At 44.1% G+C, this 123,171-nt stretch overlaps 6 protein-coding genes and 1 long non-coding RNA gene across 11 annotated transcripts; 6 read left to right on the top strand and 1 right to left on the bottom strand.

The window, feature by feature from the left end:
* Positions 1-286: 286 nt before the first annotated feature.
* LOC121841051 lies at positions 287-786 on the top strand. The gene is made up of 3 exons (XR_006080090.1): positions 287-330; positions 407-546; positions 585-786. It is a non-coding gene; the product is annotated as an uncharacterized LOC121841051 (long non-coding RNA).
* A 7-nt stretch (positions 787-793) lies between these two features.
* LOC112235347 (extracellular matrix protein 1-like) lies at positions 794-11,490 on the top strand. The gene is given in 9 exon segments (XM_024403779.2): positions 794-871; positions 987-1,339; positions 1,832-2,037; positions 8,700-8,745; positions 8,747-8,986; positions 9,166-9,380; positions 10,539-10,626; positions 10,829-10,946; positions 10,949-11,490. Coding segments are annotated over 9 exon segments (1,392 nt in total). The 5' UTR covers positions 794-804; the 3' UTR covers positions 11,008-11,490.
* Positions 11,491-14,188: 2,698 nt separating this feature from the next.
* On the top strand, positions 14,189-30,814 carry LOC112235378 (phosphatidylinositol 4-phosphate 5-kinase type-1 alpha-like). Its single transcript, XM_042307053.1, is given in 17 exon segments — positions 14,189-14,598; positions 23,140-23,174; positions 23,604-23,687; positions 23,898-24,028; positions 24,376-24,493; positions 24,685-24,837; positions 27,310-27,609; positions 27,696-27,773; positions 27,776-27,933; positions 28,043-28,126; positions 28,579-28,627; positions 28,747-28,831; positions 28,923-29,093; positions 29,243-29,375; positions 29,464-29,529; positions 29,620-29,713; positions 29,813-30,814. Coding segments are annotated over 17 exon segments (1,788 nt in total). The 5' UTR covers positions 14,189-14,552; the 3' UTR covers positions 29,816-30,814.
* A 4,234-nt stretch (positions 30,815-35,048) lies between these two features.
* On the top strand, positions 35,049-38,937 carry LOC112235372 (26S proteasome non-ATPase regulatory subunit 4). Of its 2 annotated transcripts, none has more exons than XM_042307074.1 (10): positions 35,049-35,156; positions 36,549-36,689; positions 36,850-36,964; positions 37,048-37,134; positions 37,215-37,283; positions 37,375-37,590; positions 37,749-37,857; positions 38,058-38,189; positions 38,266-38,330; positions 38,451-38,937. In XM_042307074.1, exons 1-10 carry the CDS (start codon positions 35,131-35,133, stop codon positions 38,625-38,627), a joined length of 1,137 nt encoding a protein of 378 aa, XP_042163008.1. In that variant the 5' UTR covers positions 35,049-35,130; the 3' UTR covers positions 38,628-38,937. The 2 variants fall into 2 exon arrangements, with proteins under 2 accessions (XP_042163008.1, XP_042163015.1); XM_042307081.1 differs by having other exon boundaries at positions 38,269-38,330.
* A 365-nt stretch (positions 38,938-39,302) lies between these two features.
* LOC112225657 (zinc finger protein 687a-like) lies at positions 39,303-53,640 on the top strand. 4 transcript variants are annotated; one of them, XM_042307068.1, is made up of 11 exons: positions 39,303-39,449; positions 40,273-42,403; positions 42,962-43,229; positions 45,032-45,273; positions 45,419-45,603; positions 46,910-47,086; positions 49,789-49,951; positions 50,102-50,359; positions 50,944-51,056; positions 51,227-51,320; positions 51,426-53,640. In XM_042307068.1, the coding sequence occupies exons 2-11, from the start codon at positions 40,289-40,291 to the stop codon at positions 52,092-52,094; spliced, it is 4,284 nt and encodes a 1,427-aa protein (XP_042163002.1). In that variant the 5' UTR covers positions 39,303-39,449; positions 40,273-40,288; the 3' UTR covers positions 52,095-53,640. The 4 variants fall into 4 exon arrangements, 3 of the variants coding, with proteins under 3 accessions (XP_042163002.1, XP_042163006.1, XP_042163005.1); XM_042307072.1 differs by having other exon boundaries at positions 42,962-43,217; XM_042307071.1 differs by lacking the exon at positions 39,303-39,449 and adding an exon at positions 39,672-40,053.
* A 6,130-nt stretch (positions 53,641-59,770) lies between these two features.
* On the bottom strand, positions 59,771-66,139 carry LOC112244791. The gene is made up of 4 exons (XM_024412596.2): positions 66,075-66,139; positions 60,688-60,925; positions 60,316-60,484; positions 59,771-60,161 (listed from the first exon to the last, which is right to left on the bottom strand). Exons 2-4 carry the CDS (start codon positions 60,874-60,876, stop codon positions 59,899-59,901), a joined length of 621 nt encoding a protein of 206 aa, XP_024268364.1. The 5' UTR covers positions 60,877-60,925; positions 66,075-66,139; the 3' UTR covers positions 59,771-59,898.
* Positions 66,140-72,611: 6,472 nt separating this feature from the next.
* On the top strand, positions 72,612-75,267 carry LOC121846252 (piggyBac transposable element-derived protein 4-like). Its single transcript, XM_042320117.1, has 2 exons — positions 72,612-72,874; positions 73,416-75,267. The coding sequence occupies exons 1-2, from the start codon at positions 72,687-72,689 to the stop codon at positions 75,106-75,108; spliced, it is 1,881 nt and encodes a 626-aa protein (XP_042176051.1). The 5' UTR covers positions 72,612-72,686; the 3' UTR covers positions 75,109-75,267.
* Positions 75,268-123,171: the final 47,904 nt, after the last annotated feature.

The raw sequence follows: 123,171 nt of genomic DNA on the forward strand, positions 1-123,171 counted from the left end.
TAACTAACTGTAACCCATAGGTGAGTGTGTTCTAACTGTAACCCATAGGTGAGTGTGTTCTAACTGTAACCCATAGGTGAGTGTGTTCTAACTGTAACCCATAGGTGAGTGTGTTCTAACCATAACTAACTGTAACCCATAGGTGAGTGTGTTCTAACTGTAACCCATAGGTGAGTGTGTTCTAACTGTAACACATAGGTGAGTGTGTTCTAACTGTAACCCATAGGTGAGTGTGTTCTAACCATAACTAACTGTAACCCATAGGGGAGTGTGTTCTAACCATAACTAACTGTAACCCATAGTTGAGTGTGTTCTAACTGTAACCCATAGGTGAGTGTGTTCTAACCATAACTAACTGTAACCCATAGGTGAGTGTGTTCTAACCATAACTAACTGTAACCCATAGGTGAGTGTGTTCTAACTGTAACCCATAGGTGAGTGTGTTCTAACTGTAACCCATAGGTGAGTGTGTTCTAACTGTAACCCATAGGTGAGTGTGTTCTAAATGTAACCCATAGCTGAGTGTGTTCTAACTGTAACCCATAGGTGAGTGTGTTCTAACCATAACTAACTGTAACCCATAGGAGAGGTGGCTTTGTTCTATCCAGCCTATTCACAGATCTGTCAGTGTTAATGAAAGAAAGGAGACGAGAGAAGGAAAGTATTCCAAAGTATTTGGGACACATCCTCTACTATGCCCATGCCATTCTGCCATGTAATTAATACAGTGTAGGCATATGACATGTTATTAGTGTATGGCTGTCAGTACTAACTCCTGTCTGTCACTGTGTAGAGTTTCCTGTCATGGAGCAGAGAGAGGTCACCCATGAACATATGAAGCCTTACCTGCTCAAAGTCCTCAAGGAGAGAGTTGGGTGGCGGTGCCTTCCCTGCTGGTATACTTCATATCACACAGCCAATGGAGTATGACGTGTGTGTTGTATCCTGTGTGAGGGAGGTACAGTAACAGAAGTGTGTGTTCTCAGCGGGCTCCAGGGCAGCTGACGTAGACATCACCCAGAGGGAGATCACCCTGCACCTGGACACAGACTTTACACCTGGAGGTCGGCCGATGGCTGGGCCTCGCTCGTTTGGGGATTCCCACCCCAGTGTCCTCTTCCCCCCTGGCCAGCCATCCCCTAACAACCTCCAGGCCATCTGTCTCCATAGCAGCCGTCGTCCCCGGTACCCTGCCTACTCCTTACCCCAGACAGGCTTTGGCTACATTCGTCGTCAAGGTGACGCCGTCAACCGGATAGAGTCTTGGTACAGCGCATGTTGCTCTAGGAACGGGACGCAGCAGGTCCAGGAAGTGACGCTGTGCTGCGTTACACAGGCAGTGAGTGTTTCTGTGGCAACATTGGATTCTGTCCTGTTCCATTCTGTCGTGTTGTGTTCAGTTCTGGCCCGTTCACTCCTATTGTACCAACAGAACCGCCTTCTATGTGCACAGATGTAGCATTGATGAGGACAGAGGACGCCTAGGGAAGATGAGATGGTAGTAGTGAAGAGGACAGAGGATGTCTAGAGAAGATAAGGAAAAGGGGGATACCTAGTCAGTTGTACAGCTGAATGCATTCAACTGAAATGTGTCTTCTGCATTTAACCCAACCCGAGACAATAGTAGTGAAGACAGAGGATGCATAGGGAAGATGAGACTCAGGAGAAGGAAAGCCAATACAGACACAACAGATCATCCTTGGTGTCTATCTGTATAGCTGTGTAGAGGGGAAGGTGTTCATGAGGGCTAAAGCTTTACCTTCACCATTTTAGGACTTCTTTTATCTCTATTTTTCATGTGTGAATTGATGTTTGTATATGTCACTTACAGTGGGAACAGACCCTGTCCACATTCTGTACTGAGGAGTTCTCAGTGAAGACACGCCACCACCACTGCTGCAAGAAACAGGGCGGGGACAGACTGAGCTGTTTCCATAGGGAAAACCCAAACCCCACCTACCTGCCGACCACCCAGGGGGCAGGCTCCTCCCCCATACCTGAACCTGGCTTCACCTTTAACCCCAACACTTGTCACAAGTAAGGAGAGAGAGAGAGACCGGTTTACTTTAGGTTTAGAGTAGGGCTGTTTTGGTGACGGTATTACGTGACTGTTTAGTCACGGTAACCATCAGAGCATAGTTTTGGAGAAGCCTAGTTACCGTAGAGTACCAAACTTGCTAACAGTCAGTTGCTCATGTGCTGGTACTCAGCACCTTACTGTCTCTCTAATCACACTGACATCAATAGAAATGTAATCGAAAATCTAATCAAACACTTCATGAGTGCCCATGAGCTCATGTTGCGCAACATTTCTATAGGCTAATCAATTGACAAAACCATTTTTATGGCCTCTTCAAAAAGAGGATCCCATCAGCTTTCTATAGGCCAGGCCTACTATATTTTTTTCTCAACTTTCCAAATATTAAGCACATTGCTTCGATTTACAACAGGAGTATAGCCTACCTGGCTGGGATGAAAATTAACTATGGGAAAAGCTCCCCTTTTCCAATAGGTGCATGATAATGGTCCTTTCTAAATCATAACACATTTAAAAAATATAGTATTTAGTATGTGTAAAGACAAGATTAAAATAGTCTGATGGGTGACAATATTATCACTTGTGAATGATGTATTATCACTTAATGATTCCCTGCATGTGCAGTAAGGCAAGAAACAGCACGTGCCTTTTTTAGTCCTACTTTTTCAAATCGCACGTCATGTAGCCTAGCCCATAGGCCTGTATGTTTTGATAAGGGTTGTATCATAACTAACGTGGCCAAATAACTCCAAACGCAGCCTACAGACCTAGAACCCCTGGGACACGGTAAGAGACCACATAGCCTACAGACCTAGAACCCCTGGGACACAAGAGAGCACATAGCCTACAGAGCCTAGTGAAACATGTGTTCTTATAAACTCAGTCAGTGCGCAGTTGCGTGTGAAAACAGAGTTTTGACTGGCCATTATATAAAAGAGGATCCCAGCTTTCTTGTGCTGATATATTTATGTCTCAATTCTTAAAATTAAGCACATTAATCTGCTTTACAACCGGTGTAGCCTAACTGGCAAACATAGGCAGTGTGTGAGTTTCATATTTGGGGAAGATATGTTTCACAGTAAAAATGCACCTTTTATAATAAAGCATATTGCTGTTTCTTATGTAAAATAGCCTTCTATTGGAAATGTGAGTAGATTGGATGGTCATAATTTAGGCTAATAATAGAACTCAATCATTGTTCGCAAAAATATACCATTTAATGCATGGCTGAGCGTGTATAGCATAGACTAGAGTATGGCTAGGCTGTATCAGATAGGCCTACGTTTATTCTTTGAACGGGAAAAATTTAGCCTTTTTAGAAACACATTTTATGCATTTCTACTACTCTATATATGACTGGAGACATTAGCAGAATATTTTTTCATATGACAAATTAAAGGGTAGCCTACACTGTTGACAGTGACAACAATTTCAATAAGAAACGACACTGTCTATATAATAGGCCTACGAGAAGGGCACAAATAGAATATGACGTCCATCTGGAAGAGGTGGGCCATTCTAATCAAAAGTAATTCCACACATATTAGTAGGCTATATGTAAAGATCAGATTAAATTAAGAAGAGTCTGATGGGTGAGAATAGTATCAAGTGCTTGTCAAATTGTGAATGATGAAGTATGTGCAGCCTGCGCAAAAACAGAGCAGAGCACATAACTTTCCTGCTTTTTTCTAAAGCATCATCAGTCGCATCATGCAGCCTTAGAACCTATTCAATATCAAAACCTATAGCCTAACATTTGTATGACAACTAAAGCTGCATAAATAACTCAGAATTAAGCATATAAAGTACATTCGGAAAGTATTCAGACTTTTTCCATATTTTGTTATGTTACAGCCTTATTCTAAATTGGATTAAATCGCTTTTACCCCCTCAATCAACACACAATACACCATAATGCAAAAACATTTAAAAAAATTTTTTATACAGAAATGTGACATTTACATAAGTATTCAGACCCATTACTCAGTATTTTGTTGAAGCACCTTTGGCAGCGATTACAGCCTTGATTCTTCTTGGGTATGACGCTACAAGCTTGGCACACCTGTATTTGGGGAGTTTCTCCCATTCTTCTCTGCAGATCCTCTCAAGCTCCGTCAGGTTGAATGGGGAGTGTTGACCGCACAGCTATTTTCAGGTCTCAACAGAGATGTTCGATTGGGTTCATGTCCAGGCTCTGGCTGGGCCACTCAAGGACATTCAGAGACTTGTCCCGAAGCCACTCCTGCGTTGTCTTGGCTGTGTGCTTAGGGTCATTGTCCTGTGGGAAGGTGAACCTTTGTCCCATTCTGAGGTCCTGAGTGCTCTGGAGGAGGTTCTCATCAAGGATCTCTCTGTACTTTGCGCAGTTCCATCTTTCCCTTGATCCTGACTAGTCTTCCAGTCCCTGCCGCTGAAAACCCTCCCCACAGCATGATGCTGCCACCACCATGCTTCACCATAGTGATGGTGCCAGGTTTCTGCCAGACGTGAGACTTTGCATTCAGGACAAAAGTTCAGTTTTGGTTTCATCAGGCCAGAGAATCTTGTTTCTCATGAGCTGAGATTCCTTTAGGTGCATTTTGGCAAACTCCAAGCAGAGTGTCATGTGCCTTTTACTGAGGAGTGACTTCTGTCTGGCCGCTCTACCGTAAAGGCCTGTTTGGTGGAGTACTGCAGAGAAGGGAGAACCTTCCAGAAGGACAACCATCTCCACAGAGGAACTCTGGAGTTGTTTTTCCATTTAAGAATGATGGAGGCCACTGTGTTCTTGGGGACCTTCAATGCTGCAGAAATGTTTTGGTACCCTTCCCCAGATCTGTCACTCGACACAATCCTGTCTCGGAGCTCTATGGACAATTCCTTCGACCCCATGGCTTGGTTTTTGCTCTGACGTGCACTGCTAACTGTGGGACCTTATATAAACAGATGTGTGCCTTTCCAAATCATGTCCAATCAAATTAAATTACCACGGGTGGATTCCAATTTGTAGAAACATCTCAAGGATGATCAATGGAAACAGGAAGTCCCTGAGCTCAATTTCGAATCTCATAGAAAAGGTTCAGAATACTTACAGCACCAGCCAAAAGTTTGGACACACATGCTAAGCATATGTGGGAACTCCTTCAAGACTGTTGGAAAGCATTTCAGGTGAAGCTGGTTGAGAGAATGCTAAGAGTGCAAATCTGTCATCAAGGCAAAGGTTGGCTACTTTGAAGAATCTCAAATATAAAATATATTTTGATTTGTTTAACACATTTTTGATTACTACATAATTCCATATGTGTTTTTCATAGGTTTGATGTAATCACTATTATTCTACAGTGTAGAAAATAGTAAAAATATAGAAAAACCCTGGAATGAGTAGGTGTGTCCAAACTTTTGACTGGTACAGTATGGAAATAAGGTATTTGTTTTTTATTTGTAATAAATTAGCAAAAGATTACAAAAAACTGTTTTTGCTCTCTGAATATGGGGCATTGTTTGTAGATTGAGAATTTGTTTTCTTTAATCCATTTTAGAATACGGCTGTAATGTAACAAAATGTGGAAAAAGTGTTTTTTGTTCATGAAAAAATAGTGCGCACATGCAGCTATCTCAGAAATCGTTTGGAGGAAATATCCTTTCTATTTTATTCAGCTATGTTCAATTGTATTCTTCATACTATAGAATGCCACGGAAGTCTAAGACAATCTTGTCTGCTAAATGAACTAGTGTAGCCCACAGCCATATGGCATAGCCTGATCAGGGACTAACATAAGGACAACTGAGTATGCTATTCTGTTCTTCTGAGTATGCTATTCTGTTATACATTTTCTTCATATCATGTTTCTTTAGACCTGCCTATAATACATTTATTGGATTTATTGTGATGGTGTAGGCCAGGTATTCCCAAACTGGGGTACGCAATGCCGTCGGGAGTACGCCAAATAAAAGTGTGATTCACATTTAAAAAATGTTTTAGAATAATACTTTTAAAAAATGTTCTTCACATTTTCAAACAGTCCGTTTTATATTTTCCAACGGGGCTATACATTTGGTTGAGTTTTTTCTTCTCGCCTTAGTAGCCTCGTTTCACTGCCAAAAATAAAATGAAACCATCTAGCGTTCAGCGAAATAACAACACAATGTCAAATACAGGTAGCCTAGTCAAATAATTAACATCACGTTGACCGTTACTCTCTCGCGGGAATTCCACTAACGGTCCGTATGTAGCCAAACGTAGCTGCTGCTTATTCCGTTAGCTCGAAAATGGATAAATGGTTAAAAAAGAAGTCCCACGTTCATGGAGACACATACCAGGTCTAATGGTGGTACTGCTACTACCAGCAGTACTGCACCTATTGACGACACAAGTTGATCCGCTTCCACGAGCACATCCAATGCTAGCATAATTAATTCTACATTTGTTGTTAGCCCAGGTAGCATGGACACTTGACAGTTTTGAATCTGATGCAGCCGAAGAGCTACTGCCTCCTTACCCGGGAAAGCACCGAACAACAGACAGGGACATTGGACCATCGAAGAGGCGCAAATATGATGACAACTACATTGATTTGGGGTTCACTTATATTGGGAATAGTGCCTCTCCTCAGCCACAGTGTGTTATATGTGCAAAAGTACTATCTCACAACTCGATGAAACCTTACCTCTCGCGCATACATTTAGAAACAAAATAAGCCACAGGAGTTTTTTGAGCGAGAATTAAAAGTCGACTTTCGAGTAGTAAGACATATATAAAAGCAACAAATAGCATTAATAAGAAGGGTCTAGATGCGTCTTACAGTGGGGCAAAAAAGTATTTAGTCAGCCACCAATTGTGCAAGTTCTCCCACTTAAAAAGATGAGAGAGGCCTGTCATTTTCATCATAGGTACACTTCAACTATGAGAGACACAATTAGAAGGAAAAAAATCCAGAAAATCACATTGTAGGATTTTTTATGAATTTATTTGCAAATTACATTTGAGTGTGCACTGACCCTGGTGCTAGAGGGAGTACGCAGCCAGAGTTTGAATGTTTGAAGGGGTACGGGTCTATAAAAAGTTTGGGAACAAGGCTATATTAAATGGATTTATTAGGCTTTTTCAAATGTAGTTGTTCCAAAGGTCTGCATCAGTGGTTGTAGGCTATGCTATGCGTGGAAGTCAGGAGATGCTCAACGTGTTTATGTAGGCCTAATTAACTGTCAATTACCGTGAGACTGACCAAATCAAATTTATTTACATAGCCCTTCATACATCAGCTGATATCTCAAAGTGTTGTACAGAAACCCAGCCTAAAACCCCAAACAGCAAGCAATGCAGGTGTAGAAGCACGGTGGCTAGGAAAAACTCCCTAGAAAGGCCAAAACCTAGGAAGAAACCTAGAGAGGAACCAGGCTATGTGGGGTGGCCAGTCCTCTTCTGGCTGTGCCGGGTGGAGATTATAACAGAACACGGCCAAGATGTTCAAATGTTCATAAATGAATAGTCGAATAATAATAAGGCAGAACAGTTGAAACTGGAGCAGCAGCATGGCCAGGTGGACTGGGGACAGCAAGGAGTCATCATGTCAGGTAGTCCTGGGTCATGGTCCTAGGGCTCAGGTCCTCCGAGAGAGAGAGAGAGAAAGAGAATTAGAGAACGCACACTTAGATTCACACAGGACACCGAATAGGACAGGAGAGGTACTTCAGATATAACAAACTGACCCTAGCCCCCAGACACATTAACTACTGCAGCATAAATACTGGAGGCTGAGACAGGAGGGGTCAGGAGACACTGTGACCCCATCCGAGGACACCCACAGACAGGGCCAAACAGGAAGGATATAACCCCACCCACTTTGCCAAAGCACAGCCCCCACACCACTAGAGGGATATCTTCAACCACCAACTTACCATCCTGAGACAAGGCTGAGTATAGCCCACAAAGATCTCCGCCATGGCACAACCCAAGGGGGGGCGCCAACCCAGACAGGATGAACACATCACTGAATCAACCCACTCAGGTGATGCACCCCTTCCAGGGACGGCATGAGAGAGCCCCAGTAAGCCAGTGACTCAGCCCCTGTAATAGGGTTAGAGGCAGAGAATCCCAGTGGGAAGAGGGGAACCGGCCAGGCAGAGACAGCAAGGGCGGTTCGTTGCTCCAGAGCCTTTCCGTTCACCTTCCCACTCCTGGGCCAGACTACACTCAATCATATGACCCACTGAAGAGATAAGTCTTCAGTAAGGACTTAAAGGTTGAGACCGAGTTTGCGTCTCTGACATGGGTAGGCAGACCGTTCCATAAAAATGGAGCTCTATAGGAGAAAGCCCTGCCTCCAGCTGTTTGCTTAGAAATTCTAGGGACAATTAGGAGGCCTGCGTCTTGTGACCGTAGCGTACGTGTAGGTATGTACGGCAGGACCAAATCAGAGAGATAGGTAGGAGCAAGCCCATGTAATGCTTTGTAGGTGTAGCTGACCATGGCTTCTAGGCTATGCTATGTGTGGAAGTCAGGAGATGCTAAATGTGTTTATGTAGGCCTAATCAACTGTGAATTACTGTCAAGTTATTTGCATGACAATCACCGGCAGACATTTCATGACCTCCACAGCCGTCGTTTAGGGTTAATGTTAGGTTCAAATTGTCCTTTTTTATGGCAACTAATGACTACATGTATTGTGTCCTTTCGTCCCAGGTCCCAGCCCGGTCCGCATACTATCAGAGGGGAGAAGCACAAGAAGTGGCCCCCAAGCTACTCCCAGAGACTCTGACATCAGCTTCCCCCCTGGACGCCCCACTTTCGACAACATCGGATTGGTCTGCCGTCTACACAAGCACCGCCCTCTCTATACCCCCAAGTGCCTGCCACGTACAGGCTTTGGCTGGCTGGCCCGCCAATCAAAGGCCGTGAACCGCCTGGAGAGAGGGTTCAAACACTGCTGTAAGGGGCAGGAGGATGTGCTACCCTGTGCTGAGGGAAAGGTAAGGAGTGTGTGTGTGTGGGCTATGTGCTATGGCTTGCCTACCTGCACTTGTCAACATGGGAAAAGTAAGGATCCAATTCATACCTATGCTGAAGAAGGCTACTAAACAGAAATATCTGTATAAACTATCCTCTATACAGTGAAAAATAATATATATGTTTTCATCTCCTCTCTTAGTGGCGTGAGGTGCTTGACAGGTTCTGTGAGGAAGAGCAGAAGGGGAGACCTCACAACTCCTGTTGTGATGTGGGAGAAGGTGAGGAGAGGTACACCTGTTTCTCCTCCCGCGCCCCTCATCCAGACTATGACCAAAAGTTTGACTCTGCCTCTGCCGTACCACAGACCCACACCCTCAGACACATCTGTGAAACAAACAAGGTCATCAAGAAGAAGTAAGTGTGTTTGTTTAGCATTGTTTTGTGTGTGTGTGTGTTTAATTTAACCTTTTTCCTCCTCAGTCACATTTTTATGCTGCCCAGCCCGATTGTTTATCTTTCTGGGTGACAGAACCAGACCTTTCAGAAAGGGTACATGTCACTGTAGTAGATGGTGACTGTAGCTATGTTTCCATCCAACTGGCGACAGATTTTAAATTTGCGCATTTTTCCACAAGTGGTGTGTTTCCACCAAACTGACTTGTTGCTGATTTTTGTAGTGCACACAAAATGTATTTTTTTCCATTTCTTGAATAAAAATCTAAAGATCAGTGTGTTTCCATCATATTTCCAACTCTACTGATAGATTTGTCACAGAAACGGTTGTTATAAATAGTAAATGTGTCAACTCTGGTCTTGGCACATTTGCCCGAGCCAACAACTAGCAGATACAGTGTGGGTAAACTAGTCTACATGATGAGATTTATTATGGATAACAGCGACCAATATTTACATTTTTCAAATGGCAGTCAATCATCAATCATCATGTCACCAGAATAAGACCCTCAATATTTATTGGAAAGGAACATCAAGCTCATCACTGTGCACTTTCACTACCCTGTGAAGTTGATCATTTATTTAATCTGTAGCCTAATAAACTGTATAGTTTCCTGAGTCGTAGTGGAAGGACCACACCATATCACGTGACTACAAGATTACTTTGCTATGATGGTTATTATATCAATATTTGCACATAAAGCTGTTTCCACCGCCATTTCTCACACAATACATTTTACGGACACAAACCGATCCGAACCATGTCAAACGAACAGTTATCTGTTGGCATTTATAACATTTCACTGAAACCTCCTGTTTCCATTACAGTTGTTGTGGTTTTATTTGATACGGTATGACCTTACTCGCAGTAAATCTGTTGGAAGGAAACGTGGTTAATGATATTAAAATTCCAGATTTGCATTGTATCAAAAAACATTACCAAAAGTTTAAAAACAATAGTATACAATAACTTTCACAAGTATCTTATTACAGCAGCTAGTTTAATCCAGGGACATTTGTACATATCTGTCTAACAAAGCCCTTTGACTGATTTGGTTTGATTATCGAGTAAAACAAAGATGTAGTATACTGAGATGATCTTGCAATCTGCTCTCTCAGCTTCCCTGTGGCTCTCCCTGTCCAGAATTTAGTGGACCAATGCTGCTCCCTGCCAGCAGACCAGAGAACTGCATGTGTTCAGATACAGGTGAGTTCGACAATAATGCAGGTTCACTCAGACAACCCCATATCTCATATTAACCAGGTTGTCCCATTGGGATAAAATTAACATGATTGGCCTACAGGTGTCTACAGGATCTTAGACTTAAAGTTATATTGTAGGTCTAAGGATATAGCAGGCTTTTTGATATTGTTGTTTTCATAACTTCTCTCGTTGACTGTGAACCCAGCTAGTGACGCTGGCAGAGAGCCGCTGTTCTGCAGAGAAGCCCTCCTCCCCTGCTGTCTTCCAGAAATGCTGCCCTCCCTCCTCCCAGGACGCCCCTATGTGCCTCTCTGGCCTGCTCATGACATCACCAAGGCAACCAAGTACCCACGCCTCAGAAAGAGGAAATGCCCCCTCGCCTGATTTTTGTTGTTTTTGACTTTTCACTCTGATGGCAGTGGGCCAATCTGAATTGGCTGTCAGGGGATTTGTGAAGTAGTCACTACATGACCATGATAGAATTGGCTAATACAGAAGAACTGTTGAGCAATTGCATGATTTAGTCAAACAGGGGTTAGGGTGTGGGTAAGAGTAAAGCAGAATTTATAGTTAGAAAGTTACATTTATTCCATTTTTTCTAGCATGGCCAGATGACAACGAATTCATGTATGGTATCCGAGTGCACATAATATTTCAGTATGATTGTCCGTGTCTGTCATTAAGAGGGTGTTATAATGATAGAACACCTGGAGAGCTGACATATCTACTTTACAAATTAAATCACCATTTGTATGACCACTTATTTTTAGTTTCAGATTAGTTAGTTGTATTTTCTTATAGTTACAGAATTGCTAGTCCAGTTCTCCTGTTCTAACATTTGAAATAAAACTTTCTATTTTCAAAATGTTTCCTGCGCCATGTCGTAATCATTTTGGAGTGAAGCACTGCCAGTTATTGTAATTTGTCATTATCTGACACATGAACAACATTGAAATGATTATTTGAATAAACTGAAATGTTGATGGAAGTGGACCTTATGTTATAGTGACTGTGTGACTGACATTTATCCACTAAGTTAGTGTAGTAGAACTTGCATTAATAGAGACAGACAGGGTCCTCACTAGCTGTCACAGCCACAGAGTTTAGCCCAAAGCCTGGCAGATGGCGATATTGAGTGGTTTTATCTCACCGTCCAAAGGCATTGTATGAAGCCGGTTATATACACTTGTATCCCCGGTGGACCGGTTCTTACATGAAACATTCTCCATTCAGGCTGCAAAGGCATCGATTTCCTCAATTTGATTTAGTGGCGAGAAGGCAGAAAAATATGGGGAAACTATGTGCTTTCTTTATGAAACACTATTTTCCACCACCATGCTAGAGTGGCTAAGAATGTTAGTCCCAGATGTTGCATATTGCATTCAGCCAGTCAGGTTGCAGAAGTCTGTTCACCCCACCCATAGCAGCGTTGGAGGGTGTTTCTGGTTTTCAGGGACACAGTATTTTTGAACTAACTTCTGTTTCCCCTGAAAAACAAGTGGGGACTCCGCTCAGGCTTCTTTCTATGCCTGCTATGTTAGTTTACCCCTGGCTGAACTGGGAGGACAACATCAGGGAAGAGCGCGCTTGTTTGAAATAGAAAAGCGTTGCAGTAGCTTTTGATAAAGAAGAACATCAAGATGAAGATTGTGGAGATTGTGACAGCCGGCTAAATGGCATCCCTTGAGAATGCAAGAACAATATGTATGTCAGGAGAAGTGCAGTATTATCATAAGGAGGTGTATATTTGGAATACGGAGGAGGAATGGAGGGAAAAGAGAGGCAGAGGATGTCTAAGAGAGAGAGGAACAAAGAGGCTGAGCTCGAGTGCCTTAAAAATAGTGTGAAAAGGGGAGATAATTTGTTAAAGAAGAATTGTAGAAAGTGTAAGCAGATTGAGCTGAAGACAGGAGGAGAAATGGAAATGAAGGAGGTTGAAGTATCGGAGGTGGTAGGTGTGGTGAAGTTCTCGGAGCCCAAGGGTCAGGTTAAAGAGGAGTGTGACAGTAGGAATGAAGTTTTGGGAAAAACTGTACCCCTGCCTTTTGGCTGATCCATTTGTGGTTTCAGGCTGGGATAAAATAGAGATGGGTGCTGTGGAATCGGTGAGGGTAACCAGAAGTGGTCTTGTGATAATTGTTTGTGTTTCTGCTGGTCAGAGGGAGAAGGCATTCCACATTAAACGAACAGTGGCAAGAAATGTGAATTGTTTTGCTCTCAAGATAATGGCACCATGTCACACCCTGACCATAGTTTGCTTGTATGTTTCTATGTTTTGTTTGGTCAGGGTGTGATCTGAGTGGGCATTCTATGTTGTGTGTCTAGTTTGTCTGTTTCTGTGTTTGGCCTGATATGGTTCTCAATCAGAGGCAGGTGTTAGTCATTGTCTCTGATTGGGAACCATATTTAGGTAGCCTGTTTGGTGTTGGGGTTTGTGTGCGATTGTTTCCTGTGTTAGTGTTTGTGTCACACGGAACTGGTTTCGGGTTTTCACTTTGTTGTTTTGGTTATGTGTTCAGTTTTCTAATTAAAAAACCATGAACAACTACTGTGCTGTATTTTGGTCCACTTCTCCTTCATCAGAATAATCCTGTGACACACCATTGAAAGGATTGATTACTGGGTTAACAGTAAATGTAAAAGTTGACCAACTGAAGGGGAAGATTCCTGGTGTTTGATGCTCTTCATTTGGTACAACGTGGCAAGTGGTGAAACAGAAGAGTCATTGTCTGTTCTTTTGAGTTTTGATGTTGAGTCTTTGCCCAATAAAGTGATGTGAGGATTTTAAAGTTATTGTGTACAATATTTTGTGCCAAATACATTACGTTGTTACAGGTGTCAAGCTTTTGGGCATGTGGCAGCAGTGTGTTGGAGGGAGATTCCTAGTTGTGAGAAGTGTGCAGAAGGGCATGAGACAAAGGACTGTGTAGCATTGGGGAAGGTAGTGGTATGTGTTAGTTGTAGGGGTGCCGATGGGGCTGACGATCAAAAATGTCCAGTGCAAGAGAGGCAGGTTGAGGTTTCCAGGGTTAGAGTAGTGCAGAAGTTGCCATAGGCTGAGGCAGTGAAGAAAGTAGAGTAAGATAGGTCAAGGGGAGGGATCCTGATAGGAGTGGTGTGAGTTGTAGATCTGTACCAGTACAGAGGGATATGCCAACAAGTAATATACATTTCTGGAAGATTGGATTTTGGGCATTTATAGCAATGGTTATCAACTACTGCAGGGATTGAACCTAAGTCACAGAAAATTGAGGTTGTGGTGGCAGCTGCAGAGAGGTATTTGGGTGTGCGGGCTTGACATTAGAAGAATTACAGGATGTGTTAAGGTTGTTGGCCTGAGGTAGGACTAAATAGATTTAAATAGTGGAGTAGGGTAATTTTTATTCATTTTTTTGTAGTTTTAGATGGTAGGATATTTGTTTATTTTTTCAAGCAAAGTATAAGGGAGGTTTACTCCAGTCTAGTAGGTGGCGGTAATGCAAGTTTATTGGATGCAAACCGCCGTTAAACGTCATCGAAGAGCGCAACATCAGGAACTAGCATTAGCAACTCTATTATGGTGGTGGAAAATGGTGTTTCATGAAGAAAGTATGCATATTATCTCTGTTCCCCCCCGTCATTAAATCGATGTCTTTGCAGCCTTATTTAGAATGTTTTATGTACGAACCGGTCTAGGGGAGATACACAAAGTCATAAACCAGCCTATTTCTACAATTTATCTTCTTACATTTTTATTTTAAATCTAACCAGAACCACACTGCTGACTGTATGTCTAACCTTAACCCCAAATTAAGACCAAATAGCACATTTTGGATTTCATATATTTTTACGATATAGCCCATTTTGACTTTGCCGCTGGCCATCTACTAGCTAGGTGGATACCCATACCAAAGATTTGTTCTATCTGTTCCGATACCGGCCAATCCAAAATGGCGACCGCCGTTCCAGTTGATTCGGGATTGACTGCTCCGACAGGTATCTATAATAACTAATTTAGGTCTCCGTGAAGTAGTTTGCCCGAAAATGCTATCTAATTAACGTAGCTACAGATTCAGCACAACCTGTAGCTGAATATGGTCATTTTGTCTGAATTCAACTGACTTCATTTCTCCTGTCTGAGCTAGCTAACGTTATCACAGTTGCTGTTAGCTAGTTTGCTAACATCAACAAACGGATCGGATGGTTTGCGTTATAGCTAGCTAGGCATCTAACGTTACACGCTTGAAATTGGGTCATGTACTTTATGGTGTTTGTATTAAGGGCTTGGGATGGAATAGCCGGACACCCGAAAATGTGGTTATTTTTAATCAGATGTAGTTAATGTTGGCTCACCATGAATGGGGCAAATTGTCGAACTCCAGCAATGTTAACTAACTACAGTAACGTTAGTTGGCTAATTTACTGCCTCTGTTAACTATTTGCCATGCTCGAAACCAGTGGGTCTTTGTTGATATTTTGTAATATTTGCCGCATCTCGTAGTAGGACGAAACACCTGTTAGTTGATGTTAGCCGGCTAACTAGCCAACCCAACAAACTGAGGCCAGCCAGCAATGTTGGCTAGCTAACTAGGTGTGTGTTGAATATTTACTTGTAATGCCAGTACAATTATTTTCGTGGATAGAATGTGGTGGTCATGTCTATGTTGTTGACACGGTAATGTTGTTCTACAGCTTTTGGACTCCTGACAAAATCAGGCAGTCACTAATCAATTAGGCTAAGTAACGTTAGTTTAGGGTGGAATGGATACAGATTTCGCTTCCATGGGAGATAATTTTTTTTAAAGAATATTAACTAGGCAAGTCAGTTAAGATCAAATTTGTATTTACAATGACGGCCTAGGAACAGTGGGTTAACTACCTTGTTCAGGGGCAGAACGACAGAGTTTGTCAGCTCGAGGGATTCGATCTAGCACCCTTACAGTTACTAGCCCAACGCTCTAACCACTAGGCTACCTGCCACAACGGCTACCTGAGAATAAACAATAATCTGAGTAATGTAGGTCTATGTGGTTGAAGAAGAGCCTCATGCTCTATCATTCCAGCACATTTACAGAGAACTTCACTGGAAGTCACAGAGAGGAAGAGGAATTCACGGGGAGTCCTGACTAGAGCTGGGAGATAAATCCATATCGCGTTAAATTGCCTGAATTGATGCGAGAACGATACGTTTATAACATTAATGTTCTCCAGTTAAAAAAAAAAATCTTCCTTTATACTACTACTGGTTTGATGGTTGTAGTTATCAATTGTCCCATTAACAATCGCCCAAATTAGCCAATTTATTTCCTTTCAAACTTCACATTTTTCTAGTATAGGCTATGGATCGAAATGAATGATATCAGCTAAATGCCTGCGATAAGTGATCAATGTTGAAAATGTTTGGTTTATTTCCCCAGGTCTAGAACTGACTGATTTGGTTTTTGGTTGTGGTCACATTATTCACTTGTTCAGAATCAGTTGATATCAGAGGTTATGATGTGAACAGTGACGCTGGGTCAGGAAAGGAGAGTCTTCTCCTTATCGTACAGGCTCTTATCAGCTTGACTACGGTGTTTGTTACAGTTGATCTTCCCTTGGTACTGTAGTAGCTAGCCAGTTTGACTCAGGTCATGAGAATAGACAGGTCTGTTTTGGTCCCGCAATAACGAGCCTGATTGCTTTATGGGGATCTAAGTCTGACAGGACTGCGAACTAGGCCAATGAACTTACACATACAAATGATACAGGGTGTTCTCACTATATACAGTACCAGTCAAAAGTTTGGACACATTCATTGCAGGGTTTTTGAATATATATATATTTTTTTTACAATTTTCAACATTGTAGAATAATATTCTCTCAACCAGCTTCATGAGGAATGTTTTTTTTGAAGGAGTACCCACATATGCTGAGTACTTTTTGGCTGCTTTTCCTTCACCCTATGGTCCAACTCATCCCAAACCATCTCAATTGGGTTGAGGTCAGCTGATTTTGGAGGCCAGGAAATCTGATGCAGCACTCCATCACTCTCCTTGGTCAAATAGCCCTTACACCGCCTGGAGGTGTGTTTTGGGTAATTGCTCTGTTGAAAAACAAATGATAGTCCCACTAAGCCAAACCAGATGTGATGGCGTATCGCTGCATAATGCTGTGGTTGCCATTCTGGTTAGGTGTGCCTTGTATTCTGAATAAATCACTGAGTGTCACCAGCAAAGCACCATCACACCTCTCCCATGCTTCACGGTGGGAACCACATATGTAGAGATCATCCATTCACCTACTCTGCTTCTCACAAGGACATGCCGGTTTTGAACCAAACATTTCACATTTGGACTCATCAGACCGAAGGACAGATTTCTACCGGTCTAATGTCCATTGGTTGTTTTTCTTGGCTCAAGCAAGTCTCTTTTTATTGGTGTCCTTTTAGTAGTGATTTGTTTGCAGCAATTCAACCATGAAGGCCTGATTCACGCTGAACAGTTGATGTTGAGATGTCTGTTACTTGAACTCTGTGGAGCATTTATTTGGGCTGCAATTTCTGAGGCTGGTAACTAATGTACTTATCCTGAATTTGAGCTTATGTTGGGGGGTTGGTAGGTAGCCTAGTGGTTAGAGCGCTGGGCCAGTAACAGGAAGGTTGCTAGATTGAATCCCCGAGCTGACGTGGTAAAAATCTGTCGTCCTGCCCCAGAACCCGCTGTTCTTAGGCCGTCATTGTAAATAAGAATTTGTTCTTAACTGACCTGCCTAGTTAAACAAAGGTCAAATAAAAATCCTCTGCAGCAGGGTCTGGGTCTTCCTTTCCTGTGGTGGTCCTCATGAGAGCCAGTTTCATCATAGTGCTTGATAGTTTTTGTGACTGCACTTGAAGAAACTGATTTGGCTCAAATGCCAAATCAGGAAAGAAGGAAAGAAATTCCACAAATGAACTTTTAACAAGGCAGACCTGCTAATTGAATTGCATTCCAGGTGACTACCTCATGAAGCTGGTTGAAAGAATGCCAATAGTGCCAAAGTTGTCATCAATGCAAAGGTGGCTACTTTGAAGAATCTCAAATCTGAAATATATTGATTTGTTTAGCTTTTTTGGTTACTACATGATTCCATATGTGTTATATCATAGTTTTGATGTCTTCACTATTATTTTACAATGTTGAAAAAAGTACAAATAAAAACCCTGGAATGAGTAGGTGTCCATACTTTTGACTGGTACTGTATAAGTTCATAAATTAGGCCAATAACCAGCACATTTACTCTAGTCTGTCAGACAAAAATAGGGGAGTGTCCCATATTATTGCTCTACATGCAGGCTACAGTACAGGCTGCTAGCAGACAAACAGCCAACATGTGTTTTGAACTGAACTGCGCTGGCACTGGAAGATATGTTTAGTATGCACGCACCCTCATTGTAACTGTGGAAATGTTTCGACACAATGTCGAACTAGGGTGTTATTGAAATCCTATTGTAAAAACAAGCTTTTCTTAAATGAAGCCCTGCTTGTTTCTAGATCTCTGTAGTAGAGGTCGACCTATTAATCGGAATGGCCGATTAATTCGGGCCGATTTCAAGTTTTCCTAACAATCGGAAATCTGTATTTTTGGGCACCGATTTGGCAGGTTTTTAAAAAATATATTTTTTTACACCTTTATTTAATCTTTATTTAACTAGGCAAGTCAGTTAATAACACATTCTTATTTTCAATGACGGCCTAGGAACAGTGGGTTAACTGCCTCGTTCAGGGGCAGAACGACAGATTTTCACCTTGTCAGCTCTTGCAACCTTACAGTTAACTAGTCCAACGCTATAACGACCTGCCTCTCTAGTTGCACTCCACAAGGAGACTGACTGCCTGTTACGCAAATGCTGTAAGCCAAGGTAAGTTGCCAGCTAGCATTAAACGTATAAAAACAATCAATCAATCATAATCACTAGTTAACTACACATTGTTGATGATATTACTAGATATTATCTAGCGTGTCCTGCGTTGCGTATAATCTGACTGAGTATCTAACTGAGCGGTGGTAGGCAGAAGCAGGCGCGTAAACATTAATTCAAACAGCACTTTCTTTGTGTTTTGCCAGCAGCTCTTCGTTGTGCCTCAAGCATTGCGTTGTTTATGACTTCAAGCCTATCAACTCCCGAGATGAGGCTGGTGTAACCGAAGTGAAATGGCTAGCTAGTTAGCGTGCGCTAATAGCGTTTCAAGCGTCACTCGCTCTAAGCCTTGGAGGGGTTATTTCCCTTGCTCTGCATGGGTAACGCTGCTTCGAGGGTGGCTGTTGTCATTGTGTTCCTGGTTCGAGCCCAGGGAGGAGCAACGAGAGGGACGGAAACTATACTGTTACACTGGCAATACTAAAGTGCCTATAAGAACATCCATTAGTCAAAGGTTAATGAAATACTAATGGTATAGAGGGAAATAGTCCTATAAATCCTATAATAACTACAACCTAAAACTTCTTACCTGGGAATATTGAAGACTCATGTTGAAAGGAACCACCAGCTTTCATATGTTCTCATGTTCTGAGCAAGGAACTTAAACGTTAGCTTTCTTACATGGCACATATTGCACTTTTACTTTCTTCTCCAACACTTTGTTTTTGCAATATTTAAACCAAATTGAACATGTTTCATTATTTATTTGAGGCTAAATTGATTTAATATATTAAGTTAAAATAAGTGTTGATTCAGTATTGTTGTAATTGTCATTATTACAAATTACAAATTTAAAAAATCAGCCGATTAATCGGCATTGCATTTTTTGGTCCTTCAATAATCGGTATCGCCTTTTTGGGTCCTCCAATAATCGGTATCGGCGTTGAAATATCATAATCGATCGACCTCTACTCTGTAGCATGTGGTCCATTTAGGCTAATTTAGAGGCAAGCAATGTGATTGAGGCCTAATGCCTTGTTCATGTGTAACTGGTTGTGGTTGTTCTGTATCTTCTTCCATAGACATTAGGACTCAGTTCTGGAGGAGAGCCTTGCAGAGAGGTATCTGCATGGTGTTGCAGTGTGTGTTTGTGTGTGAGAGAGTGGCTGAGCGTGTGCTTCGTTCCTGTGAGTGCCTCTTACAGGCATTGCATTACAGGGCCTTGTGGCATTTGAGCAAGCTGAGAGCAAGCAAAGGACGAGTGGACCAAATACAGGCTGTTAACGGTTGTTTTCTATTGTTCGTGTTTGCTTTCTATTGTGTGTGCAATGCATTTTGCAGTAAAATGGCTACAACATGGTTTAGCAAGACACAGTGCCTCTCCACTCCCTGAAAGAACTAATCCTTGTGGTGTTTGCTCAAGTAATGTGGATTGGTTTAATTGATTGATTTCATCCATCTCACAATTTGAATAGGCCTAGCCTAATGTCACAGACAAGTAGCCGTTAGGCTGTTTCCTGTTTCGCTATCAGTACGCCACCTTTCCATGATATATTTTCAGTAGGTCTGCCTCCTCTTGCCTCTCACTGTCCTCAACATAACTCTGACCTTCCCACACTATTACAATAAAAGCAGACAAGTTTTTTGCCAACTGGTTGTAATTTTATAATATTTGAACACATGTTGAAACTCAGAAATAGCAGTTGCTATTGGTTACAGGCCTGAAGTTCTCATGGAGTGGGTGAGAAGGCGAATCTCACACACGCACAATTTTTATGGTGAATCCTTTTGTGAGGAGCACATATTTCAAGCATTGTCATGACGATGTGATAACATTGAGAAAATACCAGACATATTTTGCTTCTAGATTTTTCACACACGTGTTTGCCATGTTTCTCTATGTTGGCATGTTTGTCGCACAAATTGACAATGTTTTATAATAGGCTATTGGATGTTATCTCTTGGGCTGGATAAAGTTGGGGCTGGGCCTGGGGTCTGCAGGGTTGAATTTATTCTTAGAGAGGATTGGTAATGAGCACAACCCTACCAAAAAGGAAGATGGCAACTCGGTGAGTCACAGGGAAAGTCCCAAGCTTAGTTTGGGTTATGGAAAAAGTTTAGTCATTGCCTGTGATAGAGGACCCAGTGGTCTAGAGACAGTATCAGACTGGAGTTATGTCTGCCAGAGACCTGTGGAAGCGGACCCAGGGGTCTAGACACAGTATCAGACTGGGGTTATGTCTGCCAGAGGCCTGTGGTAGAGGACCCAGTGGTCTCGACACAGTATCAGACTGGAGTTATGTCTGCCAGAGATCTGTGGAAGCGGACCCAGGGGTCTAGACACAGTATCAGACTGGGGTTATGTTTTGCAGAGACTGGCGTATGTCCCTGTGTCGTTGCCAAGAGTTCTCATAATTTCCTCCGACCAGCCTGATCTTTCCCTGTATCCGGTGTTCCCCATTAAACCTAATACCAGGCTATGTCCACTCATTGCTCTGTGTGTGTGTGTGTGTGTGTGTTATGCCGTGAGTGGACACTTAACTTGTTGCCCTTCCGCTGCTCTATGCTCTCTCTCACAGTATCTGCTCTGTGGTAGACTGTCTGAGAGGGAATGTCTGCTGTAATACTATACTGTCTGGAAATGGAGAGGCACTAAGTAACAGATAGGCAGTCAGTAAGGGTAGTTGTAACTAAATGTTGTAACTACAAGCTACAACATTTGGTGTTTTAGAATTGAGTGAAAAACGTCATACAAATGCAATGCATCCTGAGCAGTGACTGAAGTACAAGAGTTCCCCAGGATTGTTTTAGGCTTGAGGCAAAGGCCCAACCACAACAGCATCCAGGGCAGGCTGACATGGAAGCAGCATTAGAGGGAATAGTGGTGTAAATCTCGAGCACAATGTGAATGGGAGCAGCAGTTAGCCTAGACCTATCCATTCCTGTGGCTGTGTAGGTCTAACCATGGCTCTGCATCTGTGGAAAATTACATGGTTGATGGCTGTTTTTGTAATTAACTTAGAGTGGTTGTCAAGCATTTACTGTGGCAAATTTCTTCTCAAGTCAAAATTACGCTGAAGTTTATTAGGTTTTGTGCATGGAGTGGAAAGACTGCAATGAAGCAATTCGGACACTAGGGTTGGGCGATTGTAAGATTGCATCGTTGATGATGACATCTCGATGTCAAACGACAGTTGAACATATTTGAATTTGACTACACCGCTGGAGTCTTAGCTCGCAACAGTGCAGTGAGCACACAGCAGGGCGGCATGCCAAATGGCCTACACCCTAATTGTCGTAGCCTACAATTTCAATACATGTGGTAGTTAGATTATTAACATAATGAAAGAGAACAATGTAGAAAGAGCGGAGAGCATGAACAATAAATTGCAGTAAACGTCACTTTGACCATTTAAACTAATATTGTCGAAGTGTTTATTAATGTCATTGAATTGTGCAACGGACAATCGGGTATAAGCTCCTGCAGCAGCACTTTCAATAAGCGGGAACAAAAAATAAATGAATGATGAGTCTGTCGGAGTTGTCTCGCAAACAACTTTCTTTTGAATAGCTTACAAATTGTGCACTTAAAATAGTCAACGTCAATCAGATTAAGTAAATTATTATTTATCCTTTAACATTCTTTATAACACTTGAATGAACATTGGTTTAGGCTTAAAACGAATAGGCCTATTATCCTTAGGCTAAATCTTAAATATTACAATCCGATAAAACAAATGATTATTTATAACAAGGAACACCAGCATGTTCACCCCCAGAGTATCTAACTCCGCAGTAGTCTCTCCATCCTTTGCCCTGATAATATTTTATCATATTCTGCAAGTGCCTTGGGTAAGGTCTGCTGGCTCACCTTTGTCATATGGCCTGAAATTGAGCGAAAAACTGCCAAACAGGCGAAGACGTGCTTTTCCCTCCACTAAAAGTCAGCCATAGTTATTTTTCTGATTTTGCATTGGCAGGCTACACTATAGTTACTAAGTGAAATCCACTTTTTGAAACTGACTGAAAGTAGCCTAATGGAAGAAAGAATGTCACATGTGCTTTTCCAGATGATCAAGATGAAATAACAATACACTGGATACGGCCTTAATATTTGTTCTACTAATATAACTGATATCTGAGTCTTTTTATGGACAAGAGAATAATACACCTTCCAGTTTGAAAATCCTTCTGTAGCCAAGAACAAGGTAGAAATAATAAGTCTTGTTTTGAACAATGATTTAATGAACTTGTTTGTTGCTTTTGTAACAATTTGAATAAGAACAATGACGACATGCACCAAATCACAGTTCTGGTATAACCAATGTGTCTCTTTATATTGCGTTCTTCCCGCCAATTGACCGCTCCGTGCGCAATGTATATCAACGACGTTTGGATGGGACGATGTGTCATTCCAGACATCACACAACCCGATCAGACACTTTAATGCAGGTTCCTTCCTCCATAAACTACTATACTATATGACAAGTTCATCACTACAGCTGTCTAGCATGACTCTAGCTCTGTGATATTAGCTAAGTTCTGTCGTTAACTATTAGATTCTAAGAGGACTGAGTTGCGCATGGAACATGGAGGAGCCTAACGAAAATAGGCCGACATCACTATACTCTCTAATATGTTTTCCTTTTTTCTCTCTCAAGGGTCCAGTGGGTCTCGGAAAATGGCATCTCCAGAGGTAAGACAGACACCATCCCTGACTCACACAACCACTAATTACAGCACTCTGCTGATGATGCTGGAGCACTGTTGATTAAATTGTTTTCCACTACCTTTAGGTTTAGAGAACAGTGTGTATTTACACAACATTTATAGACCCTGGTGAAGATGTGTTGTATATCACCTCTCTGTCTAGGGAGAAGACACAGGATATGTGGAAAGGGAGGGGGAACTGGTTTTGATGGTTTCTGTGTGTCACTGGCAGATGTTTACCTTTAAGCCATGTGTCATAAAACCAAACAATGGAGAGAACAGGGTGATGCTGAAACTTGTTTTAATGGAGTCAAACACACAACTCTACAGTGCATTTCTTTAGTTTCTTAAATTTCTTCCCATCCTCTCTTCCATCTTTCTCTCCTCTCTCTCTTTCATCCTGTCTCTCTCTCAGATGCCTGGATCAAGTCAGAGTATGAAGAAGACCATTGGACACAGAGGAGTTGAGACGAACACTGGAGAGACCACCTATAAGAAGGTCAGCATGGGGTCAACACACACACACCACATGTGTGCTAACATTACCCGTAGCCTGAAACCTTTCCTCGTCCACAGCCAATGATGACTCGCAGAATGTAATGTACACAAGCATTTGAGAGTCATAGATTAATTATAAAATGAGAATTCCTCAGACACATTGAATTTATCAATCTCTCTTGACAAGCCAAGCTTCCACTTCCCCCTCCAGACTACGTCGTCAGCCCTGAAAGGAGCAATTCAGCTGGGCATCACTCACACTGTGGGCAGCCTGAGTCAGAAGGCTGAGAGAGATGTTCTCATGCAGGACTTTGTGGTGGTCGAGAGCATCTTCTTCCCCAGGTTAGACGTGTGTCTGTGTCTCTCTTTGTGTGTCTGTGTCACTGGTGTAGCACACAACCCCTGAGCACCCGCATGAGGTATGGGGGCCCCCCGACACCCCCAAAAATATAAGTCGGGCCCCCAGATACTATATGAACTAGTCATAAACCATGAAGGAAATGTTTATAATTACAGGAAATTGGCTTTAAAACTGAAACATGTTCTCTCAGCTTCATGGCAAAATCTGTAAAAAAAAAAAAAAGAAAAAAAGAAAGTGCTACACCACTGGTCTGTGCCCATCTTGCATTTATGCTTGAGAGAAGTCTTCCTGTATTCAGCACTCATTAACACCCTTCTCTCTGTCTCAGTGAGGGCAGTAACCTGACCCCTGCCCACCATTACAGTGATTTCCGGTTTAAGACCTACGCCCCCATCGCCTTCCGCTACTTCAGAGAACTATTTGGCATCCGGCCAGACGACTACCTGGTCAGTAGACTACAAAAATGTACTCAATTGAATCTGTTTGATTGGTTGTAGTTCTCTATTGTTGATTGGTTGTGTCTGGTTGTAGTTCTCTATGGTTGATTGGTTGTGTCTGGTTGTAGTTCTCTATGGTTGATTGGTTGTGTCTGGTTGTAGTTCTGTGGTCAGGATGCTACCTAACTCCTCTCCTACAGTACTCTCTGTGTAACGATGGCCTGATAGAGCTGTCTAACTCCGGTGCCAGCGGCTCTCTCTTCTACGTGTCCAGTGATGATGAGTTCATTATCAAGACAGTGCAGCACAAAGAGGCTGAGTTTCTCCAGAAGCTACTACCAGGATACTTTATGGTGAGATATTGAAGGGGTGGGGACTTCATGGAGATACATTGAAGGAGGAGGGGGGAGACTTCATGGAGAGATATTGAAGGAGGAGGGGGAGGCTTCATGGACAGATACAGTTGAAAGTTTACATACACCTTAGTCAAATACATTTAAACCGAGTTTTTCACAATTCCCAACATTTGATCTTAGTAAAAATTCCCTGTTTTAGGTCAGTTAGGATCACCACTTTTATTTTAAGAATGTGAATTATATCAGAATAATAGTAGAGATAATGATTTATTTCAGCTTTTATTTCATCACATTCCCAGTGGGTCAGAAGTTTACATACACTCAATTAGTATTTGGTATCATTGCCTTTAAATTGCTTAACTTGGGTCAAACGTTTCAGGTAGCCTTCCACAAGCCTCCCACAATAAGTTGGGTGTATTTTGGCCCATTCCTCCTGACAGAGCTGGTCTAACTATGTCAGGTTTGTAAGGCCTCCTTACTCACACATGCTTTTTCAGTTCTGCCCACAGATTTTCTATAGGATGGAGGTCAGGGCTTTGTGATGGCCACTCCAATACCTTGACTTTGTTGTCCTTAAACCATTTTGCCACAACTTTGGAAGTATGCTTGGGGTCATTGTCTATTTGGAAGACCCATTTGCAACCAAGCTTTAACTTCCTGACTGATGTCTTGAGATGTTGCTTCAATATATCCACATAATTTTCCTGACTCATGATGCCATCTATTTTGTGAAGTGCACAGTCCCCCCTGCAGCAAAGCATCCCCACAACATGCTGCCCACCCCCGTGCTTCACAGTTGGGATCGTGTTCTTCGGTTTGCAAGCCTTCCCCCTTTTCCTCCGAACATAACGATGGTCACGATGGCCAAACAGTTCTATTTTTGTTTCATCAGACCAGAGGACATTTCTACAAAAAGTAAGATCTTTGTCTCCATGTGCAGTTGCAAACCGTAGTCTGGCTTTTTTATGGTGGTTTTGGAGCAGTGGCTTCTTCCTTGCTGAGCGGCCTTTCAGGTTATGTCGATATAGGACTCGTTTTACTGTGGATATAGATACTTTTTTTTACCTGTTTCCTCCAGCATCTTCACCAGGTCCTTTGCTGTTGTTCTGGGATTGATTTGCACCTTTTGCACCAAAGTACGTTCAACTCTAGGAGACAGAACGCATCTCCTTCCTGAAAGGTATGACGGCTGCGTGGTCCCATGGTGTTTAAACTTGCGTACTATGGTTTGTACAGATGAACGTGGTACCTTTAGGCGTTTGGAAAATGCTCCCAAGGATGAACCAGACTTGTGGAGGTCTACCATTATTTTTCCTGAGGTCTTGGCTGATTTTCTTTTGATTTTCTTTTGATTTTCCCATGATGTCAAGCAAAGGGGCACTGAGTTTGAAGGTAGGCCTTGAAATACATCCACAGGTACACCTCCAATTGACTCAAATTATGTAAATTAGCCGATCAGAAGCTTCTAAAGCCATGACATTTTCTGGAATTTTCCAAGCTGTTTGAAGGCAGTCAACTTAGTGTATGTAAACTTCTGACCCACTGGAATTGTGATACAGTGAATTATAAGTGAAATAATCTGTCTGTAAACAATTGTTAGAAAAGTGACTTGTGTCATGCACAAAGTAGATGTCTTAACCGACTTGCCAGAACTATAGTTTGTTAACAAGAAATTTGTGGAGTGGTTGAAAAACAAGTTTTAATGACTCCAACCTAAGTGTATGTAAACAACAGCTGTATTGAACAACTGTATTGAAGGAGGAGGGAGGGGAGACTTTGTGGAGAGATTGGAAGAGGAGGGAGACTTCATGGAGAGATATTGGGGTAGGATTTGGGGGGGAGACTTCATGGAGAGATACTGAAGGAGGAGGGGGTGACTTCATGGAGAGATATTGAAGGAGGAGGGGGACTTCATGGAGAGATATTGAAGGAGGAGGGGGACTTCATGGAGAGATATTGAAGGAGGAGGGGGGACTTCATGGAGAGATATTGAAGGAGGGGGGGACTTCATGGAGAGATATTGAAGGAGGAGGGGGACTTCATGGAGAGATATTGAAGGAGGAGGGGGACTTCATGGAGAGATATTGAAGGAGGAGGGGGGACTTCATGGAGAGATATTGAAGGAGGGGGGACTTCATGGAGAGATATTGAAGGAGGGGGGCTTCATGGAGAGAGATTGAAGGAGGGGGGTGACTTCATGGAGAGATTTAAGGAGGAGATGCTTCATGGAGAGATACTGAAGGAGGAGTGGGGACTTCATGGGGAGATATTTAAGGAGGAGATGCTTCATGGAGAGATACTGAAGGAGGAGGGGGGAGATTCTGCGGTGTGTTTTAGTGTTTATATAATACCTAGCTGTCTGTGGTGGCCTGTGTGTTTTAGTGTTTATATAATACCTAGCTGTCTGTGGTGGCCTCGTCTTTTTTTCACTCTCCTCTCCTTTCTACCCGTCTCTTCCCCCTTTTATAGAACCTGAATCAGAACAAACGGACCCTGCTCCCTAAGTTCTACGGTCTGTACTGCATCCAGGCGGGAGGGAAGAACATCCGCCTGGTGGTGATGAACAACCTGCTGCCCCGCGTGGTCCACATGCACCATAAGTACGACATGAAGGGTTCCACCTATAAGAGACGGGCCTCAGCCAAGGAGAGGGACAAGACTTTTCCCACCTTTAAAGACCTGGACTTCATCCAGGACCTGCCTGATGGACTACTGCTGGAGACGGACAACTACAACGCCCTTAGCAAGACCATCCAGAGAGACTGCCTGGTGAGGGAGGGAGGGTGTGTGTGTTCTGTGTGTGCTGTTTGGGTCTACTGTATAGTAACTCTTATGTGTTTGTGTGTGTGCTCCAGCTCCTGCAGAGTTTTAAAATCATGGACTACAGTCTACTGGTGGGGATCCATAACCTGGAGCAGGCTAGTAGAGAGAGGGAGCGAGGTGGGGGGGGCAGATGGGGGACAGTGGGGGGTCAGAGGGGGCGGTGACTCCAGACCAGCGCCGACCCCAGGCCCAGAAAAGTCTATACTGCACAGCCATGGAGTCTATACAGGGAGAGGCCCGCGGGAAGGGAGCCCTGGAGTCTGAGGACCAGTGAGTCAATCAATACATCACACAATATTACCTTGGGAAAATATGCAAACTGTCACGTAAATCAGGATTTGTTTATGGTGATTGGTTGGTGTGGCATATGTCATTTCAGTATGGGCGGGATCCCAGCCAGGAACTCTAAAGGAGAGAGGTTGCTGGTCTTTATCGGCATCATCGACATTCTGCAGTCCTACAGGTAGGTGCTTGTGTTTCTTTGTGTGTGTGCGTTCTTGTGTACAGACTTCATACAATTTCACATGATAATATAGTGACACAGTACTCAAAGTATTGGGAAAGTGACACATTTTTTGTTTTACCCCAGCATTTTGGATTTGAAATGATACACTGATCTGGTATGGATGAAAATACACTCAAATCAAAGCTTGACAGTCTGCACTTTAACCTCATAGTCATTGTATCATTTTAAATCCAAAAAGTGCTGGGGTACAGAGCCAAAACAACAACAAATGTGTCACTGTCCCAATACTTTTGGAGCTCACTGTATATACCATTTAGCAGATGCTTTTATCCAAAGCGACTTAGTCATGCGTGCTTATATTTTACGTATGGATGGTCCCGGGAGTCGAACCCACTATCCTGGCGCCATGCTTTACCAACTGAGCTACGTTCACGAAGACTGTTTTTCAGGTTCATCAAGAAGTTGGAACACTCGTGGAAGGCCCTCGTCCATGATGGGGTAAGATCCTACACACACACACATTAGCTGTAGTACATTATGAAAGATGTGTCAGATCTGCCACTGCTTATGTCAGGCATATGTCAGGTTATAACTGGTTTATTCCTTTTCCTCTGTAGGATACAGTGTCGGTGCACAGACCAGGCTTCTACGCTGAGCGCTTCCAACAATTCATGTGTAACACAGTGTTCAAGAAGATCCCATGTAAGACTGCTGTGTGTGTGTGTCTTCTGTTTCAATATTTACTTTTTATGATATGACGTGCTGTCGTTATTTTGTTTTCCCCACCCCTCAGTGAAGCTCTCCCCATCCAAGAAGTCTCGTGGTGGGGGTCCGGGGGGTCTGAGGAGAGCTCCTACCCTGGGAGGCCCCACCCCACTCTCCCACGCTGCTGGACAGTCTGTGGTGGACTCCCGACTCGTCTACCAATCACACTTCAACAAGGCTGACGCAGAGGGAGACAGTGGTGAGTGAACAGTTAACACAATCAATTTTGTATGTTTGATCAGAGCTCAAGGTGGACCAGAGCTACATGAAGTGCCTATGGACAAGGGATTAGGGGTCAACTTGGAATTGTGCCATTAGTTCCCCTCTTTACTCCCTCTTTCTGTTCAGGCATGCAGTCGGGCAGGCCAGACCTGGTGCCAAGGACACCTCCCCTGGCGGGAGTGTCAGGGGATGCAGAGGCCAACTTTTCCACATCCTCATTAGGAAGCACAGGACTCACCTCCTCCTCTCCTCTGCTACAGTAACACATCCCTCCATCCCCTCTCCTCCACAAAGTCAGTCCTCCTCTTCAAGTCATCCAGTTCTCATGTGTTTCTCTCTCTCTCTAGGTCAGTAGGGGTTGAGGTACATAGAGCAGTAACAAGCACAGACCAAGACCACGGTGTCTCCCACAGGTACACAAATGAATTACACCACTGATTCATGTATTCCCACTTACGTGAACACACACACACCCTTATCAGTCTTCTCTCTCTGTCTCTCAGTATGGGTGCGGAAGTGGAAGCGTCAGGTGAGCAGTCGGGTATTGAAGATGCCATCTCACTATCAGACATCATCCCAGAGACTAACATCTGCTTTGTAAGTCTGGCCCAATCCTTTTCCTCTTCCTCTTCTTAAGATCTTCACTATGGTGTTTACCATGGCTCACTGGACTCCCTCCCTGTGTGTTCCCCACAGTAACAACTGATCTGGAGTCATTGAGGAAAAGGTGATTCTGGAACCAAGGAGGTGGGTGGAAGAGTGAGATGGGGAGAGTAGTCTTGCATCCTCCATTCTCACTCTGTCGATCCATCCATCCTTTTCTGCGGGGGAGGTTTGGAACATACTTCAGGCTGACTGAACGGGATGGGTGAAGTGAGGGAGAGTGTGACTGGGTGCCAGAGAGAGGAACAAAGAGGGAGAGAGGTGTATATATGTGTGAGGAGGTGGTAGCTGTCTGAAGGCTTGGTCAGCCAGACAGACACACGGGTATGCTGCTAGAAACCTTTCTCCAACTAAGTTACAGGAGTCTCTGTGTCATGAAACCCACATACACTGTCCCACCTATCACAAAGTCTGAAGGGGAGAGGGACGTGGGCTTAGACACCCCTGTATCAACAGTGTGGAGGAGGAACACCATGCTCTATGTCACTCTCTGTTCTGTTACTTTGTGCATTCCTTCTTGTGGACAGTATTAGGGTTCCGTTTTGAGTGACTCCAATCATAATATCTCATATGTTATCATTCTACATCTGTCCACACAGCCAGGAGATGGGACGGACAGGAAAATCATCTCTATATGTAGTGTTTTTTTATTATTTTTATTATGACCACACTTTTACTGCTGTGGACAGAACATATGACTTCATCACACAGACCTTCTATTCTTTTAGATTATGGATGTATACAGTAGCTGACTGACTGGAGTTCGGGGCAGGAATGTACAGGCCAGAGCTGTTCTGCCCTACCAAGCAAAAAGGCAGTAACTGCTCATAGTGTGGAACTGAGAAACTTTAGCTTCATAGTTACCTAGTGGAGTTACTGCTAATATCAACCCCATTTTCTCAAAAACAATGCGAGGCAGGATACTTGTAACGGATGTGAAATAGCTAGCTAGTTAGCGGTGGTGCGCGCTAAATAGCGTTTCAATCGGTGACGTCACTTGCTCTGAGACCTTGAAGTAGTGGTTCCCATTGCTCTGCAAGGGCCGCGGCTTTTGTGGAGCGATGGGTAACGATGCTTCGTGGGTGACTGTTGTGTGCAGAGGGTCCCTGGTTCGCGCCCAGGTATGGGCGAGGGGATGGTCTAAAGTTATACTGTTACACTTGCCCACATTATTAAGTCATTTTTGCTACATTAAATACATGCTAACTCATTTTGGACCAAATGAGCAGTTACTGCCTTTTTTCTTGGTAGGGCAGTATGGGTAGGCTATACACCACAGGAGGTTGGCACCTTAATTGGGGAGGACGGGCTCGCGGTAATGTCTTGAGTGGAATGGTATAAAATACATCAAACACATGGTTTAATGCCATTCCATTTGCACTGTTCCAGTCATTATTATGAGCCATCCTCCCCTCAACAGCCTCCACTGCTATACAAAGTGTTACCGGCTGATGGGAAGGCTCTGTCTGTCTCCATGGTTATCCTGGAATCTTCCTCTCTGATGAGACCACATGTGCTATATTGATCTAGGAGTGAGAGACCAGAGCAAGAACATAGTTATGGCCGCCACCTCCATACCCTTAGAATAGAGCGGGGTTCCCCAACTGGAGACCTGCGGATGCCAATTTTTTTTATTGGTGGACATAAGGTAAACACCAGCAAATCCACTCTAAATGATTTCAATTTAAGAAATCTGTTCTAAAGTATTCCTATGCAAAATAGAGATCTGTGATTTGAAAGCAAGGTTTGAAATTGTTTGTCAAATATTATTAATGTTTGGGCTTTCTTGCAGTCAATTTGCAAATTATTTGTAATTATATTCCGGCCCCCTGACCATCCGCTCAAGAAAAAAAAAATCACCCCACGGCTGAATCTAGTTGATGATCCTTCGAATGGAGGTTCACCACACCAGAGAAGAGACAAAGAGGAGCAGTAACAGAAGGACAGGACAGTGACCTGACCACACTAACGCTAGCTTTTTATATCTGTGCCTTTGTGTCTGTCTGGTGCTAGTCTTGCTGAGCTGTGTGTCTCTCTCTCATATTTTTGTTTCTTTAATGTCCTGTTACACATACATTCAAACTCTTGTTTGAGCATGTTTTTATATTCTCACTACCAATCAAAAGTATCTTTGAAAGAAAATTGACCAATCAACCAGCAGGGTTGAAAGGAATGAGCCAATCAAAATTCAGAGCGAGCTTTTAACGCACACTCTACACCTGCCTTTTTCGGTCTTCGTATGGCAGTTAAATTTCATCACATTCATTCACACCCAGCCATTTAGACTGTTTTGTGCACAAAGATTATAAGTGTTCTTCAAGCAATGGTAATTCTACCACCGTCATTCAAGCACTTTGATACCTTTATCTGACCTAACTTTCATTAATAAGCAACAAGGGATTTCTGCTGGCTACAGAAATGGCTGCTTCACCCCACTGAGTTTGAGACTCACCACATTGTGTGAATGACTTTGTTTGCGTCTCTGTAGTACACCTCTTGTACATTAACGTTTATATAAACATGGGTTTATTTTTTTCCCCCCATTTGCTCAGTCATTGTGTAGAATACTAACAAGCGCTGTGTGGTAGCTCATACTATTTATCCTGTAGTAGGATATTTCAGACACATATCACTACCTAGTGGTTATGCTAGATCTTGTATTTCACACCAACAGAGTGATTTAAAGGGCCACCATGGCCTGATTGTGAGGACACATTTCTACGTAGATGGGAGTGCACGTGGTCCAAAGCAGAGAGGGAGAGATGGACAGACTGACAAACTGGGGGATATCAGCCTGTGGTGGAAATGATTCATGTTCATCGATGCACTGTGAGACAATAGGGATGTTTAAAGGGAATGGGGGAGTACAAGAACACAGCCATGCCCTGAAGTGGAGCTCTTTCGGATCAACTGTCATGACAAATTGGAAAAGCAATCAAAATGGTATGGACTTGAACATGGATGAACTTGCTGCATATGGAAACTACATTGAAACCTATGCTTCAGAACTTGAGTTTTGATGAACTTGATGTTTTCCTAACGGATCTGAGTTTAATGACCCTTCAAACAGAGTTGCAGCGCTCACCATTTGAGAGGAGCTGTCCTGCATGATAAATATACATATTTTAAAGCACACAGGAAGGAAGGGCACAAGAGGGGGTGGTATTGGTTCCAAATGAGTTATTTACACAACTTACTACATGGTTTGATTCATTTCAAGTTCTTGTCTACTTTTCCTCGCGAACCCAACCTCTTTGCAAAAAGCTCATATGTTATTCCTGGTTAAATAATTTCCAAACATGGCCCTCAATTAAAAGTTGTGCTCTTTTGAATGTTTTGACCTTTGACCCTGATAACCCTGCTCAGCTTCCCCATAATTTCAAAGAGCTCAGTTCAGTCTTGTGATTTTTGAGAACAGTTGGCCACCAAAGAAAACACTCCGAGCCCCATGTTCCCATGTTTTGAATCACATTTTCAATAGATGTTATTGTGTCTTATTATAACAAGGGCCTTAGTGTGACAACAGGGTCTGGATTTGACTCCATGAACGCTGATCATGACTTTTAGCGTATGCTTAACTTTACAAACTAACATCTGACAGTCAGAACAATGTTGTTTTAAAGCCTGTGTGCTTCTGTGTAGATGCTGGATTAAACCTGTTGCAGTGTCTGTTGACTTGACTGGACCACAGCACAACAGACACCTCACCCTTTGGTGCTCAAAGGGCGGTACACTTGCAACACAGACACTACAGAACATATGAACTAATGCAATATGAACAAGTCTGCCATCTTAAAGTTTCAAGAATCGTATTTATTGTATTTGTATTATGACCTTGTAGCCTGAAATGATTCATAAGTTGTACATGTACCGTAGATGATTGTACGTATAATAATGTATTCTTCTGACAGGAAATGTCAGACTTAAGTAGTGTATTGCATATGGGAGGGGATTGTTTGACAATTTCACTTTTTATATTTCATGTTTGATTTTGATAGTGATATATTCTCCATTGTTCTGGGGCAAGGATGTCCCATGCTTTTCTACGTTGAATGTTTCACACAGCCTCCGAGCCAATGTTGCTGGTTACCGTCTATGCTTCAATTACTTTATTTTTACTCTGCCTGTATAAAATATGTATATAGTAGTCACGGAAATGCCTTCTCATGCTGCCTGTTCCTTCTACCATCTTTCAGTGATGTAATGTTTTTCATATTGGCTCTGATTTTAGAATAAACTTATTTTCTAAATGTTGGTTCTTGTCCTTATTCCTGAACATGATACAACTGTTTAGGGAATGGAAGGGTAGGTCTACACTACAGTAGATCCACAAACTCACATCACTTTATTTGTGAGTGGGGGAGTCTCTGTCCTTGACATGGTATTTTACAGTATATTGACTTAGGTTTTTGTTTGCAGGAGAGACAAAGAAGGCCTTAAGCAGGGCCCCAAAAAATGTAATATTAGGTGTTCTTGCGTTCACTACTTTTCCTCCCTAATCCATCCTCTTTGTAAAAAGCTCAATATATTCCTGGTTAATATTATTAACAACCATGGCCCTCAAGTTGTGCTCTTTTTAATGTGTTTACCTTTGACCCTGATAGACCTGCTCAGCTTACCTGCTCATTAAACCAAACCAAAATGTGGATTGCAGCCTCTCTTGGTCCATAACGTATGTCAGTGGAGGCTGCTCATAATGGAAGGAAAGGCACAGGAGATGGTGGCCGCTCAGTAAACAATGGACCTGATCGGACAGCTCAGAGCTTGTGCTCTTTTCTGTCCATAAGAAACAAATGGATTGGTGGAAGAGGCAGGGCAGGCCAGGAGCAAGGAAGGAGGGTGTGGTCAAGCAAGGCATCCCCCGAGGATAGATGCCCTAAGGTTTTTATCAGAACGGGCGTAGATTAGTTTCTCCTTTTTCTTTTCCCGACATGAGTTTGTGGTGTTTGCTTTAAAGAATAATAAAATAAAAATAGATAACTTCATTAAAATTATAGCTCACAACTGTGCAGGGGGAGAGGGGTGGGGGCGCTAAGGAGTGCATTCACATATCTACACACTTTCATACACACACAATTGATTGTAATTTTTGTATTGGTATTGGTTCCACAATGAGTTATTTACACTAATTACTGAATTACTACATGGTTTGGTGTATTTGATACCATTCCACTAATTATGCTCCAGCTATTACCATCAGCCCGTCCTCCCCAATTAAGGTGCCACCAACCTCCTGTGGTGTACGTGTAAGTCATTGTCAACAAATATATGCGCAGGTATATTGGGGCTGAACTGCATTTCCCATCGACCATCAGTTCTGGTGACGTAGATAGCAACAAGAAGATTCCAAGATGGGGCTCGAAAGTACTATGGTCTGGTAAGGGAAAGAACAAATACATTGTCATATGTATTATTCTTTAAACTAAGTAAGAGGAAGAGTTTGTTTAGTTTAATGTGAACGTGCGTCTTTTTTATTTATTATGAAATTGCCGTTAACATGAGTTATGTAAACACGTCCGGCCAGCAATCCTAGCCATTTTCCTGAGTCATTTTTGGCTTGCTAATGCTAGCTTCGCTATGACATGCAAACGGTTGTGATTGCAATAAAATATTTCAGAGAATTTAGAGCAGCTTAGTTAGCAAGATGTTCTCCGAGAAGTTGTTTCAAGTAAGGTCGTGATGGATTTCGCCAATGTAGCAAGCATTTCATCCCGAAACGTATCATTAGCTAGCTAGTATTCTTTGTTATTTGGTGAACAAGGCAGTAGTTTAAACATAAGGTTCGGTAAACGATTACCTCAGTCTTTGTTTCTGCCTACTGTAAGTTGTTCTGGATAAAAGCTTCCTATGTCAACATCGACAACATTCGCTAGCTATGCACTTCAATATGTCCCTTACCATCAGTCTGTCTAGGGATTAGCAGTAGTATGGCAGAATGTTACTGTTGCCAGTTAAAGGTGACACTTAGATGCACGTTGCAGAAATGTCACCGCCATTTCCTGGTTGCTAAAATTCTAATAGTTATCATTTATTTGTGACAAAAAAAAGCAAGCAAGTATAGTGTAGAGCATCATTGTACCATCTAAACCACTGCGAAATATATTTTCAATAACCACAAATATTGTATTTTCAGCTGTTTTGAAGCTGGTGTACAAAACCAAACGTAAAATACTTGCTTTCAATGAGAATTACATAACTCACATTTCTATGTGAATTTGGTCTGTGTGCCCAAAAACGTACAAATGGCAGCATTAACTCATTTATGCAACCCTGTTCTAAATATAGATCTAATACCAGCCACCTTGTCACTGTGCTCTAATACAGGGTTTCCCAAACTCAGGCCTGATGCACGTTTTGTTTTTTGCCCTAGCACTACACAGCTGATTTCAAAAGATGAACTCATCAAGTTTTGGTGGTTTGAATCAGCTGTGTAGTGTTAGGGCAAAAAACTAAATGTGCACCCAAGGAGGGGCCCCAGGACCGAGTTTGGGAATCCCAGCTCTAGTGGGCCTTTATCGGGGATGGGCAACTCCAGTCCCCGGAAACCTAGTTGGTGTCACACTTTTGCTCCAGCTAACACATTTGACTCCAATAATCAACTAATTATGATCTTCAGTTTAGAATGCAATTAGTTTAAATCAGCTGTGTTTGATAGGGATGGGGGGGAGTGTGACACAACTCTGGCCCCTGAGGACTAGAGTTGCCCCTCCCTGGCCTACATGCTACACTGTGTAATGGATGTATGTACTGTGTTGTCTGTGTGCCTCAGTGTGGACAACAGTGAGTATATGAGGAATGGAGACTTCCTCCCCACCAGACTTCAGGCCCAGCAAGATGCTGTCAACATTGTGTGCCACTCCAAGACGCGCAGCAACCCTGAGAACAATGTGGGCCTCATCACCATGGCCAAGTAAGGAGCTGTGTGTGTGAGATGTCTTTATCCTTCCCTTTGGTCGCAACAAAAAATTTAAACATTCATCATTTAGATATTACAGGATGCCTGGATACTTGTGATTTATTTTTAGTGATTGAGTGTAAGAAATGTGTAGTAACTATTGTTCTCTGCGCAGTAACTGTGAGGTGCTGACCACATTGACTGCAGACGCGGGGAGGATACTGTCTAAACTGCACGCTGTCCAGCCCCGTGGAAACATCAGCTTCTGCACAGGCATCAGAGTGGCTCATGTATGTATACTACACAATAATACAATACAACTTCATCTTATTGTTTGTAATGACACTGAACCCTGTGTCCTCTCCTCTCCCAGTTGGCTCTGAAGCACAGACAGGGGAAGAACCACAAGATGCGTATAATTGCCTTTGTGGGCAGCCCAGTGGAGGACAATGAGAAGGATGTGAGTGTTCTATCAATGCAGTGTGTTGATAGGTGCATGCATGTCCCCTCTGACATCATTTCCTGTCACATTCTCTCTAGCTGGTGAAAATGGCAAAGCGTCTAAAGAAAGAGAAAGTCAGTGTGGACATCATTAACTTTGGAGAGGAGGTACCAAATATCTTACCTAATATTTATCTGGTCTCATTATTTCTTTATAGCCATCACTGTCTCCCTTATATAACCTCCTTTTGGTCTCCAGGAGGTGAACACAGAAAAGCTGACGGCCTTCATCAACACTCTGAATGGGAAGGAAGGAGCAGGGTCCCACCTTGTGACAGTGCCTCCAGGCCCCAGTCTGGCTGATGCCCTACTGTCCTCTCCTATCCTTGCTGGGGAGGGAGGAGCCATGCTGGGCCTGGGGTCCAGTGACTTTGAGTTTGGAGTGGACCCCAGTGCAGACCCAGAGCTGGCACTGGTGAGAGGGGAGGACTAGATGGGTTGATCATCCCCTCTCACTCTAGTTTTTACACTTTCTAGTTCTCTCTCTCTCATTGCCTCTTTTTTTAGATGATTATTATCGTATGCTACAATCTTCCCCCTTTGAACTTTTTCTGCACTCTGTGCCTTCTCCAGGCTTTGAGGGTGTCTATGGAGGAGCAGAGACAGAGGCAGGAGGATGAGACTCGCAGGGCAGCAGTGGTGTCTGCTGCTGAGGCCGGGGTTCCCTCGCCTACCGCTGACGGTGAGAAAAATACACAACTCTCCATCTACACCATGTACACATAACAATAACCCTCCACCTACAAACTAATCACTCATCTATAACTGGCAACCAACCAATGCCCATACACCATTATCTCTCTCCCCTCTCTGTACTTGGATCTTCCCTGAAGGGAGGCACTGCATATGGGGGACTAAACTGTTAACCACCTCCTGTTCTAGAGTCAGACGAAGCTCTGCTGAAGATGTCAGTCCCCCAGGCTGACACGGCCACGCCCGCTATGCCCGACTTCAGCCGCATGACGGAGGACGAGCAGATTGCCTACGCTCTACAGATGTCCATGCAGGGTGGAGGTCAGTGACATACACCTGTTATAACCAGTTATAACATGGCACAGTCAGTCTGTAACATCTGTCCTATCCTACCCAGCAGAGTTTGGTGCAGAGTCAATGGACATGGACACAGGAGCCCCTGTAGACTCAGAGGGTGCTAAGGTACGGCCAACTCTCTCACACCACTGAGATGAAAGTGTACGTGTGTAGCGGACATATCCCGCTTGTTACGCATGCTCAAATGCTCTTGTTTTTCTAGCGTATGTTAATCTCTCTCTGCAGGATGAGGAGGACTATGATGTGATGCAGGACCCAGAGTTCCTCCAGAGCGTCCTGGAGAACCTACCGGGTGTCGACCCCAACAACGAGGCCATCCGGAATGCCATGGGCTCGCTGGCCTCACAGACAGGATCCAAACCTGACAGCAAGAAAGACAAAGACGATGAGAAGAAGAAATGAACATTTACACAGTAAACATAATAGATACCCTGGCGTTGATCTGTTGACAATGGCTCCTTTTAATATAATAGTTGTGCAAACTGTAACCTCAAATGACCTCTAGGTTTTTTTTGTATCGCCATACTCAAACAGTTGAACAGGGCTTTCTTTATCTTTGTTGTGTCAAGGTTAATGATGCATGTTGCCTTTAAAAAAAATATTAAAGTTTGTACTAAAGTGGGACCTTATATCAACCCAAGCACATTCAGTAAGTGTACATGTATGTGCTGATAATAATAAATACATTTACATAATTCAAGAGAACACCTCAGCTGGTTGTTGTGGAGTTTTGTGCCAATGTTGACATGCTGCACACATACTCCAAAGAGGGGATTGATGACTACACAACAGATGTGGTGGAATATGGACTTGACTTTTAGTATAAAAATGTCAGATTGATTGATTTTATTGCAAACTATTCCTGTGTAACTAGGTCTTTCTGAAAAGCCATGCTTTGTGAAACACATAAGATACATTGTCTAAATGTTGTCCCTGCAACCCCACAAAAGCAATGCCCTTGGCTTTTGAGGACATTGTGCCATAAAGGTTATTTGATTGTACCACTGCCATGTTCAGGAAATGATAGCCAACACTCGCAAGAACAAGGCATTACAATATAACACGTATGTACGTCAGGAGTGTGGGGAAACAGCTGGCAAATTGCATACACATCAGCTTCCAAAGTTGACACGTTATGAACCTGGCAGGACCTATCTTCCCCCGTCGTTTCTGGTGACGAACAACTCATGCGTCAAAAAGGAAAGTCGGGAACCGAAGAGCCAGGTAAACAACCACATTTCCTTCACGTTTAAAACTAGATATACATTTCTGCTTGTCACATATACCCGTATAAACCACTTATTCAAATGAATGCCCTTAAATAATTTCCAATTGTAAGGTTTAAATACCTGAAAAGCAGGCGTTAAAAGGCTTCCTTGCGTTGACGACGTAGAAAATTCTAGCTAGCTAAGTAATGTTAGCTACGCTAGCTGTTCGGAGCAATGCTAGAAGGGAACGTAACTAGTTAGTGTATGTGTGCCGAGGTGGTTGACAGCTCAGTGTCGTAACTAGCTACATAGCTAAATGCACATTCTGTCTGATAACGATAAAATATCCACATTTTTTGTTCTCGCAAACTCAGCGAGAATAGCTAGCTAGCTAGTACAGCTGCACTACATGAAGCATGTGCAACAAGGGGGGAAAACGCTGTCTGAACTAGGCCTAGCAATCGGTATTGCTAGCTGCCTTTGCTGTACTAACTTGCTAATTTTAGCTCAGTAGCCAGTTCACACGAGGGCAGTAGGGGAACTTAAACTTTCAAATAAGTTTCTAACTTCCAAATAAAGTGGTTGCTTCTAACTGCTAACTCATTCAACAAGTTTGCCAGGTTTGAGGTTTATTGGGTTCTAGTAATTAACTTACATAGCTACCTGAAATATAGGCTATTCAACATTGCAATTCAACATTATGATGATGCACGTTCAAAACAGGAAGTCACATCTACGTTTGTCATGAATTATCAAGATTCATAGTATTCGGTCCTGCCTCAGGCTTTGGTTGGGTTGGGGACAACCATGTTTATTTCTCCTGTGTGCCCGTTCTGCAGGTTTTGTAATCCGGGAATGGGGGACATGAAAACTCCAGATTTCGACGACTTGTTGGCAGCCTTCGACATTCCAGACATCGATGCCAAAGAGGCCATCCAGTCTGCACCGGAAGAGGGTGGGGAGGGGTCAGGGAAGGTCGGAGGAAGCGTGTCGGGGGCCAGGGGTCCCTCACCAAGACCTTCCAGCCCCACTGACTCCCCTCCCAACTCCCAAAGTGAGCCTCCAGTGGTCAGTGTGATTGTTAAGAACAGTGTGAGGCCTGACTCCTATGAAGAGACTGAGGGGTCTGATGAAGAGGATGGGGACAGCCCTGGGGGCAGTGGGACAGACCCTGAGGTGGAGACTGGGACGGGAGTCAAGGGGGGCCTGCTGAATTCACAACTGGCTCCTAGGATGCCTGGTCTGGTCTCCTCAGAACCTCTTCTCCAGAATGGGTTTGAGGGGTCCACAGTCACGCTGGAGCCCAGTGTGAGAGACCAGGGGCTGGGCCAAGCGTTGGGTCAGGCCAACGGGGAACTCTGGTCAACCTGCTCCCCTCCCACTGCGAGTGAAGGAGGGGGCAGCATTGGAGGCGCAGGGGGGTCGGCCTGCACAACCAAACATACAGTTAATATTCTCAACAGACGGAAACCTCTCTCCTCTCATACCTCTGCTGGTCCTATAACCTCCACATCCTCCTCATCATCATCATCGTCGTCCTCACTCTCTATCAACCCACACCTCTCTTCTCCCTCCATCCTGAGTGAGGACACTCTGTGCCCTCCCGGGCCTCTTTCCTCCCCCCCTCCCTCCAACGGAAGCCTGAGAGTGGGGGTGAGGCGCATCATGGACTCGGATGAGGACGACTCTGAACCGGATTTGGGAAGCCCGCTAGTGATTCAAGAGAGCCCAGATTCTCCCATGTGCTCCCCTCCCAAATTTCCACGCAGACACCGCCAAGTGTCCTCTTCAGAGCTGTTCAGCTCCCCAACTCCCCCCTCCCCTCCTCTCCTCTCTTGCCCTCCTCCTCTCTCCTCCAAACCCCCTCCCTCCATCTCTCAGACATCCTCCAGCTCTAAACCGCCCCCTCCAGATGAAGTACCCTCCACCCCCAGGTCTCCCTCCCCTCCTCCTGCCCAGGCCCGTCAGTCCTGGCTGGCTGCCGCCCTCAGTAACCCCAGACCCATCTCTAGCCCAGTGATGGAGGAAAGAAACCCGGAACATGTGATCGAGGAGAGGGATTCACCAGAGAGCCCCCCGCCTGACCAGACAGGTTCTGCTATGTCCACTTTGTCCAAGAGGAGCTCCAGCCCGGCACCAACCTCAGCATCAACTCAACAGGGGGCTAGAGAGGGAGAGGAGCCCATGGCGAGTGAACTTAGCCTGGAGTTCAGATCAGACAACAGTGAGAAGATGGAGGTTGTGGATGGAAGACAAACAGGAGACACAGAGACGGCTCCGGCCAATTCTACGACAACACCAACAGCCCCCGTTCGCCCACTCAAAGTCCGAATCAAAACAGTCAAGACCCCTACAGGCAGCATCACCAGGACAGTGACGCGAGTAGCATCCAAAGGAGCAGGGGGGACCCCCTCGAAAGGCGCAGATGGCTCCAAACCCTCCCCGGGGGGTCGTAAGGTCCTCAGCCGGCCCAAGAGGGTGGCATCTCAGCAGCCTCCGCAGCAGAAGTCAAAGGGTGGCAGCCTCCTGCCTGTGTCTACACTCCAGGATGCAAGTACTGCCATGTTGATGGCCGCCAGCAAGGCCCAAAACAAGATGGCCGCCGACAGCAACAAGCCCAAAGTGTCGGCTACGGCTGTCAGCATCACCAAGTCAGCAGCCCTCCCCTCTGTCTCTTCCGCCTCTTCCTCCTCCCCCAGATTCAGTCCAGGGGGGGCTGGCGTGCGCAGCCTGGGCCAGAAGACCCTGAATGGGGGTGTGTCTGTGTCCCCCTCCCCCCTCCTCACCCCTCAGGGGGGCAGTAGACCAGCCTCTATAGTGAACAGTACAGGAGCCATTATCTCCAGGAGCCAGTCCAGTCTGGTGGAGGCCTTCAACAAGATCCTCAACAGCAAGAACCTGCTGCCCAGCTACAGACCAGACCTCTGTACACCACTACCACCGGAGTGGGACCTGCCTCTGCCTGCACAGGTAACAGACCTAGGTTGAATATCAGGGGTATTCAACTCTTACACCACGAGGTCCGAAGCCTGCTGCTTTTCTGTTCTACCTGATAATGAATTGCATCCACCTGGTGTCCCAGGTCTAAATCGGTCCCTGATTAGATGGGAACAATGAAAAAACACAGTGGAACTGGCTTTGAGGTCCAGAGTTGAGTTTGATGGGTCTATATCAGCATGGATTCAATATTGCACTAGTAGTGGTTGGGGTAAAAGCAGACGTCCAATTTCTGTTAGACCTTGTGTTCAGTAGACCAATAAATCGCTCTTGTTGATGTTGTGTAGTTTTTATGGTCACACACCAGATAGGTGCAGTGAAATGTGTTGTTTTACAGGGTCCGCCATAGTACTACGGCAACCCTGGAGCAAATTAGGGTTAAGTACCTCGCTCAAGGGCACATATTAATCCCCAAAGGGGAAGTTTGATTGCGCCAGCCAATACATACAAGACCAATGAATATGCATTGTATCTAGAGACATGTCATCGACATAGGTATTGTATTCATGTTGTTCTTCCTTTGCGTCGCAGGGCTACCGCTGTCTGGAGTGTGGCGATGCGTTTGCCCTGGAGCGCAGCCTGGCCCGCCACTATGACCGGCGGTCCCTGAGGATTGAGGTGACTTGTAACCACTGTGCCAAGCGGCTGGCATTCTTCAACAAGTGCAGCCTGCTGCTCCACGCCAGGGAACACAAGGAGAGGGGACTGGTCATGCAGTGTTCCCACCTGGTCATGAGACCTGTCAGTGTAGAGCAGATGATAGGCCAACAGGACACCACTCCCATCGGTGAGAGAGACTGTGAGCTATTACCTTCATTTCTCACCTAGGACTGTATACATACAGTGCATTCGGAAAGTATTCAGACCCCTTGACTTATTCTACTTTTGTTTACAGCCTTATTCTAAAATGAATTAAATTGTTTTTCCCCCTCAATCTATACACACTACCCCATAATGACAAAGTAAAATCAGGTTTTTAGAAATGTTTGCAAATGTATAAAAAAGAAAATAATGAAATATCACATTTACATAACTATTCAGACCCTTTACTTTGCCGAAGCACCTTTGGCAGCGATTACAGCCTTGAGTCTTGGGTATGACACTACAAGCTTGGCACACCTGTATTTGGGGAGCTTCTCCCATTCTTCTCTGCAGATCCTCTCAAGCTCTGTCAGGTTGGGTGGGGAGTGTTGCTGCACAGCTATTTTCAGGTCTCTCCAGAGCTGTTCAATTGGCTTCAAGTCCAGGTTCTGGCAGGGCCACTTAAGGACATTCAGAGACTTGTCCTGAAGCCACTCCTGCATTGTCATGGCTGGGTGCTTAGGGTTGTTGTCCTGTTGGAAGGTAAACCTTCGCCCCAGTCTGAGGTCCTGAGCGCCCTGGAGCAGGTTTTCGACAAGGAGATCAATGTACTTTTCTCTGTTCATCTTTCCCTCGATCCTGACTAAGCTCCCAGTCCCTGCGGCTGGAAAACATCCCCACAGCATGAGGCTGCCACCACTGTGCTTCACCATAGGGATGGTGCCAGGTTTCCGTCAGACATGACGCTTGGCATTCATGGTCTGAAAGTCCTTTAGGTGCCTTTTGGCAAATTCCAAGTGGGCTGTCATGTGCCTTTTACTGAGGAGTGCCTCTTACTTCCGTCTGGCCACTCTACAATAAAGGCCTAATTGGTGGATTGCCTCAGAGATGGTTGTCCTTCTGGAAGGTTCTCCCATCTCCACAAAGGAACTCTGGAGCTCTGTCAGAGTGACCATCTGGTTCTCCATCACTTCCCTAACCAAGACCCTTCTCCCCCGATTGCTCAGTTTGGCTGGGTGGCTTGGTGGTTCCAAACTTCTTCCATTAAGAATGATGGCCACTGTTCATTTTTTGGTACCCTTCCCCAGATCTGTGCCTCAACACAATCCTCTCTCTGAGCTTTACGGACAATTCCTTCGATCTCATGGCTTTTGCTCTGACATGCACTGTCAACTGTGGGACCTTATATAGACAGGTGTGTGCCTTTCCAATTCATGTCCAATTTAATATACCACAGGTGGACTCCAATCAAGTTGTAGAAAGATCTCAAGGATGATCATTGGAAACAGGATGCACCTGAGTTCAATTTGGAGTCTGATAGCAAAGGGTCTGAATACTTATGTAAATAAGGTATTTCTGTTTCAAATTTTTTTATACATTTGCAATTATTTCTAAAAACCCTTTTTTCACCTCATCATTATGGGGTATTGTGTGTAGATTGATGAGGAGAAAAAAATAATGTAATCAATTTTAGAATAAGGCTGTAACGTAACAAAATGTGGGAAAAGACGAGGGGTCTGAATACTTTCCGAATGCACTGTAAAGCATCTCAGAGTAGCAGTGCTAGGATCAGATTTGACTTTGAGATCATAATGAATATTATATAAACGGGGGGACCTGATCGTAGATCAGTACTCCTACTCTGAGACGCTTTATGAATACTAGTGCAGCGCTGTTTATCAGTACCTATCTACCCCACCTCTCTCTTTACCTCTCACTCTTTTTTTCCTCTTTACCTTTCACTCCCCTTCCCCTATATTCCCCTATCTATCTCCCCGTCTCTCTCTATGCCTCTTTCAGGCATGCTCTCTCCCTCCCTCTCCACCTCCTCTGTCCCAGCGTCCTCTGCTCCGGCTGTGACTTCAGCAGTGACCCCGGCAACCCTGAGCCCCGCCCCCCAGCTGCAGCAGCCAATCATCAGTAAGAAGGCGACAGAGCCGGTGCTGTACACCAATAACAAGTGTCCTGAGTGTAAGGTGCAGTTCTGCAGCAAGGCTGAGGTGGCTGCCCACTTCCAAGAGGTCAAACCAGCCCTTAACACTGTGAGTAGAGCAGTGTGTGTGTTCAAAAATACACAGAACTTTTTCAGTCTAGACACTGTATGTAATAGCTTGTTTCATGGCTTTAGGAGTACCTGCCTTACTGACCTGTGCACCCTCCTTTCCCCATCTGTCTCTCTCCCTCCAGTCCTGTACGGAGTGTTCTCCTCCCATGCTCCTTCCTAACGGCTGCAGTGCCTCTGCTCATGCTCGCATCCACAACCCCCGCCCCCCCTATGTCTGCCCAGAGTGTGGGGGTGTGGCCAAGCAGCCAGCCTTTCAATCCCATTTGGAGGAGGCCTGTCTCCATTTCACACGACGCATTGGATACAGGTGACCTTTCAACCCTTCACTCCCTCTGTGGTTGAAACAAACATAGTTACTCCCGTAGACTCTGATCTAGGATCAGATTACCTTACCACCAAATAGGGCTGTAGCGGTCGTGAAATTTTGCAAAAGTCTGCCGGTCTCAAGGAAATTGACTGTTAATTAACGTAAACATGTGCACCATTGGAACGTCAATATATAAAAAAGTATAATAAATCTATGTAATGTACACCACAATAAATTGATTATTTATTTTAGTCAGGTCTAAAACATTTTGATATGAAGAAATGTATTTCAGAAGAATAAAATTTGAGTTGGGCTACTGTAGGCCTATGCTATCTGGCTATGCTCCATGCTGTAGGCTTGTTAATTTGGCATTTAGCTGACAATATATGCCTTTTATTTTATATGATAGATAGAGCCCTGGGTACAAGGCCATTAGGACCTGATGGAGGGACAGTAGAGCCCTGAGTACAAGGCCATTAGGACCTGATGGAGGGACAATAGAGCCCTGGGTCCCAGGCCATTAGCACCTGATGGAGGGACAATAGAGCCCTGGGTACCAGGCCATTAGGACCTGATGGAGGGACAATAGAGCCCTGGGTACCAGGCCATTAGGACCTGATGGAGGGACAATAGAGCACTGGGTACCAGGCCATTAGGACCTGATGGAGGGACAATAGAGCCCTGGGTACCAGGCCATTAGGACCTGATGGAGGGACAATAGAGCCCTGGGTACCAGGCCATTAGGACCTGATGGAGGGACAATAGAGCCCTGGGTACCAGGCCATTAGGACCTGATGGAGGGACAATAGAGCCCTGGGTACCAGGCTATTAGGACCTGATGGAGGGACAGTAGAGCCCTGGGTACCAGGCCATTAGGACCTGATGGAGGGACAGTAGAGCCCTGGGTACCAGGCCATTAGGACCTGATGGAGGGACAATAGAGCCCTGGGTACCAGGCCATTAGGACCTGATGGAGGGACAGTAGATCCCTGAGTACCAGGCCATTAGGACCTGATGGAGGGACTAGATCCCTGAGTACCAGGCCATTAGGACCTGATGGTAGTTAGCGACTTGAGTACTCTTATGCACATGTCCAGAGTGCATAAGAGGAGATTACCTTGACTCAAAATTACGTGGAATTTTACTGTGGTCATGACTCGTGACTGCCAGTGTGTCTGTAATATGGTCACTGCAACAGCCCTACCACCAACCCATGCTTTAACCATTCGGAGGATGGAGAAATATCTGACACCGAATCCGTGTTTAGGGACAACATCAACAATTATATTTATTTCTCTGTCTGCAGGTGTTCTAGTTGTCAGGTGGTGTTTGGAGGGTTAAACTCGGTCAAGTCCCATATCCAGACGGCCCACTGTGAGGTGTTCCATAAGTGTCCCAGCTGCCCCATGGCCTTCAAGTCCTCCCCCAGCGCCCAGAGCCACATCAACACCCAGCACCCCACACTCACTGGAGGACAGGCCAAGTATGTACACACACACACACACTGGTTGTGTTCTCAGATTTGTACATTTTTAAATAACACCTTTATTTAACCAGGTAGGCCAGTTGAGAACAAGTTCTCATTTACAACTGCGACCTGGCCAAGATAAAGCAAAGCAGTGCGACACAAACAACAACACAGAGTTACACATGGAATAAACAGAGTCAATAACACAATAGAAAAAAGTCTATATACAGTGTGTGCAAATGACGTAAGTAGGTAAGGCAATAAATAGGCCATTGTAGCGAAGTAATTACAATTTAGCAAATTAACACTGGAGTGATAGATGTGCAGATGATGATGTGCAAGTAGAATTACTGGTGTGCAAAAAAAGTAAATAAAAACAATATGGGGATGAGGTATGTTGTTGGATGGGCTATTTACAGGTGGGCTGTGTATAGCTGCAGCAATTGGTATGCTGCTCAGATAGCTGATGCTTCAAGTTAGTGAGGGAGATATGTCTCCAACTTCAGCAAATTTTGCAATTCGTTCCAGCCATTGGCAGCAGAGAACTGGAAGGAAAGGGAGCCAACGGAGGTGTTGGCTTTGGGGGTGACCAGTGAAATATACCTGCTGGAGCGCGTGCTATGGTGTTGTTATGGTGTTGTTATGGTGATCAGTGAGCTGAGATAAGGCGGAGCTTTACCTAGCAAAGACTTATAGATGACCTGGAGCCAGTGGGTCTGGCGACTAATATGTAGCGAGGGCCAGCTGACGAGAGCATACAGGTCGCAGTGGTGGGTGGTATATCAGGCTTTGGTGACAAAACGGATGGCACTGTGATGGACTGCATCCAGTTTGCTGAGTAGTGTGTTGTAGGCTATTTTGTAAACGACATCGCCGAAGTCAAGGATCGTCAGTTTTACGAGAGTATGTTTGGGATGGAGAGTTGACAGTCTAGCCAGACACCTAGGTATTTGTAGTTGTCCACAAACAGTGGGGAGAATAAGTATTTGATACACTGCCGATTTTTCAGGTTTTCCTACTTACAAAGCATGTAGAGGTCTGTAATTTTTATCATATGTACACTTCAACTGTGCGAGACGGAATCTAAAACAAAAAAACAGAAAATCACTTTGTTTGATTTTTAAGTAATACATTTGCATTTTATTTGATGACATAAGTATTTGATCACCTACCAACCAGTAAGACTTCCGGCTCTCACAGGCCTGTTAGTTTTTCTTTTAGGATCCCTCCTGTTCTCTACTCATTACCTGTTTGAACTCGTTACCTGTATAAAAGACACCTGTCCACACACTCAATCAAACAGACTTCAACCTCTCCACAATGGCCAAGACCAGAGAGCTGTGTAAGGACATCAGGGATAAAATTGTAGACCTGCACAAGGCTGGGATGGGCTACAGGACAATAGGCAAACCGCTTGGTGAGAAGGCAACAACTGTTGGCGCAATTATTAGAAAATGGAAGAAGCAATGACGGTCAATCACCCTCGGTCTGGGGCTCCATGCAAGTTCTCACCTCACGGGGCATTAATGATCATGAGGAAGGTTAGGGATCAGCCCAGAACTACACGGCAGGACCTGGTCAATGACCTGAAGAGAGCTGGGACCACAGTCTCAAAGAAAACCATTAGTAACACACTATGCCGTCATGGATTAAAATCCTGCAGCGCACGCAAGATCCCCCTGCTCAAGCCAGCGCATGTCCAGGCCCGTCTGAAGTTTACCAATGACCATCTGGATGATCCAGAGGAGGAATGGGAGAAGGTCATGTGGTCTGATGAGACAAAAATAGAGCTTTTTGGTCTAAACTCCACTCGTGTTTGGAGGAAGAAGAAGGATGAGTACAACCCCAAGAACACCATCCCAACCGTGAAGCATGGAGGTGGAAACATCATTCTTTGGGGGATGCTTTTCTGCAAAGGGGACAGGACGACTGCACCATATTGAGGGGAGGATGGATGGGGCCATGTATCGTGAGATCTTGGCCAACACCCTCCTTCTCTCAGTAAGAGCATGGAAAATGGGTTGTGGCTGGGTCTTCCAGCATGACAACGACCCGAAACGCACAGCCAGGGCAACTAAGGAGTGGCTCCGTAAGAAGCATCTCAAGGTCCTGGAGTGACCTAGCCAGTCTCCAGACCTGACCCCAATAGATAATCTTTGGAGGGAGCTGGAAGTCCGTATTGCCCAGGGACAGCCCCGAAACCTGAAGGATCTGGAGAAGGTCTGTATGGAGGAGTGGGCCAAAATCTGCAGTGTTTGCAAACCTGGTCAAGAACTACAGGAAACGTATGATCTCTGTAATTGCAAACAAAGGTTTCTGTACCAAATATTAGGTTCTGCTTTTCTGATGTATCAAATACTTATGTCATGCAATAAAATGCTAATTAATTACTTTAAAATCATACAATGTGATTTTCTGGATTTTTGTTTTAGATTCCGTCTCTCACAGTTGAAGTGTACCTATGATTAAAAAATTACAGACCTCTACATGCGTTGTAAGTAGGAAACACTGCCGATTTTGCAGGTTATCAAATACTTGTTCTCCCCACTGTATTCTAAGTCAGAACCGTCCAGAGTAGTGATGCTAGGTGGGCGGGTGCGGGCAGCAATCGGTTGAAGAGCATGCATTTAGTTTTACTAGCGTTTAAGAGCAGTTGGAGGCCACGGAAGGAGTGTTGTATGGCATTGAAACTTATACCCTTCACTCTTTCCTTACAGGATGATCTACAAGTGTGTGATGTGTGACACGGTATTTACCCAGAAGCCACTGCTGTACGTCCACTTTGACACCCACCTAGTCAAGCAGAAGGTGCACGTGTTCAAGTGTCCTGAGTGCCCCAAGCTCTACGCGCAGAGAAGTTCCATGCTGGAGCACATCAAGGTACATCTATGGGTTCCCCTCTCACACAATCCTTCTCCAGACTGGGTTTGGGTCAGTCAGTTCTGTTGATATGAAATGTAGCTTAACTTTCCTCCATCTCCCTATCTGCTGTGTTCCTTTCTCTATCCTCCTTCCCCTTCCCTCGCTCAGACTACTCACAGAGGCCCTGCGGTCAAACAGGAAGTTCCCGTTGCCATGGCGCCCTCCCCTGCCCCTCCCCCCCGGGTGCGGAGCTCGGTGAAGACAGAGAGCTCTGACGGAGAGGAGTGGGGAAGGGAGGAAGAGGAGGAGGAAGAGAGGGATGGAGAGAGCAATAAGACAAGCCCAGGGTGGAGCTGTGCTCCCTGCCACGCCCGCTATGCTGACAGAGAGGACTACATTACCCATATGGCCGAGCAGCATGGCAAGGTCAGGAACACAGACTAAACATAAAGACAGTTAAATGTTTCATGCAGTAGTGATATACTGTTTGATGTGCAGTACAGTAGATTGATTCTGAATCGGTTCTAACTGATCAGTGATCCATTGTATCTTCTGACCCTCTAGGTCAGGCCTACTCTACTGCCGGCCCACGGGCCCAGTCCTGCCCAAAATTAATCCCTAACTGGCCCTTAAATGAATCACCTAATCACCACAGGCCCAATCCTCACTTGAGAAAAGTTATGCTTAATACGTCACTTACGTTCTTCCATCAAAATACGATCAGAGTTTATTTATGCTCAACTTTGAGCTCCCCAGGTGTTTCTCAAGTTGGGATTGGGCCCGATCATATAGGTTATAAAGTCATATCATGTATATCTAAAGTTCTGGAGCACAGTCACCTCTCACATGAAGTGGAGGGATCCAGGAAAGTTTGCCCTCTTTTTTTTCTTTGAAGAACAGATTTTCAGCCGTTTTCCTCAGTAAGCATCATTGTCTTTAGTAGCCTTTCTGTTTTTAAACTAGGGGAGCTGAGGGGACTGTTCACTGTAAGGTGCCTGTGTTTTGTGTAGATCCTGAAGAAGTTCCCATGTAGTCTGTGTGAGAACTCCTTCTCTTCCACGTCCAGCCTCAGACGCCACATCAGAGTCAAACACAAGGGCATCAAACGAGCCTTCCACTGCCGGTGAGTATGCACACTACACCCTAACCCCTACATACCCTACCCCCACGTCAGAGTCTAAATGAGTCATCCACTAAGTATGCACACTACACGCTAACCCCTATACTACCCTACAACAGCTGTATCTCACCTTAACCCCTACACTAAACCCTAACGTGTGTTTGTGTGTGTAGGTTGTGTGGTGAGGGTAAGAGGACGTTCAGCAGTAGACTGGTGTTGGAGAGACATGTCCAGCTGAGACACGGCATGTCAGCTCTGGACACAAAGGTACAGTTCCACTTTCTCTCACAACTACCGACTGCAGCCTTTATATAGGAAGACCGGTTATTAATGCTAAATGTCATTAAATCTAATTCTCTCTGTGTCTGTCAGCGAGGGAGGGGTGCAGAAGGGGCCGACAGTTCCTCGGAGCAGGACGGAGGCTCCAACCCTCCGTTCACTGTTTCAGCTGAGGAAGACGGAGGAGGAGGGTTGAAGACTGAGGAGGAAGAGGACGATTTGACCGAAGGCATCATCCCTGCTAAGAGACCTCGCGTCACCTCCTCGGCCCCCCCTCACCAGCCAGAGTCTGGGTTCCACTGTACTCCGTGTGGCTTCACCACCGAGGACCGCGCCGTCTTCCTGGACCACATCCCCCAGCACCGCTCCGAGGCCCTGGGGGGAGGAGTCAGCCTGCAGTGTCTACAGTGTGGAGCCTGCTTTGCCTCCGCCCCCTCCCTCTCCCGCCACCGCTTCATCAGCCACAGGGTTCGAGACACGCCCCCTGACAACCACAGCCGTCACGGCCATAACGACCGCTCCCTGACATCATCGCCCGGCAATGGCGGTAACCACGGTGACGGGAGTCCCAGAGGGGGTTCCCTGCCGGGGTCTCCCTCTTCCTCGTCTCACCCCCCCACACCGCTGGGGGAGGACGGGGAGGGCAGGGTGGGGTGTAAGGTGTGTGGGAAACGCTTTGAGAAGGTTTCGGATCTGAACACACACTTCAGGACTCACGGCATGGCCTTCATCACCGCACGCAAGACAGACAAACCTGTCTAAGAGAGAGGGAGGGGAAGGAGGAGGAGAGAAAGATAATATTTTGAAGGGAAGGAGGGTGAGAGAGTACTATAAACTGCAGATATTTTAGTAAGAGAGAGGAGGTATGGGAAGGAAAGCTCTTCACTGTAAACCGTTCTTCAGCAGTGTGTTCCTGTCATCATTTATCCAACACACAAGCACATTGTGATAACAGTTGTTTTCATTCAATGCTTATTTAATTTTCTGTCACATTTGTCATATGGCAGCCATAACCTGTGTGTGTGTGTTTGTCTGACTGATTCTGGACGCTGTACCCGTCTAAACTGAGGTAGTATTAACATCTGGAGGCTGCTGAGGGGAGGACGGCTCATAATAATGGCTGGAACGGAACAAATGGAAAGGCATCAAACACATGGTTTCCATGTGTTTGATGTAGTTAATACCATTCCACTGATTCCATTCCAGCCATTACCACGAGCCCATCCTCCCCAATTAAGGTGCCACCAACCTCCTTTGGTTGTAAATGACTTATAACCTGTAATAATGCGTTTCATATTACCAAATAACACTTCCATTCAGAAGTGTACTTTTTAAAATGGACAGTTAACCACCAGTCAGTCTACAGCTGAGTTCTATTAGGTTTCTGTTGTTTGTCATCAACAGGGAATGTGACTGGTGTTGGAAGAGACTAGTCAACATGGGGGTGTGATTTGCTTATTGATTTGAATGTTTCAGTTTTCTATGGTTCATCCAAGCACAGAATCTCACAGTGGATTGGTGACAGCCACCACTGGTCTTTCTCTTTGTAGAGCCCGTCCCAGTTCTCATTCTCACTATTGCATTGATTTTCTTATAGTTTTGTTCATAGTATTTGATTTAAGGGTTTGTGTATGTGCAGGTATTTGTTTTTCATTGTAAGCTCTGGATTGGCTTTGTCTGTTGAATGTTCTCCATTCTCATCCCCGTCCGTCTAGCCATATAGTATGATCAGGGATGAGATTGGCTCCACAGAGACGTCAGGCAGAGTATTCCTGTTGATCCGGCCTTGTAACATCAGGAATTCCAGATGAATCAGGAAACATCCCATCTCAAGATGACCCTCTATAACCTGGAGGGGTTGGGTTGGACCCTTCCATTACTAAAGTGTGGTTGTACTTGACCACAACTGAACCATAACCATGTAAATATGAGTACTAGACATCTATCCTCTTTCTCTCTCTGAGAGGGAGGGAGATATGGATGGCGTGATAGTGAAACTCCTGGTGTTGGAGGAGAGGTGTGAGGGGTTGAGGACAGTGATTGTATGCTAAAGAAAAGCATGTAAGGCGTGTTGAACTACAGTAAAACACAAAGATATCTTTAAGTTAAAAAAGTTAGTCACCCAATCAGCGGTGTTAACTGTTCTCTTCTACTCTTTTCATAAAGGTATTGTGTGCGTGTCTCCAGCTAGAGTTTCTTCAGTCTTCAGAGATTACAATGTTAACACACAGCCCTCTTTCCCCCTGTAACCCAATTCTATGTTCTTTCTTGCGTAGAGCATTTCTAATAAAATACCCAGAGAAAGTGATTATTTTATTCTGAGTCTTATTTGAGCTTCTGTCAGTCGTAACAATCCAGAGTAAGTGATAGTAGGTTCATAATCTTTATTAACTTAGTCTTCCACTTCCAATCTTGTCAGCACTGGATTAGCAGCCATAATCCTCGTTTTATGATCCCAACTCTCAGAAAACAACCAACACTGGCTCACACATCATTACATGTTCCAGCATTGTCCTACTAGAAGAGACCCACCATTGCAACAAAGATACATACATATTTCTTTAACAAATATAATAAAAATATCTTAAGTGCTTTTACATTGTTACAGGTATCTGCTTTGATGTGCTCAAGGCCTGCTCTGGCTTAATCTAGAATATATATATTTTTTAAGAAGCAGTATATAAAGTTATATTTGTTACTGTTAAATGTGTTAAAATATGCCATATTATCAACAATATCTCCTTGTTCAACACATGCATGAGTAGTTCCATATGTCATGCGTGTCTATTAGATGTGTAGTTTCACTACAGGACAAACCCCAGCAGTAGGAACCAGGGCCGCATAAAGACCCCAACTCCCAGAGTTCCCAGCATAGATGCTCCTGGTGGAGGAAAAAAAATACATACCACTGACCTCTCTCTCCTGCCTATACATCTTCATTTCAGTTTCTTCCTCATAGTCTAATCAACTCTTTATTTTTCTCTTACCTGACCACAGGAGCATTCCTTTATCTCTACCCATCTCTCACTCATGTTGTGTTCATAACATCTCGTAAATTTGTAATTACCAGCATATGACTGGGAAATATCCACTTGTCAATAGGGCGGCAGGTAGCCTATTGGTTAGAGCGGTGGGCCAGTAACCGAAAGGTTGCTGGATCGAATCCCCGAGCTAACAAGGTCGTTCTGCCCCTGAACCCACTGTTCTCCGGTAGGCCGTCATTGTAAATGAGAATTTGTTCTTAACTGACTTAGCTAAATAAAAAATCTGTGAGCTCAGTTGTTTGCCATTAGCCAATCGGCATTCTCAACTAGTTCAAAGCACTAGAACGCTTTACAAGTAGTATTTTCTGAGTTTCCCACTTGTTATGAGTGCAGAATTCATCTCTCCCAGTCCCCTCTCTCCTACTCACCTGAGAGTTGGGGCAGGTTTCTGAGTGGGTTTGTAGTCGGTTCTGTGCGGTCATAGGCCACTCGGTCGTAGGCCACACCCAGAGCATTGCCAAGAGCGGCCCGTTGTGCCACCCCCAGCACTGCCCACTGTGCATTAGTTACCAAATCAAATCAAATTTTATTTGTCACATACACATGGTTAGCAGATGTTAATGCGAGTGTAGCGAAATGCTTGTGCTTCTAGTTCCGACAATGCAGTAATAACCAACAAGTAATCTAACTAACAATTCCAAAACTACTGTCTTATACACAGTGTAAGGGGATAAAGAATATGTACATAAGGATATATGAATGAGTGATGGTACAGAGGAGCATAGGCAAGATACAGTAGATGGTATCGAGTACAGTATATACATATGAGATGAGTATGTAAACAAAGTGGCATAGTTAAAGTGGCTAGTGATACAGGTATTACATAAGGATGCAGTCGATGATATAGAGTACAGTATATACGTATGCATATGAGATGAATAATGTAGGGTAAGTAACATTATATAAGGTAGCATTGTTTAAAGTGGCTAGTGATATATTTACATTTCCCATCAATTCCCATTATTAAAGTGGCTGGAGTTGAGTCAGTGTCAGTGTGTTGGCAGCAGCCACTCAATGTTAGTGGTGGCTGTTTAACAGTCTGATGGCCTTGAGATAGAAGCTGTTTTTCAGTCTCTCGGTCACAGCTTTGATGCACCTGTACTGACCTCGCCTTCTGGATTATAGCGGGGTGAAAAGGCAGTGGCTCGGGTGGTTGATGTCCTTGATGATCTTTATGGCCTTCCTGTAACATCGGGTGGTGTAGGTGTCCTGGAGGGCAGGTAGTTTGCCCCCGGTGATGCGTTGTGCAGACCTCACTACCCTCTGGAGAGCCTTACGGTTGTGGGCGGAGCAGTTGCCGTACCAGGCGGTGATACAGCCCGCCAGGATGCTCTCGATTGTGCATCTGTAGAAGTTTGTGAGTGCTTTTGGTGACAAGCCGAATTTCTTCAGCCTCCTGAGGTTGAAGAGGCGCTGCTGCGCCTTCTTCACGATGCTGTCTGTGTGAGTGGACCAATTCAGTTTGTCTGTGATGTGTATGCCGAGGAACTTAAAACTTGCTACCCTCTCCACTACTGTTCCATCGATGTGGATAGGGGGTGTTCCCTCTGCTGTTTCCTGAAGTCCACAATCATCTCCTTAGTTTTGTTGACGTTGAGTATGAGGTTATTTTCCTGACACCACACTCCGAGGGCCCTCACCTCCTCCCTGTAGGCCGTCTCGTCGTTGTTGGTAATCAAGCCTACCACTGTTGTGTCCGCAAACTTGATGATTGAGTTGGAGGCGTGCGTGGCCACGCAGTCGTGGGTGAACAGGGAGTACAGGAGAGGGCTCAGAACGCACCCTTGTGGGGCCCCAGTGTTGGGGATCAGCGGGGTGGAGATGTTGTTGCCCACCCTCACCACCTGGGGGCGGCCGGTCAGGAAGTCCAGTACCCAGTTGCACAGGGCGGGGTCGAGACCCAGGGTCTCGAGCTTGATGACGAGCTTGGAGGGTACTATGGTGTTGAATGCCGAGCTGTAGTCGATGAACAGCATTCTCACATAGGTATTCCTCTTGTCCAGATGGGTTAGGGCAGTGTGCAGTGTGGTTGAGATTGCATCGTCTGTGGACCTATTTGGGCGGTAAGCAAATTGGAGTGGGTCTAGGGTGTCAGGTAGGGTGGAGGTGATATGGTCCTTGACTAGTCTCTCAAAGCACTTCATGATGACGGAAGTGAGTGCTACGAGGCGGTAGTCGTTTAGCTCAGTTACCTTAGCTTTCTTGGGAACAGGAACAATGGTGGCCCTCTTGAAGCATGTGGGAACAGCAGACTGGTATAGGGATTGATTGAATATGTCCGTAAACACACCGGCCAGCTGGTCTGCGCATGCTCTGAGGGCGCGGCTGGGGATGCCGTCTGGGCCTGCAGCCTTGCAAGGGTTAACACGTTTAAATGTCTTACTCACCTCGGCTGCAGTGAAGGAGAGTCCGCATGTTTTCGTTGCAGGCCGTGTCAGTGGCACTGTATTGTCCTCAAAGCGGGCAAAAAAGTTATTTAGTCTGCCTGGGAGCAAGACATCCTACCATGGCAGCATTGTCAGGACCCAGGGCCTTCAGCTGGCAGGTTGAGAGTGCCTGATCAGAATACAGAAGAGTATGGAGTGCTGGGTTCCAAAGTCACCTATTTTTCTTCCGTAAACCTAGTAATTAGAAAACCTCAGTGGAACACAGCAGAGATAGAGAAGAGCCCCCAAAGCAAACTGGTTCTGGGAGTTTGTTTACAAACAAACCCCATAGAGCCCCAGGACAGCAACACAATTAGACCCAACCAAATCATGAGAAAACAAAAAAACAGAGAAAACTAGAATGTTATTTGGCCCTAAACAGAGAGTACACAGTGGCGGAATACCTGACCACTGTGACTTAACCAAATTTAAGGAAATCTTTGACTATGTACAGGTACAGACTCCGTGAGCATAGCCTTGCTATTGAGAAAGGCCACCGTAGGCAGACCTGGCTCTCAAGAGAAGACAGGCTATGTGCTCACTGCCCATAAAATGAGGTGGAAACTGAGTTGATCTTCCTAACCTGCCAAATGTATGACCATACTAGAGACACACATTTCCCTCAGATTACACAGATCCACGAAGAATTTGAAAACAAACCCAATTTTGATAAACTCCCATATCTACTGGGTGAAATTCCAGTGTGCCATCACAGCAGCAAGATGTGTGACCTGTTGTCACAAGAAAAGGGCAACCAGTGAAGAACAAACACCATTGTCAGTACAACCCATATTTATTTATTTTCCCTTTTGTACTTTAACTATTGGCATATCATTACAACACTGTATATATGACATTTGAAATGTCTTTATTCTTTTGGAATTTTTGTAAGTGTAATGTTCACAGTTTATTTCACTATTGTTTATCTATTTCACTTGCTTTGTCAATGTAAACATGTTTCCCATGCCAATAAAACCCTTAATTTGAAATTGATAGAGGGAGGCAGGGAGAGAATGTACTCACAGCGAGGCGGTCTGGGGGGATGAGGGGAACACTGGTCGGACTGATGAATGAGAAGGCAGAGGGTCTGAGAGAAAGAAACTCTGACAAACTCAAACCAGCTGGAGAAAAGTGAGATAAAGTAGAGAGAGAAAGAGAGAGGAGGGAGGAGAAATGGCTTACATTTTAAAATGTATTTCACAAAATAAGTAAGAGCAATAGTGTGTGAGAGAGAGAAAAAGAGGGGAACCCATATTGTTGCCCAAACACAGCCACCGCACGCTGCTTCAGAAGCTCTGTTACTGCCAGGGGCACTGCACCTCGCCCACCGACTGTACTGCCTCCCTATAGAGATATATAACACATTATAAAACAATCTCACGCAAATGTAGTAGAGTTAAAATGGTTATTCCATCCAATTTCAAATTATTAGAATAGTACACAACGCAGAACAGAACAACCAGGTTGAAGGTCAGTGGCCAAAGCCCGCGAACAGGAATATTCCAAGTTCAGAGAGAAGGGGGGAGTCAGATCGCTATGATCGCCAGGAACTTTACTTTTGGTGTCTATTTTTAATTGTTGCGCTACTGGTGCTGCCTGTTGATGTTAGGTAGGCAGCTACAGTAGCTGTATGATGTTAACATCTTCGGGTTTTGTTTAATTAAATGTATTTTATTTCATCTGGGTGCTTGTGTCACCTACTAACACCCTGGTACTACCCGTAGCTCCCGTTCTCCTCAGTCCGAGAAAACACTGAGAGAAAGGTATCAGTTGCAGATTACTCCTTTGTAAAGTCCATAACGTGAAATAAATAAAACATCCCAATGTTAATGCTGTAGATATTGTTATACGGGAGTGTGAGACTATTGAAACATGTAACTTTCAGAGTTGTATTGTTGTTATTAATATAGTTTACAGAGTGCTAAAAGTGCTGCTGTTGTTAGCTAGCATGCCTTTCTGTGATGCAGAAGGTTAGCTGAGCTGGTTCTGGGGTTGTATTATGGGAGATGTAGTTTGGTCCTCTACGGTCTGAATGGAATAGAGGCGATTTCACGTTGTAACTTGTTTATGTTGCAGTGTTTTTGTACATGAGTTGTTGTATTTTGGTACTGTCAACACTGAAAGCATCTAGCAATGTATTGGGGATGTGAGACAGGATATGTGTTTTACCTTTCTTCATGCTCCTGTGTAGAACAACTTGTCAGATGGTGCACTGGAGACTGATGTGTTCCTGTCCTGTCTTTTCACAATACTATTACAGATCAACATAAAAGCCTAAAAGACAGCCGTGGTGTCGCTCTTCATTTCTTGGTTCTCCTGTGGTACATAAGAAACCCGCTACACAAACACACACGCACTGTCCATGTCTGACCTGAAGGCATCAGTGTTGAGTTGACCAGTCTCCTCAGTGTTCAGACCACAGATGAACTGGTCCAGTCCCACCAGCTCCCAGTTCTCCCACTGTCTCATTAATACGCTCCACACAGCCTCCCTCTGCCAGGGACCAGACATGATCACCATTAGAGTCTAGTATTTAGTTAGTGTGTGTGTGTGTGTGTGTGTGTGTGAAGGTTCATACAGTGCCTTGCGAAAGTATTCGACCCCCTTGAACTTTGCGACCTTTTGCCACATTTCAGGCTTCAAACATAAAGATATAAAACTGTATTTTTTTGTGAAGAATCAACAACAAGTGGGACACAATCATGAAGTGGAACGACATTTATTGGATATTTCAAACTTTTTTAACAAATCAAAAACTGAAAGATTGGGCATGCAAAATTATTCAGCCCCTTTACTTTCAGTGCAGCAAACTCTCACCAGAAGTTCAGTGAGGATCTCTGAATGATCCAATGTTGACCTAAATGACTAATGATGATAAATACAATCCACCTGTGTGTAATCAAGTCTCCGTATAAATGCACCTGCACTGTGATAGTCTCAGAGGTCCGTTAAAAGCGCAGAGAGCATCATGAAGAACAAGGAACACACCAGGCAGGTCCGAGATACTGTTGTGAAGAAGTTTAAAGCCGGATTTGGATACAAAAAGATTTCCCAAGCTTTAAACATCCCAAGGAGCACTGTGATTTAGACAATGATCTAAGGTATGTTTCGGAACCCCCGTAGACTTGAAGAGGGTAAACTGATCTGTGCCTGAGCTTGGCCATCTACCTGGATGGCCTTCTCTCTGAGCACAACTAGTTGCTCGGCGCTGTAATCAAGGACCTCCCCCAGCATTTCCATGACAGCGGTGATTGTGCCGGCGTCCATCTTGGAGAGCTGGGCTGGGCTCCAGTAGACATTGGTTCCGCCCAGTTCCTCCAACAGTGACACAGTAAGGCCCGCCTCCCCCTGAGGGAGAACTAGAGAGAGAGAGAGAGAGAGAGAGAGAGAGAGAGGGTCCAGGGAGGTTGTGGTAAATGTATTGTAATGTGCATCTTTATTATGTTCATATTCAAAATAATCCCACACACATTCTCATCTGCACCTTAGGTGTGTGTGTTTCTCCTCTCTCACCTGATCTCCTGCGCATGGGCATTACTTCAGATGTGGAGGTGAAGAGAGAGAAGAGTTTCCATCGCAGGGCTGAGAGGTCCGGACCCCTACTAAACTCCTGAGGAGGGTTAGGGACTGGAGGCCTGGGTAGGCTGTCCAACTGGTCAGACAGAGTCTCTTTCAGCCACGACTAGAGGGAAGGAAGGAAGGAAGAGAAGAAGGAAGAGAAGAGATACAGAAATGAGTTTTTAGAGCTGCTCTCTATTTGACCATTAGTACCTACCTCGGCCCCTCATACAATACAAGAGGATCGCCTAAACATTCCAGTTGAGAAGCCTGTTAATAGTACTGACTGAGACTAAGGCATATTGATAAGAGTAACACCTCTCTCACCTGCTTCCCCTGCAGTAGTTTATTGGCCAGTGTTTTGGCCTGGGTCAGACCCCACTTCACCTCTGACCCCAGTGACATCAGGGTGTCCTTGAGGGCGTCGGGGGAGAACTGGGAGAGATGGAAAGGGGAAAGCAGCGTAACACCGGGACCCAGCAGCTCAGGACTGGAATCATCCACAGATAATGACATCACAGTGTTGAAGAGCTTCTTCTTCAGCTGGAAGGAGGAGGAGCCTAGTCTGGATAGGAAAGGGTCAGAGGTCATAGGTCAGAGTTAAGTAAAATACCCTACTGGCTATTCAGTACCGTGTTTAGTAAGTCATCCAACATCTGTTCTGAACTCTCCTCCCTTGTTTGTTTGTCATATTTCTGTGACTAAGCACTCGCTCATGCTCAAGGTACCAATGTGTTTCCTCCGACACATTGTGGCTGGCTTCCGCGTTGGATGCGCGCTGTGTTAAGAAGCAGTGCGGCTTGGTTGGGTTGTGTATCGGAGGACGCATGACTTTCAACCTTTGTCTCTCCCGAGCCCGTACGGGAGTGGTAGCGATGAGACAAGATAGTAGCTACTAAACAATTGGATACCACGAAATTGGGGAGAAAAGGGGTAAAAATAAAAAATGATTTAAAATAAATAAAAAAACACTGTATAATTTTACATAAAACAAGACCAAATATGGCCTTTGTGTCTAAAATGGATACAATCCCCATTATGTAAATAATTGTTTGCAACACTCCTGGTGTATAACTAGAGTACTGTCAGTGTATTTGCATATTTTGAATACATCTAGCTATGTAAATGAAGATGAATGTTGAGGTACCCATTCACGGTCAGAGTCAGGGTATTTCATGGTGCTATTCGGCTGGAAATAGAAGCGGGAAGCAGAGTCCATGTTTGTGTCTGTTGCCTCAGCAGGGAGGGAGGTGAGGAGAGAGTGGAATCATTCTAATATCACACCTTTCGCTAAACGTAATTCTAATATTGTTTCTATCTATCGTGCATCCCTTTGTTCTCAGTAAAAGACAACTTTTATTGTCCGAAAAATGTCAGTTGGACAACGTGTCTCCATGTGAGCCAGGTCTCAGGGATACTGGGGTATATTCTTTAAGGCTTCCTCCTCTAGGGCTGAGAGCTCACAGCTGCCTAGCTTACCGCCCTAGTTATCCACCTAGTTACCTGCCCCATGGAGTAAGCACACTGGGGGTAAAGGAGAACATGCTGAGAAAAACATGCACTTTAATTGATATGTTATGTCACGCTCTTTCTCCATCTCTCGATCTTTCTCTTGGTTATATTTTCCTTTCTACCGTACTCTTTTCCTCCTCTCTCTCCACCCTCTCCCTCTCTCTCTCTCCTCCTCCTCTCTTTCCATGTCTCTCTTTCAAAACCACTGCTTTCCTATCATAACTTCTGTAAAATACTTTCCTCTAAGTCATTTGCATATGACTTCTGGAGATTTGACTTCTCATTTAGGCCTTGAGGTGTGTCATGCAATCCGCCTGTCTGAGCGTGGTGATTCTGGGGTTTATGGTCATAATTACCAATCACAGAATTATTTGACTATATGAATATACATTGGTTACAAATTCCTCTAAAAAAAAGTCTCCTCTAAATACAGTCCTGTCTATTCTGAATATCTTATTCATTTGAATTAGTTCATTAGTCAATTGTTAATACTCTGTCCTTGTACATTAGTGATGCATTTTTCACAGATGAACTATTCATAGATTGAAAATGTTTTTTAAAAAGTATTATAAGTGTTATTCTGTGAGACAGATCATTGTTTACTTCAAAATGTAAAAATCAACACACTGTCAATCATTAGATAATGATGCAATTAACAGAGCAACAACACACAACCAACATAGTTGCAGATCCTGTGTTCTGCCTTACAACCAGTGTAACCGAGTGGATCACATGCAGCGACCAACAAAAAAAAACGACTCAGAAAAAGAGGGAAACGAAGCGGTCTTCTGGTCAGACTCCGGAGACGGGCACATCGTGCACCACTCCCTAGCATTCTTCTTGCCAATGTCCAGTCTCTTGACAACAAGGTTGATGAAATCCGAGCAAGGGTAGCATTCCAGAGGGACATCAGAGATTGTAACGTTCTTTGCTTCACGGAAACATGGCTAACTGGAGAGACGCAATCCGAAGCGGTGCAGCCAGCGGGTTTCTCCACGCATCGCGCCGACAGAAACAAACATCTTTCTGGTAAGAAGACGGGTGGGGGCGTATGTCTTATGGCCAACGTGACATGGTGTGATGAAAGAAACATACAGGAACTCAAATCCTTCTGTTCACCTGATGTAGAATTCCTCACAATCAAATGTAGACCGCATTATCTACCAAGAGAATTCTCTTCGATTATAATCACAGCCGTATATATCCCCCCAAGCAGACACATCGATGGCTCTGAACGAACTTTATTTAACTCTCTGCAAACTGGAAACGATTTATCCGGAGGCTGCATTCATTGTAGCTGGGGATTTTAACAAGGCTAATCTGAAAACAAGACTCCCTAAATTTTATCAGCATATCGATTGCGCAATCAGGGGTGGAAAGACCCTGGATCATTGTTACTCTAACTTCCGCGACGCATATAAGGCCCTGCCCCGCCCCCTTTCGGAAAAGCTGACCACGACTCCATTTTGTTGATCCCTGCCTACAGACAGAAACTAAAACAAGAAGCTCCCACGCTGAGGTCTGTCCAACGCTGGTCCGACCAAGCTGACTCCACACTCCAAGACTGCTTCCATCACGTGGACTGGGAGATGTTTCGTATTGCGTCAGACAACAACATTGACGAATACGCTGATACGGTGTGCGAGTTCATTAGAACGTGCGTTGAAGATGTCGTTCCCATAGCAACGATTAAAACATTCCCTAACCAGAAACCGTGGATTGATGGCAGCATTCGTGTGAAACTGAAGGCACGAACCACTGCTTTTAATCAGGCCAAGGTGTCTGGTAACATGACTGAATACAAACAGTGCAGCTATTCCCTCCGCAAGGCTATCAAACAAGCTAAGCGCCAGTACAGAGACAAAGTAGAATCTCAATTCAACGGCTCAGACACAAGAGGTATGTGGCAGGGTCTACAGTCAATCACGGACTACAGGAAGAAACCCAGCCCAGTCACGGACCAGGATGTCTTGCTCCCAGGCAGACTAAATAACTTTTTGCCCGCTTTGAGGACAATACAGTGCCACTGACACGGCCTGCAACGGAAACATGCGGTCTCTCCTTCACTGCAGCCGAAGTGAGTAAGACATTTAAACGTGTTAACCCTCGCAAGGCTGCAGGCCCAGACGGCATCCCCAGCCGCGCCCTCAGAGCATGCGCAGACCAGCTGGCCGGTGTGTTTACGGACATATTCAATCAATCCCTATACCAGTCTGCTGTTCCCACATGCTTCAAGAGGGCCACCATTGTTCCTGTTCCCAAGAAAGCTAAGGTAACTGAGCTAAACGACTACCGCCCCGTAGCACTCACATCCGTCATCATGAAGTGCTTTGAGAGACTAGTCAAGGACCATATCACCTCCACCCTACCTGACACCCTTGACCCACTCCAATTTGCTTACCGCCCAAATAGGTCCACAGACGATGCAATCTCAACCACACTGCACACTGCCCTAACCCATCTGGACAAGAGGAATACCTATGTGAGAATGCTGTTCATCGACTACAGCTCGGCATTCAACACCATAGTACCCTCCAAGCTCGTCATCAAGCTCGAGACCCTGGGTCTCGACCCCGCCCTGTGCAACTGGGTACTGGACTTCCTGACGGGCCGCCCCCAGGTGGTGAGGGTAGGCAACAACATCTCCTCCCCGCTGATCCTCAACACTGGGGCCCCACAAGGGTGCGTTCTGAGCCCTCTCCTGTACTCCCTGTTCACCCACGACTGCGTGGCCATGCACGCCTCCAACTCAATCATCAAGTTTGCGGACGACACAACAGTGGTAGGCTTGATTACCAACAACGACGAGACGGCCTACAGGGAGGAGGTGAGGGCCCTCGGAGTGTGGTGTCAGGAAAATAACCTCACACTCAACGTCAACAAAACTAAGGAGATGATTGTGGACTTCAGGAAACAGCAGAGGGAACACCCCCATCCACATCGATGGAACAGTAGTGGAGAGGGTAGCAAGTTTTAAGTTCCTCGGCATACACATCACAGACAAACTGAATTGGTCCACTCACACAGACAGCATCGTGAGGAAGGCGCAGCAGCGCCTCTTCAACCTCAGGAGGCTGAAGAAATTCGGCTTGTCACCAAAAGCACTCACAAACTTCTACAGATGCACAATCGAGAGCATCCTGGCGGGATGTATCACCGCCTGGTATGGCAACTGCACCGCCCTCAACCGTAAGGCTCTCCAGAGGGTAGTGAGGTCTGCACAACGCATCACCGGGGGCAAACTACCTGCCCTCCAGGACACCTACACCACCCGATGCTACAGGAAGGCCATAAAGATCATCAAGGACATCAACCACCCGAGCCACTGCCTGTTCACCCCGCTGCCATCCAGAAGGCGAGGTCAGTACAGGTGCATCAAAGCTGGGACCGAGAGACTGAAAAACAGCTTCTATCTCAAGGCCATCAGACTGTTAAACAGCCACCACTAACATTGAGTGGCTACTGCCAACACACTGTCAATGACACTGACTCTACTCCAGCCACTTTAATCATGGGAATTGATGGGAAATGATGTAAATGTATCGCTAGCCACTTTAAACAATGCTACCTTATATAATGTTACTTACCCTACATTGTTCATCTCATATGCATACGTTGATACTGTACTCTATATCATCGACTGCATCCTTATGTAATACATGTATCACTAGCCACTTTAACTATGCCACTTGGTTTACATACTTATCTCATATGTATATACTGTACTCGATATCATCTACTGTATCTTGCCTATGCTGCTCTGTACCATCACTCATTCATATATCCTTATGTACATATTCTTTATCCCCTTACACTGTGTATGACAGTAGTTTTTTTTGGAATTGTTAGTTAGATTACTTGCTCGTTATTACTGCATTGTCGGAACTAGAAGCACAAGCATTTCGCTACACTCGCATTAACATCTGCTAACCATGTGTATGTGACAAATAAAATTTGATTTGATTTGATAGTTCTAACCATTATGGAGGCCACAACTAACATAGTTCTAACCATTATGGAGGCCACAACCAACACAGTTCTAACCATTTGAGGCCACAACCAACACAGTTCTAACCATTATGGAGGTCACAACCAACACAGTTCTAACCATTTGAGGTCACAACCAACACAGTTCTAACTATTTTGGAGGTCACAAACAACACAGTTCTAACCACAACCAAACCAAAGATAAATGTACTTACTGAATTGTGTTTTCTTTTTGGATGTGGAGTAGAGTATGTAACAGCAGTATGTTCAGCAGGAGAAGAGTGTATGTGTCCTCCCTCCCTCCCTCCCTCTCTCCCTCCTGGGAGGTTACCTGTACAGGTGTCACACCAGGTGCATATGCTCTGTGTGTGTGTGTCTCATACAAGCCTGAGTATTGTGTGTGGGAATGATATGTTGGCCATGTTACAGTAATCAGGCCTTAGTTCACAGTCATTTTATGTCAAAGATAATCATTATCATACTACAGTCGTGGCCAAAAGTTTTGAGAATGACACAAATATTAATTTCCACAAAGTTTGCTGCTTCAGTGTCTTTAGATATTTTTGTCAGATGTTACTATGGAATACTGAAGTATAATTACAAGCATTTCATAAGTGTCAAAGGCTTTTATTGACAATTACATGAAGTTGATGCAAAGAGTCAATACTTGCAGTGTTGACCCTTCTTTTTCAAGACCTCTGCAATCCGCCCGGGCTGTCAATTAACTTCTGGGCCACATCCTGACTGATGGCAGCCCATTCTTGCATAATCAATGCTTGGAGTTTGTCAGAATTTGTGGGTTTTTGTTTGTACACCCGCCTCTTGAGGATTGACCACAAGTTCTCAATGGGATTAAGGTCTGGGAAGTATCCTGGCCATGGACCCAAAATATTGATGTTTTGTTCCCAGAGCCACTTAGTTATCACTTTTGCCTTATGGCAAGGTGCTCCATCATGCTGGAAAAGGCATTGTTCGTCACCAAACTGTTCCTGGATGGTTGGGAGAAGTTGCTCTCGGAGGATGTGTTGGTACCATTCTTTATTCATGGCTGTGTTCTTAGGTAAAATTGTGAGTGAGCCCACTCCCTTGGCTGAGAAGCAATCCCACACATGAATGGTCTCAGGATGCTTCACTGTTGGCATGACACAGGACTGATGGTAACGCTCACCTTGTCTTCTCCGGACAAGCTTTTTTCCGGATACCCCAAACAATCGGAAAGGGGATTCATCAGAGAAATGACTTTACCCCAGTCCTCAGCAGTCCAATCCCTGTACCTTTATCAGAATATCTGATGTTTTTCCTGGAGAGAAGTGGCTTCTTTGCTGCTCTTCTTGACACCAGGCCATCCTCCAAAAGTCTTCACCACACTGTGCGTGCAGATGCACTCACACCTGCCTGCTGCCATTCCTGAGCAAGCTCTGTACTGGTGGTGCCCCGATCCCGCAGCTGAATCAACTTTAGGAGATGGTCCTGGCGCTTGCTGGACTTTCTTGTGCGTCCTGAAGCCTTCTTCACAACAATTGAACCGCTCTCCTTGAAGTTCTTGATGATCCGGTAAATGGTGGATTTAGGTGCAATCTTACTGGCAGCAATATCCTTGCCTGTGAAGCCATTTTTGTGCAAAGCAATGATGACGGCACATGTTTCCTTGCAGGTAACCATGGTTGACAGAGGAAGAACAATGATTCCAAGCACCACCCTCCTTTTGAAGCTTCCAGTATGTTATTCGAACTCAATCAGCATGACAGAGTGATCTCCAACCTTGTCCTCGTCAACACTCACACCTGTGTTAATGAGAGAATCACTGACATGATGTCAGCTGATCCTTTTGTGGCAGTGCTGAAATGCAGTGGAAATGTTTTTTGGGAATTCAGTTAATTTGCATGGCAAAGAGGGACTTTGCAATTATTTGCAATTCATCTGATCACTCTTCATAACATTCTGGAGGATATGCAAATTGCCATCAAATAAACTGAGGCAGGAGACTGTGAAAATGAATATTTGTATCATTCTCAAAACTTTTGGCCACGACTGTATATCAGAGAGAAATACACTCTCAGAGAATAAATGTTTTGTGTCTTGGAAAAAGGCTTAAAATCTCTTTTACGTAAACTTTTCAAATGACTCAAACACAGGTGAACTTTCAAATACACGTTAACATGAAAACATCAAACCCTGAACCAGTGATTAGTTGCAACTTGTACCTACTCAAACATGAGAGACATGATATTTATATATATATATATATATATTTAAATGTTTAAATGTAACCTTTATTAAACTAGGTAAGTCAGTCAAGAACAAATTCTTATTTACAATGACGGCATACCACGGCCAAACCTGGACGATGCTGGGCCAATTGTGCACCGCCCTGTGGGACTTCCAATCACAGCCAGGTGTGATGCAGCCTGGATTCAAACCAGGGACTACAGTGACACCTCTTGCACTGGGATGCAATGCCTTAGACCGCTGCGCCACTCGGGAGCATATCTGTGAGTGGGCACACCAATCAAGGCCCTGTGATCTTGTTATTGTACGTCCATTCCACACATTGACCTTTAACTAACCTTCCTGGAAGTTTAAATCCTTGGGATTACCCTATGGCATCATATCAACTTTGTAACATGGTAAAAAAACAACCTTGTAGTGAGGTTTAGTCCTGTTTAATATCTTTCTGATTATCAAAGACTACTTAGGGCAGAAGCTCTCTCCATTCAGTGCTTCTCTACATTCAGTGAGGTAGTGGAATGTTTGCACAAATGACCATAAGAGTGAGATGCAGGTTAACAAATATTTGTATTTCTGAAGATGAAGAGATTGGGCAATGGATGGGAACGTCAGAATGACTAGGCCCTATATTCAATCAAGTAGCCTCACAGTAATATAAGTAATGCTACCATCTTTCCCTGTAACAGTGTGGCAGGCCAAAAGACACAGGGTGACTGGAGTTTGGGAAACAGCCGTGGCCATATTTGACTAAACATTACATAACATTACATATTAATAACAAAGAGATCAAATGTTGTTCCACACTGCATTAACTAACAATTTCCTTGTTAGAAATATGACACAGGCTGAAAATGTTGACTTTATAAACTGGTCCTGAAATTTACTTTTTTAAATTATTTTTTTCATATACCTTTGTTTAACCAGGCGAGTCAGTTAAGAACAAATTCTTATTTTCAATGACGGCCTAGGAACAGTGGGTTAACTGCCTGTTCAGGGGCAGAACGACAGATGTGTACCTTGTCAGCTCTGGGATTTGAACTTGCAACCATCCGGTTACTAGTCCAATGCTCTTACCTTTAGTTGATGATCCATACAGAATTGTGTGCCAGAGGGTTGAGTTCCCCCAGACAGAGTCTCAACCCTTACTGTATACAAAAAGAAAAACTTATAGAGATTGGAAACTCACATAAAACATCTATCTATGAGGAACTCTTTAGGAGTGGTGGGTGATGAACCTCAACCAATGGAAAGGTCAACAGACACAGCGCATCCAGATAGTGACACTGTTATGTACACAGCATGAGACCAATACGTTATAGAAACATCTAACATGGCCTACCATCAATAGGAGAAGGAGATTACTACCCTATAGGGCTGGGGTGAAATCTGAGCAGCTCAATATCAACACATAGTGGCCAAATTCAATAGGCTGTTAGTGTTCACAATGTTTACTCTTAAAACAGTGAGGGGAGTCTTTGATTTTAGTATGATTTTGAGATGAACTGGGCACACAACAACAAAAGCCAACCCCTATCTCAAATATATACATTTGTTTACCTTTATTTAACTAGGCAAGTCAGTTAAGAACACATTCTCATTTACAATGACAGCGTACCCCAGACAAACCCTCCCCTAACCCGGCCAATTGTGCGCTGCCCTATGGGACTCCCGATCACGGCCGGTTGTGATACAACCTGGGATCAAACCCGGGTCTGTAGTGACGCCTCTAGCACTGCGATGCACTGCCTTAGACCTCTGAGCCACTCAGGATCCCATAAATATAATCATCATGACTGGACATTAGGTGTACCAACAACTTTGACACAATAGTACTTCCCCTGCCTCACTGTCACATATGGCTACACACACAGCAGACTATGGTACTGTAGGTTACCACACGGAGAGGCCAGTTGTAAGGTTCTGTTCCTAAACCTAGCAGCAGATACCCTCCACATGGAGCAGGCTGTTTGATAAACAACAAGCCAGCTCACTGCAATCCCCCAGGACCCATCTCTAATTAGCAGTAATAATGACACTCATTAGGAAAAGGAACAGTACCTGCAGCACATTTACCAGCTTGTTCCTGTTTTGAAGACTTATTTTGCATTGTCATGTATGATGAGTTGCTGGCTAAAGCAGAAACGCTACGGCTACCAAGCTACATGCAAGGTGCAGTAGCCTGCTTCTGAACATGGACAACAATATTTGAGTATCTATACAATGTAGCTAAATAAGTGGTGCATACTACAGAGTCTGCAGCAATGGCATTACAGGACAACTCACCACTTGCAGCCAAAGCCAGGGCCAGTGGCAGAAAGAGCCAAGACATCAGTTTACATTTCCAACGCTCGACTGACCAGAAGGTGGCAGCAGAACCAGAGAAGCTAAAACTAACTGCCAGGAGTCCTGAGCTATGCAGCTACTGCGCTCTCGCATATCTTGTTAGATCTCATCCTGGAGCATTTGGTGCTATAAAACACGTGTGAAACTCAAACGAACACAGGCTGAAACAAATCCTGGACCTGCATGAGTAGTAGTAGATACAGTCCAAAGAAGAAGCCTGAATGAGGAGGGATTGGTTTAACGTTACCCTTCATTGTTGGAGTAGAGGACCTTGTGCATTTCAGGTAAAATAACAACCCAATGTTTATATCCCAGGACAAATTGGCTAGCAACAGAAAGCTAGCTATTGCCATAAATGTTTAATATTTTTCGATCTGTCCCCAAATTAATATAGGTGGTTCAGAGTTTGTTTTTATATGTCAACCTGCATGTCCTGAGCGTGTCTGACACCAGACTCTGCGGTTTCAGAGTCTACGCGCCAGGATAGGGAGCAGGTTGCCGTTTGTCATGAATCTTGCTCTGTATGCGTAACAGTGTAACTTCAGACCGTCCAGACACCAGGGTGTACAAAAACGCACGCTTGCTGTCTGTTCAGCATGTAATTTGAAGTAGGCTAGAGGCGGAGAGGGTAGGATGTAGGGCTGCACGCACCGGTAGATAACAGTAGCCAGAAAATACTGGGCCGGTACCAAAGGATACAACAGTCAGGTGAGTTTATTTTCATTGTATCGGTTGGGTCGTTGAATGTTGTTACCGCTGTCTTTCATGGTGTTTCTAGACCTTGTTATTGAATTGTATCGGCCACGCTTGTAGACGTAGACTATATTATCTTATTTTGCATGGAATATAACCGGAAATATCAGAACCATATTTATTTGGATATATCGTACTGTTCTGATAGCCTCTAGATTGTTTTTGACCAGACGATCGTCTGACCCAACTCGATAACCTTGTTGCGGTTTCAGAGTCTACGCGCCAGGATAGGGAGCAGGTTGCCGTTTGTCATGAATCTTGCCCTGTATGTGTAACAGTATAACTTCAGACCGTCCCCTCGCCCATACCCGGGCGCGAACCAGCAGTGGTGGGCCGTCAGGGCCAGCAAGGCCTTCTCTGCTGGCCTAAACATCATCAGAATATAAAAAATATATATATATATTTTCCCACAAATATGTATTAAATTATTCCCCAGAGTAAGAGCTATACTCTTCATTTCATAGCGTTCCTCTTGGTTGCACTGCTTCCAGCCCCAGGTTGAGATTTGGAGGGCTGGTCTTTATGTTAGATCTTTTATCCAATCATATTCAGCCATCATGTGTTGCCAGGGGTCTAAAATCTGCCCTCGGGCCTTCAGAATCAACAGTGCAGGCTCTTGTAGTTTAAAACCTCTCTGAACTACCGATCCCGGATACGGGATTGAATTCAACAACATACGGTGTTCGCCACAAATAGTCATATCAAACATTCATGAAAATACAAGTGTCTCACATGCTTCAAAAGCCTAGAATCTTGCTAATCCAACTGCGTTGTCATATTTAAAAAATAATTTATTGCGAAAGAAATAGCTGCGATTATCTGAGCATAGACCCCCATATCAAACTACTTATTCAACCAGCACTTGCGTAACAAAGTCACAGATTGCATTGAAATAAATCATTTACCTTTGAAGATCTTGCTCTGGTTGCAATCCCAAGGCTCATTGTTACACAATGAATGGTCGTTTGTTCGGTTAAATCCATTTTTTATAGCCTAACACGAAACATTTTGTGAACGCTTATCTCATTGAATTTCCTGTCATACAATTTTCAAAGTAACGTCCAACGTAAAGAGACTCTCTTTTCCTCGTCTTTTCCCTCTCTATCCAGTCATGTTTGGTTTACTTGCAATCAACTCTTTGTTTGGAACACAATGAACCCTGATGGGCCATTTTGCGGGACCTATTGATATGGTAATACCGATTGGAAGACAACAGTGAGGAGCCCATTGCGCACCAAGTACATGACCACTGTCTCTTTAATTGACTCTATTTTAACCCAATGACCACTGATCTTCTTGAAATCTAGCTGGGTAGATAGCCAATGAGCAGATGTAACTGGAAATATCCCATGATTCATTGTTGTAAGACAAACCTATACACTGGATGCAGGCGTAAAGATCGTTCTTTCACCATTGCCAATTGAACCGTGAAGGAGTGATTCTAATTACGCACAGACGTTTTTCAGTAATTTGCTACTTCAACTGTTTATTTCGTGACTAAAATGGCAAATAAGTCAAAGAAAGCTACCTCTAAGACTAGATACACGAATGTAGAAACGATTTTGGAAGAGATTGCCCGGGATAGTGAGACAGATTTGGCCGAGATTGAAGAGGACTCCATTAGCTCCCATAGTTTCGATTCTGAAGCTGAGGAATATTTTTTGAACGGAGAGGACATCGTTTTGGACTGGTAAGTTGCTCTCACGCTAATGCCGTTGTTTGACTTTAATATAAAATATTATTAGTGATTGTTTTTACATTTTATTTGCAAAAATGGCTAAAGTACACGTTAGCTAGCCATTGTGAGTGAGGGCCTGTTTCTTTGAGAACGCATGGTCTACCCCAAATAGCCTATTTTGAGGTAAGCCCATTTCACTTTGGCAATTGATGTGGAACAGCACTTTATATACATGTATATTATAGCTGTTTTTACATTTTATTAGCAATATATAGCGATGTAATGAAATGGCTAAAGTGCACGTTAGCTTGTCATTGTGAGTGGGGGCCTGTTTGAGAACGCATGGTCTACCCAAATAGCCTATTTTGAGGCAGGCCCACATCAATTGCCAAAGTGATATGGAACAGCACTTTATGTTCCCTGTACTCTATATGCATGTTTATTATAGCTGTTGATACAGGGCTACTCCCTGTACTCTATATGTATGTTTATTATAGCTGTTGATACAGGGCTCATATGTGAAACTATTCTAACTGAACATTTTCTTTCACAGTGGCACTGACTCCGACTGGGAGCCCCCAGTGCCAAGGTGTTCATCCAGCTGTACCCCTGCCGTCTCTGGCTCCACACCTCCCGGGCCATCTAGAGGTGTGAAGAGGAAGAGGGGAAGTGTGCCACCCACTAACAGAGGGACAGATGGGCGTTGGCACACCATCCTAGAAGATGATGTGGAGCCACCACAACCAACTTTTAGGCCGAAAAGGAAGCCAGGACCTCAGGTGAACCCGACCTCCACTTACACCCCCCTTCAGCTTTTCCAACTGTTTTTTACACCATCTGTTGTAGGTTCGCTCGTGTCCAACACAAATAAGAATGGGAAGAAGAAACAAGCAGGCAAAAAGGTAGCATGGAAGCCCATATCCATGTCAGATCTTTTTTGCTACCTTTCACTTGTTATCTACATGGGGCTGGTGAAGCTGAAGAACCTGAAGGACTACTGGAAAACGTCATATCTGTACCAACTGCCTTTCCCCATGACTGTTATGTCCTGCAAAAGGTTTATGATTATTTCACAGGCGCTTCACATCAGTGACCCAAAGGTTGATGAAGAGAATGAGAAGAAGAGGGGCACAGCAGCGTTTGATAGACTGTGCAAGATCAAGCCGCTCTACCACAGCATTGTTGAGGCCTGCAAGACGTATTTTCAGCCAGCCCAGAATGTGTCAATCGATGAGAGGATGGTATCCTCAAAGGCAAGAATTGGCCTCAAACAATACATGAGAAACAAACCAACCAAGTGGGGTTACAAGCTGTTTGTTTTGGCTGATTCTGTATGTGCCTACACATGCAATTTCTTTGTCTACGAGGGGAAGAACAGTTTTGCTACTGGCAAGGGACTCAGCTATGACTCTGTAATGGCATTATTGGATTTTCAACTGCTAGGGAAGGGCTACAAACTGTTTGTGGATAACTTCTACACAAGCCCTACCCTGTTTGCAGACCTAAGGAAGCTGGATGTATGGGCTTGTGGCACCATTCGTACCAACAGTGTGGGCTTTCCGAAGACAAAGGTGAACGACATGCCTAAGCGGGCTGAGCGGGGGAGCATGCGATGGATCCGTGAAGATGGCCTGCTTTTTGTAAAGTGGATGGATACCAGAGAGGTGGTGATGTGCTCCACTATCCACAAGTCCTTCAGTGGGGATCGTGTTGTCAGGCGTGTGAAGGACGGTGCCGGGACATGGACCACCAAAAATGTCCCCGTTCCAGCTGCAGTGAAGGACTACAACAAGAGCATGGGCGGAGTCGACCTTTCGGACGCGCTAATCGGCTACTACAATGTTCTCCACAAGACAATGAAATGGTACAAGACCTTCTTCTATCATTTCATCGACATCGCCGTAGTGAATGCATTCATCCTACACAAGGAAATGGCAACGAGCTGTGGAAAGCCCTTCCTCTCACAGAAAGCCTTCAGAGAGCAGCTCATCAGGGAGCTTGCTGGCTACAGCACCACTGCACCAAGCCCTGTCCCTTCTGCTTCTGCCACAAGTGTTCATCTGCCCAAATATATTTGTGCAGGCATGGATGTGCCTAAGGGCCAAAAGGGCACAGCATGGAGGCGTTGCTGTGTTGTTTGCAAGATGAAGTCTCCCATCACATGCAGCACATGCTCAGTGACCCTCTGCTTTACATCAGAGAGAGACTGCTATGGCATCTGGCATGAGCAGCAGAACATTGTCTAGAGTTTTGGCAATGTTGGTGGGGTCATATGGCAAAGTGGGTCTGCGGTCTAGCTGAGAACACCAGTCTGCAGTCTAGCTGAGCTAGGGTCAGTATGTTATATCTGGAGTATTTTTCCTGTCTTACCCGGTGTCTTGTGTGAATTTAAGTCTGCTCTCTTTCTCTCCTTCTTTCTCTCGGTGGACTTGAACCCCTGGGACCATGCTTCAGGACTACCTGACATGATGACTCCTTGCAGTCCCCAGTCCACCTGGCCTTGCCGCTGTTCCAGTTTCAACTGTTCTGCCTGCTGCTATGGAACCCTAAACTGTTAATTTTTTTCTCCTGAGGTGCTGTCCTGTTGCACACTCTACAAAAACACTGATCTCCACCCGGCACAGCCAGCAGAGGACTGGCCACCCCTCATTGCCTTGTTTCTTCCTAGGTTTTTGCCTTTCTAGGTTGTTTTTCTTAGCCACCGTGCTTCTACACCTGCATTGCTTGCTGTTTGGGGTTTTAGGCTGGGGCTATGTAAATAGATTTGATAGAGGACTGAGAGTGTGTAAATAGTTACCCATGTTTATTTGTAAATGTATGTATACATTTTGTTTTTCATAACGTTTAAAAAAAAAAAAAATGTTAACAAAATGATTTTTTCTCAAATTGTTGATTTTTTGTGGGGGGTGTGTTAGAATACCATTTTGGTATTTTGTATATAGTTATTGGTTTCAAAATGTGTACTTCACCAATTTGGCCACTTGGGTACATTTGGGCTACTTGTGTGGGACACCTGGGTGACTTCATAATAAATGTTATGTAGCACACTCATTTTTGAAGTTATCATTTTGAAATTTTGCACAGGTACTGTTGCCCTCTTAATTTTTGCACTAAAATTGTCCCCATCGTCTTATCTTAATTTTTGTTTTGTCTTGTTCATTTGAAAGATGTTTCAAAAATAAATAGAAAAAACGAATGTTTTTTCCATAGTTTAATCTAAACCAGATCTATTGTGTGTTATTCTCCTACATTCAATTCACATTTACACAAACTTAAGTGTTTTCTTTCAAATGGTACCAAGAATATGCATATACTTGGTTCTGTGCCTGAGCTACAGGCTGTTAGATTTGGGTATGTCTTCAGGCGGAAATTGCACAAAGTAGGGGGGTAGGCTTAAGAGGGAATGGAAATGAAAGTTTAGTGTCAACCAATCAGCTTTAGAGTTTGCTATTGTACGCATGCCAGTGTTATATAGGAGCCAGCTAGCAGGCGTAGTGCGTGCACGTCTTTTGATTGGATTACCAATATTGAGAGGCAGGTCCTATGGGCAGAACCTTAGAACTAAAAAACTGAATTTGATAAATTAATTTGCGTACTACTAAGCTGTTTTTTCAACCCACAATGGCGGAAGGAGGAGAAGATATCGATTTGGTCAAGGATATAATTATAACGCCATTCTCAAGACGAACTTTTCAAGAAAAGTTAAACATTGTATGGAGAGGTCGCCCAACGCCGACGCTACAAAGCCTGTCACAAGCGGGAAAGGGGTTCGTTCGCCACTTTCAAAGTTCCAACTACGAGCGCTATCAATGGCTCACAGGCTCCAAGAAGCACTGCAAACTGTACTGCTGGGAATGCCTATTATTACAATTGAGCGAGAGAGAGGCGCAGGTTCAGTCAAATCTACGATGACACAAAGCGCATCTCAAGTTTACCCAGCGCTCAGCACAAGGAGACCCTCGCACATACCAACAACTCCACAGCAATATTCTGGACAACATTTTTGCCAGAAACGAAACAGGTTTCAAGACCACGAAAAATGTGTTTCTCTCCCTCCTGGACCCCCAGCACTTTCAGACCTACCGGAAAAAAATTCCCGCAAACAGTCTTCTCCAGCTTAACAGAGTCACGGAACACTGTTCGACCTATCCAAGCTAAAAACAGAACTGACTGTAATGTATGCTATGACTGATTTTGAAGGGAAAAGTCCCTCTGATCTCCTTGATTTCCTTAAGCAGAAACATCTGAGTGAGGGCATGGGGCAACTTTACACATTGGCATGTGTGACAGTGACTATCCCTGTGTCCACGGCTTCTGTCGAGCGGTCATTCTCGGCCTTAAAGCGAATCAAAACGTATTCCAGAAATGCTACTGGACAGGCTCGGCTTTCAGCATTAGCCTCCATGTCGATAGAAAGGGACTTATTGGTGGAACTAAAACGCACAGATAGACTGTACAACAGAGTCATTGAAGTCTTCTTGAGGAAAGAAAGGAGGATGGATTTTGTGTTCAAATAATCAGTCTTTGGTGAGTAGGCATACAATGCATTTGATTTTTTATTAAATGTGTATGTATGTTTCGCATTTTATTTCGTTAATATTAAATAGCCTATATATTAACAAAATAAAATGGCAAATTTATTTGTTTTCTTTTTATTTTCAGTGAATAGTTTGTCTTTATCATCACGGTGAAACTGCTTTGGGTGCGACAATGCGCTGTTTAGTGAACACACTGTATTTTATTTTTTGGGGACTTAAAGCTCAAAGTTTGTGGACCAGAAATGGATAGAAGAAGAATATTAATATAACTCTTTTGCACTCGACTATGTTCTTGCCTATTAGTTGAACTGTACTGTATTGTACTCTTCCCCTGCAATTCTATGAATAAAAATGTCAATTTCAAGGTGACGCAACGCCTGGTTATACTGCGTTTCTATCTAAATGTATAGTGTCTAGAGCCATGGCATCATAATGATGGTAATACGAGGTGGATTCATTCGGGTGGGACTGTGTAGGACCTCACTGAAGGCCCACGGCACGCCACTGCGAACCAGTGCACACATCAACAACAGTCACCCACGAAGCATCGTTACCCATCGCTCCACAAAAGCCGCGGCCCTTGCAGAGCAAGGGGAACCACTACTTCAAGGTCTCAGAACCACTACTTCAAGGTCTCGGTGACGTCACCGATTGAAACGCTATTTAGTGCGCACCACGGCTGACTAGCTAGCCGTTTCACATCCGTTACATATGCAGAACTGAGCGATTTCTTCTCTGGGCCAGCGGTTTTTGGTCTTCATTTAACGTTCGAGGTACGCATTAGGGTTAGCAGTGTGGATAAGGTTAGGTTTAAAATCCGTTTTTATGACTTTGTGGCTGACGTCTCTGCAGAACTGCCTCCAAGGTAAGAATCATGACAATAAATGCCAACCTGCAGATATATACTAGAATGCTTCGAACCACATGTCCCGGTGTTGTACGGAGAAGAATCTCCCCCCTGCCCCCCTTTCTACTCTTCACTTCGTTGTCAGTTTAACCCACTGATTTTAGTGGAAGATAGCATTTTTGTCTGCAGTTTTCGGTTTGACTATTTGTTTCAAATGTATGTAGCTGTTCTAGCTTGTATGGCACCCTGGGCGAACCCCCCCCACTTGTATTCGACTAGTATTTTTGAAAGTGTAAGGATAATAATTCAGCCATAGTTGTTCTGAAATGTTTGTTGCTTGCCAACATTTTACTCCCTCTGTTTAATATAACACATTTATTAATTTCGGTTGCCTATCCTGCGGTGAAGTTTGATCTATAGAAAGTATTTGACTCTAGCCACAAAATTAAGGAAATTAGAAGGGAGGGGGGAGAATTCTAGCAGGTAGCCTGCAGAGATCCTACGCCGCAGACAAACGGAGACGTCATGCTGTTTGTGGTGTTCCTTGCTAGACTGAACTTATATTATCTCATGCTGTCCTTCAACTGCAAAATGTCAGTAAAAACTGGAAGGAAGAGCGTTATTCCTTCTTTCCTGTTAGGAATTTCATTCAAGTTAAGAATGTCCTAAAACTCATACTCGAAGAGATGTCATGACAAATTATTGCAGGAATTTGTATTGTTTTGAGTTTGACTAATATTCCTGGTCCATTATTTCACAGGTTGTATTTGGAAAAAGGTAGCTATGTTAACACACTCTCTATCATTCATCAGTATTAATGCCCCCCCCAGCTATAGAATGATCTTTACATTGAATAATCTAATGTGTATGTATCTGTGATTTTAAAATCAAAGTTGACCCATGATACTGGTATCCTTTTGTCTCTTCCACTGGATGGCCGATGTGATGAGTTTTCTGTTCTGGCCAACAGTGTAATCCTCCTCTGCCTGTTTGTGTGAATACATCTCACTGTTTCTCTCAGTTGCAATGAAGGACATGTGTTTCCTGTGTAACGACACAAAGTGCCCAGAGGTGACAAAATGTTTTGATCATAATGGTGACCTGAACCAGAATCTGCTGACGATGCCAGGTCCTTTCCAGCAATGCACATCCACCCCCTATCCTCCTTCTGGGAGGTGCACCATTTGTAGTCTGGATTATTATTATTACACGCTGTGCAGAAACGTCTCAGAGAGCATCCAGCCTGCCCTGGAGGCCAACAGCACAGCCATTACCAACTATGAACAAGCCAGTGAGTGTCTCTGTGATGGCCCACAATAGTACAACGTGAACTAAATGCTAGTGGGTAGAGTGAACAAATCGATGGTCCTGGGTGTCTATAAACCCAGGGGGCTATAGGAAGTTACCAGTAGCCTATATTATAGAGTACGAGAAACAAAATCTATCACCAAAAAAACATTTCCATATGTGATCCGTCTGTCAATTGTTGCATGTAGGCTAATCAGCCCTGTTCTGCTATTTCAGATTGCCCTGTCATCAGCATCGCACCAACTACTGTGAATGGTGAGTCATTGATTCAAACATTCTGTATTATTTTCACAAACTGGCTGTAGAGAATGTTATGGTAATTTTACACAGCACTATTTATGCAGTGTCCCTTGCTGAGTTGAACACTAAGGCCGGGATTCAGTCTGATTGAGCTTTGCCCACAATGCACGTTTTAAAGGCAATGTTTTCTGCCTTAGTGGAGATCACATTCACGGTGGCTCAATTGAAAATTACCCTAAAATGGAGCATTATCCAAATTGACACTCGGATTGATTCCCATCCTAGCTTTGTTAGTGAGACTTAATTGTCCTGTGTACAGTTGAGTGAATCCCTAACAAAGACATCTGCAGTCTGGCTGTTGAGTTGTTTGTCTTGGTGGCAGGTTCAGACTTCACTGGAGCTGCTGCTCAATATGGACATCCTGGTGAGTGCAGAAATACACAGCGCAGCAATGCTGCTCAACACTGACAATTTCCCTCTGACAGACTAATCTACTCCTCAGTGGCTTTGCAAATGTTACCGTCTCCCTTTTGTAATTGTATTAATCCTTTGATTGATTATTGCTTTATGATTCCTCATTGTAAATAATTTGTCCTCCAATTGTAATATGATACATACTTGTTCAATAATTGTGTGTTTTTATCTGTTGTTCTTAAGGGGGTGAACTGTGGTGGTGTTTACTGATCCTCGTCCTGGTCGTTGTTTGCATTGGCATCATTGCTTACAGGTGTATCAAAAAGCGCAAAATAGAAAACCTTGTCATATAAGGGTGAGTGTGTTCTCTATCAGGTTGTAACAACAGACTTGCCTATAGATTATAAAGTCACTGAGGACCTGACCACCAGACATTCATAGATACTGTGATTGTAACTGAGGACCTGACCACCAGACATTAATAGATACTGTGATTGTCACTGAGGACCTGACCACCAGACATTCATAGATACTGTGATTGTAACTGAGGACCTGACCACTAGACATTCATAGATACTGTTTGCTACATCCTTTTCATTCTCTCTTCCCTATCTCTTTCCTTTTTTGGGACAGCACTCAGGACTACCCATCCCTTAGCCAAGCTATTTGGACCCAACCACCAGAGACTGGGACAACCCTCAGGACTACCCAAACCCCCAGATCAGGATGCTGCTGCATTATCTCTGCCTTAATTCCATCACTTTAACTCTTCTTAAAGTTGTAATCTTTTAATACATTTTCATATTCAGATTCTTGTCAATCACTACCATTAAACTAGTGCCTTGGATAATTTTTGGTCCTCTAATACTGACACCAGTTGATTAAAGCCTACTCTTATTCTTAGGAATAAGTATGGAAAAACAAATGTTTTACCCATGACGCATCTACCAGGGTATTTTGAATGGGGCAAAAAAGGAAAATATGGCCAGTTATTAATCAAGCAGAGATGAGCTTATTCTAAAGTTGATGCCCTTTATCCCACCAATTAATTATAATTTACACATGTTCTATAACAACCATTACACATTTGAAACTTCATATGAGTCTGGTCTGCACATGGCTGAGGGAGGAATGTAGTGATTTATAATACAAGTTATTACCATCAAGATGATCAAGAAGTTTGGCTTGGAAAGACTAATGATTACACCCTAGATCAGCTAGATGCAGGCAAGGGATAAAGTGACTATGCACAGATAATAAACAGCGAGTGGCAGCAGTGCAAAAACAATGGGGGGTGTGTATCAATGCAATTAGTCCAGTTGGCCATTTGATTAATTGTTCAGCAGTCTTATGGCTTGTGGGTAGAAGCTGTAAAGGAGCCTTTTGGACCTAGACTTGGCGCTCCGGTACCACTTGCCGTGCGGTAGCAGAGGGAACAGTCTATGACTTGGGTGACTGGAGACTTGGACAATTTTTGGGGCCTTCCTCTGACACTGCCTAGTATATACAGTTGAAGTCAGAAGTTTACATACACCTTAGCCAAATACATTTAAACTCATTTCACAATTCCTGACATTATTCCTAGTAAAATTCCCTGTCATTTAGGAGGACTACTTTATTTTAAGAATGTGAAATATCAGAATAATCGTAGAGAATTATTTATTTCAGCTTCTATTTCTTTCATCACATTCCCTGTGGGTCAGAAGTTTACATACTCAATTAGTATTTGGTAGCATTGCCTTTAAATTGCTTAACTTGAGTCAAACGTTTCATGTAGCCTTCCACAAGCTTCCCACAATAAGTTGGGTGAATTCTGGCCCATTCCTCCTGACAGAGCTGGTGTAACTGAGTCAGGTTTGTAGGCCTGCTTGCTCGCACACACTTTTTCAGTTCTGCCCACAAATGTTCTATAGGATTGAGGTCAGGGCTTTGTGATGGTCACTCCAATACCTTGACTTTGTTGTCCTTAAGCCATTTTGCCACAACTTTGGAAGTATTCTTGGGGTCATTGTCCATTTGGAAGACTGATTTGCGCCCAAGCTTTAACTTCCTGTCTGATGTCTTGAGATGTTGCATCAATATATCCACATAATTTTCCTACCTCATGATGCCATCTATTTTCTGAAGTGCACAAGTCCCTCCTGCAGCAATGCACCCCCACACCATGATGCTGCCACCCCGGTGTTTCACGGTTGGGATGGTGTTCTTCGGCTTGCAAGCACCCCCCTTTTTCCTCCAAACATAACGATGGTCATTAAGGCCAAACAGTTCCATTTTTTGTTTCATCAGACCAGAGGATATTTCTCCAAAATGTACGATCTTTGTCCCTATGTGCAGTTGCAAAAATGTACGATCTTTGTCCCTATGTGCAGTTGCAAACCATAGTCTGGCTTTTTTTAATGGTGGTTTTGGAGCAGTGGCTTCTTACTTGCTGAGCGGCCTTTCAGGTTATGTGGATATAGGACTCGTTTTACTGTGGATATAGATACTTTTGTACCTGTTTCCTCCAGCATCTTTACAAGGTCCTTTGCTGTTGTTCTGGGATTGATTTGTACTTTTCACACCAAAGTACGTTCATCTCTAGGAGACAGAACGCGTCTCCTTCCTGAGCGGTATGACGACTGTGTGGTCCCATGGTGTTTATACTTGCGTACGATTATTTGTACAGATGAACATGGTACCTTCAGGCGTTTAGAAATTGCTCCCAAGGATGAACCAGACTTGTGGAGGTCTACAATTTTATGTCTGAGGTCTTGGCTGATTTCTTTTCATTTTCCTATGATGTCAAGCAAAGAGGCACTGATTTTCAAGGTAGGCCTTGAAATACAGTGGGGCAAAAAAGTATTTAGTCAGCCACCAATTGTGCAAGTTCTCCCACTTAAAAAGATGAGAGGTCTGTAATTTTCATCATAGGTACACTTCAACTATGACAGACAAAATGAGAAAAAAACCCAGAAAATCACATTATAGGATTTTTAATTCATTTATTTGCAAATTATGGTGCAAAATAAGTATTTGGTCAATAACAAATGTTTATCTCAATACTTTGTTACATACCCCTTGTTGGCAATGACAGAGGTCAAACGTTTTCTGTAAGTCTTCACAAGGTTTTCACACACTGTTGCTGGTATTTTGGCCCATTCCTCCATGCAGATCTCCTCTAGAGCAGTGATGCTTTGGGGCTGTTGCTGGGCAACACGGACTTTCAACTCCCTCCAAAGATTTTCTATTCGGTTGAGATCTGGAGACTGGCTAGGCCACTCCAGGACCTTGAAATGCTTCTTACGAAGCCACTCCTTCGTTGCCCGGGCGGTGTGTTTGGGATCATTGTCATGCTGAAAGACCCAGCCACGTTTCATCTTCAATGCCCTTGCTGATGGAAGGAGGTTTTCACATGTACTGGCTTAAGCAGGGGGACACGTCTGGCACTGCAGGATTTGAGTCCCTGACGGCGAAGTGTGTTACTGATGGTAGGCTTTGTTACTTTGGTCCCAGCTCTCTGCAGGTCATTCACTAGGTCCCCCCGTGTGGTTCTGGGATTTTTGCTCACCGTTCTTGTGATCATTTTGACCCCACAGGGTGAGATCTTGCGTGGAGCCCCAGATCGAGGGAGATTATCAGTGGTCTTGTATGTCTTCCATTTCCTAATAATTGCTCCCACAGTTGATTTCTTCAAACCAAGCTCCTTACCTATTGCAGATTCAGTCTTTCCAGCCTGGTGCAGGTCTACAATTTTGTTTCTGGTGTCCTTTGACAGCTCTTTGGTCTTGGCCATAGTGGAGTTTGGAGTGTGACTGTTTGAGGTTGTGGACAGGTGTCTTTTATAATGATAACAAGTTCAAACAGGTGCCATTAATACAGGTAACGAGTGGAGGATAGAGGAGCCTCTTAAAGAAGAAGTTACAGGTCTGTGAGAGCCAGAAATCTTGCTTGTTTGTTGGTGACCAAATACTTATTTTCCACCATAATTTGCAAATAAATTCATAAATTCTACAATGTGATTTTCTGGATTTTTTTTTCTCATTTTGTCTGTCATAGTTGAAGTGTACCTATGATGAAAATTACAGGCCTCTCTCATCTTTTTAAGTGGGAGAACTTGCACAATTAATGGCTGACTAAATACTTTTTGGCGCTTCTGTACATCCACAGGTACACTTCCAATTGACTCAAATTATGTCAATTAGCCTATCAGAAGCTTCTAAAGCCATGACATAATTTTCTGGAATTTTCCAATCTGTTTAAAGGCACAGTCAATTTAGTGTAGGGAAACTTCTGACCCACTGGAATTGTGATACAGTGAATTATAAGTGAAATGATCTGTCTGTAAACAATTGTTGGAAAAACTACTTGTGTCTTGCACGAAGTAGATGTCCTTACTGACTTGCCAAATCTATAGTTTGTTTATAAGAAATTTGTGGAGTGGTTGAAACACTTAGATTGGAGCCATTAAAACTCGTTTATGTAAACTTCCTACTTCAAATCAATTTATATAGCCCTTCGTTCATCAGCTGATATCTCAAAGTGCTGTACAGAAACCCAGCCTGAAACCCCAAACAGCAAGCAATGCAGGCTCGGAAAAACTCCCTAGAAAGGCCAAAACCTAGGAAGAAACCTAGAGAGGAACCAGGCTATGAGGGGTGGCCAGTCCTCTTCTGGCTGTGCCGGGTAGAGATTATAACAGAACATGGCCAAGATGTTCAAATGTTCATAAATGACCAGCATGGTCAAATAATAATAATCACAGTAGTTGTCGAGGGTGCAGCAAGTCAGCACCTCAGGAGTAAATGTCAGTTGGCTTTTCATAGCCGATCATTAAGAGTATCTCCAGCACTCCTGCTGTCTCTAGATAGCTGAAAACAGCAGGTTTGGGACAGGTAGCACGTCCGGTGAACAGGTCAGGATTCCATAGCCGCAGGCAGAACAGCTGAAACTGGAGCAGCAGCACGGTCAGGTGGACTGGGGACAGCAAGGAGTCATCATGCCAGGTAGTCCTGAGGCATGGTCCTAGGGCTCAGGTCCTCCGAGAGAGAGAAAGAAAGAGAGAATTAGAAAGAGCATACTTGAATTCACACAGGCCCCAGGATAAGACAAGAGAAGTACTCCAGATATAAGAAACTGACCCTAGCCCCCCAACACATAAACTACTGCAACATAAATACTGGAGGCTGAGACAGGAGGGGTCAGGAGACACTGTGTCCCCATCCGATGATACCCCCGGACAGGGCCAAACAGGAAGGATATAACCCTGCCCACTTTGCCAAAGCACAGCCCCCACACCACTAGAGGGATATCTTCAAACACCAACTTACCATCCTGAGACAAGGCCGAGTATAGCCCACAAAGATCTCCGCCACGGCCAACCCAGACAAGAAGATCACATCTGTGACTCAACCCACTCAAGTGACGCACCCCTCCTAGGGACGGCATGAAAGAGCACCAGTAAGCCAGTGACTCAGCCTCTGTAATAGGGTCAGAGGCAGAGAATCCCAGTGGAAAGAGGGGAACCGGCCAGGCAGAGATAGCAAGGGCGGTTCGTTGCTCCAGAGCCTTTCTGTTCACCTTCACACTCCTGGGCCAGACTACACTCAATCATATGACCCACTAAAGAGATGAGCCTTCAGTGAAGACTTAAAGGTTGAGACCGAGTCTGCGTCTCTCACATGGGTAGGCAGACCATTCCATAAAAACGGAGCTCTATAGGAGAAAGCCCTGCCCTCCAGCTGTTTGCTTAGAAATTCTAGGGACAATTAGGAGGCCTGCGTCTTGTGACCGTAGCGTACGTGTAGGTATGTACGGCAGGACCAAATCAGAGAGATAGGTAGGAGCAAGCCCATGTAATGCTTTGAAGGTTAGCAGTAAAACCTTGAAATCAGCCCTGCCTTGCCATGACAGGAAGCCAGTGTAGGGAGGCTAGTACTGGAGTGATATGATAGTCAGGATTCTAGCAGCCGTATTTTAGCACTAACTGAAGTTTATTTAGTGCTTTATCCGGGTAGCCGGAAAGTAGAGCATTGCAGTTGTCTAACCTAGAAGTAGCAAAAGCATGGATTAGTTTTTCTGCATCATTTTTGGCCAGAAAGTTTCTGATTTTTGCAATGTTACGTAGATGGAAAAAAGCTGTCCTTGAAACAGTCTTGATATGTTCGTCAAAAGAGAGATCAGGATCCAGAGTAACGCCGAAGTCCTTCACAGTTTTATTTGAGACGACTGTACAACCATTAAGATTAATTGTCAGATTCAACAGAAGATCTCTTTGTTTCTTGGGACCTAGAACAAGCATCTCTGTTTTGTCCGAGTTTAAAAGTAGAAATTTGGCAGCCATCCACTTATGTCTGAAACACAGGCTTCTAGTGAGGGCAATTTTGGGGCTTCACCATGTTTCATTGAAATGTACAGCTGTGTGTCATCCGCATAGCAGTGAACGTTAACATTATGTTTTCGAATGACATCCCCAAGAGGTAAAATATATCATGAAAACAATAGTGGTCCTAAAACGGAACCTTGAGGAACACCGCAATTTACAGTTGATTTGTCAGAGGACAAACCATTCACAGCGACAAACTGATATCTTTCTGACAGATAAGATCTTAACCAGGCCAGAACTTGTCCGTGTAGACCAATTTGGGTTTCCAATCTCTCCAAAAGAATGTGGTGATTGATGGTATCAAAAGCAGCACTAAGGTCTAGGAGCACGAGGACAGATGCAGAGCCTCGGCCTGATGCCATTAAAAGGTAATTTACCACCTTCACAAGTGCAGTCTCAGTGCTAAAACCAGACTGAAGCATTTCGTATACATTGTTTGTCTTCAGGAAGACAGTGAGTTGCTGCGCAACAGCCTTTTCTAAAAATGTTGAGAGGAATGGAAGATTCGATATAGGCCGATTAGTTTTTTATATTTTCTGGGTCAAGGTTTGGCTTTTTCAAGAGAGGCTTTATTACTGCCACTTTTAGTGAGTGTGGTACACATCCGGTGGATAGAGAGCCGATTATTATGACTTCAACTGTAGGTCCTGGATGGCAGGAAACTTGGCCCCAGTGATGTACTGGGCCGTATGCACTACCCTCTGTAGGGCCTTAGGGTTGGATGCTGAGCAATTGCCATACCAGGTGGTGATGCAACTGGTCAGGATGCTCTCGGTGGTGCATCTGTATAACTTTTTGAGGATCTGGGAACCCGTGCCAAATCTTTTCAGTCTCCTGAGGGGGAAGGGTGTGCCCTCTTCACAACTTTCTTGGTCTGTTTGGACCATGATAATTTGTTGGTGATGTGGACACCAAGGAGCATGAAACTCTCGAGCCGCTCCACTACAGCCCCGTTGATGTAAATGTTGGCATGTTCAGCCCTCATTTTCCTGTAGTCCACGATCATCTCTTTTGTCTTGCTCACGTTGATGTAGAGGTTGTTGTCCTGGCACCACTCTGCAAGGTCTCTGACCTCCTTCCTATAGGCTGTCTCATCTATGTCGGTGATCAGGCCTACCACCGTTGTGTCGTCAGAAAACTTAATGATGGTGTTGGAGTCATGCTTGGCCATGCAGTCATGGATTAACATGGAGTACAGGAGGGGACTAAGCTTGCAACCCTGAGGGCCCCCCGTGTTGAGGATCAGGGTGGCAGATGTGTTGTTGCGTACCCTTACCACCTGTGGGTGGCCCGTCAGGAAGTCCAGGATCCAGTTGCAGAGGGAGATGTTTAGTCCCAGGGTCCTTAGCTTAGTGATGAGCTTTGTGGGCACCATGGTGTTGAACGCTGAGCTGTAGCATATACGGGCTGCTTAGGTAAACTATCTATAACACAACTATTTCAACTAATCAACTGACTGTTATTGGTCTTCAATCTAGGCCATGATTAGTTTGAAGCAGTTTGAAGCAGTGTTTTACCATAAAGCTGGACTGTAACAAAAGTGTGCTGTCCTGCTATAGATAAGTGATGAAGATACTCCACAACAGCAGCCAGAAACATACCCTCAACACCATAAAGAATAGAATACAATGAGCATGTACATTAAGATTAAGACCCCCCATGCTGTCCCTCTCTGACAACAGTCTGAAACATGACACCTCATGACACCTACAGTCTGAGCTATATGCATAACAATTACTAATGAAGCATAAACACACTTCACAACTCTAATCAGGGCAAATGCCTCCCGACTGGCGCAGTGGTCTAAGGCACTGCATCGCAGTACTAGCTGTGCCACTAGAAATGCCACTAGAGTTTCTGGGTTCAAGTCCAGACTCTGTTGCAGCTGGCCGTGACCGGGAGACCCATGGGGATAAAATTGGGGATAAAAAGGGGTACAAAAAATATAAAAAAATGTTGAACATGAACAAAAATAAAAAATATTTTAAAAATAAGATAAAAATGAATTTAAAAAACGAAAAATAGAAATCAGGTCCGATTAACTTCTTATGGTATAAGGGACGCTTGCGTCCCACTTGGGAAAAAAACTGGGAAAATGCAGCGCGGCAAATTCAAATAATGATATAAAAATCAAACATTCATTAAATCACACATGTAATTAAAGCTACACTCATTGTGAATCCAGCCAACATGTCAGATTTTAAAAAGCTTTTTGGGCGAAAGCATAAGAAGCTATTATCTGATGATAGCACAATGTCAACAAAGAGAGTTGCATATTTCAACCCTGCAGGCGCTACACAAAACGCTGAAATAAAATATAAAACATGCATTACCTTTGACGAGCTTCTTTTGTTGGCACGCCAATATGTCCCATAAACATCACAATTGGTCCTTTTGTTCGATTAATTCCGTCCATATATATCCAAATGTCCATTTATTTGACGCGTTTGATCCAGAAAAAAAAGCTGCCAAAAAACGCAACGTCACTACAAAACATTTCAAAAGTTGCCTATAAACTTTGCCAAAATATTTCAAACTACTTTTGTAATACAACTTTAGGTATTTTTAAACGTTAATAATCGATCAAATTGTAGACGGGGCAATCTGTATTCAATACAGCAAGTAAACAAACCTTGCTCCTTTTTACGTCTTGCGCAACTCTCAATAGTGTAACGTTGTTCCAGGATGTGCTTCTTCTTCGTTGCACAAATGAATAACCTCAACCAAATTCCAAAGACTGGTGACATCCAGTAGAAGTGGTAGGAACTGAAAATATCCCTTGGCAAAGACAACTCAGGGAAAAGTCAGAGGCAAAAAAAAAAATATTCTGAACAGTTAGTCCTCAGGGTTTTGCCTGCTACATAAGTTCTGTTATACTCACAGACATGATTCAAACAGTTCTAGAAACTTCAGAGTGTTTTCTATACACATCTACTAATAATATGCATATCTTATATTCCTGGCATGAGTAGCAGGAAGTTGAAATTGGGCACGCTATTTATCCAAAAGTGAAAATGCTGCCCCCTATACCTTAAGAGGTCCGATTAACGGAGTTATAGCCTGAATGTGTAGCCTATAAGGAAGGGTAGGATTCAGTTAGAAATCAGACAAGTTGTAATGAAATTATTAACTAAACCTCCAGGGAATTATTAAATAAGCAGCATTATAACTAAACCAGTTCCCCCTTTTGGATAATAGTTTTCTACTACTATGTATTAAAGAGGAGCATCTTAAAGCAGGTAGAGAAAATAAAGCATATCCAGCCCTCCTCACAGGAAAACCCCTACAGAAAGAATGTGTTAGATCACGAGAGAGAGAGAGAGAGAGAGAGAGAGAGGTGCAATGGAAAACTACCCAGTTATGCTCATTGGTTGTGGTAAGGATTTGTTGGGGTCAGCGGGTCTGGACAGGACTGGGTGTGAGGTTGTTGAGACAGTAGGCTGAAATGTGTTGTCAGAAACGAACATAACACATCAACAAGACAGATGAAGCAGTAACTTAAGTCTAGGTTCAACAATCACAGTTTGAATTGGAGTGACACAGTGAACAAGTGGGTTCTTACTTCCACATTCAGTTCAAACATTTCTCAGAAACGGACAGAATATCAGACCAGTTATGTAAAGCAAACGGAATATTATAGCACTTCCAGAGAGAGAGAGATGAAGTGTCTTCAAGACAACACCCTAACACAACCCCCTGCCCCCCTCCTTGTGAACTTCTCAGCAGTGACGCCACACTCTCAGCCCCCAAAAAACTTCATCTGATCATTCTATCCTGTACCTTTACAGCTCACATAAAAGCCACAGTGACCAGATCATTATGCATAACAAGTCAACCACACCAGAGTGTTTAGTTAAGTATAATTTTCTGATCACAATGCTGTCCCTTTCTGACACCAGTCTGAAACATGACACCTCACCTACAGTCTGGGCTGAATGCATAAGAACTACTAATGAAGAATAAACACACTTCACTACTATTATCTAAAACATTAGATTCATAACTTTCACTTTGCCAGAGACTTTGGAAAACAATGAGCAGATAGCTGTGGACAACAGACTACTGTTAGATATCAGGGCTAATAAACAAGAAATAGCCTGACAGGGTAGCCTATGAGGAGGGTTAGGAGTGTCTGACAAGTTGGAATACAAATATTAAATAAACCTCCAGGGAATGATTAAATAAACAGCAATGCAACTAAACCAGTTCCCCTTTGGGATAACATATTTCTACTGCTGCATATTAAGAGAAGCATCTTCAAGCATGTCAAGCAAATAAGCTCTGACAACACAAATATGTCAAAAGCAAAACCACCCTCTGTGGCACGTAAACATTCCTGACACTCTATTAACCAAACAAAATAAACAGTTTTCCTCTGGTTACGTTACTACTCCACCTCCAGCTAACAATCTGTGCAGGAGAAGAAGAATACTGTTGTTACCTCTCCTTCCAACCAAGGTGCAGGAAGAGAAGAGCAACCACCTCTTCTCAGCAGTCACACCACATCCTCACCCCCACCCCCCTCTTCTCAGCAGTCACACCACATCCTCACCCCCCCCTCTTCTCAGCAATCACGCCACACTCTCAGCCTCCCCCTCCCACACACCCCACACAAGATGATGTACCAGACTGTTTAGTTAAATAGAAGGTTCTGGATCACAATGATGTCCCTCTCTGACACCAGTCTGAAACATGACACCTCACAGTACCTTCAGTCTGAGCTAAATGCATACGAACTACTAAAGAAGAATTAACACTCTTCAAGACTATAATCTAAAACAGGGCTCTCCAACCCTTTTCCTGGAGAGCTACCCTCCTGTAGATTTTCACTCCAACCCCAGTTGTAACTAACCTGATTCAGTTTATCAAGCAGATAATTATTAAAATGAGCTGTGCTAGATTAGGGTTGAAGTGAAAACCTACCGGAGGGTAGCTCTCTATGAATAGTGTTGGAAAGCCCCGATCTAAAACATTATACTCACAACTTTCACATTGCCAGAGACTTTGGAAACAGTGAGCAGATAGCCGTGGATAACAGACTTGTGTGAGCTATCAGGTCAAATAACCAGGGTTATAGCCTGAATGTGCAGCCTTTAAGGAGGGTTGGGGGTACAGAAATGTGTCTGTTATTCAGCAGGTTACCATGGACATGGAGGGGAGAGAAGAGGAGGAATGCAAAAACAGGGACACTATAGTGCGTGAGGTACACCAAGAAAAATGAAATATAAACCTACTGATCACACTCGGAACATTTGTGCACAGGGAGTCTTGTTAAACTAAAAATGAGTTTGACAGTGAATTTGTTTATCTGCACTCCTTTCCAGGTTGTTTGGCTCACTGGGGAAGGTAAACTAAAGTGACCTCAGGACTATATCAGTGATCAGCATATACCAGCTTCACAGATCATAACTGTGAATCAGAGGGGTCCTGTGTTTCTTTAATGCAGAGTGTAGTGACACGCTGCCCTGGTATGCTGTGCTCCCTCTCAAATAAAATCAAAGTTTATTTGTCACGTGTGCCGAGTACAACAGACCTTGCAGTGAAATGCTTACTTACAGGCTCTAACCAATAGTGCAAAAAAGGTGTTAGGTGAACAATAGGTAAGTAAAGAAATAAAACAACAGTAAAAAGACAGGCTGTATACAGTAGTGAGGCTATAAAAGTAGCGAGGCTACATACAGACACTGGTTAGTCAGGCTTATTGAGGTAGTATGTACAGTGCCTTGCGAAAGTATTCGGCCCCCTTGAACTTTGCGAACTTTTGCCACATTTCAGGCTTCAAACATAAAGATATAAAACTGTATTTTTTTGTGAAGAATCAACAACAAGTGGGACACAATCATGAAGTGGAACGACATTTATTGGATATTTCAAACTTTTTTAACAAATCAAAAACTGAAAAATTGGGCGTGCAAAATTATTCAGCCCCTTTACTTTCAGTGCAGCAAACTCTCTCCAGAAGTTCAGTGAGGATCTCTGAATGATCCAATGTTGACCTAAATGACTAATGATGATAAATACAATCCACCTGTGTGTAATCAAGTCTCCGTATAAATGCACCTGCACTGTGATAGTCTCAGAGGTCCGTTAAAAGCGCAGAGAGCATCATGAAGAACAAGGAACACACCAGGCAGGTCCGAGATACTGTTGTGAAGAAGTTTAAAGCCGGATTTGGATACAAAAAGATTTCCCAAGCTTTAAACATCCCAAGGAGCACTGTGCAAGCGATAATATTGAAATGGAAGGAGTATCAGACCACTGCAAATCTACCAAGACCTGGCCGTCCCTCTAAACTTTCAGCTCATACAAGGAGAAGACTGATCAGAGATGCAGCCAAGGCCCATGATCACTCTGGATGAACTGCAGAGATCTACAGCTGAGGTGGGAGACTCTGTCCATAGGACAACAATCAGTCGTATATTGCACAAATCTGGCCTTTATGGAAGAGTGGCAAGAAGAAAGCCATTTCTTAAAGATATCCATAAAAAGTGTTGTTTAAAGTTTGCCACAAGCCACCTGGGAGACACACCAAACATGTGGAAGAAGGTGTTCTGGTCAGATGAAACCAAAATTGAACTTTTTGGCAACAATGCAAAACGTTATGTTTGGTGTAAAAGCAACACAGCTTATCACCCTGAACACGCCATCCCCACTGTCAAACATGGTGGTGGCAGCATCATGGTTTGGGCCTGCTTTTCTTCAGCAGGGACAGGGAAGATGGTTAAAATTGATGGGAAGATGGATGGAGCCAAATACAGGACCATTCTGGAAGAAAACCTGATGGATTCTGCAAAAGACCTGAGACTGGGACGGAGATTTGTCTTCCAACAGGACAATGATCCAAAACATAAAGCAAAATCTACAATGGAATGGTTCAAAAATAAACATATCCAGGTGTTAGAATGGCCAAGTCAAAGTCCAGACCTGAATCCAATCGAGAATCTGTGGAAAGAACTGAAAACTGCTGTTCACAAATGCTCTCCATCCAACCTCACTGAGCTCGAGCTGTTTTGCAAGGAGGAATGGGAAAAATGTCAGTCTCTCGATGTGCAAAACTGATAGAGACATACCCCAAGCGACTTACAGCTGTAATCGCAGCAAAAGGTGGCGCTACAAAGTATTAACTTAAGGGGGCTGAATAATTTTGCACGCCCAATTTTTCAGTTTTTGATTTGTTAAAAAGGTTTGAAATATCCAATAAATGTCGTTCCACTTCATGATTGTGTCCCACTTGTTGTTGATTCTTCACAAAAAAATACAGTTTTATATCTTTATGTTTGAAGCCTGAAATGTGGCAAAAGGTCGCAAAGTTCTAGGGGGCCAAATACTTTCGCAAGGCACTGTACATGTAGGTATGGTTAAAGTGACTATGCATATATGATGAACAGAGAGTAGCAGTAGCATAAAAAGAGGGGTTGGCAGGTGGTGGGACACAATGCCGATAGCCCGGTTAGCCAATGTGCGGGAGCACTGGTTGGTCGGCCCAATTGAGCATGTATGTACATGACTGTATAGTTAAAGTGACTATGCATATATGATAAACAGAGAGTAGCAGCAGCGTAAAAAGAGGGGTTTGGGGGGAGGCGCACAATGCAAATAGTCCAGGTAGCCATTTGATTACCTGTTCAGGAGTCTTATGGCTTGGGGGTAAAAACTGTTGAGAAGCCTTTTTGTCATAGACTTGGCACTCCGGTACTGCTTGCCATGCATTAGTAGAGAGAACAGTCTATGACTGGGGTGGCTGGGGTCGCACCTTGAAAGCGGCAGCTCTACCCTTTAGCTCAGTGCGAATGTTGCCTGTAATCTATTGGTTCTGGTTGGGGTATGTACGTACTGTCACTGTGCCTACAACTGTGTGTGTGAATTTGTCTGTGTGTCCTATGTGTGTTTGTGTTTATTTGTGTGTGTGTGGGTAGCCTAGTGGTTAGAGCGTTGGACTAGTAACCGGAAGGTTGCAAGTTCAAACCCCCGAGCTGACAAGGTACAAATCTGTCGTTCTACCCGTGAACAGGCAGTTAACCCACTGTTCCTAGGCTTTCATTGAAAATAAGAATTTGTTCTTAACTGACTTGCCTGGTTAAAAAATATATGTATGTAAAAAAAAGAATAACTGTATATGTGGCTCTGAATAAATTAATAAAAAGAGCCAAGTCACTACATATATTTTATTTTATTTATTTTTTATTTCACCTTTATTTAACCAGGTAGGCAAGTTGAGAACAAGTTCTCATTTGCAACTGCGACCTGGCCAAGATAAAGCAAAGCAGTTCGACACATACAACAACACAGAGTTACACACGGAATAAACAAACATACAGTCAATAATACAGTAGAAAATGTCTATATACAGTGTGGGCAAATGAGGTAGAATAGGGGAGGTAAGGCAATAAATAGGCCATGGCAGCGAAATAATTACAATAATAATTACAATAATAATAATTACAAAGCACTAGAATGGTAGATGTGCAGAAGATGAATGTGCAGGTAGAGATACTGGGGTGCAAAGGAGCAAGATATATAAATAAATAACAGTATGGGGATGAGGTAGTTGGATGGGCTATTTACAGATGGCCTATGTACAGGTGCAGTGATCTGTGAGCTGCTCTGACAGCTGGTGCTTAAAGCTAGTGAGGGAGGTATGAGTCTCCAGCCTCAGTGTTTTTTGCAGAGTTCGTTCCAGTCATTGGCAGTAGAGAGCTGGAAGGAAAGGCGGCCAAAGGAAGAATTGGCTTTGGGGGTGACCAGTGAAATATACCTGCTGGATTGCGTGCTACGGGTGGGTGCTGCTACCAGTGAGCTGAGATAAGGAGGGGCTTTACCTAGCAGAGACTTGTAGATGACCTGGAGCCAGTGGGTTTGGCAACGAGTATGAAGTGAGGGCCAGCCAACGAGAGCGTAAAGGTCACAGTGGTGGGTAGTATATCGGGATACTATATGGGGATGGCACTGTGATAGACTGCATCCAATTTGTTGAGTAGAGTGTTGGAGGCTATTTTGTAAATTAAATAGCTGAAATTCGAGGATCAGTAGGATGGTCAGTTTTATGAGGGTATGTTTGGCAGCATGAGTGAAGGATGCTTTGTTGCGAAATAGGAAGCTGATTCTAGATTTAATTTTGGGTTGGAGATGCTTAATGTGAGTCTGGAAGGAGAGTTTACAGTCTAACCAGACACCTAGGTATTTGTTGTTGTCCACATATTCTAAGTCAGAACCGTCCAGAGTAGTGATGCTGGACGGACGGGCAGGTGCGGGCAGCGATCGGTTGAAGAGCATGCATTTAGTTTTACTTGCATTTAAGAGCAGTTGGAGGCCAAGGAAGGAGAGTTGTATGGCATTGAAGCTCATCTAGAGGTTAGTTAACACAGTGTCCAAAGAAGGGCCAGAGGTATACAGAATGATGTCGTCTGTGTAGAGGTGGATCAGAGAATCACCATCAGCAAGAGCGACATCATTGCTGTATACAGAGAAGAGAGTCGGCCCGAGAATTGAACCCTGTGGCACCCCCATAGAGTCTGCTAGAGGTCCGGACAACAGGCCCTCCGATATGACACACTGAACTCTATCGGAAAAGTAAACCAGGTAAACCTGGTAAACCAGGCGAGGCAATCATTTGAGAAACCAATGCTGTTGAGTCTGCCAATAAGAATGTGGTGATTGACAGAGTCAAAAGCCTTGGCCAGGTTGATGAATATGGCTGCACAGTAATGTCTCTTATCAATGGCAGTAATGATATCGTTTAGGACCTTGAGCGTGGCTGAGGTGCACCCATGACCAGCTCTGAAACCAGATTGCATAGCGGAGAAGGTTCGGTGGGATTCGAAATGGTCGGTAATCTCTTTGTTAATTTGGCTTTCGAACACCTTAGAAAGGCAGGGTAGGATGGATATAGGTCTGTAGCAGTTTGGGTCTAGAGTGTCATCCCCTTTGAAGGGGGGGATGACCGCGGCAGCTTTCCAATCTTTGGGAATCTCAGACGATACGAAAGAGAGGTTGAACAGGCTAGTAATAGGGGTTGCAACAATTTCTGCAGATAATTTTAGAGAGAGAGGGTCCAGATTGTCTAGCCTGGCTGATTTGTAGGGGTCCAGATTTTGCAGCTTTTTCAGAACATCAGCTATCTGGATTTGGGTGAAGGAGAAATGGGGGAGGCTTGTGCAAGTTGCTGTGGGGGGTGCAGGGCTGTTGACCGGGGTAGGGGTAGCCAGGTGGAAAGCATGGCCAGTCGTAGAAAAATACTTATTGAAATTCTCAATTATAGTTGATTTATCGGTGGTGACTGTGTTTCCTAGCCTCAGTGCAGTGGGCAGCTGGGAGGAGGTGCTCTTATTCTCCATGGACTTTACAGTGTCCCAGAACTTTTTTGAGTTTGTGCTACAGTATGCAAATTTCTGCTTGAAAAAGCTTGCCTTGGCTTTCCTAACTGCCTGTGTTTATTGATTCCTAACTTCCCTGAAAAGTTGCATATCACATACCGTGGGGGCTATTCGATGCTGATGCAAAACGCCACAGGATGGTTTTTGTGCTGATGAAGGGCAGTCAGGTCTGGAGAGAACCAAGGGCTATATCTGTTCCTGGTTAAAAAAAAATTGAATGGTGCATGCTTATTTAAGATGGCGAGGAAGGCACTTTTAAAGAATAACCAGGCCTCCTCTATTGATGGGATGAGGTCAATATCCTTCCAGCATACCCGGGCCAGGGCAATTAGAAAGGCCTCATGCACTGCTAAGTTCCCTGGTCCGCCAGCTAAGCTGAACAGGAAGTTGGAAACGCAAAAACCACATCAACAAGCAAGTTTCAGGCAAGTTTCTTAAAATATAAGAAAGGTGGTATATATTATGCATCTACACCCAATCACAAATAAGCATGTTTCTTTTATAAATCATGCAAAATCTAGGTTATTCAACAACTACCCCAATTAATTTCCATCCAAATATATAAATATTTTGCTTGTATGTCTGTTTTGTTTGGAGTATGTTATTCTAGTCTGTGTGTCAGTTTCACAACCAGCTCCTGACAAACTTAAAGGATCAAATCACCTCACACCAACTTCACAAATTACATCTGTGCTTCAGGTGATTCCCCATTAGCTCCTCCTTCACCATTTTTTATTATTGCAGTTTATAGAAGGTAGGTTGAGTGCATCATTTCTCCAGCACTGTTCAATTTAACTTTCTAAAGAATAGTAACTTTAGAGACCTTAGCACCACATCACCCAATACCAGCTCAACCAATCACAACTGTGTGAGGATCATCATCAAATGAGGGCTGCATGCAGAAATATGTTGTAATGGAATGTCTTTCCTTGGCATGGTCTCAATAGTAAAAACCCTTCAGTCTATGGCGTCTGCCTGGTCTTAATTGAAGGAGTGTAGGCTCAGTATATACCACATTTTCAGGGAAAATTGTCCTTCCTCAGCTGGGGCCTGTATAAAACACTTAGCATGACATTTCTATGACTCAGTGGTGACATGACTGATATTCTGTGAGAAAGTTGGCTCCTTCCCAACAAACTATACTTGTTAGACCATGAGAGAATACTGTCTCTTTCTGTCTCACATAACAGTATTCATAAATTATTTAATGATATGACTACATCATTGTGTGGGCCGTTGTCTGTGGGCCTGTAATCTCGGTTAACCCAGAACACAGGCATGTCTCTCTTATCTGGTTACCATAGGGACATACTGTAAATGTAAAAACATGGGATACTATACTACTGTTTTAAGGGAAATCTTCCACCACTAACAAAACAATTATTTAATTCATTGTTTGGATTGAGTTAGGGGAGGGTACATTAAAGGAGTAGGTTACAGTCAGTCTTCCCCACTCTATGTGTGAATAAAAAGTGCAAAGTCACTGCATAAGTTTCCTGCACAGAAAACGGTGGACCAGGAAACAGCTACATCTGTAACCACAACTGTTACAGCTAGCGGGGCTTGAGGGTTAGTGAGATGAGGGGTCAGTTAATGAAATCGTAAAGATGGGAAATGCAGATAATTATCCGTCAACAACTTGTCAAGTCATCGTGGTACACTAACAGCAACATCTCACCAGTCAAATCAGTCATACAGGTGCTATATCTTTGCAACATGCAATCATTCTCAAAGAGCTGACAGTCTTTGCAACAGAGCTGTGTGTCTGTCTCATTGCAAGCCTCTGTAATAATCATGGGACACAGTTCCTTTCAATGAGATGTGTAATTCTTCCTTTTGTCTCTCAGTTGACTAAATAACTGTCTTACTGTCTGTCACACCCATTTAGAATGCAAGGAGGACATCTTGAAATCGGCAAGCGTATGTTACAATTGCTTTGGAATGTTTCCACCTGATTTCCAACTTGACTGTATCCACAACTTAAACCCAATGTGTCGGCACTAATGAATCACTAATGAACAGTGGTGGAAAAAGTACTCAATTGTCATACCTGAGTAAAAGTAAAGATACCTTAATAGAAAATGACTCAAATAAAAGTGAAAGTCACCCAGTACAATACTACTTAAGTTAAAGCCTAAAAGCATTTGGTTGTAAATATACTTAAATATCAAAAGAAAATGAAATTGCTAAAATATATCAAAAGTACAAGTAAAAGTATAAATAATGTCTTATTCCTTATATTAAGCAAACCAGACGGCACAATTCTCTGGTTTTTATTTATATATGTATGCCAGGGGCATACTCCAACAGTCAGACATAATTTACTAATAAAGCATGTGTGTTTAGTGAGTCCGCCAGATCAGAGGCAGTAGGGATGACCAGGGATGTTCTCTTGATAAGTGTGTGAAGTGGACCTTTGGGCCATTTTTCTGTGCTGCTAAGCATTGAAAATGTAATGTGTGCTTTTGGGTGTCAGAGAAAATATATGGAGTAAAAAGTACATTTTCTTTAGGAATGTAGTGAAGTAAAAGTTGTCAAAAATATAAATAGTAAAGTAAAGTACAGATATTCAAAAAACTATTAAGCAGCAGTACTTCAAAGTATTTTTTACTTAGGTACTGTCAAGCCCTGACCTGAGATATCTCTGTTTTCTTCATATTTTGGTTAGGTCAGGGTGTGACTAGGGTGGGTACGCTAGTTTTTGTATTGTCTAGGTGTTTTGTATGTCTAGGGTTTGTAGGTCTAGGTGATTTGTATGTTTATGGTGGGCTGATATGGTTCCCAATCAGAGGCAGCTGTTTATCATTGTCTCTGATTGGGGATCATATTTAGGTAGCCATTTGCCTTTGGTGTTTGTGGGATCTTGTTCTATTTTTAGTTGCCTGTCTGCACTATTCATATTAGCTTCACGGTTTGTTTTATTAGTTTGTTCATTGTTCATTCTTTTAATAAATTAGAATGTACGCATACCACGCTGCGCCTTGCTCTCATTCGTATGACGAACGTGACAGAAGATCCCACCAAAAATGGACCAAGCAGCGTGTTCAGGAGGAATGGACCTGGGAGGAGATCCTGGATGGAACAGGACACTGGACGCAGGCTGGGGAGTATTGCCTTCCGAAGGAGGCAATAGAGGCAGCGAAAGTGGAACGGCGACGTTACGAGGAGTTATACCAACAACGTAGGCACATGGGGGGGAGGCACATGGAGCAGTCGGCGGAGCCGAGGAGTGAACCAGAGCCAGTCAAGGAGTCGGATGAGGAGTTCGACGCAAGATTCCGGAGAGAGGTGCTAGCATTGAGAGCGCTACTGAGCGGGCGTGCTGAGGTGGGTGTCATCAGACAGGTTTCACTTGTACTGGTCCCACGCATCAGGTCTCCAGTGCGCCTCCACAGTCCAGTACGTCCTGTGCCTCCTCTCCGCACTCGCCCTAAGGTGCGTGTCATCAGCCCGGTGCCACCTGTACCGGTCCCACGCATCAGAGCTCCAGTGCGCCTCCCCAGTCCAGTACGTCCTGTTCCTGCTCCTCACACTCGCCCTGAGGTGCGTGTCATCAGCCCGGTACCACCAGTACTGGTCCCACGCATCAGGCCTCCAGTGCAACTCCACAGTCCAGAGCCTCCGGCGACAGTTCCCAGTCCAGAGCTTCCGGCGACAGTCCCAGTCCGGAACCTCCAATGATGGGCCACAGTCCGGAACCTCCAACGACGGGCCACAGTCCGGAACCTCCAACGATGGGCCACAGTCCGGAACCTCCAACGAAGGGCCACAGTCCGGAGCCTCCAGCGACAGTCCTCAGTCCGGGGCCTCCAGCGACGGTCCCCTGTCTGGGGTCTCCAGCGACGGTCCCCAGTCCGGAGTCTACAGAGACGGTTCCCAGTCCGGGGCCTACAGACACAGTTCCCAGTCCGGGGCCTCCGGCGAAGTTCCGCAGTCCAGAGCCTCCGGCAATGATCCACGGTCCGGTTCTACAAAGGCGGAGGGATCAGAGTAAAAAGGGGGGGGTGGCTTCCAGAACCAGAGCTGCCACCGAGGGTAGATGCCCACCCAGACCCTCCCCTATAGGTTCAGGTTTGCGTCCAGGAGTCCGCACCTTTTGGGGGGTTACTGTCACGCCCTGACCTGAGATCTCTGTTTTTTTAAATATTTTGGTTAGGTCAGGGTGTGACTCGGGCGGGTACGCTAGTTTTTGTATTGTCTAGGGGTTTTGTATTGTCTAGGTTTTTTTATGTCTAGGTTTTTTTTTATGTCTAGGGTTTTGTATGTCTAGGGTTTTGTAGGTCTAGGTGATTTGTATGTTTATGGTGGTCTGATATAGTTCCCAATCAGAGGCAGTTGTTTATCGTTGTCTCTGACTGGGGATCATATTTAGGTAGCCATTTCCCTTGGGTGTTTGTGGGATCTTGTTCTATGTTTAGTTGCCTGTTTGCACTATTCATATTAGCTTCACGGTTTGTTTTGTTGTTTTGTTAGTTTGTTCAGTGTTCATTCTTTTAATAAATTAGAATGTACGCATACCACGCCTTGGTCTCATTTGTATGACGAACATGACAAGTACTTTACACCACTGCTAATAAATAACACAGACAAATAGAATAAGGCAATGGTAGACTTGAAAGATAACAAAATGTTGTGCCAAACAGGTTTGATTTCTGTTAACAGGCCTATATAGAGTCTTAAGCCTCAGTTTGTAACAAAGCCATCTGAAGTATTTGCATCCTGTATGGTACAGTTAACTTCCTCAATAAGGAAGTGGCATTAATACTGGCAGTTATCAGACAGTTAGACATTAAGAGTCAACTCTCTCTCCCCTTTCCCTTATGGCCTCATACGATCAAATCAAATCAAATATTATTGGTCACATACACATATTTAGCAGATGTTTTTGCGGATGTTGCGAAAATGCCTGTGTTTCTAGCTCCAACAGTGCAGTAGTGCAGTAGTATCTAACAATACACACATCTAAATGTAAAATAATGGAATTAAGAAATATATAAATATTAGGACGAGCAATGTTGGAGTGGCCGGCTAGTGTTGGCTATTTAACAGTCCTTGAGATAGAAGCGTTTTTTTCAGTCTCTCTGTTCCAGTTTTGATGCATATGTACTCAATCTGTGGTTGATGTTCTTGATGATCTTTTTGGCCTTCCTGTGACATCAGGTGCTGTAGGTGTCCTGGAGGACAAGTAGTTTGCCCCCGGTGATGCGTTGTGCAGACCGCACCAACCTCTGGATAGCCCTGTGATTGCGGGCGGTGCAGTTGCTGTACCAGGCGGTGATACAGCCCGACAGAATGCTCTCAATTGCCCATCTGTAAAAGTTTGTGAAGGTTTTTGGGGCCAAGCCAAATTTCTTCAGCCTCCTGAGGTTGAAGAGGCGCTGTTGCGGCTTCTTCACCACTGTCTGTGTGGGTGGACCATTTCAGATTGTCAGTGATGTGTACACTGAGGAACTTGCAGCTTTCCACCTGCTCCACTGCGGTCCCCTCAATGTGGATAGGGGCGTGGCCCTCTGCTGTTTCCTGAAGTCCACGATCAGCTCCTTTGTTTTGTTCACATGGAGTGAGAGGTTATTTTCCTGGCACCACTCTCCCAGGGCCATAACCTCCCTGTAAGCCGTCTCGCCATTGTTGGTAATCAGGCCTACTACTGTTGTGTGGTCTGCACACTTGATGATTGAGTTTGAGGCGTGCATGGCCACGCAGTCATGGATGAACAGGGAGTACAGGAAGGGGCTGAGCATGCACCCTTGTGGGGCCCCTGTGTTGAGGATCAGCGAAGTGGTGGTGTTGTATACTACCTTCACTACCTGGGGGCGACCCGTTAGGAAGTCCAGGACCCAGTTGCACAGGGCAGGGTTCAGACCCAGTGTCCCAAGCTTAATGATGAGCTTGGAGGGTACTATGATGTTGAATGCTAAGCTATAGTGAATGAACAGCATTCTTGGATAGGTATTCCTCTTGTCCAGGATGAGGCAGTGTGCAGTGCAGTGGAGATTGCATCATCTGTGCCTCTATTGGGGTGGTAAGCAAATTGAAGTGGGTCTAGGGTGTCAGGTAAGGTAGAGGTGATATGATCAGATCTGTCTTTAGAATCATCAGGAATTCTGAGAAATCATGTAACTGTATTGAAATACAGATGAAGACAACTCATCTAGGCTGACTGGATTGAAAGGTGGCACCACTTCAGCCCCGTGACCCACTTTAGGTTAACCACAGGTTATTCAACAATTACCCCAATTATTTGTTAACACTTTATTGGGATGGTCTCAAGTAGATGGCTTGTAGATGTTCAATAACTGTCAACAATATTTAAACTAACTATCCACCAACCCTAGCCTTCACCCTCATCCTAGCCATAACCCTAACCCCTATTCTAAACCTAACTACAACCTATGCAATCATTTGCTTATCAACAGCTAAGAGCCAGGAGGAAGAGAGGTTATACAGCAGTAAATGTGTTTCCTGAAGTCAATCACCAGACTACATTATATCACTGTGAAGTGATTGACTTGTTAGACAAATGTAATACTGTCAACGTCAATGAGAGAGAGAGAGAGAGAGAGAGAGAGAGAGAGAGAGAGAGAGAGAGAGAGAGAGAGAGAGAGAGAGAGAGAGAGAGAGAGAGAGAGAGAGAGAGAGAGAAAGCCATGGCTGTCCCCAGAATTTCCCTACATCTCTATCTTTGTCTTACACCCAGCTTTGGCATTAAGCCAGTACATACAGGGGTCAGATAATACACATAAACCAAGTTAATACACCAGTGGATACATTTAAAGCATGGCTCTTAAATGATATCTAAATAACAGTCTGAGTGGAGTACAGTACTGTCACAAATTAATTCCATCAATCAAGGGAAAACAGATTAAACCAACAAGACACACAGAGATGAATAAGCAGGATGTTTTCATACAAGTTGTTGAGCAGGTTAGCAAAGCAAACATAAATAAGTGTTAAACACATGAGTAATGATTCAATAAAAATAAAAAATCACATTAACAAATACAGTCCGTATCATTCATTATGAAATTGAACAAAAATAAGTAATTTTCTTGTCATGTCAGAAGCCTAATAATGTGTTATATATCCTGTCAGTATTTCTACAACAGCAGTTATGATTCTCTAGTCCCATTTTAACTTCTCCTGCAGGTCTAACACACCCTTAACCTTCCACTTGTAGTTGTCCTTTCAGATCCACAAAGGGAAGTCAACAAGATCCTAAGGATAGCAGCAAGGTAGCAGTTTGGAATCTGGCTATTTGATTTGCGCTCACATAGAATATAAACCAATATAAGATGTGGAAAGATGCCAGTCCTACATCCCTCACTATAAGCATTAGCTGACCTAAAGACAACACTCAAATCTGGGTCAGACGAGCCCATAGGCACAGATCTAGGATCAGCTTCCCGAACACTACTTCATTAGGGGGAAACTTTAAATCCGTAAATCCTTTAAAACTTTAGATCCATGAGTCACTTCCTCAGTGACTAACTGGAAAACGGTAATACATATCGTAATCATATTCTACTATGTACAACATGTATATTATGTTTATATTACTAGATATATAATGATGTATTATAATAATACTTGTTTAACAGACAATGTCTAGGCAGAGTGGTGTGAGTAGGTGTGGCTGGGAACTGATGTCACATCCTTTCTGGTTCAATATCAAGCCATTCATAAATCACACTGGGACTTCCCTGGTATAGCTGGGAGGGAGGGAGAGGAACTATATCTGTTGCAGCATACGACAGGAAGTGAACTGGTATGAACTGTTAGGAACTAGTGAAAGAGAGGGGAAAAGGAATGTCATGTGTCTGTGTGCTGTGTGCTGTCTGATACAGAAATCTTTCACCCATCTTTACAGTAACTAGAAAACTAGAAACACAAATAGTATCACACTGTCTCCACTACCAGGTGACACTATTACTCAACAGACCACAGATGAGTCATTTCCCCCCAACATAGTAATATGAGTTTGTATACTGTACATTTGTATGCATGTGTGTTAATATGCCTGGTCACTTATCGTAGACTAAAAGTGCAGCTATGGGAATCTAGCTTCCACAGCAAGAGATCCACTGCTGCACTAAAACTGTCTCTGAATGTAATACTAGACTATCTCAAGCCACTTGCCCATTACAATGCTTTAAAAATGAAACTTTTAAAACTGAGATTCGTTGGGTCCAATTCATCCTCCTGTCAACACATCTGTAACTGAAATACCAAACAGATGTCTGTAGCAACACGTACAAATTCACAAAATAATCATTTATATACATTCAGTGACCTACACAGTGTTTCAGTAACCTTGACTAAACTAAAAAATGGTGTGGACCACCCCCTCCATGCACACCTCTCTCCAGCAAATAACAGTATGATAACTCCAGCAAAACATCCCAGAAGAACCCAGGCCACTGTCTGGTTCCTTTCACCTGTGTGGGAAAGAGAGAGAGGCTGAGTGTAAAGGAGGAAGCTAATGATAGGCTTTAGCTCAGTAGTCTAACACCGTCTTGTGGCTCAGAGTTGACCCTGGTACAAACCCAGTCTCCCACATGAGCATTCAGATAACACCCAAATCCATAACAGAATGAGAGATTTGACTATCAGTGTTCATATACAGTGTATTCGGAAAGTATTCAGACCCCTTCCCTTTTCCACATTGTTACAGCCTTGTTCTAAAATTGATGTTTTTTTAGTTTTTTTTTAACTAGGCATGTCTATCCCGGCCAAACCCAGACGAAGCTGGGCCAGTTGTTTCAAATCTCACCGTACTTTCGCCGCTATGCAATCTAGTTTCAGAGCTGGTCATGGGTGCACCTCATCCACGCTCAAGGTCCTAAACAACATCATAACCGCCATCGATAAGAGACATTACTGTGCAGCCTTATTCATCGACCTGGCCAAGGCTTTTGACTCTGTCAATCACCACATTCTTATTGGCAGACTCGACAGCCTTGGTTTCTCAAATGATTGCCTCGCCTGGTTTACCAACTACTTCTCTGATAGAGTTCAGTGTGTCAAATCGGAGGGCCTGTTGTCCGGACCTCTGGCAGTCTCTATGGGGGTGCCACAGGGTTCAATTCTCGGGCCGACTCTCCTCTCTGTATATATCAACGATATCGCTCTTGATGCTGAAAAATGCTTGAAAAACAAATGATAGTTCCACTAAGTGCAAACCAGATGGGGTGGTGTATCGCTGCAGAATGCATTGGTAGCAATGCTGGTTAAGTGTGCCTTAAATTCTAAATAAATCACGAACAGTGTCACCAGCAAAGCACCCCCACACCATCACACCTCCACCACCATGCTTCATGGTGGGAACCACACATGCAGAGACCATCCATTCACCTACTCTGCGTCTCACAAAGACAGGGTGGTTGGAACCAGGAATCTCAAATTTGGACTCCAGACCAAAGGACAGATTTCTACCAGTCTAATGGCCATTGTTCGTGTTTCTTGGCCTAAGCAAGTTTCTTATTCTTATTGGTGTCCTTTTAGTAGTGGTTTCTTTGCAGCAATTTGACCATGTCTCCTCTGAACAGCTGATGTTGAGATGTGTCTGTTACTTGAACTCTGTGAAGCATTTATTTGGCCTGCAATTTCTGAGGCTGGTAACTCTAATGAACGTATCCTCTGCAGCAGAGGTAACTCTGGGTCTTCCTTTCTTGTGGTGGTCTTAATGAGAGCCATTTTTATCATAGCACTTGGTGGTTTTTGCGACTGCATTTGAAGAAACTTTCAAGTTCTTGACATTTTCCAGAATGACTGACCTGCATTTCAATTAACAAGGCACACCTGTTAATTGAAATGCATTCCAGGTGACTACTGTGCAAAGCTGTCATCAAGGCAAAGGGTGGCTACTTTGAACAATCTCAAGTATAAAATATAATTTGATTTGGTTAACACTTTTTTGGTTTCTACATGATTCCATATGTGTTATTTCATAGTTTTGATGCCTTCACTATTATTATATAATGCAGAAGAAAGTTACTGGAGCCAAAGCAACAATACCAAGATCTCTCTGCATGTCTCAAGCTACTGTGAGTCATAATCATCTAGTTCAATGGGTTCCTGGTCTAATGGCTTCACAATACAGTTACCTAGAGAAGTTCAAAAGACACATTGTTCAAGTTGGTAGAAAAACCCAGCAGGCCTTGAGACTGCCTCACACACACACACACACACAGTTGCACATATGTAATGTAATTACATGGGATTTCAGGTTATTGGTGTAATTACATAGAACAATACAGTAAGAACATTAGTAACTAACTTGAAAGCATATTAGTCGAATTACATTCAAATGTACATTCACTTTGTTTACAGTTGAGTAACTAATAGATTCTACTACTATTACTACCACTACCACCACTACTACTGCCACTACTACTACTGTAAACAGATACACAGAGGAAATCAGATGAACTGTTCTGAAAGAGCTAGACATTCAGTATAATGAAGTCTCATAAGTTAGCTCACTAAATGGGCCATTTAAGGTTGCAGACTGGCTCATTGTGTCTCTGAGCATTCTGTGTGGGGGGTGAGTATTTAGGTACTTCCACAACTACAAAGCAGTGTGAATATGAAGGGGGTGAGATAATGTAGGTGTCTAATCTGGATTCTCATTACTGGTGAGAACATCTCAGCATGGTTTCACTGCATTGTTCTTAGAAAGACTAAGTCTCTACTTTGCTAATATGGACTCACACTCACTAAGACACTGTGGTACTTCCGGCGCCGACAGAGATGGCCGCCTCGCTTCACGTTCCTAGGAAACTATGCAGTTTTTTGTTTTTTTACGTGTTATTTCTTACACTAGTACCCCAGGTCATCTTAGGTTTCATTACATACAGCCGAGAAGAACTACTGAATATAAGATCAGCGTCAACTCACCATCAGTACGACCAAGAATATGTTTTTCGCGATGCGGATCCTGTGTTCTGCCTTACAACCAGTGCAACGGAGTGGATTACATGCAGCGACCCAAAAAAACGACTCAGAAAAAGAGGGAAACGAAGCGGTCTTCTGGTCAGACTCCGGAGACGGGCACACCGTGCACCACTCCCTAGCATTCTTCTTGCCAATGTACAGTCTCTTGACAACAAGGTTGATGAAATCCGAGCAAGGGTAGCATTCCAGAGGGACATCAGAGACTGTAACGTTCTCTGTTTCACGGAAACATGGCTAACTGGAGAGACGCTATCCGAAGCGGTGCAGCCAGCGGGTTTCTCCACGCATCGCGCCGACAGAAACAAACATCTTTCTGGTAAGAAGAGGGGCGGGGGCGTATGCCTTATGGCTAACGTGACATGGTGTGATGAAAGAAACATACAGGAACTCAAATCCTTCTGTTCACCTGATTTAGAATTCCTCACAATCAAATGTAGACAGCATTATCTACCAAGAGAATTCTCTTCGATTATAATCACAGCCGTATATATCCCCCAAGCAGACACATCGATGGCTCTGAACGAACTTTATTTAACTCTCTGCAAACTGGAAACGATTTATCCGGAGGCTGCATTCATTGTAGCTGGGGATTTTAACAAGGCTAATCTGAAAACAAGACTCCCTAAATTTTATCAGCATATCGATTGCGCAACCAGGGGTGGAAAGACCCTGGATCATTGTTACTCTAACTTCCGCGACGCATATAAGGCCCTGCCCCGCCCCCTTTCGGAAAAGCTGACCACGACTCCATTTTGTTGATCCCTGCCTACAGACAGAAACTAAAACAAGAAGCTCCCACGCTGAGGTCTGTCCAACGCTGGTCTGACCAAGCTGACTCCACACTCCAAGACTGCTTCCATCACGTGGACTGGGAGATGTTTCGTATTGCGTCAGACAACAACATTGACGAATACGCTGATTCGGTGTGCGAGTTCATTAGAACGTGCGTTGAAGATGTCGTTCCCATAGCAACGATTAAAACATTCCCTAACCAGAAACCGTGGATTGATGGCAGCATTCGTGTGAAACTGAAGGCGCGAACCACTGCTTTTAATCAGGGCAAGGTGTCTGGTAACATGACTGAATACAAACAGTGCAGCTATTCCCTCCGCAAGGCTATCAAACAAGCTAAGCGCCAGTACAGAGACAAAGTAGAATCTCAATTCAACGGCTCAGACACAAGAGGCATGTGGCAGGGTCTACAGTCAATCACGGACTACAGGAAGAAACCCAGCCCAGTCACGGACCAGGATGTCTTGCTCCCAGGCAGACTAAATAACTTTTTTGCCCGCTTTGAGGACAATACAGTGCCACTGACACGGCCTGCAACGAAAACATGCGGTCTCTCCTTCACTGCAGCCGAAGTGAGTAAGACATTTAAACGTGTTAACCCTCGCAAGGCTGCAGGCCCAGACGGCATCCCCAGACGCGCTCTTAGAGCATGTGCAGACCAGCTGGCCGGTGTGTTTACGGACATATTCAATCAATCCCTATACCAGTCTGCTGTTCCCACATGCTTCAAGAGGGCCACCATTGTTCCTGTTCCCAAGAAAGCTAAGGTAACTGAGCTAAACGACTACCGCCCCGTAGCACTCACATCCGTCATCATGAAGTGCTTTGAGAGACTAGTCAAGGACCATATCACCTCCACCCTACCTGACACCCTAGACCCACTCCAATTTGCTTACCGCCCAAATAGGTCCACAGACGATGCAATCTCAACCACACTGCACACTGCCCTAACCCATCTGGACAAGAGGAATACCTATGTGAGAATGCTGTTCATCGACTACAGCTCGGCATTCAACACCCCCCCATCCACATCGATGGAACAGTAGTGGAGAGGGTAGCAAGTTTTAAGTTCCTCGGCATACACATCACAGACAAACTGAATTGGTCCACTCACACAGACAGCATCGTGAGGAAGGCGCAGCAGCGCCTCTTCAACCTCAGGAGGCTGAAGAAATTTGGCTTGTCACCAAAAGCACTCACAAACTTCCACAGATGCACAATCGAGAGCATCCTGGCGGGCTGTATCACCGCCTGGTATGGCAACTGCACCGCCCTCAACCATAAGGCTCTCCAGAGGGTAGTGAGGTCTGCACAACGCATCACCGGGGGCAAACTACCTGCCCTCCAGGACACCTACACCACCCGATGCTACAGGAAGGCCATAAAGATCATCAAGGACATCAACCACCCGAGCCACTGCCTGTTCACCCCGCTGTCATCCAGAAGGCGAGGTCAGTACAGGTGCATCAAAGCTGGGACCGAGAGACTGAAAAACAGCTTCTATCTCAAGGCCATCAGACTGTTAAACAGCCACCACTAACATTGAGTGGCTACTGCCAACACACTGTCAATGACACTGACTCTACTCCAGCCACTTTAATAATGGGAATTGATGGGAAATTATGTAAATATATCACTAGCCACTTTAAACAATGCTACCTTATATAATGTTACTTACCCTACATTATTCATCTCATATGCATATGTAGATACTGTACTCTATATCATCGACTGCATCCTTATGTAATACATGTATCACTAGCCACTTTAACTATGCCACTTGGTTTACATACTCATCTCATATGTATATACTGTACTCGATATCATCTACTGTATCTTGCCTATGCTGCTCTGTACCATCACTCATTCATATATCCTTATGTACATATTCTTTATCCCCTTACACTGTGTATAAGACAGTAGTTTTTTGGAATTGTTAGTTAGATTACTTGTTGGTTATTACTGCATTGTCGGAACTAGAAGCACAAGCATTTCGCTACGCTCGCATTAACATCTGCTAACCATGTGTATGTGACAAATAAAATTTGATTTGATTTGATTGATTTACAAAATGACATCTATAAGAGATGGAGAAAAAAATTAGAGGGGAAATAGTCACTAGGCATCCTGAACATGTCTGGGCATGTCTGCACTCTCTGGCCTAAAATGGTCATGAATCCAGCTGCTACTGTATTTTCTATGTGCTCATGACATTGATAGCCAGTGTTAATATGTGGTGAGTATTGGCACAACATGGCTACTGTGCATTACCCAAATAGTGAGTTCTACACACAGGTGTTGCATGATGTGAGCTTGCCTTTATAAAGCAGCTACATCATGAGTATGCAAATGTAATCCATAATCATGATCTTCATTTTCATGTTGTCCCAACACAAACAGTAACCATACAGTAACAACAGGGTTGTAGTGGAGGGTAAACATATTCTACACACCGTTGTATTATGTGTGTATTCCAGTACTTCAGTCTGTCCATGCAGCATATGATGGTAATAGATTGACTGGTCTGAACCACAACACGATCTTTGTCAATCTCTTTGCTGTTAGTGAGAACAGTGCCCTAAATAAAATATAAATCACAAAATAGTGTTCCTCTGTGTTGACACAGCTTTGCATAACTCACTGGTCACTGACCCTGGTCCAGGATAGTTACAGAAATGTACCTGATTCAAATACTCAGCTGTTCGTCAAGACCGTGATTAATTGAATCAGGTGTGTTAGTGCAGGGCTGGAACTAAAGCCTGCATATCCTGTAGTTCTCCAGGACCGGAGCTGGTGACCACTGTTGTGAAAGAATAGTGACACATCTACCAGTTGCCTCATCACCAGGTCCAAGTGTCATTCAGACAATGTTGATCTCAGCTATACAGATAAACATCACTCACATTTGCATCCAACCACTGTGTTACACAGGTTGAGGGCGATCCTGGCAGGGGCTCTGAGAGTTGATAGGTCATTGTGCAGTTGGCATGTACAGCGTTCCAGCCAACGGTCTGGGCTCTGACACAGCTACCCAGCGGAGAAACCACGGTGAAAGCAAGGGAACTCAATTTTAACTTTGGACACATAGCATGGATTGTAGAATCAGAGAGATAGAGAGACAGACATTTAAAGCAGGTATGCTATATTACAGGAGTGTATAACAGATATCTGTCCACAAACACCCCAGATACTGATACATCAAGCTAATAATACTGATAAGAAACACTGCACATTCACACACACACCTCTCTCTCAAACCCATAAAAACATTAAACTAGGCATAAAACGTGATGCATTACAAGATAAAACATGATGCATTACAAGATAAAACATGATGCATTACAAGATAAAACATGATGCATTACAATATAAAACATGATGCATTACAATATAAAACATGATGCATTACAATATAAAACATGATTGTCACACCCTGACCATAGTTTTCTTTGTATGTTTCTATGTTTTGTTTGGTCAGGGTGTGATCTGAGTGGGCATTCTATGTTACATGTCTAGTTTGTCTATTTCTATGTTTGGCCTGATATGGTTCTCAATCAGAGGCAGGTGTTAGTCATTGTCTATGATTGGGAACCATATTTAGGTAGCATGTTTGGTGTTGGGTTTTGTGGGTGATTGTTCCTGTCTCTGTGTTTGCACCAGATAGGGCAGTTTTGGGTTTTTCACATTTCTTGTTTTGTTAGTCTATTCATGTATAGTTTCTTTATTAAAGAACCATGAATAATAACCACGCTGCATTTTGGTCCGCCTCTCCTTCGACTCAAGAAAACCGTTACAGAATCACCCACCACAACTGGACCAAGCGGCATGGTAACGGGCAACAGCAACAGCGGCGCAAAGAGGAATGGACATGGGACGATGTATTGGATGGCAAGGGTTGCTACACCTACACCTGGGAGGAGATCCTGGCGGGAAAGGATCGCCTTCCATGGGAACAGGTAGAGGCAGCTAGGAGAGCGGAGGCAGCCGGAGAGAGGAGCCGGCGATATGAGGGAACACGGCTGGCAAGGAAGCCCGAGAGGCAGCCCCAAAAATTTCTTGGAGGGGGGCACACAGGAAGTATGGCGAAGCCAGGTAGGAGACCTGAGCCAACTTCCTGTGCTTACCGGAGGGCTAGAGAGACCGGGCAGGCACCGTGTTATGCTTTGGAGCGCACGGTGGCTCCGCGTATCGGCCGGGCTAGAGTGGGCATCGAGCCAAGTGCCATGAAGCCGGCTCTACGCATCTGGTCTCCAGTGCGTCTCCTTGGGCCGGCTTACATGGCACCAGCCTTGCGCACGGTGTCCCCGGTTCGCCTGCATAGCCCAGTGCGGGCTATTCCACCTCGTAGCACTGGCAGAGCGACCGGGACCATTCAACCCGGGTAAGGTTGGGCAGGCTCGGTGATCAAGAGCTCCAGTGCGCCTGCACGGTCTGGTCTATCTGGTACCACCTCCACGCACCAGCCCTCCGGTGGCAGCCCCCTGCACCAGGCTGTCTCTCAGTCTCATCCTTACAGGTGCTCCCGCCTGTCCTGCGCTGCCGGAGCCTCCCTCCTGTCCTGCGCTGCCGGAGCCTCCCTCCTGTCCTGCGCTGCCGGAGCCTCCCGCCTGTCCTGCGCTGCCGGAGCCTCCCTCCTGTCCTGCGCTGCCGGAGCCTCCCTCCTGTCCTGCGCTGCTGGAGCCACCGCGGACAGATGCCCACCCAGACCCTCCCCAATAGGTTCAGGTTTTGCGGCCTGGTTGATTAACAATATTGGGTTGTTAACATGTTTTTGAATTTTTTTAAATAAAAAATAAATGTGGGACACAAAAAAAGGCACAACACCATTCCCAAAATGCCTTTCTCCAATAACTGTAAAAAGATTGTTCAAAAGTTCGCCCTCAAATTAAGCCATATAATGCACAAAATCTGCTCAAAGACTTTTGAGGCATATTTGCACAAATTGAGTGTGAGATTGTGTTGTACCAGAGCATAGACTATAGCTCAGGAATGCCATGCATGCTTATCTAATGGTTCAAATTACAATATGGAAGAGAAGAATAGATGAGGTGGAATGTAGCATTTTTTTTATTGCCTCAGTAAGACTAACCAGGATGAATGAAGTTGGAAATAGGCCTCTTAACATTTTATAAAACGGATAGCTTTAGGGTAGTTGAGGTACAGCCGAGGGATTGTGAAACCATGGGGCTAACATGTATATCCCTGAGATAGGTTGATATCCCACACACAGACTCAGAACCCTTTTAAAACAGACCCCTGGGGATGATCAGTCCAGTGGGGACTAGACTTTAGCCTACTAGAATATAATATAGCTACTTCATGACTGGGGGGGAAAAGGTCATTGTTGTGTTGTCAAAATATTTGTAACCCCACACCCCTAGATCCACCTGCTCCGTACTCTTGGGGAAATTAGATTGATGAAAGGCAGCAAAGATTTACATAATGTTTAAACTACATGTTTTGTATTTGCTTTACTCCACAGCCACATCCAAACATGAGTGGGGCAATACATATAAGTAAGTCAACAATGTATTTGGAGTTTTAGTCATATATGGATTACTGAGAGTGAGAAACCATTAACAAGACCATATGAGGTGTTTGTAGTGACATCCACATGCATGAGCCCTTGATTGTTTTGTTTTCGTTTCTTAGTCTGCCTGGCTCTGTGTCTGGCTGGTCTGTATCTGGTGCTTCTGTTGAAGGTGAGCTGTTCTCAAGCCTGCCATGCATGTGTTCATTATGGCGTCAAAATGAATGCATACTTTACTTTGTTTTATACACTCCAAATAAGTCACGTCCCCCGAGTTTTTGGTTTTACAAACCATGTCAGAGATTCAAAGATTTAAATCAAATCAAATCAAATCAAATCAAATTTTATTTGTCACATACACATGGTTAGCAGATGTTAATGCGAGTGTAGCGAAATGCTTGTGCTTCTAGTTCCGACAATGCAGTAATAACGAACAAGTAATCTAACTAACAATTCCAAAAAAAACTACTGTCTTATACACAGTGTAAGGGGATAAAGAACATGTACATAAGGATATATGAATGAGTGATGGTACAGAGCAGCATAGGCAAGATACAGTAGATGATATCGAGTACAGTATATACATATGAGATGAGTATGTAAACCAAGTGGCATAGTTAAAGTGGCTAGTGATACATGTATTACATAAGGATGCAGTCGATGATATAGAGTACAGTATCTACGTATGCATATGAGATGAATAATGTAGGGTAAGTAACATTATATAAGGTAGCATTGTTTAAAGTGGCTAGTGATATATTTACATAATTTCCCATCAATTCCCATTATTAAAGTGGCTGGAGTAGAGTCAGTGTCATTGACAGTGTGTTGGCAGTAGCCACTCAATGTTAGTGGTGGCTGTTTAACAGTCTGATGGCCTTGAGATAGAAGCTGTTTTTCAGTCTCTCGGTCCCAGCTTTGATGCACCTGTACTGACCTCGCCTTCTGGATGACAGCGGGGTGAACAGGCAGTGGCTCGGGTGGTTGATGTCCTTGATGATCTTTGTGGCCTTCCTGTAGCATCGGGTGGTGTAGGTGTCCTGGAGGGCAGGTAGTTTGCCCCCGGTGATGCGTTGTGCAGACCTCACTACCCTCTGGAGAGCCTTACGGTTGAGGGCGGTGCAGTTGCCATACCAGGCGGTGATACAGCCCGCCAGGATGCTCTCGATTGTGCATCTGTAGAAGTTTGTGAGTGCTTTTGGTGACAAGCCGAATTTCTTCAGCCTCCTGAGGTTGAAGAGGCCCTGCTGCGCCTTCCTCACGATGCTGTCTGTGTGAGTGGACCAATTCAGTTTGTCTGTGATGTGTATGCCGAGGAACTTAAAACTTGCTACCCTCTCCACTACTGTTCCATCGATGTGGATGGGGGTGTTCCCTCTGCTGTTTCCTGAAGTCCACAATCATCTCCTTAGTTTTGTTGACGTTGAGTGTGAGGTTATTTTCCTGACACCACACTCCGAGGGCCCTCACCTCCTCCCTGTAGGCCGTCTCGTCGTTGTTGGTAATCAAGCCTACCACTGTTGTGTCGTCCGCAAACTTGATGATTGAGTTGGAGGAGTGCATGGCCACGCAGTCGTGGGTGAACAGGGAGTACAGGAGAGGGCTCAGAACGCACCCTTGTGGGGCCCCAGTGTTGAGGATCAGCGGGGAGGAGATGTTGTTGCCTACCCTCACCACCTGGGGGCGGCCCGTCAGGAAGTCCAGAACCCAGTTGCACAGGGCGGGCTTGAGCTTGATGACGAGCTTGGAGGGTACTATGGTGTTGAATGCCGAGCTGTAGTCGATGAACAGCATTCTCACATAGGTATTCCTCTTGTCCAGATGGGTTAGGGCAGTGTGCAGTGTGGTTGAGTTTGCATCGTCTGTGGACCTATTTGGGCGGTAAGCAAATTGGAGTGGGTCTAGGGTGTCAGGTAGGGTGGAGGTGATATGGTCCTTGACTAGTCTCTCAAAGCACTTCATGATGACGGATGTGAGTGCTACGGGGCGGTAGTCGTTTAGCTCAGTTACCTTAGCTTTCTTGGGAACAGGAACAATGGTGGCCCTCTTGAAGCATGTGGGAACAGCAGACTGGTATAGGGATTGATTGAATATGTCCGTAAACACACCGGCCAGCTGGTCTGCGCATGCTCAGAGGGCGCGGCTGGGGATGCCGTCTGGGCCTGCAGCCTTGCGAGGGTTAACACGTTTAAATGTCTTACTCACTTCGGCTGCAGTGAAGGAGAGACCGCATGTTTTCGTTGCAGGCCGTGTCAGTGGCACTGTATTGTCCTCAAAGCGGGCAAAAAAGTTATTTAGTCTGCCTGGGAGCAAGACATCCTGGTCCGTGACTGGGCTGGGTTTCTTCCTGTAGTCCGTGATTGACTGTAGACCCTGCCACATGCCTCTTGTGTCTGAGCCGTTGAATTGAGATTCTACTTTGTCTCTGTACTGGCGCTTAGCTTGTTTGATAGCCTTGCGGAGGGAATAGCTGCACTGTTTGTATTCAGTCATGTTACCAGACACCTTGCCCTGATTAAAAGCAGTGGTTCGTGCCTTCAGTTTCACACGAATGCTGCCATCAATCCAAGGTTTCTGGTTAGGGAATGTTTTAATCGTTGCTATGGGAACGACATCTTCAACGCACGTTCTAATGAACTCGCACACCGAATCAGCGTATTCGTCAATGTTGTTGTCTGATGCAATACGAAACATCTCCCAGTCCACGTGATGGAAGCAGTCTTGGAGTGTGGAGTCAGCTTGGTCGGACCAGCGTTGGACAGACCTCAGCGTGGGAGCCTCTTGTTTTAGTTTCTGTCTGTAGGCAGGGATCAACAAAATGGAGTCGTGGTCAGCTTTTCCGAAAGGGGGGCGGGGCAGGGCCTTATATGCGTCGCGGAAGTTAGAGTAACAATGATCCAGGGTCTTTCCACCCCTGGTTGCGCAATCGATATGCTGATAAAATTTAGGGAGTCTTGTTTTCAGATTAGCCTTGTTAAAATCCCCAGCTACAATGAATGCAGCCTCCGGATAAATCGTTTCCAGTTTGCAGAGAGTTAAATAAAGTTCGTTCAGAGCCATCGATGTGTCTGCTTGGGGGGTATATACGGCTGTGATTATAATCGAAGAGAATTCTCTTGGTAGATAATGCGGTCTACATTTGATTGTGAGGAATTCTAAATCAGGTGAACAGAAGGATTTGAGTTCCTGTATGTTTCTTTCATCACACCATGTCACGTTAGTCATAAGGCATACGCCCCCGCCCCTCTTCTTACCAGACAGATGTTTGTTTCTGTCGGCGCGATGCGTGGAGAAACCCGCTGGCTGCACCGCTTCGGATAGCGTCTCTCCAGTTAGCCATGTTTCCGTGAAGCAGAGAACGTTACAGTCTCTGATGTCCCTCTGGAATGCTACCCTTGCTCGGATTTCATCAACCTTGTTGTCAAGAGACTGGACATTGGCGAGAAGAATGCTAGGGAGTGGTGCACGATGTGCCCGTCTCCGGAGTCTGACCAGAAGACCGCTTCGTTTCCCTCTTTTTCTGAGTCGTTTTTTTGGGTCGCTGCATGTAATCCACTCCGTTACACTGGTTGTAAGGCAGAACACAGGATCCGCATCGCGAAAAACATATTCTTGGTCGTACTGATGGTGAGTTGACGCTGATCTTATATTCAGTAGTTCTTCTCGGCTGTATGTAATGAAACCTAAGATGACCTGGGGTACTAGTGTAAGAAATAACACGTAAAAAAACAAAAAACTGCATAGTTTCCTAGGAACGCGAAGCGAGGCGGCCATCTCTGTCGGCGCCGGAAGGCTGTCTTACACATTATATTGGAATCTTAGTGTCCTGAAACAAGAAAAGCCTGCGTACTGAAATATGGATCAGTCAGTGAATGTTTCAAAGTGAAATATGGAAGTGGTGACAACTTGATATCACCATATTAATTTGTATTTTAATTTTAATTCCCTAAACATCATTTGTATATTAAAGTACAGTGAGGATGTAGAGTAATGTTTTGACCCAGTCTGATCTAAAACTAAGTGTAGGAACTTTGATATTTAATGTTGTACTCTGTTTAACTAGCCCTCTTCCTGTTGTCTTCATCTCTCAGGGGAGAAGACCTCCCCTGTCTGTTACCTCTGTAACCATGATAACTGCCCAACCGTTGAGTATGTTTATGACCATTTGACGACTAATTTGACTCTGTGGTCGCGAGGTAAAATGGTTGACCTCCCTCCCTGCCCCACCCACTCCCCTCTGTCATCTGGAGGATGCTTGGTGTGTGTTGACAACCAGAAGATCTACGCTGTGTGTGACTCAGAGATCATCAAGCCAGTCTTTGAGGGCCAAGGCAACTCCATGCCTATCATCAAAGCCAGTGAGTTTCTGTGAGGGCCCATGAAAGTACAACCTGGGAAGAGGATAGTCAATAGAGGGAACAAACAAAGCAGTTTACAGGAAATGGTCATAGGTGTCAATTTATTAATGCTAAGGTGCTATTGGAAGTTGTAGTTTATTATACAATATGGTATATTGCTTTATTGTGTCTCAAACCAGTCACTGCTATGAGCATTTCCCAGCTGATCCAGCCCTCTGTTGTTGTATGTAATCATACCTGTAGTTCCATTCAATATTCAAACTGTATTTCAAACAAAACAAAACATATCTTATTGTTATTTTACATTACAAGAGCAAATTCCATAACAGAGATCAGCAGTCTGGGTATTCTGCAGTGTTTTTGTCTTCAACAGGTGGAGCTGGAGGTTTAGCCGGGCATCCTGGTGAGTGCAGAAACCCACAGAACAGCAATGCTCAACTCAAGATTGTGTGAGCCAAGGAAAAGAGGAAGAGATGCACCTGCAAGGAGGGTGTTAATATCTGATGAGATGTTCCTATTCAAGGAGGGTTCAGGGTGAATGTTGTCTATTTCCGGTCTAGTTTCTATGGTTTAACTGGAGGGAACAGTACGCTCTATTAGAAAGCCAGATTATTGCAGTTTGATAGCTTTAACTCAGCACATTAGCAACAGGCGAAATTAGTCTCTTGGGTTTTCTAGAGTCTGAAAGTAAAGTCTTGGGAGAGGTCTCTGTGACAAGTTTACGCATGGGTCCTGCCTTTCCATAGAGTGGTAGGTCAAACTATTCGGACACTACAGACGTTTATGTGAGAAGATTTTTGGGATGTCTCATGGTCTGATAAACATGCTCCAGCTCTGCCACCTTTCACCACAGATGTCTCATGGTCTGATAAACATGCTCTAGCTCTGTCACCTTTCACCACAGATGTCTCATGGTCTGATAAACATGCTCTAGCTCTGTCACCTTTCACCGCAGATGTCTCATGGTCTGATAAACATGCTCTAGCTCTGCCACCTTTCACCGCAGATGTCTCATGGTCTGATAAACATGCTCCAGCTCTGCCACGTTTCACCGCAGATGTCTCATGGTCTGATAAACATGCTCCAGCTCTGCCACGTTTCACCGCAGATGTCTCATGGTCTGATAAACATGCTCCAGCTCTGCCACCTTTCACCGCAGATGCAACACTGGCAGATGCGGTGGATTGAAACGCATCCAAATCTCTATCTTAAACTGAGGGATTTGGATGGGGATATTTTTGGTTATGTAAGTTAGATTGACACACTGGTGTGTCTCTAGGGGGTTAAACCATATACGTTTTGCTTCACCGAGTTTGTGTGTTTTGCACAGGGCCGGCCCGCTTATTAGGCACGATTAGGTGGCCGCCTGAGGCGGCAGATTGACGAGGGCGGCATTTTCTGAGCTAAACTGGCCAAGACGACCCTCCAGCAGCACATAAAACCTCACACAATTCTGCCCAAAAACAAGAACATTTTCTCTCAACCAGTGGCATATAGGCTTTTTAGCTGAGCGCTGATGCCGCCTTGTGATAAGTAGTTCCCACTCAAAGGCAGGGGTGCTGTTGGAGAGAAGCATCGTTGAGGCACTCCATTAACATTCTGTCCCAAAAATCATCTAAGATAAGGCATGTAGCAGGTATAGCATATTGTTGAAGGATTATGTGTCCTTCTCTGTAGCATAGAGGCTAGAGACAAAATGTATGACAATGTAATGTAGGTTTCTCCGATCAAATTGCCTAATCAAATAAAAAATGCGCTGACATTTTAACAAACAACATATCTTAAAAACAGAACAGGTCAAAGTAAAATGGACAATATGGAATGGACAATCACGCTACTCACAACCGCTGTCCAGAAGATTCATTCCTTGGGCTAAATTGTCATGATCCGCAGTTTCAAGTTTGTATCTGCTGATCACAGTGAAAAATAAAATACTCCTGCATTTCTTGCTGTTTAAACACAATGCAAATAGGCTCAGGATAACTCCTCCTGATAAAGTTGGGTAACTGAGCTTAAATAACCAAATCACAGGAATCGGGACTAATAAAGCCAATACAACGACCTGTTTTACAAACGGTGGACCTACCACATGGATGGGCATTCATAAAGTTCCATTGAAGACCGACATGGTAAGCTTCACACCAGTAAGCACGGACCAACACTGACGTCTTTTGGATGTCATTTTTGGTCCTGTCCACCTGTGTTTTGTGTGTTTTACAAGCGGTAGGCCTACCACATAGATGTGCATTCCTAAAATGGAATTTCCGGAGACACTGTTGGCTATACCTCAGCATGCACAGACTGACACCTTTTGGACTTATTGTTTTGGTTCTGTCCGGACCGTCTTTGTTTGGTTCAGATTCGGTTCTGTCTGGACCAGCCTTGATTTGACCCAAACATAAGATGTCTATAAATTATGTATTTTCAACTTTCATTCAGAACTGAAAATGAACTTGATTTCAACATCTGTAAAATATATATTTTCAACCTTCATTCAGAACCTAAATAGAACCTAACTTCAATGTTTGGAAAATACATATTTTAGACGTATTTTCAATGTAATTTTGCTCACTGAGACTACTCTAGTTTTGCCTACAGTAGGAGGCAGAAAAGCCAGGCCCTGGTTTTGCATGGTTGATTGAAACATATGAAGTTAATCTGTATGGTTCATTGAAACATATGAAGTTCATTATGAAGTTGTGTTTTTACCATTGCTAGTATTTGCATTGTACTGTAATTGCTTGTCTGGTGAGGTTAATTGGTGTTAGTGATTAGTGTTCTGCAGAGGTGGACCAGGAAGAGGACTCCAGATTAAAATACTGTATACAAGGGCCACATGTTTGAGTTCATAAATTCTCCTCAGACATCGATCTGGACTGATCAAGAGGGTCCATTTTATGGGTTTCTTGTAAAAATCTTGACGGTCCACTAGCCAACTATAAAAGCATCAATGGCACAGTCATAATGTCAAAATTAATTCAAGTTCTTTCCTTATGTATTGTCAGTTGATGCATAATCTATTCCGTCCTATCTTTGTCATTGTTCTATTTGATTAGAAAAAGCCCAGTCTACTATTTACATGCAAGGGATTCTACAGCCATCAATATCCTGGTGCAAGTGATGCTCATCTTATGTGCTCTTTCCTTGTCTATTTTCAGAATAAACATCAAAGACCTGGGATCGCTGGCTGGGCATGTGTTTATTTACACAGCACATAAATAGCAGTACAATCACATCTGTTTATAAAACTGGTGAGGCCATACCCAGAGAAGAAGAAAGGGTGAAAGGGACAGGAAACAGGCTTTAGGAGTTCCATTCCTATTGACTAAAATCCATATCTGGATACACATCACTGATTTTAAAGTGTTTCAACTGATTGAGGGTTGTTCCCACAGCTGTCTCTCAGCCAAGCACAAAGCAGCTCTACAGGGGGAATCCCCCCCCAGAAAGAGGCAACTGAGTGCTTTAGGACCATGCGGACGCCTCCGAGTGGTCGGGTAGGCTGTTCGGAGTGTTTATCCGGCTGGATTAAATAAATACAAAGTTATGTCCCTCCCACTTCTAAACCCAAAGTTGCACCCCTGGTTCAGTTACTGGCACAATTACCCTCAACACCATAAAGAATGGAACACAACGAGCAGATACATTATTAACAGCAGCTCCAGGGCTCCCACCCAGAAAAAAAATCAGCTTCCCCATGATGGCCTAAGGCAGGCTCCCCTATGCATCTCACAGACACAGCCCACCCACCCTGTCAGCACTGACAACACAAATATGTCAAGAGCATAACAGACCGTCTGTGGCAGACTATCACAAAGGTGTGATGCTACTATGAATCTAAATATGCCTCACTCTATTAACATAACTAAATAAACAGTTTTCCTCTGGTTACGTTACTACTCCACCTCCAGCTATTCAGTTAAACAATCTGTGCAGGAGAAAAAGAATACTGTTGTTAGCTCTCCTTACAACCAAGGTGCAGGAAGAGAAGAGCAACCACCCCCTCTTCTCAGCAGACACACCCTCAGCCTCCCCCATCTCACACACACCTCACACAACATGAGCATCATCTAATCTTTTTACTTAAATTTAAAAGAAGGTTCTGGATCCCAATGCTGTTCTGTCCGTATCTGACACCAATCTATTGCAGTGCAATACGCAGGCTGCTCTATTTTACCAACAGACAGAATATCATACCAGTTTTGCGAAGCAGACTGGATAATATAGTACGTCCAGAGAGAGACGTGAACTGTCTTCAACACCTACAAGGGATCACTTGACCCAACCTCTATTTAAACGTGTCCCCAGAGTTGGAGTGACAACAGAGAAAGAGAGAGAGAAATATGTCAAGACCTCCCGAAGAGGAGGGACAGATACTCTTAGCAGTAGAGAGACAAGAGAACAGTGGCTAAAGATGAGGGACAGATACTCTTAGCAGTAGAGAGACAAGAGAACAGTGGCTAAAGAGGAGGGACAGATACTCTTAGCAGTAGAGAGACAAGAGAACAGTGGCTAAAGATGAGGGACAGATACTCTTAGCAGTAGAGAGACAAGAGAACAGTGGCTAAAGATGAGGGACAGATACTCTTAGC

This window comes from Oncorhynchus tshawytscha, linkage group LG03 (assembly GCF_018296145.1).
Source record: "Oncorhynchus tshawytscha isolate Ot180627B linkage group LG03, Otsh_v2.0, whole genome shotgun sequence".
Taxonomy (NCBI): Eukaryota; Metazoa; Chordata; class Actinopteri; order Salmoniformes; family Salmonidae; genus Oncorhynchus; species Oncorhynchus tshawytscha.

Excerpts from the sequence above, each read along its gene's own strand:
- LOC112235372 (XM_042307074.1), top strand. The coding sequence starts at position 35,131 with ATGGGGCTCGAAAGTACTATGGTCTG. Across the intron at positions 37,858-38,057 it reads TCCCTCGCCTACCGCTGACG|AGTCAGACGAAGCTCTGCTG; the intron begins GTGAGAAAAATA and ends CTCCTGTTCTAG. Across the intron at positions 38,331-38,450 it reads TAGACTCAGAGGGTGCTAAG|GATGAGGAGGACTATGATGT; the intron begins GTACGGCCAACT and ends CTCTCTCTGCAG.
- LOC112225657 (XM_042307068.1), top strand. The coding sequence starts at position 40,289 with ATGGGGGACATGAAAACTCCAGATTTCGACGACTTGTTGGCAGCCTTC. Across the intron at positions 43,230-45,031 it reads TCCCATCGGTGAGAGAGACT|GCATGCTCTCTCCCTCCCTC; the intron begins GTGAGCTATTAC and ends TGCCTCTTTCAG. Across the intron at positions 51,321-51,425 it reads TGTCAGCTCTGGACACAAAG|CGAGGGAGGGGTGCAGAAGG; the intron begins GTACAGTTCCAC and ends TGTGTCTGTCAG.
- LOC112244791 (XM_024412596.2), bottom strand. The coding sequence starts at position 60,876 with ATGTCATTATCTGTGGATGATTCCAGTCCTGAGCTGCTGGGTCCCGGT. Across the intron at positions 60,485-60,687 it reads AACTACTGCAGGGGAAGCAG|TCGTGGCTGAAAGAGACTCT; the intron begins GTGAGAGAGGTG and ends CCTTCCCTCTAG. Across the intron at positions 60,162-60,315 it reads GCCCATGCGCAGGAGATCAG|TTCTCCCTCAGGGGGAGGCG; the intron begins GTGAGAGAGGAG and ends CTCTCTCTCTAG.
- LOC121846252 (XM_042320117.1), top strand. The coding sequence starts at position 72,687 with ATGGCAAATAAGTCAAAGAAAGCTACCTCTAAGACTAGATACACGAAT. Across the intron at positions 72,875-73,415 it reads GAGGACATCGTTTTGGACTG|TGGCACTGACTCCGACTGGG; the intron begins GTAAGTTGCTCT and ends TTTCTTTCACAG.